The sequence below is a fragment of the Mauremys mutica genome, chromosome 18, assembly GCF_020497125.1.
Source record: "Mauremys mutica isolate MM-2020 ecotype Southern chromosome 18, ASM2049712v1, whole genome shotgun sequence".
NCBI classification, from domain to species: Eukaryota; Metazoa; Chordata; order Testudines; family Geoemydidae; genus Mauremys; species Mauremys mutica.
Genome location: NC_059089.1, coordinates 14635415 through 14779593, shown reverse-complemented (window position 1 = coordinate 14779593; position 144179 = coordinate 14635415). Strand labels below are relative to the sequence as shown.

Below are 144179 nucleotides of genomic sequence, written 5' to 3'. Positions count from 1 at the left end.
GTACCTACCCCAAAGATCATACAGTCAAAACAGGCAAGACAGCCAATGGGTGGGAGAAAGGAGTTATCACTACCCTATTGTGCACCAGGGGAAACTGAGGCACGGAGATCCCAATTCAGCAGTTGATCCCAATTCAGCAAAGCACTTAAGCCCAGGTTCAATTTTAATCGAGTGCTTATGTTCCATTGACCTGTGTTACACAGGAGGTCAGACTAGACGATCCTGGCCTTAAGATCTATGAAAAACTTTGCTGAATTGGGGCCAGAGAGATGAAGCGGCTTGCCTAAGCTCACATAAAAACCATGAAAGAGCTGGGAATTAAAACCAGATCCCGAATCCCAGGCCAGTGCCTTAACCACAACCCCATCCATCATCTCACGAGCACCTAAATGACGGACCGTGGTGGGTGATTGCCCTCGGCTGCTACTGCTGAGTCCTCCCTTTTGAATGCTGCCTCTGTGCTGGATGTGGATTTTTAAATGAACATGGCAAAACTGGCCACTCCTTTACTTTTCTTGAACTGGGGACGGTCTAATTTGGGAGAAAGAAAGAGAGACACAGAGAAAGAGAGCGACGGAAAGAAATTTCAAAATACACCTCTACCCCGATATAACGCTGTCCTCGGGAGCCAAAAAATCTTACTGCGTTATAGATGAAATCGCGTTATATCGAACTTGCTTTGATCCGCCGGAGTGCGCAGCCCTGTATCCCCGGAGCACTGCTTTACCGCATTATATCCGAATTTGTGTTATATCGGGTCGCGTTATATCAGGGTAGAGGTGTAATGACTAAGAATTTAAGGAGAAGGAATGAGACAGAAAAGCAGGAGGGACTGGGGCTCATTAATCAGCAGTCACCTTGGTGGGACAATGGGCTGCCCCTGCAGTCCCCACGGATGCTCTCAGCCTGGCAGCAGGGCATGCAGATTCTGGATAGCAAAATGAAAGGATAAAGAGACTATACGGCTATTTGCTTGAATGCCAGACATTCTAACTACTTACATTACTATTACCTACTATGTAATCTGGATGATGTGGCTAAATAATTGATGAAGTCTCAGTGGCTAGCTGTTCTGAATCCTATAGTTGAGTAGTTTTAGGATTGCATTAATGGCTAGCAGCTCTGGGTACTATATTAAGTAGTTTCTGAGTTATTTTGGTAGCTGGCAGTTCTGAAGACTACAGTTAAGCTTTAAGCTTTTCTTTGCACGGGAAACGTTGCCACGTTTCTGAAATAGACATTGTGGGCCAGTTTCTGACACCATTTGTTTCTCCCATTAAAGTTTGTCCATATGGGGATATTGACTGGTACAGCTATTCTGGAATAGCTCCCACTTCCGGACTTTCTTATTCCTAGTGGATTTAGCTGAACCAGAAAAAGGCCCTCTGATTCCAGAATAAGAGTGCCCACATGGAGGGCTCTTCTGGAATAGTTAATCCACTTTAAATTCACACTCTCCCTTATTCCAGAATAACTTCCCCATGTAGACATGTCTTGAAAATTGCCTTACTCCAGCGCCAATTCCACAGAAGTCAACAGGACTCTCTATGGGATAAGGTAGGGTAAGTAAGGTATCTGACTCTGACCCTGCCTGGATCACTTTACGTAGAACCGCTTCCTTTTGCCTCTAGGAGCACTCTTTCCCCTTCTCCTGTGTGTGCTTAGAGGATACCAGGAGATCTTGTGTAGACACAGCAGTAAACTGTGCCTGAACTCAGTCCAGTGTAGAATCAGGCCCCAGATTTCCATGGCTGCCCTTGGAGGGATACGTTGAACAGCACCCCCACCAGAAAACGAATTCCATTTAACAATCGTCAACAGCAAATTAACCAAAACCCAGCTGATTCTGACAGACACAGTTAACAGTCATGTATTAGTCACGTATCACTGACATAGATGTTAGACTTCCATAAATAGGTTTTTAATGATCAAATATTACTTAATGTACTCTGAATATCACATTAAATGGAAATTAAATGCACAGTTTAGTGTATCATCTCTTCGCAGGGCTCAAAAGCATCTTTCTCCAGTGTATAAACATTGACAATACAGCCATTGTTCAGCAGAATTCTACACCCACCAGATGTTGGAGCCTTGGGCCATTGGGTGTGTTGTCCTAATCAAAAAGGTTGTCGTTTGCTGTCAATCTCTCCCATTACACCAGGGTATTTTGGCAGAGAATTCCGGGGCATATTTTGGAGGCAGTGTACCCTAGTAGATAGAACAATGGACTAGGAGTCCATTGGACTTGGGAGCCTCTGACCTTCGGCAAATCATCTCAAATCTGTTTCCTTCACAGCCTTTGACTTGTCTAGTTTAATTTGCAAGCTATTCAGTACAGGGACTGTCTCACTGTGTGTTTGTACAGCACCTAGCACTATGGGCCTTGGTCTCAGCTGGGGCCTCTTGGTGTTATTAGAATATGAATAATAATGTGGTTTTTTCTAACTTTATAGGTAAGTAAATGCCATTCATATGACTTTGGACTTATAGACTGTGTTTCATCCATGATTCCAAAGCACTTTATAAATATTGAATTGTTATTAAGGTCAGAAGACAATGGTACTCATCTATTATTAATTACAGTAGCAGCTAGAGATCTCAACCGAGTTCAGGTCCCAAGACATATACATAGTAGGAGTCAACACCTGCTCTGAGCTTAGAGTCTAAACAGACACGACAGAGGACAGAATTAGTATTCTCCCCATCTTCTGGATGGGGATCTGAAGAACAGAGAGATTAAATGAGCTCACACAAAAAGTCTGTGGCAGAGTTGGCAATTGAACCCCCAAGTCTTGGTCTACATGCTTAGATTTTAAGGCCAGAAGGCACCATTATGAGTATCTACTTTGACCTCCTGCACAACCCAGGCCACAGAATTTAACCCAGTAATTTCTGTGCCATCCTTTAGACTTCTGGTCTAACGCCTTCATCACCAAAACATCAGGACCTGTCTATTCAGAGTCATAGCTGCTGCTTCCTTGTCTCACAGATATATGGTTTCACTACTTTTACTCATGTTAGCACTTCAGAACAACACAATAATGAGAATCATTAACAAAGCTTGACAAGGAAAAGAACCCAGTTTAGCTGTCTGTTACCACACTGTTTGCAGAGGCGGCAGCGAAGAAAAATAATCTTCTTTTGCCTTGTAAACTGAACAAATTTGATCTGGAGTCACTGAAAGATAATCTTTAAACCTCACAAGACCGTTACAAGAAACACTCACTCTTCTGTATAATACCGTGTTAGTTAATATTTAGCACTTGTAGAGTTCTTTACAGTTGGAAAACATGGTAATTTAATATTAGTAAGACCATTTAGTTTTGTAGTATTTCCATTCATGATGTTACATTCCCCTGGGTAACTGTACCCATTTTACATGTAGGTAAACTGAGGAACTACTATAGTTATCCCAAAGTGGTGTAATTCTGACAAGGCCCGGGAGCCAAAGTGCCAGTAAGAGTCTGTATTCCCACAAGGTTTCCAGCTCTATTTTTCAAGTCCAAGCGGCTTGGATGACCATTTGCATTGCTGGATGCTCTTGCAGACCCAAATTCTGAGCCATTGAAAGCTCACACAAATGCTTAGTGGTCAGTTTCCAGGGTCTTTTTAGTTTCTAGGAGCTTTCTGTTCTAAGGTCCCATGGTATTTTCCCAGCTGCATTTTCAGGGTCCAAGCTGGTGGAACAACTCAATAGAAATACCCCCCAGGTGCAATCAGCAAGGAATTCTCCTCTGGGGTAATGTTTATAACCAGAAACCAAGAAAAAGCGTACACCATGAAACTCCTCCAGCTTGTGTGTCACCTTTAACCCAAAGTACCCTAAGGTATGGCGCATGACAGTGCTCAAAGGCATTCTCCCTTCCCTGGCTCTCAGGGAGCCAATTTTCTGTCCTTCCTCTGTTCAAGGAAAGGGAGGGGAAGGTTAACCCCTTATTCAGTGGGGACAAAAGAATTCCACTTACATCCCGTCACTGATAGTCCCCACAACCCACTATCTAGTCCAGGGGTTCTCAGACTTTTGTACTGGTGACCCCTTTCACACAGCAAGCCTCTGAGTGCGACCCCCCCTTATACATTAAAAACACTTTTTATTACATTTAACACCATTATAAATGCTGGAGGCAAAACGGGTGGAGGCTGACAACTTGTGACCCCCCCCATGTAATAATCTCCCAACCCCCTGAGGGGTCCTGGTCCCCAGTTTGAGAACCCCTTTGTTAGGGACTATACACACATACAAGACAGAAGCTGGTCCTTGCCTTTAAAGAGCCTGCCGCTCTCTCACTGACTTTGTGGGATGTTGGGCATGTCATGTTAGGACCTGATTTTCCAGAGGTGTTGAGCAACTGCAGCCCCCATAGACTGCAGTTAGGATTTTGGGAGTCTGGTTTTCAGACTCAAGAGCTTTGCGCCTTGATTTCCCAAAATTTGAACATTGATGGTTGAGAAAAAAACACTCATGACTTTGGATGGGGACTGCAACGTCACAGCTGTAAGAACTCGGCAACCCCCCTCCAAAAGTGCAATGATTAGCTTTGAAAACGGGAGAGACTCTGCCTCTCACATCTTCATTATTCTGTAGTTTGTCCCTTCGTGCTGACTCGTACTCCTTCACCAACGGCCATAAATACAGCCTGTCGTTTTTATGATTATTGGTGGTTAGAGCTGATGAATATTGATACACTGCAACTGTGCAGTAGATATTAAATACATTAGCCAATCTTCCACCCTCTCCCAGCCCCACCCGTTAATGCTTCATCCAATATGAATCAATATTAGTTTAATAATTAACATGTTTAAACATTTTTATGTATATTTCATGATGAGACGATCTATGTTTATTTTATGAAGATAAAATATTTAATTCCCAGGGAATTTTACTGCTCTGCCATCACAGCATCAGATGGGCCCTTTGCTCTCTGCCTGACAGAGCAGCTCTCTGTCTCGTCTAGGCAAAGCAGAAGCTCCAAAGCTTTCGGCTGTACATAGAAAAGCCCAGTCTACGTGTGTCTGAGAGGCAGCTGGTTCAGGATGGAGGACTGACAGTAGTTTCATCACTTAGGAAGGGGTCCAAGCATTAGTGGTTCGGGCGCAAAAGGACTGGATCTGACCCAGAAAGAATGGTAAAAGGTTCATTTTCAAAAGAAATTCAAAAGTACAAGTTTGAGCGCTGCGCCTAATCTTCTCTTCGGATGCAGGTGTGTAACTCTCACTGAAAACAAAGGGCCTGATTCTCCATTACTCTGTCCCTGTGCTTGGGGCAGAGGTGGAGTGTGTGGGGGTGTAAATGAGAATATGGGTCCTCAGGCTGCATGTTATGAACAGATATGCGGCTGTGATCACCCTGCTCTCCCTGAGAAAGGGGATACTAGGTAGTTCCCAGCTTGATAAGAGAGGATTCCTGGAGAAGTCCTGGTATGGAAATGCGGGTCTCAATGTGAAACGGTGGAAAACCACTGAGTTAGAGCAACCTCAGGGTCGCTCTGATTTACGCTTTACATCCCCTAGTCCCCTGTGCCCCCTGAGAAGCAGAGAATAGCCATAATGCAGTGTGCTCTGTACACTCCATGACATGCCCCCAAACATTGGTGGCTGTTAGGGGGGCTGGCGGACAGCCTTTGCGGCAGATGCACACTGCAAAGGATCTTTTATCAGGGGACTGCTTCTATTCACTTTAAGGAACCTTTAGACTGCCTGAATGGCACAGAGGGGCCTTCGTGTAACCGAGAATCGGCCCTAAAATACATGCATCCAAGGAAACGACTGGGCCTTAAAGTCAGCTCCAGTGGTCTGGCCCAATTCCAATGTGAACAATTACATCCTGCTTCCCTAATTTCCCCTGCAGTTGGAGACAGCACTCTTCTTCGCTCTCTCTCCGACGCCGGTGTGCAGCGTGGCTGTGGACTGTTAAACACAAAGTGGGTTTTGCCCTGTGGTGGCGTTAAGGGATTCCATTCTGAGGTGCACTGGGGCGTGCTATAGGAATAGCAGTGAGCAACTTCAACGGTAGAAATTTTGGGCCTGATCCAACCCCGACTGAAGTAATTGAAAAGATGCTTATTGATTTCAATGGCCTTTGGGTCAGGCTGTTTATGTCTTGACAAGGCCCTAACCGAGGTGCACACAAACTATTATTCCTCAAGCTGGACTAAAGAAGTGAATTATGTCAATACCACAACGGTACCACTAAATGCCTGTGCAGATAACCGTGCTTCCTCGGAGATGTCTTGATGAGATCCTGGATGGATTTCTGTTTCATTTAGGGCCTGAGCCAAAAGCCATTACAGAAAATGGAAAGACTCCCCGTCACTTCAGCAGACTTTGAATCAGGCACTTAATGCACGAAGGGTTACATGCAGTCTTGTGCAGAGAGTCATGACTGCATATGGATCTAGTTAAGTGGCATTTAAGTGATGCATAGAATTTGCACTGATTCTTTGCACAGAGGTGAATTTCATTCGGGGCGGGGAGAATGGCTGCCTCTAGCCACTGGAGAATCATGGATAATGAGATAACAGGCTCAGAACTCATTTTAAACCAAGTGAATGTTGCCTGTGAAATTGTGATTAATGTGATAAAGATTATTATGTTTATTTCCATTTATTTGTGAAGAATTATTTTCCTGGTCACAGTCCAGTGATGTGATGTTCTACTTACAGGTGTCAGGACAAGTCTTGGTATCAGATCTGATGCTACTATAATCACATAGAGCACCTGACCACATGCTGAGAGGGGGCGTAGGTGAGGGATGGACGATATATTCCCCAGGGCCACAAAAAACCAGGAAATTGGTTAGTGGAAATTTTTCACAAGATTCTCTACTGTTTTGGTTTGCACTTGCAAAGTGACATTTTCTGACAAAGTATCCCAAGAATTATTTCCAAATTGAGATATGGGAAAATTCCCTTTTTTTTTTAATTTGCAAATTTCCATGTGAAAACTGATCTAGGAATGAAACAGCAATGTTTTTAATTAAGATTTTTTTTTGTGCTGGGGGTGGGGAATAATGTTGAGGTTTTTCAGCTGGCTCTGAATCACAGGGGGAAAACATTGCATGTACGTTGTGACATCTGAGCACTTCTTGTGGGATTTTGCAACCAAGTGTGAAAACCTCAGATTTCAAAGACTTTTTTTTATATTAACTTCATTGTGAATATTACCCACCATTCTAGCTGGGAATAACACTTATATTAATCCACCTCCTCCAGGCTGTTAATCCTGGTAAAGCAGCCTGTTGCTTGGAAGATTTCATGCAGTTCAGGAGCTCTCTACAAAATCCTTTATTAAGGTTTGCGGCGTGTATTCCTAATTGCATATACTTTTCATGTAGGTTGAAATTTGGCCCCGTGAAGAGGACCAAGCATAAGCTTTTGGCAACATCCCACAACCCCTGCCCGTCCCCAAAATCTGCGACTAAAGTAACACTCTGGGACAAAGAGTGGCAGGACGTTCCAGGCTAGCAGCCACCAAGAGGAGATTGCTGAGATTAAAGGACCAGTGACAGCAGCAGAGACGGGAGAAGGGAGAAAGATGCTCTCTCTGCGTGTACACACATACCCCTGATTTCTAGCAGAGCAGTAGGAGCCTGTATGTTTATATTCCAAACCCGGAGCCCTTGTGAGCTCTAAACCTCAACCCTAGGCCAGGAGGCGCAAACTCCGATCAGACATGTAAGTCGCACTCTCCGAGCGGAGCAAGAAGACAATGAAATTCAGATGGAAGCTCAGTTTGCACCACAGGTGGAGTCCCGGTGTGTACGTAGGGGTCTGTATTGCAATCTGCTCTCTTAATGGCATACTGGGTGGTATGCTTCAGTGAGACCAGCAAAATGACATTGCGAGGCTGCGTGCCACAGACCTACGCTGATTGTTGTCTGGCAACCGCAGCTAGTTCTGAAAGCGTGTTGTTCCACGTGCCTTTAGTAACGTACCAAGGCTTTGCATGGAGGCTGTGCTCCGTTCACTGTAATACACCGCTATATGCCAACGCAGCAGTACTGGTGTTCCCAAGATGCATCTCGGAGTCTGTGGCAATGAAGTGGCTAATGGGGCTATACTGAAGGTGCTTGCTGCGTGGTGCCGGGGACGCATTCGTTGTTGCTCTCTTAAAGCCATCAGTCCAAACTCTAGATTATACCCCACCTGCACACTTCACAAACCCTGCACTCTCTAGCAGACTGTGCCCCAGCCACACCCTCTCTTCTCAAAGCCACACCCATCTCCACCTGCTTCCAGAGCATTACACCCTTTCACAACTGCTCTACTCATTTTTGCTCCTTGTACTCCTGGTGCTGGGGCTGATGCTAAACTCCGGATGTAGCTTGTAGCCCTACAACCGTGTGCCATCCAGACCCTGAAGGAGCTGTGGCATGTGCTCCAATAAGCACAAGGGGTCCCAGCTGAGAAGTTCAACATGCCTAGTTTCTATCGATCATAGTGGCCTGCAATGACTGATATCCTGATCCATCCCTCTATAAATCTCTTCTGAAAATGGCCAGTGCACGTAGGAATGTGAAGGCGCCCCTGCTCTCATTGTGTTGACAGTAAACTGTGGTGCATTGGTGCAATGAAAAGGTATTGCACAAAAACGGGCATATTCTTTTACCCCTAAGGGAACCCAGTTCAGTGTAAACCACTCCACAATCCCCCTCTCCCAAAGCCAGGAGAAGACTGAGCAACATGTCACAACACAGTTCCACTTTTGTTGAATTCCGATCAATCGTCGACTCAGCCATGTTACTGACAGGTGTACAGTCACGTTCCCTGACCCTTTATATGTGAGATTTTTGTTCACACAAGCGTTTGGAGGGGAGATTTTATTCACATGCAAAGAAAAATCTTCACCCCAAAAATGCTGATCTGGATACCTAAGAGATTATCCTTATGGGGTTAGCAGTGAGGAGTGGGGAGGAGATAAAGAGAGTTATAGCAAGCTTTGAGATGTTTGATGTCGTCTGTAAAGTGCCAGCTCCTGGAGGCATGTGATTATATGAGAATCTCCTCTTTCAATTAAAAGCTTCTACCGCCTTCCAGATGCAGAGAAAAGATGGAAAACATGAATCCTAAAGGTCCAAATGCCAGAAGGTAAAAATAACTCCACATACATTTTGTAAACCTCATGATTTCTAAGCCAATCTCATGATTTTTGGAGTTGCTCTTTGAATACTTGGGAATTGGGAATAGTGCAATAGAAAGTCCCTTTGCTTTAGGGACACTTTGTCCCATCCTCTGGGAATGGAGAATGTCTGTCCCTAAAGTCCACTCCCTCAAACCCTCCATGGTTTCTTCAAGCACTCCTCTTTATAGAGGCTAGATCACCCAATTAGGGAACAGAAACAATACCATGTGACTTAGGTGACCAGTCAGTTCAAATGCTAACTACTTGCTATCTACAGTTGTGAGAGGCCCAGTGGCACACAGAGACCCTTACACATCCCCTCAAGGAAGGATCAGCCTGGGATCAGGGCTTTAGCCTAGAACGTAGTAGGGTTCAATTCTCTTCACTACAATAAAATGCCTGTGTGATGTTGGGCAAGTCGCTTAGCCTCTGTGTTGCTCATCTGTAAAATGGAAATAATACTTCCATTCCTCACAGGGTGTTCTGAGGCTAAATATGTTTGAGGACTGTGAAGCCTAGTTGCTATATGAGAAATGATTCTTATTGTGCCCTGTGCATGTACACACAAACACCAGCTTCATGCCTAGTCATATATTTATAGCTCCCATCATACACACATACAAATATATACAAAGCCATACACCTACACGTGTACATTCCTCCAAAAACACACTCCTACACACACAGGCCCATCTCTATATACATTCAAACATATAGTGAAACAGAGATGCACAAGCGCGTCTATACGCAACCACAGAGGCAGTCATGTATTCACTGACCTATACACACGCAAATATACCTGCAGTCATCGACACTGACACAAACACACAAGGGACCAAATACACAAACAGCTGTGAACATTGTTGCACAATAGAACCTGTACTTAAAACCGCATTCACACACGCACACCCACAATCTCACTCCTGGATTTTTGTGCGCTTTGGTCAGTACGTAGCTGGTGGTTCTCCCAGGTCGATCACATTCCATAGCTTTACCCACACCCCTTCAGTGAGGTTTTAGGTGCTTCTGTACAGGCTTCAATCAGTTCAGAAAAATAAATACTGTGGCGGTACCTGGCTGCCTCGGTGAGTCAGACAAGAGGGCAGACTCCAGCAGGGAGAGGAGGAATCAAGGCTTTAGGAAGGGAGCGAGATGTAAAACCATATTGGATGCAGAGGAAGAGAATAAAATATTCCCAGCTGATCACATGGGAAGAACATGTCTATTTCATATGAAGGCACAAAGAAGACCCACAGCCTCAAACATATTGCTCCGTAACATATCAGTTCCCATGCACCCAGCCTCAGAAGGGTCAAGACCACTGTGTGAGCTATTTGGGGCAGAGTTGGAACAATCTTCATCCTACAAAAGGACATCTCCAATTTCAACATCTCCCTTTGCACTATTCCAGGATGGAAACTGATCAGGATGCTGTGCTAATCAGCAGAGTAACTTACGCCCCATGATGAAACTGGGGTCTATAGGGTTAAGATGTGACTCTGTAAGAGGAATGTGGGTGGTTGTCTGGAACCAATAGAAACCACCTGGATCATTTTAAAACAGCATATACCCTGGGACTAGATGGTTCAATGAGGTAAGCCTAGGTAAATTTGTTACCACAGCTGTGCAGTGGCCTATGTGAAATAATCCCGGTGGCTTTAGTAAAAGTCCTGGTGGACAGGTGTCCACAACAAGAGCAGGTTATAAATTTTCTTTTTCTGCAGAAATATCAATGTTTTGTCAAAAAGCCAAAAAACACTTTCCCTCCCCCCCTTTTTTTGGTTGCTGAAAACTGAAAATGTTTGGCCAAAACCCAAAAGCATTTCATTTTCCAGGTTTTCAGTTGTCTGATGAAAAGAGAGCATTTGAAAGGAATGCAGACCCTTGTTTTCAAAACTGTTCATGCAGTCAAAAACCCATTTTTTTCACTGAAAAAGATCTAGATGGAAATTTTTCAGTCAGCTCTTTCCACAATCACACAACACCCCAGCACCACTAGTGGACCCACAATCACACAACTCCCCAACTCCACTAGTGGGCTCACAATCACACAACTCCCCAACAGCGCTAGTGGGCCTGCTTGTTGCCATCATCCATCCAGAGGTGAAAAACGGAATGGACCATCGATATCAAACGAACTCCCGACCCTAGATGTGATCCTGCCAAGCCAAGATTGAGAGGAATGTGCAGGGAATGATGTGATGTGCTTTATAGCGGCTCTATGCCTACTGGGATGCCAGGCTGGCACCTTCCAACAGCACAAAACACATAGTGGGGAAAACATTGAGCAGGAATAAAAGTGTTTATTTGTTGAAGGGGAAGCATGTTTTTGTTGACTCAACCTTCATTAAACGGTTCTCATTACTGCCGCAGTGTGAGCTGCTGGCACGAAACGCAGCTCTGTCACTAAAACCTAGTGCCATCTGGAAACGAAAGGGAGGTGGGGAACCAAGACTGAGGGCATGTGAAAGACACGACTGCCTGGGTTTACCTTTGCACACACACCTCGTCCCATCGGATCCTGACTCAATCTGAAAAGGAAAAGGAGAAGCTGTGCTGGGAGGTGCCGGGGGACCCTGTGGCTGAGCTATAAATCTCAGTCAGAGGGGAAGATTTATGCTCATGGCTTGGAAATGATGCCTGTAGCATTCACCGGCACAATACAGACATAGGCACAGATACATTCCCGTCCTGTGAAAACACAGGCTGAGCCGGAGCTGTGAGACCCAGGAAAGGTGCAGTTCTGGGGAAGAGCCGAATTACTTTCGTGACTTTCCAACGCCATTAGGAAGACAAACCGGGGGCTTATGTATTAAATTTATCCCCAATTTGCATTTTGATTGGCTAACGGGCCACACACGTTCCACAGTAACGTATTGATCTGTCAAAGACATCTGACAGTTCCCAACAATTGCTGAAATGGCTTTTAAAACAGACCTGTGAGAGCTGGGGAGAAAGCCTGCCTGATGAGTGACTTCTTTCATCTGCTAAAAGCTCTCCAAGCCCACAAGCCTGGGGGTGACTTTAAATAGAGTCAATGGAGAAATATCTTCGAGAGGGGAATGATGAAACCCTCCAACAGTCTTTCTCTCTCCCCCTCCACATGTTCACTCTCTCTCTCTCTTCCTCCTATAGAGGCCCGATCCTGTTCGGGGCTAAGTGTCTTCCATGCCTGTTAGAATCAATGATAGATGAAGGGCACCCAGCCTCTCACAGGACGGAGCTTCTGGCTGGTCTTGCACCCAGGATGGTCTCTGTTTTAAAGACACTGGCTCTCAGCATCGCTTTTCATCCTGAGCCCTATGGGCTAAAGGCAGATAATTCAGGGGTTTGCACAAGAAGCCAGGAGGGGGAGATGTTGATTCCTGGAGAGCCAATTTGCAGAGGCTCTTCTTGCAAGCTCAGCCAGAGCATGGCTGGCATCAAACTGCCCTGAAACACCTCCTGAGGATGTCCAATGAAACAAGTGCTCCTGTCCCTCCAGTGAAACCCATCAGTGTCGGCTCTATAGCCAGAGCAATGCTATCATGGGAGAGCCTGAGGCAGAGGGCCTGCGATGGGGCATTCTGGAATCAGGAACAACTCGCAGGGGACCAGAAAACAGCTCTAAAGGAGCTCAACGCAGATCTTCTGCCCTGTGAACATTTTTGAGAGTTCAATTTTTTTTTCTCATCTTGAGTCCGGATGGGAAAAAATCTCAAAAAATCAGATAAAATATTATAAAAGAAATGGTTTGGGTCAATTGAAACATTTTGTGTTAATGCTGACCATTTTTTTATTCGAATTCTCTGACTTTTCAAAACAAACTGTTGTTTCAAAGTAGAATTTTTTTTTTTATTGTTTGGAAAACACTGAAATGGAATGTTTCCAAATTTTTGAAGCTTTCTTTCCACAAATTTTTGAGCCGACAAATTTGTTGAAACTGACTCTTTCTCGTGAAGTTTTGGTTTTCAGTAACCAGCATTTTTCGATGACAAAATATTTTGGGGGTGAAAAAAATCCCAACCAGATCTATCGGCTCATCCCTGAGGAGAACTCAGCACAGTGCTGCAAAAAGGGAATTTTAAGCTACTGTTACACTCCTCTGTTCCTAGGGCAGAGATTTAAAGATCTCGCTCGCTCTCACACACAAACACTTTATTTGTAACATGAGTCAGCCAAGCTTGGGGTAGCGCCTTGCGGATCACCTCCATGACCTCCCCAGAATCCTGGGTCAGCCCTGTGCAGAGTGACATAATAATGATGGATGGGAATCATTTACACTTCGGGGGAGGAGGGAGAGCAAAACAGGCCTGCCCCAAACTGCACCGACCTGCTCCTTTTTCCAGAGCAGCCTGCACATTCGCAACCCGAGAGCGCATTTTTCTCCCTGCCCTCCAGCTTCGCTCTGACACCAGACTGACTCTCATAGTCTGACCTCATGGATCGTCCACAAGCTGCTTACCGACCCACTTCTCGTTCCAGAAAAACACACTGATGCCGTGTCCGCACAGGAGAAGCGAACGACGCCTAAAGCACCCAAGGAGACGGCACCAGATTGACACAAACAGTTCAGTGTGCGCCAAGGCTACACTCACTGTGTTGTGAACCCTGGCCCCTTTACCCGGTTCTATACCAGGGCTCTTCTAAGTCTCCTTGTGGGTGCCTTTCACTTGGTTCGTAGCACAGCTCCTAGAAACAGTGGATTCTGGGAGATTTCAAAATGTCACTGGGGCACGGGCTGGGACAGTAGTGGGAGGAGTAAAACACATCGGCCCTAAGCCACTTCAGGCTGGAGCAGTTTGGCCTGACTCAAGATTTAGCTCTGCTAGACACCATTGCATTAGATTTGCTCTCAGCAAACATACTCCATGTGGAGCACTTTTGTGTGTGTTACAAGCTTGCTAAGGGAAAAAAAAAACTGGTTGCAGCATGGTAAAAATTCTCTAGTGTAGACCAGGCCTTAGTGAGTTACCCTATCCACTAGCTTCTCCCCACTTCTCGATTAACTCTCACACGCCTGGCTTTACTGACTGCCCGTCCTTCTATCCACCAGTCAACCCCGCAAGCACCATGTTGCTCATGGTGGCACTTTTCGACTCACCCCTCCTTGTGTCCTTTACCTGCTTGCTATAAGCGCATTAGTGACTAGGTCATATATTTAATCCTGGCATAACTACATCACTCTTTTGTCTTATGGTGAGGAAAGGGTACAAGATCTTTTGAATGCCACTTTTCCGCCTTTCCCAGGCTTTTCCCAAGGAGGATCTCCCTTTGACCTCAGCTAATCAGGAGGACCAGTGCAATGATTAGGGAGAGATGCCTGGGAGCAAAGTTCAAGCTGGTTTTGCCTTGTCTTCTTGCCTCTGACAGTTCCTGGGCAGTATTTAACAGCAAACAGTTATTAATTTTCCATCTCTGCTGGTTGGTGGTGTGGGTGGCTCGTTGGCCTGAGGGCTGGGAGAAGTTTTCAGCTTTGGTTTAAATCTTTTTAATGGATTGCACAAGCCTAGTGCAAGCAGCATCTCTTGGCAGGTCAAAGTGTTGCAGAAGAGAAGAAGAAGGAGAGGAGGAGGAGGAGGATGGAAGGAGAGGGTGATGTGACTGCCGTGCACAGCTCTGCAATTATAACTGGATGGTGCTTTTTCTCCTCAGTAATGGTCATTGGTAGCAATTGGTGTCACGCTGCTCTGGGTTCTGGGAATCCGCAAATCTGTTTGTTGCGGCCCCCAGGATCAAATCCCGTCAAGTCTCCAGTTTATAAACGGCATGTCAGATTTGTAACATGAGCACTGATTGCAAATCTGCAGACATTTCCATGTAGCCCAAGGCCAAGATTTTTAATTTAAAAAACCTCCCCGTGCAAAGGCTCTTCAGATATTCTGGCCAACGCAATTTGTTTAAAAATTCAATAAGGCAACTTTCATGGAGCAGGAAGAAGGAGCAGGGCTGGTGTCTGAACATCCCATCAGGAGGAGGAAGCCAGGCTCACATCTTCTACACCCATTTGAATCTAGTCATGTTACTGCTTCATTCCAGCTCCTACTATCCCCTAGCCGAACCCAAACGCAGTGGGCCTGGTTCTCACTTACACCAAAGCTCCTTTATGCTGTTTTGGCAGTATAAAGGAAGCCTAAGGGGGCAGAAATGACCCCGGGTGAATATCCCCTGCCTAGAGAGCCACCACGGCTAGCGTACAGCTGGTGTACAGAGTCCATGACAGATTTACTCCTGGACCCCACCATGGTTGGGTATGTGTCAGGGTAGGCAGGGGGCAAGCCAAGGGAAAGTAGGGGGTCTTGCCAGAGTGCTGTGGCTATTTTCTGTTTCCTTGGGACCACAAGGAGGTTTATGGGAAGCAGAGGAAAAGTTAGAGCATCCCTAAGGCTGCTCTAACTTACACCAGGGGTCAGGATCAGGAAGACTCGTGGCTGCCCCAGAATTTGGTGAGTACAAAGGTGCTTTACATGGTATTGGAGATGATGACTCTAAGGGCTGAGCGCCCCAGACAGAGAGTCTGGGCAGGGCAGGCTGAAGCAGCTCTTGTTGTTATGCACAGCCAGCTGGAATGGGACACAGAATAAAGCATATTTTTTGCAAGTACCTCAGGTGCTGAGTGATCACTGAACACCACAGTTTAAAGCCACCTCTGCCCCACTCTCTGTTCCTGTTCCAGCTACAGAGTGGGAATCAAAGCCTCTGACTGTTGGCATTAGACACCATCCTGTTGTCAAGCAACACGGCACAACAGACAGGCCACGTCTGGGTAACCCCGGTGCATTAGAATGCCACAAACGGCATTAGGATGGAGCCAGTGAAAATTCCTAACTCCCGGAAGCCACAGGGAGCTGAGGACACATAGTACAAGCCGGGGTGAGGAGGAGAAAGGAAAGAGGAAGCTTCTCTTTCTGGGCTCTTTGCTTGGAGTTCCCACACCGCAACCTGCTCACAGAGACGTGGCTTGAGCACAGGAACCTCCCTGCACTGTGTATCTGGGGCTCTGGTCTGTTAGCAAGGGAGGCTGAAGGACTCCGATTCTGCTGCTGACCAGATTGATAAAACAAGCACCGTGAGGCGGCGAGTCTTTCTAGCTGGAGAGGCGAGGTGGGGTTTTAAGCAAGGTAATTATACCCAGCTAGACAGGCTGTTTGCAAAGGTGTTTAAAGGCTCCGGCAAGGCTCTGCGCAGACAAGGTGCTCCAGCTGCAGCCGGGATCAAACGAACCCCACAATCCATGGGACCCCCCCACTCTTAATCTCCCATTGCGGGCCCCGTTTCCCTACCTGCATGGCTCATGGCTGCTTCTGCAGGCTTCACCTTGTGTCCTTTCCCTTCTAAGGGTTTCACCACTATGCCCGTGGTTGACGGGCCCTGGGATATGCACCTTGCTGCCGATGGGGTCGAGCCACCTGAGCCCCCCCCTTCTTCTATTTATACCCATGCGGCTCCCTGTCCCCCTCACACCTTTCTGACAACTCGGCTGAATCTGGGGTGCCTGAATTTCAGAGGGGCTAATCCTCCTGCCCTCCCTCTGCTTGAGGCCGGGACTGCAGCCTGGCCAGTACCTCTGCCCTGTCTGTAATACCATCTTCATCCTGATGCTGTTCAAATGAGGACGGCTGTTTATGTACCGCTGTTCCTGTGCTAATCCTTTAATTGCCAGAGCAGTGCCTGAAGCACAGGAGCGGGCGGTGCCTTTGTAAACATTATTATTATTTATTTACTTGACCCCCCCCCACAAAACCTCAAGAAGGGAATATGCCCCCCCCCCACAGCTGTCTGCACCTGCCAGAGAAGGGCAGCCCCCTATGCCTGTTTCGCTTCCCTCTGCACGGGAGCCCTCACCTTTCAGTGCTAGAACAGGGAAATCTAATTAGCATTGCATTCAGGAGGTTTTCAATGTTTTCTACCAATTAGTGTTTCATTAAGGCCGGTGAATTGGATTTGCCAGAGAGAGAGAGGGCCCTTTAGAAGGGTATTATTTTAAGATGTGGGGGTGGGGCGGGGGGGGGTTGCATGTTGTAAACTGCAGATGACATCGGGTGGTGACTGAGCTTATTAATTAGTTACCAGTCATTAGGCTGGGCTGTAGCTTGGCAGGATCATGAGGGAGTGGGGGGGGGAAGGGCGCTAAGGAGCATTTGCCCATCTCTTTTGAGCATCTTTGCGGGAGCCCAGCTGCAGCTGAACTGGGGAGTGTCCGGAAGGGCGTGAAGTCTCCATGTTCGGCCGGCAGTGCTCTCTCTGAAGGCATTCCTTGCCCTCCTTGCCGCCATTCAGCCAGGAGAGGGCAGACAGGCAGCTGACAATCCAAACCGTGTTATGGGAAGAAAGGCTGAGCTTGTGCTTAAGGTGCTGGCCTGGCGCGTGCGGGAGACTGGGCTCAGTTCCCAGTTATACCACAGACTCCATACGTGACGTTGGGCTAGTCACTTAGTGGATCCCATGCCTCAGTTTCCCATTTATAGAATGTCAGGGTTGGAAGGGACCTCAGGAGGTCATCTAGTCCCACCCCCTGCTCAAAGCAGAACCAGTCCCCAGGCAGATTTTTCCCCTCCAGATCCCTAAATGCCCCCCTCAAGGATTAAACTCATAGCCTTGGGTTTAGCAGGCCAATGCTCAAACCACTGAGCTCTCCCTAGTAACAGCAGTGCTGGGCTACGTAGTTTGTAAATGCTCCAGGGCAGGGACTGGCTCTTATTGTGTGTGCCCAGGGTCTGGCACACTGGGGCCTCCAGGTTCTGCTGTAATAGACGTAATACTACGTGCACGCTCCCAGAGGGATTCTGGGTAAAGGGTTGAGCACTATCAGCGTGGGCTCCCGTGGAGCACCGTTTACTCCACAGTTCAGCCTGTCAGTATAACTATCACCATCATTATGCTGGATGGAGGAGGAGCTGCCTGGGGTTTGGGAGCTGGCTGGCAGAAATGACCCTGGTGCTCAGCTCTGGCTTAGGGAAGGGTTAACCTCTGCCTTTCAGCTCGCATTGTATTTTATTTTATTTTGCTACTGATTCTCCCCTCCGTCCCCCTGCTCCCAGCGCCGCTTCGTCTCTCCCTTCATTACTCTCAAGGTCACCATTGATCAGCTTCCGAGTGCTTTACAGCTGCAGCCTTGGACAGGCAGAAAGAGAAATTGATTGCAGTCAATTCAGCAGCAGATTGAACTGTATTGACTTGGCCTCTATTCATGCAGACAAGGAGCTTTGCTACCTTTTAATTACCATGGCTATCCTTCTCGGTATCAATGGGCCCGCTAGGCGAATGCAAGCAAGGATCCGCTGGCCCCGTCGCGATGGATGGAGCTCTTCCTGCCACATGGCATTGGAGGAGATGTTTTGTTTTGCTGGGGTGTGAATCTCACGGTGGGGATGTCTCCTCCCAACTGCAGATGATGCACTGGGGGGTCTGACTGTTGCTGTGTTTTCAACCTTCTCGACATGTTCAATGAGCGGTGTTATTTGGCAGAGTAGGCAGGGCCGCCCGGGAGCGGGAGGGGGGCAAGTGGGGCAATTTGCCCCAGGCCCCAGGTCCTGCAGGGGCCCCCACAAGAATATCGTATTCTATAGTATTGCAACTTTTTTTTATGGAAGGGGCCCCCGAAATTGCTTTGCCTTGGGTCCCCGAAATTGCTTTGCCCCAGGCCCCCAGAATCCTCTGGGCGGCCCTGAGAGTAGGTGTGGCCCATTTGCAAGGGAGTGGCTTTGTACTTTGCAGAAGAAATGGAGATCACAGGGGAATGAGGTCAGCAGCAGCAGCTTTCCTCTGCACCAGAGATGTTGGGAAGGAGAAGCAGAAGACCTATAAGCTGGAAGTCACCCTGTCAGCAACATTTCACCCCCCCCACCCCGCCTTTGTGTTTGTGCACATAGTCTGCAGCAGCGTGCCCTTCCTCTTTCTCAAACAGCTGCATGAGCCAATCTGCTGTCTAGCAAAGTGTCTGGGGCAAATCATGAAATCTCTGCTTAGGGAGGTAGATGTTCTGTGGTTAAGGCTTAGGAAGGGAAACCAGGGGAGAATGGGCCATATTCTGCTTTGTGAGCACGCTGTAAATTGGGATTAAGCCAATTGACTTTAGTGGAGCTGGTTTGGGCTTCACACGTTGGATTCTGCTCCTGGCCTCGCCCACAGACTCACTGGCCAAGCCAAAGTGCCGGTTGCTAGTGTAGAAAAGTTCATTTAGCACTTGTGCGAGCTCTGGGCTTGACACCCTGAAGAACGAAGTCCTCCCTTCATCTACAGACCTGCTATCCGCAGCACCAGAAACAGAGTCTCCAGGCCCATTCGGTCCTTGGCGTCTCTGCTGAGACGTCTCATCACGATGCTAATAAGGGACAAACATCATGCCGGGTTTGTGTTAGATGCTCAGCGACTGGGGAGTTGACTGAAACCAGCCACACAGGCCACCGCCGGACAGTAACAAACTGCAAATCACTCGTTCCCTTGGAGTTGGATTGGTGAGCTACAGGCTGTGTTCCAGGGTCCATTCATTTAATCTGGCATTTTCCTGGCTCACTGGCATGCAGCAAGGTGTGATCTGGGTGTCAGCTGTTTCAGATGGCAATGGGCAAGAGGATGCATATTTTTAGTTACCTACAATGGGCAGAAATTCCTTTGGTTGGGTCTAATTTTTGCAGCATGTCCAGACACTAAGGACATGGATGCAAAATACATGTAGATATATTTCTCCCCCTACTGTCATGGATTCAAACCGGTAGCCTAATAGCGAAATCATCCCATGTCTATCATCAAACCCCTCAGCTGTCCTGTCGGCTTAGCACTAGTCTCCTGGATCCCCTTTGGAGGAGGTGGGAGTGTTTCCTGTAGCCTGGATTTCTCACTGACCATTGCAAAGCTTGAGCTCAAGGCACAGAGGTATAAGGTGAAGGCCCCTCCTCTTGCCCTTGCAGAGAGTCACTTCCTCTTTTCGCAGCATCCCAGAGGGGTGAGGTGAATTCCAGCACTTACAATGAGCTGCCATAATCTCCCCCAGTCTCTAGCTGTTAAAATGAATTCTTCCCACATTAGTAAGGCTCCCCGAGGCCTTGCGAGAACAGGTGCTCACTTGACCCAAGTGTCACCTCCATCTAATATATCGCGTCAGCCCCAGGGGAAAAAATGCAGCCGCAGCTTCTTCCCAACCTCCACCCTCCAGCCCAGAAGAGGCCTGGCTCAGCGCAACGGCAGGAGGAGAGCTGTGTGCTGTCTTTGAAAACAACAAACCAACAACAACAACAACAAGCAGCACATCATCCTGGAGGGAGCGAGGATTTGCCTCTCACACCACTCAGCCATCTTGGCTGGTTTCCTGCCTCCAGTGATGGATACTTCTTCAGAGGGCAGCAAAAACTACCATGAGGCACTGAATTGTGCAAGGCAATTTATGGAGGCAAGGGGGTGCATGGAGAAATACTTTTCTGCCCCGGGGAGCAATCAGTTGAAATCCTGCCAGAGCTTGTTCTTCGATTCCTCTGATCTTATCATGCAGAGCTATCAGTGCTGGTATTGGTTCCAATGCTGGGAAATCCCCAGGTGATAAACACCTTTCTTGGCACTGGGAGAGGCATTGGAGGGAAGCAGGCACAGGAATCTGTTTCCTTTAGGAGACACCTCTGCTCTGAGAAAATCCCCAGTTCGCCAGGCCTCAACAGACCCTAGTGACTGGGAAGAGAGATCAAGCTATTACCCCTGCAATGGGTCTGTGTGAGGACAGGTCTGAAGCGAGACAACTCAGCTAAGGAAGACCAGGTCTAATCACCGCAGAACACCTCTAACTAATGTCACTAGAAAAGCCCTTTGACTGGGTTCTTGTGGGGCAGAACCTGCAGCCTCCTCTCAGGCAAATCATGTTTTGAGTAAAAACAAAGGGCCTGGCTGCTCCTCAGAGAGACACACACAGAGAAAGGACCCTCTGTGCATGGAGACGGGGCCCTGCTGCCTCCATGTCAGGATTACGCCTTCCCTGACAAAGCTCTGCAGGTTGGGGTATCCCCGTGTGCGGAGGGGGTGGGCAGACCGAGAGAGGAGTGGATGCATTCTCCCCTCAGCAGCCCCACAGCATTCAGAGCAGGAGTATAAACAGCCCAGAGCTGTGTCACATTTCCATAGCGCTCTCTCCTCAGCCACGACAACTGCCAGCAATGGAAGTACTGCAAATGCATCTGCGTCGGCCCTACGCTAGCACTGAGTGAGCACCAGAGGTCCATAGCTGGCTCGGAGGGCCAGAGCCTCTGTATAGATGGCCTTAGACTCCATCAGTTGAGGTCTGGGCGGGGGGCAAAGGCGGGTAGACCCAAAGCAAAGCACAGAGAGACATCAGGACAAACCTTGTCACCCATTAAGGAACAATTGAGGAAAACTTCACAAAGGGAAGTTGGTGGAGTTTCCCTTCCCTTTAGCCACAAGGGAGTAATAGGACTGGAGGATGAGGCACACCCTGCTTGAATAAGGTGACTAGATCCTTGCCACACACCATGTTATACTGATTGCACGGAGGCGAGCCCAAGCCATAGAGTTTGGATTCTGATCTGTCAGTTAGTTGGGGCAGGAACTATCTTTTTTTGTTCTGTGTTTGTGCAGCACCTAGCACAGTGAGGTCCTGGTCCATGACTGGGATTTGTGTGAGCTACGCTAATACAAATAATTGATTATTATTATTAACATCATCATCAATTAATTTGAATACACCATACTTAAGGGGCATATGAGTACAGGGTTCTGGTTCTGGGCCAAAACCCAGTTCTGTGTCCTAACTGCTTGATCTGATTAGCATGTTCAGGCGCCTGTATGAATTAAATGCCATATTATTATATAATAATATAGCATTTAATTCATACAGGCGCCTGAACACGGCTGGTGCAGCCAAATGACCCACAACATGGGTTGATTCCACATTTCATGGCATGTTTACAACAAAGCCAAAAGGTGTATTTATTTATTATGATGGACAAGAAAACAACATAGGGAGGTGACTGCATAATGCCCGGTGGATAATGCAAACAAATTCCTGTGAACTTTTGTTTGACTTTCTAATTTAATTAGCTCTTTTTGTGTTCACTTTATGACTGTCTGAATTTGAACAATCAATGGCTTAGGGAAAAAGTCTCACAGTTACGTGAGGTCTCACAGGAACCAATTTTTGAACCCACAGTTGCAAGTATTTGTCCTGGGAGCATTGGAACACGGATTCAATAGGGAAGCAGAATTGATATTGAGCCATGTGACTTAATTGACCAATCACAACTAAGCAATGCAGGATCAAATTGTGAATGTTTACAACCAGTGGTTAGAGGGATTAAAAATCTGAAAAGATATTTGTTTGGTTAACTTGAATAATGAAGAAATCTGAGGAAATTGGGATCTGGTCACAGAATTTTCCACCCTGAGAAAAAGAGGTTAAATTTGCTGGGAATTCTTCACTAAGCTCTAAGAATATCAAAGTTAAACAAACATGTAGTAAAAATATAAGATGACTGGAGAAAAAGTATAGGTATCTATACAAATAAACAAGAGTCATTCACTTATCTGGAGTAGTTTGGTGACAAATGCAGATAGAGAGCATGTACACTGATGCTTTAGGGAAAGCTGAGGCTCTGATCTCGCTGGGTGATTTTTGGCCATTTGCTGCACTGTGCCTCAGTTTCCCCATATGGAAACTGCAGATAATACTTAGACTCAGTAGTGTAGACACAGCCTATGTCAGCATAGCTAGGCTGGCGTAGATGCAGCGTACACATAGGGTATGTGTACATTAGAAATGCTACAAAGACACAGCTGGGAGCGCTGCTGCTGCACCACTGTAGCGCAGACACTACAGCGACAGAAGGGGCTCTTCCATCGCTGTAGTAAATCCACATCTCCGAGAGGCTGTAACTAAGTTTTGCTGACATGAGAGGTAATGTAGACGTGGTCTTAGTCGCACAGGGTGTGACATTTTTCACACGTCTGAGTGATGTAGGTAAGCCGAGCTAACTTTGTATTGTAGAGCAGTCAGGACTGAAGGAGCCTTTCTGCCAGCGTAAGAACATCACCTCCCTGAACATTAGCTATGCTGACAGAGGCCCTCTTCTGTCAGCATAGCTGTGTCTACACTGGGGGTTTTGTCGCCGTAGCTAAGTTGGTCAAGGATGTGGGTTTTTTTTCCATGCACCTGACCGATGTAGCTATGCTAGTATACATTTTAAGTGTAGAGCAGGCCTTATACCCACCATTGTAAAGCATATTGAGAGCCAGCAATGTTCTTATGACTCTCATCCCTCTGCTGTTACCAAGGCTGTGTCTACACTAGAGGTAATTCAGTGGCCCAGCTACGGCGCTGCAGCTGGGATGTTGTAGCACCATAGTGTAGACACTTCCTACATCACCGGAAGGGTTTTTTCCTTCGCTGTAGTTCAGGGGTCAGCAACCTTTCAGAAGTGGTATGCCGAGTCTTCATTTATTCACTCTAATTTAAGGTTTGCGTGCCAGTCATACATTTTAATTTTTTTAGAAGGTCTATTTCTATAAGTCTATAATATATAACTAAACTATTGTTGTATGTAAAGTAAATAAGGTTTTTAAAATGTTTAAGATGCTTCATTTAAAATTAAATTAAAATGCAGAGACCCTCGGACCGGTGGCCAGGACCCAGGCAGTGTGAGTGCCACTGAAAATCAGCTCGCGTGCCGCCTTCGGCACGCGTGCCATAGATTGCCTACCCCTGCTGTAGTTAATTGACTTCTCTGAAAAGGTGCTACTAGATCAACAGAAGAGTTCTTCCATCTATCTATTGGTGTCTACACTGAGGATTAGGTCGGCTTAACTACTTTGCTAAGGGATGTGAATTTTTCAGACCCCGGAGCAACATAGGTAGGTGGACCTACATTTTAATGTGTGGACCTGGCTGAAGGCATTAGCAGCAATTGAACGGGGTACCTCTCGCTAAAAACATGATCCTCTACTGTTCATGCTAAAAGGTGACGCCCCCCTTCTGGCAGCTGTAGCAGACTCACTAATCTCTCACTCAGCCAAGCCTTACAGGGTGGCAATCTGGGTTACGCTATGGAAGTGCTAAGCATTAGTTTTATTTATTTCCCTTCCTACCATAAGCAATTAAACACGGACTATCATTCTATCCATAAACAGCAACAGCCTGAGGAGAGTGGGAAGGACAAGCGTAGAGAAGAGGCACTTTATCTTTGACACATGCTCACGGGCAGAGGGGTGAAGGTCAATGGTATTGCACTGATTAAAATGTTGACAACCATACATTAGGTTTTATGAAATTACCAATTGATCTGTGATTGCAGGGTCCAATCAATGCTCTGAAAATATACGGTGCAGAAAACCAGACAGGGCTAGGTTATCCTTTGGCATCTAGCTCTGTGTACGGGGCTGAGGCAAGATTCATCCCGATCTTCCCCTTCGCTCCTGGGGGGAGAAGTAATCTGCCACTGGCCCTCTTGCCTAATGTCTGTTAGACTACCCTGTCTTTTTGTGGTCAGTTTAGACTGGAAGTTCTTTGAGGAAAGGAGCATGTATATAAAGCCATGTGCACATCTATGCTGCTAATCAAATAGTAGAGCCCCAGTTGAATTAGGGATCAGCTGGTAACTTCATCCACAAAAAGGAACATTTGGCAATATTTTAATCTATCCAAGGTCTCTGGAACCCGCTAATGAAATGCAGCCACCTCTGTTGCGGAACTTGGCAGCTGCTCAACGGACCAATAGAACTGAACACATCTGTATTTAAAAAGGGAAGGATAACATCTGTAAATAAGACTTCAGGGGGAACGCAGAGAGGCCGAATGCAAATAACTGGAGATAGAATTTGACTAAGGAACTCTGGCAATCATGCAAAGTGCCATCCGATCTTTAATGAGTACAAAAGGACAGAAGAGCTCAAGGCAGGTGGAGCGGGGAAGATATCTCACTGACACCACGAGGGGCATTGGTTTAATAGCAATTCAGAGTGTTGCCAACTCTATTTTATCACAGGTCTCATGATAGTTCATATTTTTCTCAATGCCTCAATTCCTGGAGTCCTGTTATTACCTGGAAATCTCATCTTCTTTTTTTTTTTTAAAGCATGAGTTTCTAGGTTTTGTAACTGTGGAGAAAAACTTGAAACTGTGATTTGAGCGTACACTAAAGGCTCCAAAATCAGAAAGCAACAACAAAGGAAGCAGCAAACATATTTCTGTGTTCCTTTTAAACGGCCTTACATTTTAACAAAACCAAAATCAAGCTGCAAAAAATGATTTTAATGAGCACCTTTGTGGACAGAGGGGTCTGTGGGACAATAATGTTTTTATCTCTGTTGGTGAGTCTTTGGGCTGCTCTAAATGTGTGTATTAATAATAAGCCGTTCGTGGCTTCACAATGTGCGCATTCTCACAGGATTACTGTATTCAATGACTGTGTTAAACGGCCAGGGAAGCCATGATATATCTTCTTTTATTAGCTCTGCCAACACAATGGGCCACAGCCTTAGCTGGTATGAACTGGCCAAGCTGCACGGACTCGAATGGAGCTTAGCCTGTTTCATGTCTGCTGAGAGGACTCATGGACTTTAAGGCCAGAAGAGATCATCAGGATCATCCAGTTTGACCTCCTCTACGTTGCAGGCCACAGAACCTCACCCACTCACTCCTACAGAAGGTTCATCAACTCTGTTTGAGTTACTGAAGTCCGCAAATCTTGATTTAAATACTTCAAGTTACATAGAATCCCCCGTTTACTGTAGTTCAAACTAGCAAGTGACCCATGCCCCATGCTGCAGAGGAAGGGTCTCTTCCAATCTGACCAGGGGGACAGTTACTTCCTGACCCAAAATATGGTGATCAGTTAGACCCTGAGCATGTGGGCCAGACCCACCAGCCAGACACCTGGGAAAGAATTCTCCATAGTAACTCAGAGCCCTCCTTGTCTAGTGTCCTATCTCCAGCTACTAGCAGTTGCGAACGGGCCATAGACCATTGTAGGAAAGCCCCTCATACCATCCCTGCCATAAACATATCAAGCTCAGTCTTAAAACAAGCTAGGCTTTGTGTCCCCGCTGCTCCCCTTGGAGCACTACCTCGTACTGATGACATTCCTCAGTCTCACACCGTTCAGGTCTGATTTCAGACTTGCAAACAGAAGGAAATTTAGGGTAAACAAAGAACCGTTGGGACCAGATTTTCAAAAGGAAGGGGCCTCCTTCTGCAGGGGAGATTTGCATTTGCAAGCTGGGGCACCCACATTCGTGCACCTGCGACGGGCCTATGGGCACAAGTGAAGTATTTACAGATCCAGCCAATCAGATTTCCACATATACCATTCGTTTTACATGGGACATGTTTTGCAGGCACCAAAAGGATACTTTAGAATCATTAGAACAGAAGAACGGCCACACTGGGTCAGACCAATGGTCCATCTAGCCCAGTATCCTGTCTTCCGACCATGTTCGGTACCAGAAGCTTCAGAGGGAATGAACAGAGCAGTGCAATTATTGAGTGATCCATCCCATCTTTCAGACATAGCTTCTGGCAGTCAGTATTTTAGGGACACCCAGAGCTTGGGGTTGCATCCCTGACCACCTTGGCTAATAGCTATTGATGGACCTATCCTCCATGAACTCATCTAACTCTTTTTTGAACCCATTTATACCTTTGGCCTTCACAACTTCCCCTGGCAATGAGTTCCACAGGTTGATTGTGCATTTGTGAAGAAGTATGTCCTTATGTTTCTCTTAAACCTGCTGGCAAATAATTTCGTTGGGTGACCCCTACTAGACCAATCTATTACTCCAATAACCCACAATCTAGGAGAAGGGAAGTGCCTGTGTTTGTCCAGAGGGATTTTGAAGCTACTCTAAAGGTCAAATTATGAGGTCCCTACTCAGGGCCAGATTCTGCCTGGGTCTCATGCTGGTACACAGTGTAAGGAAGTCTGCCACTGCACACCTTGCACAGCTGACAAAAGGATCAGGTAGAATTGCACTCTCTGGGCTGAGCAGAGCACAGAGGTAATGTTGTCCCTATTGCCTAGGGGACTGATACTGTCCCAAAGGGTGCATAGAAGGGAGGAGCACGTAGGATGGAACCAGCTCAGAGGGCGGAAGAAGTGGGCACTCCGTAAAGTGGCGTTATCAGTGGGCACGCTCCTTCTATGTGTCTAAAAGCTACTGGAGGAATTCTGCTTTCCAGGGGCAGAGTACCGCCTGGTGGTCTCCCTGAGGCGCTGCACCTCCACACCACCCCTTACCATGGGCTGTGCCTAAAAGATCTGATCTAATTATTAGTCAGGCAAATTCCCATTGGCCACCACAATGGAACTGTATGAGGCTTGAGTGAAAAACAGCTGGCTGGGAATTTTTGGTGAAATATTTTTTCACTGGAAAATGCTGATTGGTCAAAACCTGAACTTTTCATGGGAAAGGAGTGGTTTAGACAAATTTTTTGACTCAAAAATTTTCTTTGAAAGAAAAAACGTTTTGAAAGTGTTTTGACATTTTCCTATTTTCAGGTTCGAAACAACTTTTTCTTTTGAAATGTAAACTAATTCTAATTTTTTTAAAAAATAAAAGTAGTCAGAAAAAAATGAAATATTCTGAAATGATTAAAATTAAATATTTCAATTGACCTAAACTATTTTTTGTAAGTGAAAATTTGAGATTTTGATGGATTCAGGACAGAAGAATTTTCACAAGAATGGGAAAAATGTTTCCTGACAAGCTCTAGTAAAAAACAACAAAAGATCTCAAGAGTTTGACTTCTTGGAGAAACCTGCAACTCCCTTTCACCCAATAATGAGGTCCTGACTCTGTTTGCAATTGCCTTGACTTGACTCAAGCAAGATTCCCACTGAAGTCAACAAGTCTGAAAACTGAATAAGAACCTAAGAATGTTTCCAAAGTGTTGGGATCTCTATTAGGTTACAGTCTCGGGAGAGTCACCTAATCAAAGTGACTGTCTTGAGGGATTACACTATTGAACAGTCAAGAATCCAGTTTCATTTATTTTATGATCTGTGTTACAGTAGCATGTAGAAGTCCCAGTAAGGATAAAAGTCCCATTGTGCAAGGTGTTGTAAACACATTTAAAATAAAGAGCTGAAAATCTTAGTATATGAAGAGAGGAACGAGGTGGATATAACAAATGAATTGCGGGAGGACACAATACCAGTGAAGCAATCATGATTAGTTTAATAAGCAGCAGTCTCATGCCTGCTGTCTAGCCATTGTTGAGCATTCTGTAGGCTTAAGTGAGTTTTTATTTTTATGACAATTGTCTTGACGGAGCATATTGTATATAGTGAATATTATCTGATTGGGGAATCCATGCTTTTGATGGATCATTCTCAGACTCCTTTCTTATTAGAGATATTTCTCAGTTTAGACTATAAGTGGGGGGAAGTTTATTCTTAATAGTAGGAAACAGATAGATTAGCCTGTGTGGGGAATAAATCTCTTCCCAGTCTAAGGGCTCATTTGCAAAAATTTCAGACCAGGGTGTGTTTGGGGGATTTTTTCCCCTTTTCTTTTAACATATGAATCATCTGAAAACAGAACTTTACACAAAAATGCTGACAGACCCTTAACAGTAATAGCGGGACTGCCCAGTTTTCCTTAGGGCCTAGAGAAATCTTTGGTACACACGTTTTATTGCAGATTCTGTTGGAATTCTTGGCATGAAATTGTCAGTTCTGAGGCAAGATAGGGAGAAGCAGGAAAGGAAGGATGGTCTAGTGCAAGGGTAGGCAACCTATGGCACGGGTGCCAAAGGGAGCACGCGAGCTGATTTTCAGTGGCACTCACGCTGCCTGGGTCCTGGCCACCGGTCCAGGGGGCTCTGCATTTTAATTTAATTTTAAATGAAGCTTCTTAAACATTTTAAAAACCTTATTTATTTTACATACAACAATAGTTTAGTTATATATTATAGATATGGTAAGAGACCTTCTAAAAACATTAAAATTTATTACTGGCATGCAAAACCTTAAATTAGAGGGAATAAGTGAACACTCGGCACAGCACTTCTGAAAGGTTTTCGACCCCTGGTCTAGTGGTTAGAACCTGATTCTTCTACTGGGAGGCCTTGGGTCAGTTCCCTGCTCTGACATATAAGTGACTCTGTTTCCCCTAGTGCAAAACAGTGATAATAGTACTGCCCTACATTGCAGTGATGTTATGAGGATAAAAGTATTAAAAGACTGTGAGGTGCTCAGGTACAATGGTGGCCCTATATGTACCATAAATAGATCCAGTCCCTCCTACACAGGATCCAAATCTCCTACGGGGTGAATGTAATAGTAAGAGGTTGTTGCCATTGCATTATCTCTCAGGAGTGTGGTGAGGCTAAATTAATGTTTCTAAAGTGCCTTCGGCTGCTCAGATATAATGTGCAATAGCATGCAGCAGTACAGTACACACACACACACACATGTCTTAGGACATGAGATTATAACCTGCATACTAGCATCCTGGGAAGGATTGAGCATATCTGATCTTCAAATCCCTGCCTCATGCCCCAGCCAAGTAAGCTGTTATAAAAACACCCACTCCTTACCCTATGCTATTGCTTTATGCAACTGTGTCTAGTTGTCCTCGTGACAGCATTTTAACCCAGGATAAAGCAAGAATCTCAAGATGCTGATTTATATCACAAGAGCCTGATTCACTGTTATCCTTCTACACTCTCTACTATTTTCTTGCACGGCTGCAGTGATCCCTTGGCCTTGTATATGGACCTGATCAAAAGCCCACTGAAATCAATAGGACTCTCTCCTCTGAGTGAGTGGGGACTTAATACAGTCGTGCATATGGAACCTTGGGTCTCTTCAGCTTGAAAGATACTGTATAGAAATGTGAGATTTACTTTTAATTAGTATTATATTTCCTTCATTCACATATCCCATTCAGAGACGGATAGAGATGAATAGAAATCCTACAGCATATAGGTATATCCACCCACTGCAGTCCACTGAAATGAATGTCTAGTATGAGAATAAACCCTATCAAAAGACTAAGCACACTACAATCAGCCTTCTGTGCAGCAGCAAAACTTTCCTGTGCAGCTGAGAAGAGAATAAAACCCACTAGAGGAAGATAGAGACTCATTAAAAAGAGTTATAACAAATCAGTTATCAGTCGTTTAAAGAATAAACCTGTTAGAATAAACCTGTTAAATAAATCTGCAGCAAAGCTAATTAGGTCAGTGTAATACCAGCACAATGGCTTCCCTTTCTTCAGTGAATCCTTAATGATGGCATAAGCCTGTTAAAGGAATACACTGAGTATACAATAAGCCAGGTATTTAAAAGAGCACGTCGGTTAGTTCATTCTCCGAATTTGATCTATCTTAAAATTGCTGCAATTTAGTGAAGAATGGCCTCTTGATGCAAAATAGCTATGGAAAAATCAAACTAATCTGTCATGCCATTTATGAAAAATGAAACCAAGGATGCACCCCCCAGCTATTATTTATGTAGGACCTACAAAGTGTGATTTTTTCCCCCCCTGCTCCAGAACCAAACTCCAGATTAACCATCCAAATCTATTCTCAGAACTTTAATGACTGATAATTCTTTGCTTTGCTTCTGCACCAATGGTCCAGCAATACTGACACATAGATGAACACGATTTGCTGAGGAAGAGTCAACATGGATTTTGTAATGGGAAATCATGCCTCACTAGTCTATTAGAATTCTTTGAGGGGGTCAACAAACATGTGGACATGGGTGGTCCAGTGAATATAGTGTATCTGGACTTTCAGAAAGCCTGTGACAAGGTCCCTCAAAGGCTTTTTAGCAAAGTAAGTTGACATGGGATAAGAGGGAAGGTTCTCTCATGGATCAATAACTGGTTAGGAGGCAGAAAACAAAGGAGTCAATTTTCAGAATGGAGAGAGGTAAATAGCGATGTCTCCCAGGGGTCTGTACTGGGATCAGTGCTGTTCAACATATTCAGAAATGATCTGGAAAAAGGGGTAAAACAGTGAAGTGGCAAAATTTGCGGATGATAGAAAATTACTCAAGATAGTTAAGTCCAAAGCAAACTGTACAGAGTTACAAAGGGATCTCACAAAACTGGGGTAACTGGGTAACAAAATAGAAGATGAAATTCAATGTTGAGAAATGCAAAGTAATGCACATTGGAATACATAATCCCAACTATACATACAACATAATGGGGGTTTAAACTAGCTGTTACCACTCGAGAAAGAGGTCTTGGAGTCATTGCGAGTAGTTCTCTGAAAACTTCTCAATATACAGTGACAGTCAAAAAAGCTAACAATGTTAGGAACCATTAGGAAAGTGATAGATAATAAAACAGAAAATATCACGTCACTATATAAATCCATGGTATGCCCACATCTTGAACACCGTGTGCAGTTATGGTCTCCCCATCTCAAAAAGGATATATTATAATTGGAAAAGGTATGGAAAAGGGCAACAAAATGATTAAGGGTATGGAACAGCTTCCGTATGAAGAGAGATTAAAAAAAGACTGGGACTTTTCAGCTTGGAAAAGAGACGACTAAGGGGGGTATGACAGAGGTCTATAAAATCGTGACTGGTATGGAGAAAGTAAATAAGGAAGTATTATTTACTCCTTTACATAACACAAGAACAAGGGTCAGCCAATGAAACTAATAGACAGCAGGTTTAAAACAAACAAAAGGTAGTACTCCTTCATACAGTGCAAGTCGACCTGCGGAACTCATTGCCAGGGGATGTTGTGAAGGCCAAAACTATAATGGTGTTCAAGAAAGAATTTGATAAGTTCATGGAGGATAGGTCCATCGACGGCTATTAGCCAAGATGATCAGGAGTGCAACCCAATGCTCTGAGGGTCCCTGTCCTCTGATTGTGAGAAGCTGAGAATGTATGATAGGGGATGGATCACTCGATGATTGAAGCACCTGGCATTGGCCTGTCTCAGAATACAGGACATTAGGCTAGATGCACCATTGGTCTGACCCAGTATGGCTGTTCTTATGTTCTTAAGCAAGAAAATCAAGAAAATTATAATAATTGCTTTGCACCAATATAGTGTCTTTTGTTACAGCGTGTATAAGAAAGGGTGGTTTTGAGATTCCGACACTGCACTGAAACTGAGTTCTGTTCCTGGCTCTGACACAGACTTCCTATGTGACCTTGGGCAAGTTATTTAATCTCTGAAATTTAGTTCTTCACCTGTAACATGAAGATGATAATACTCCTTTCTGCCTTTGTCTATTTAGATTTCAAGCTAGGACAGGCACTGTTTCTTACCATAGTATACAGAGCACCTAGAACAGCAGGGTCTTGGTCTCAATTGGGTGTTTAGTTGCTACTGTTACGTAAATAACAATAATAGCAACAGTATCCCTGAGCAGCAGGACAGTATTACTACTTTTATTTTACATATGATGAAAAATGGAGCCAAGACTAGAATTCAGATCACCTGGCTCTCTGCCCCGTACTCTAGCTACTAGAGCACACTGCCGCCAGAGCGGTGCTGGCTTATTCTCTTCCAGAAATGCAGCAAACGTTAAACGCTGGGCACCTGGGGGAAAGGATCTGAAATGGCAGGGAAGAGGAAGAAATGTTTCTTTTCCCATTTCTGGAGAAGGTGTTGCCAGCCAAAGAAAATGGTGAAAACAAGAATTGAAAACTACATAAAGACGCATTTGACAGCAGCAACCTTTTTAAGTTGCCTCCAGTGTATGTGTGCATAGCTACTGCCAAGCTCTGTCAGTTCCAAAGATTGAACACAAGGTGTGAGTCTGGCACAGAAGCAACAGAATATTGAAAATGACAGTGCTCTGTGAGATAGCTATGGCTTGGCTTGGAAGCCTCTACGGAGAACAGGCCCAAGCTGCCCTGGCAGCAAAGCGATGCAAGGATAGGAGGAGGGGAGATAGGAAATGAAGTCTGACAGAGCCCTGGAAATGAAAGTGCTGTCCAGGGTCCCACCCACCTATCACAGAACTGAGCAGCTGAGCAAGGGAAAATGGCAGCCCTGGGTAGCAGGAGAGAAGGAAGCAGGTAGGCAATGTTAAATCATTATCGTCTGCATTACCACAACACGTAGAGGCGCCAGCTAAGCTCAAGGCCCATTGCCGTCGGAGCTGTGCAAGCACACTGTGAGAGACAGGTTGTGGCACTCTGGGGGTTTACCTGGACCAGTAAGGGGATCTGTCACTGCCTGCCCTGTAACCCTGGGTGTGTCTCTGCTGTGCAAATTTGGCTCAAAGCCCTGCCACCAGCAGCCTGCTCACAGCACAGTGGCCTCACCCTGGCTTCCACTTGCCTGGTTACTCCTTGCATGGGGACACCCACAACCCTTCCAGTCCAGAATCTCCCCAAAACCGTCTCCCCTGCAGCGTCCAGCCCTCCTTGCTAGATACTGAGAGAAGTGATTCTGTGTGCTGCTCCGCAGAAAGAGAGTGCACCCCAGCCTGCTAGCTGTACCTGAAGACTTCCCCTTTCAGTTTAACACACAGCACTGAGGTGGCCATGTAATTAATCAAGGATGAGATTATTAACAAAGCACAGAGGTGTAAGTGATAACAAGTGAGAAGGGAAGACGCAGGCCTGGTTACAAGTGAAAGAAAACAAGCTTCCCAGTGACTAAAACTTAACTTCAGCAAGTTACAATCTTTGTCTAAGCAGTTTTCTCACCTAGAGTCAGGCCAAGAGGATCCACTTTTCATAAACTCAAAGGGGCTCTGCTCCCCATTTGTCCCCAAGTGATGAATGCCGAAATGGCTTTCTGTTTCTACTTATATTTCCCAAAGTCTGTTGTCTCTGTTTCAAGACCCAAGAAGTCTTCCTGGGGATGAAGGCTCCCTTCCCTATTGTGATCATTAAACTGTCTTTCCCCCTAGTTCTTTAGCTTGATGGCTTTGTTTACCTTATATGCAGATGCACTTTTCATTGTCCTCTGAGGTATTACCTGTCTCATTTACATTGGAGACACAGAAAAAACAGCAGGACAACATTCCTTTATCGAGGACAGACTGGGCTTAGGCACTGCTTGCAAAACTCCTTTTCAGACCATATATCCAGCACACATCTGTAATTCTTTATGCCCCACCCGTACATATGTCATGCAATAATATTAATGACCAGTAAATTACTGGTTTCCATATGGTACCTTACATGACACTTTTAGATATAGATTATGACAACAGAGGGTTGGGGCACTGAGAATGTCAGGTGTTATGTGTTATGGCTAATGTGAATCTCTGGGTCACACAGATCCTTGACACAATAGGTTTGCAATCAAAACAGATGAGACAGAATTACGACCCCTTTTGGGGGAATCAAGGCATAGAGCGATTAAGTAACTTTCCCAAGGTCACACAGGAATTCTGTGGCGGAGCTAGTTACTGACCCTAGATCTCCCGAGTGCCAGTCCACACCAGGTCACCTCTCCTCTCTAAGCATGAAGACATTTACATCATAACAGAGATAGTTGTAAAAATATTTGCTGATTATTATTTTTTCTGATTGAAAAAAAAGGGACAGTTTTCAATGAAAGGTACCACCATTTTCCCCCTGTTTATCATCAGCTATAGAACTGGCCAGGAAAGTTTTCCAATGAAAAACAGAATAGTTTTATCTAACAAATATTCTTTTTTTTTAAATGGCCAACTCTAAATCATATCGAACTTGAAAATAACAATAATTAGCCCTCTTATAATACTTTCAATCCCAGGGTCTCAACGTGCTTTGAAAACTTAAATCAAGGCTCACAGCACCCTTGAAAGGTACATAAGTAGTATCACTTCCATTTTTAGAGAGGGGCAAACTGAGGCATTGGGTCACCTTCAGCATTTCGTCCCTATTGAGCAAAAAACTTAAACTTGTGAGAGGCAGCATGACCAGTGGCTGGTACAATGGCTGGGGACTCAGAGGTCCTGTGTACTATTCCCAACGTTGCCACTGACTTTGGGAAAGTCGTTTGATCTTCCCATGCCTCTGTTTCCCCTCCTACCCTTTACATTGTAAGATCTTTGGGACATATGCGGTCTACGTAGCTGTACAGCACCTAGCACAAGGGGACCAGGGTCTCTAGAAACTACTGAAATAGAAATAATAATACTGTGCTTCGGTCCTACTGACTTCAAGCGCTTTGCAGAATAGGGGCCAGGGAAACTAACTGAATGGTCCAAGGTGACATAGTGAATCAGTGGCAGAACCAGAACACAGGAATTCTGACTCATCTTCTCCTGCTTCAGCCACTACTATCTAAAACAATATGTTTGTATACAGCTATTTGTAAATCTCTAGGCAAAGACCTTTCAACACAGTTCCTAAAAATTGATGGCATTTATTTTTTTTTAAATACGAGATGAAAATCGCCTTCGTATGAGTGGAGTCGAGGAGCCCAGGGCATGTGGCTACTGTTCACTAACAATAATCTGACTTCTCAGGGTGCTGATATACGTTAGCTATCGACCTTGTGACTCACAAGCTACCTGAGGCAAAGTGAGGCTATCTCAGAGGAACAGGAAGCTCTGAAATGTGTCATTCCTTAGTTGTATTCATTTCTCCCCCAGATAAATAGGGAAAGTGTTATTTTTTTCCCTCATCTTTTTCTCTTTTTGAACCTTGTCCAGTGTATTGGTTTGTGGGAGGGTAACGGTGTTGGTTGGTTCTTGCCTGAGCTGTTGTCATTCAAAAATTGCACAGACCACAACTCTGGTTTTGTAAAATCTTCAGAGTTAATTGAGTCCCGGTGTGAGACACTGAACTGACTTCCCCGGACACTTGGATCCTCCATCCCCATGAGATGAAATTCACCCCTGTGAAGTGGACCAGCAGAAGATCTAAGGACCACTTCAATGCTTGTGCTGCCCCTATGCACAGAGGTGAATTACACCATTGAGTACAGCGCAGGCATCAGGACCTCCCCAACACACACAAACACAGACACACACCCATCCACCAATGTACCTTGACCTTGTGATTCCATCTTACTGGGACGGGGAATGAAAAACCCAGCAAGGATGTTTGGTTTGGGGACTTTGACACCCAGCCACTAGAATTCCACCGACTGACATAGATCAAAAAGACAGCCACCAAAAGGCTCACCGCCAACCACAAGTCACCTGTGACCTGGCTCGGAATGAACCTAGAAATGAGACACCATGGGTCAATGATAATCCAATCTCCCTGCAAATGACTTAAGGGCAGATCTAACTCCCATTGATTTCAGTGAGATATGGATCAGGCTCTTAATTTCTCTGTGCCTCAGTTCCCTTTGTGTAAGGTGGGGGAAATAATACTTCCTTTCTTCTACTCTTTGGCTGTCTTGTCTAGCTAACCTGCAAACGCTTCGGGTTAGGCATCGTCTCTTATTCTGTGTATGTACAGTGCCTTGCAAAACGAGGGCCCAGTCATGGTTATATTCTCTAGGTCCAACTGTAATAACAAATAATAAGATTAATCACAATTTAAAGGGGCCTTTTAACATCTCCTCAGCTCACAAAACAAAGGAGACACTGTGGGCCAGATCCTGAACTGATGTAAACCAACATAACTCCTGTGAAGTCAATTCAGCTACACCAATTTACACCCGTCGAGGATCCAGCCCAGCATAATTAGATTAGATGACTCCCACTTTAAATTGTGTGAAGCTGCACTTTAAGTGGAATGAAAGTTCACTGAAATGCATCAAAACAACCAGGGTTTTCACTCCACTCTATTGTAGCCGTGGTGTCACTACAACTGAGTTCATAACTGGGTTTCCCAATATACATACATGGTACAAGATGCACCAGTAACCAGCAAAGCCTTTCTGAGGGCCGTCCGATCAGTTTAAGTTTGAGACAGAAAAAGCAGTTCCGAAAAAAATGTTATGATCCTTCCTTCGATCCACCACCCAAACTCCACCCCTTCCTAGAACTGAACTGGCTCCAGTCCCCATTTTTATTTTTTTTTAAGGCTCTGTGATTTTCAGATGGCTTTATTTCTTTTTCACACACCTTTGAACTTCTGGTTTCCAGCCAGGATCAGCAGTAGAAATGCTAGAAATCCGATAAGAAAGCCTTTTCTCAAAAGGTTTATATCCCAGTTCTGCAAATCCAAGAGGGTCAAGTAGCTCAGCTGCAGCAGATAAAATGTGAGCGCTTACTCAAACTGAAGTTGAGTTTTGAATCTCTGGAGCTTCACCCATCACTAGGGTGACTATTGTGACAAAGTTCCTCCTCTACCTTGGTGGGGCCTGCACTTATTGGCAGATTTGCTCACCTCATAGATTCACCCTGTGGGTCAGGAAACAGCCCAGAGACCTTCCCCTCTGGTAGAAGCCACAGACCAGGTCAATTCCTCCTGTGTTTGATCAGGAGTTGGGAGGTTTGGGGGGAACCCAGGCCCGTCCTTTACTCCGGGTTCCAGCCCAGGGCCCTGCGGACTGCAGCTGTCTAGAGTGCCTCCTGGTACAGTTGCTCAACACCAACAACTCCCTGGGCTACTTCCCCATGGCCTCCTCCCAACACTTTCTTTGTCCTCACCACTAGACCTTCCTCCTGATGTCTGTTAACACTTGTACTTCTCAGTCCTCCAGCAGTGCCTACTCACTCTCAGCTTCTTGCACACCTCTTGCTCCCAGTTCCTCACACGCACTTCCTCTCCTCTGGCTCCCCCTTGGCCTGACTGGAGTGAGCCCTTTTATAACGACAGAGGGGCCTTAATTAGAGTCAGGTGCTTAACAACCTCACCTGACTCTTAGCAGGTTAATTGGAGTCAGGTGTTCTCATTAGCCTGGAGCAGCCCCTGCTCTGGTCATTCAGGAAACAGAAAACTGCTTATCCAGTGGCCAGTATATCTCCCTTCGACTACTCCACTGTTCCCAACTGGCCTGGGTCTATCACGCTATCTAGAAAGGGATCCATTCCCAATATCAGAAGGATATTAAATTTAGGAATAGTGGAAGGCTGAATGAAGCCCAGTGCAAGAGTTCAGCACCACCCGTCCGGATTTGCAAATGGCAATGAACCCAAATGCATTTATAAGCAATGGTTTATGATCAACAAATAAATACGGCTAGTCCTAAAGAGATGGACATCCCTGCAATGAACACATCATGCCATCTAATTAAGATCAACATTTAGTGCAGTATTGTTTGCAGAGGAGAAACAGGAAAAAAATATTTCACAAGAGACCGAGAGAGCACCAGAATATCAACACAGCACTCACAAAGCACATTTCATCCATTTTTAGCCTGTAATAAACAATGAGAGCTGCAAAACTTTGACAATAATACATTCTGCATCCTCAAGGAGGGAGACACAAGAGGATATATAGAAAAAAAATGATTTCATGATAGCAACTAGTAGAACTCAGGGATAGGTCTGATTTTATTCAATAACCCATGGGACTCTGAAGTGAGCTTTTGCTGTAGAATCTCAAATACAAATAAAATATCTATAGTTTATTGTGGGCATATGTGGCTCTTTTCAAGTTTTAAAAGGGAACTTATAGCACACAATGGAATCCCATCTGCCAATCTTCCTTCGTCAGCTGTTTTGTGAACAATCTGGAGGCTTTTTCTGCTGCATGGATCATCTCTGTTTCATACCGTGTCCTTATAAACTTCTAATGCAAAGAACATGGTATATTTTGTTCCACTATTTTTCTTTTGCACACTGCCTGTGAACAAAAAACCTGTTACATTGTGTGTATTGTGCATTCATATCCCCATTGTGCTCCTGTTGATTAACTGGTTTCCATTTTCTCCATGGGGAGAGAGAGATGTGCCTTCAATGGGTTTTCTCTACCACAGAAGCAATAGATCTACTAACTATTCACTTGCCCTCTGCTATGCCCTGTTGTGCATATTTTAATATTATTCCTAAAAGCAGGCTAGGAGCACATCCAAATACAACTCTTCAGACACTGACACCAAAAGGGAAGATTGGACAGACCAAACATTTTGAGACCTCAGAAATAAGGTCTGAGGTGGAAAATTCTGGGTCTAATGGAGCTAGGCTGCTTTACACCGTGTGGGAATCTGGCCCTTGTTCATTGCACAGAGAAGGCAAGAAGCTGAAATATCCAAGACTAAAGAGAAGAGACCATTGAAAAGAAGAAGCTACTGGAGTAAAATAATTTTGCTTTTAAAAACCACATTCAGAAACCTTCTCTTCGACACATAAGAACAGACACATAGCTAAATATGCTGTAACCTGCTTAGGTTTCCAAAGCAGCAGATTAAAGCAGTGGACTATGCACGGAGTGTCCATTCAGATGGGCAAAGCTCATTGCTCACAACACAGCTGCGAGAGAACATGTTGAATACCCAATGCACCAAGTAATCCTCTTGTGATACAGACACAGTGGAGGCTTTTCTGTGGGGATGGGGTGGAGTTTGGTCAACATTTTGAGGAAGGCTATTTGTGGTGGGGAAAGGCTGGGCAAATCCTACTGCTTCTCTGTGTTTGCCTGTGCGTGGCTCTTACGTTATCCTTAGAGTATCACAGGTAACTAGCATTTCATGCAGCATTGGCATTCTGAGTTTATTTATTCTGCCCCTTTGGAAGAGGGATGGTAACTTGTAGAGAATGCTGGTGTGATGGGTAGAGGTGTAGTCTCATCTGGGTCCTGTGAGTCCTTTGAAAGTTTGGGATTCGGATCCTGGTGGGTCATCCCAGCTCACTTCACTGTTTTCCATCAGCTTTTTCAGCGTTTCAGGCCAACAGGGCCAGAGAATACTGAGTAGGAGTTTCCCAGCAGGTGCCTACTAGGCCAAGGGCCATTGCAATCCACAGATGGGTAATACCCCCTCTCATACTTGCATTGTCTGAAACAGCAACTCCCAAATGATTAGTGGTGGGGGGGAGATGCCCTTGGTGCCCTCTCTTCATTTAAAACAACCGAGTATAAAACAGAAGGAGCCACCTTAGATTGCAAGTAGATGCCAACAGGAACAATCAAAGAACATAGTAGTAACATCATCAGGCGCTTTAGTTTATTTTTTAAACAATTGCTTTGCAGACATGCAGCTTGTTTAGGGTCCTGGCCCTGAGGGTCTTAGTCCCTGTGAGTAGTCACTCACCTCTGCCAGTTGTCCCATTGAAACAAGTGGGGCTAATTTCATGAGTGGTGCCACTCCCTGTGGCAGAAGCAGGGGATGGTTGGAGAACATTTGTCTTGCAGTGAAACACTCATCGCGAAAAGTAAAACTCTGGTGCATGGGCACAGTGTAAATGGGATAAGCTAAGCCTCAAACCTACCAGGGCAGCCTGGAGTTTAACCAAACAGCTTTTAATTCTGCTGGGGAAGATTTGCAGAAGATTTAGCTTAAGACAATGCGCTGTAGCCTTGGGAGGTAGAGGGTGGGGGAGCGAAGGCTTACAGGACAGCCTGTCCTTGCAGGCTGCGGGAGGGGGTGGGGTGGATAACAGCACCACTGCTTTAGGGGAGGGATAGCTCCAGGGGCGGCTCTAGGAATCTGGCTGCCCCAAGCAGGGCGGCATGCCGCAGGGGGCGCGCTGCCGGTCCCGCGGCTCCGGGGGACCTCTTGCAGACGTGTCTGCGGAGGGTCCGCTGGTCCTATGGCTCCGGTGGACCTCCTGCAGGCATGACTGCGGAAGGTCCGCCGGAGCCGCCTGCCGCCCTGCCGGCAAAATGCTGCCCCAAGCGCGAGCTTGGCTCACTGAGGTCTGGAGCTGGCCCTGGATAGCTCAATGGTTTGAGCATTGCCTCCCCCCCAAATAAACCCAGCATTGTGAGCTCAATCCTTGAGGGGGCCATTTAGGGAACTGGGGTAAAAAGGTGTCTGGGGATTGGTCCTGCTTTGAGCAGGGGGTTGGACTAGATACCTCCTGAGGTCCCTTCCAACCCTGATATTCTATGATTCCCCATGTCCCTAGCAGAGGCATCTGATTGTTGCTCTCTCTGCCAGGGCAAGATGAGCTATTCATAGAATCATAGAATCTCAGGGTTGGAAGGGACCTCAGGAGGTCATCTAGTCCAACCCCCTGCTCAAAGCAGGACCAATCCCCAACTAAATCATCCAAGCCAGGGCTTTGTCAAGCCTGACCTTAAAAACCTCTAAGGAAGGAGATTCCACCACCTCCCTAGGTAACCCATTCCAGTTCTTCACCACCCTACTAGTGAAAAGGTTTTTCCTAATGTCCAACCTAAACCTCCCTCTCTGCAACTTGAGACCATTACTCCTTGTTCTGTCATCTTCTACCACTGAGAACAGTCTAGATCCATCCTCTTTGGAACCCCCTTTCAGGTAGTTGAAAGCTGCTATCAAATCCCCCCTCATTCTTCTCTTCTGCAGACTAAACAATCCCAGTTCCCTCAGCCTCTCCTCATAAGTCATGTGCTCCAGCCCCCTCATCATTTTTGTTGCCCTCCGCTGGACTCTCTCCAATTTATCCACATCCTTCTTGTAGTGTGGGTCCCAAAACTGGACACAATACTCCAAATGAGGCCTCACCAGTGCTGAGTAGAGGGGAATGATCACATCCCTCGATCTGCTGGAAATGTCTGAACCTCCCCAGGGACCGGGATTATTAATGGCTATTTACAGCTTGGGCAGCCTTCGCTGCTCAGTCCATGTGTATGCGGTGCCTCCCTTGGAACCAGAGAGCCCTGACCTCACGGCTGACCCCCTCTTGCCTTTTTTTTTTGCGGGGTGGGGTGGGGAAGAGGGGGATAAATCGCACCACTGCAGCTGCCTTTTGCTGTCCAGAGACCCAGGAAGGGAGAGGGAGGAAGGGAGAGTCCCCCCCCCCCCCGCCCAGCTCCAGCCGTTGGACCTTAGCCCATCTTGGGAGCTTGGCCGTGGAAGCAGAGGGGCCTGAAGGCACCAGGATCGCAGCTCGGGCTGCCGGCTGCCTCCTGATGCTGCTGGGCGCTTCAGACCTTTTCCTAGCACAGCGCAGCTCCATCCTCCGCCGGCGGCTAGTGCCTCCCGCTGCCCGGGCAGCTCTGGAGAAGCCCCGGCCGCCGAGGCTGGCTGGGTCGCCGAACGCCAGCCGGAGCTTTCCGGCCGGGGGAGCCGGGTTCAGGCGGATGCCGGCGGAGGAGGAGGAGGAGGACCAGCGGGGCCGAGCGGCGGCCTCTCTCCAGCCGGGCTCTGGCCGCCGGAGGGCTGAGCAAGGGGGGACGTGCCCCCTGCGGAACTCTCCTGGGTGCTGAACGGGGACCCCGGGTCTCCGCAGAGCTGCCAAGCGCCCCGAGGAGCCGGGGGACTGGCCGGGGCGCCTCGCCTCCAGCGGGGGCTACGGGGAGTGCTGGCCACCCGGCCGAGTCACTGCCCCCAGCCCTGCCGATGTGAGATACAGCCCTGCCGCCCACCCTGCCCTCTGCTGCCTTCCCGTCACCCAAAGGAGGAGGATGCAGCGAGCAGCCAGCGGCCTGCAATCGCTGCAGGGACTCCAGATACACACACACACAGTGGGGGCATTGCCTTGCACCCCCCCGCCATACACCCCCCCACACACCCCGCAGTGCTCTGAGGGCATTGCCCTGCAACCCCTGCACCCCCCCATACACACACACAGACACACACACACACCGCAGTGCTCTGAGGGCATTGCCCTGCAACTCCTGCACCCCCCCCATACACACACACACACACAGCCCCACACCCCGCAGTGCTCTGGGGGCATTGCCCTGCACACACCCCCATACACACACATACACACACACACCCCGCAGTGATTTCCCTGCAAACCCCCCCCCCCGGCCCATTCAGTCTGTGCCCGGGACCGGGCTGCACTCTCCCTGCTCCAAAGGAGTTTGCAAGAAGGACTTTAAATGTGAATCGAATCGAATCCCCAGCGCAGTGAGCGCCCGCAATCCCCAGCTCCTCTGCTCTGCGCTCCAGCTCCTTCCCGAAGCATAAGCTCGCAATAAAATAAAATAAAATGCAATGACCAGGGAGGGGAACTTCCGTTAGAAATCCCCCCCCGCTCCCTTCTCTCCCCCGTGCCCCCCACCCCAAATTCAACGCAAGCGAACCCGCCAGTCCCACCCACGGCTGGCCCTGGCCCGCAGAGCGGCCCCCTGCCCACCCCACAACCGCTGTCCCAGCTCGAGTCTGATCCGCCTTTTACACGTCCCGGGCTCTGTCTGCCCTGCTCCTCCGAGCCGGCCCCTCCCCGGGCCCCCCCCCCTTAGCCCTCCGCCCCCGTTATGTACAAAACACTTTTTTAGAATAAAATCTCCGGGTTTAGGCTCCTCCCTGTCCCCCCCCCATTCATTTTATCCAGGCTGCTGCAAGCCCCGCCCCTCCCGCGAAGCCCCGCCTCCCGCTTCTCTCCCGAAGCCCTTTCCATGTTCATTTCCAGCCCCCGCTCCATTCTCCCCGCTGCCTCGGCTGCTCCTTCCCCGATGGCTACAGACTGATCGGCAGAGGAGAGGGGAGGGGAGAAAAAAGGAGGAAGGAACAGACAAAAAAAACAAAGCAAAGAAAGAGAGAAGGAGAGAGAAGGATTTGCCTCTGCCCTTAATGCCTGCGATCTGGATCCAGGGAAGGGATTTTCTGTCTGAGCATGAAAAGTGCTGCTCGAGCCCCAGGATTCCCACGCCTGCATGATCAGCCCAGCGCCCAGTATGCCAGCTGGCCACAGCAGCGAGCCCACCACTTCCCGTCGAGCCCAATAAACCCCGCCGGCCAGCAGCTCTCGGCCAAAGAGGAACAGTAACCTCAGGTAAGGGGAGGGTTTCGTTTCATCTGCCTCGAATCTCCTTGCCCCGGTGCCCAGCTTTTGGACTGCGTTTCATGCCTTCGTCGTGATCCCTTCTTTACTGTAATGTCATTTTCTAGGGTGTCCTATTGAATCCCATCCCCCCCCCTCCGGAGTCAGTGCCGTTGAAATCACACACACACACACACACTTTGCCTGGCAGTCTCTTTCCCCTTCTCTCCCCCCCCTTGGGTTTGCATGAAGTTAATGTGCTGTTTCAATGCAGAAGTCCTGTAACCTAATTAGCTTCTGGTGTGTGTGTGTGTGTGTGTGTAAGTAACACGTTTGTGGCTGTCCGGACATTTGCACGCATGGGAGTTGCTTCATGCAATGGGATCACGTAGCTAGGACAAGGTACATTTCTAAAATGTACGGGAGGAAGGGTGCAGCCTTCGGCTGGAGCAGGAGGTGGGGGTGAAAATCTACCGCTCTGTCTGGATTGCAGAATATTGATACATCCCGGGAAAACGTCCCCAAAGAGATGGTGTCATCTCCACTTAATCCACTGCTCCATTTGTGCAAGTGACAAGCAAATCCCGTAGAAGGGAGACGTCTGTAGCTTTAAATCCCACCCCGGGTTGATTGCTACTACCCCGAATGGGAATTGGACGAAACTGAAATACAGCAAGGAAGGAAGGGGAGTTGGGTGGGGGTGGGACATCTGTATGTGCGGGGGGGGGGAGAGGACCATAGATCTGGGTGGGGGGGTTGTACCCCCCTCCTCTCCCCAGGGATGGGGATTTTTGTATGTATTGACGAGCCGCTCAGTGGTGAAGGCTGCTTGCAATGCTGCCTGGTAAAGGAGCATAAGTTTGCTTTTCCCAGTCCATAGGGGATTTGGGGAGGTCAACTGAGAGAGCACTTCCACACCATTGCATCATCATCGCCGACAGGTCCAGCACAGATTCCATTTTTTGGAGGAGCCAGGAGGCGTGTGGGGGTGTGGGAGGTGTCCCTCGATAAAATACTGGGGGGGGGGAGGGGTGTAGGAGCCCTGGAGAGGGGAAAACAAACTGCAGACAAAATGCTGACGAGCTTCATGGATGAATGTAGACTTGAGACTGGCATCTGGAGTCGATGCTTTCGATACCACAGTAAGATTGCTCGTGTTAGCCCGGCTTTCCATCTGGGTTTATAATAATAATTCGTTAATGGGAGTTAAGCTGCTTTCGGGAGAGTTGCAGAGAAGTGTGTGGTGTGTGTGTGTGTGTGTGTATGTATGTGTGGGGGGCTGTCAAGTGGAGAGAAGATAATCAAGGTTGTGGCACAAGAAAGGTGCAGGGTTTTTTTTTTTAAATATGTATCCTAGTTTCTAGTGATTCTCTCTCTCTCGCCCCCCACCACACCTCACAAAACTTGGTCTCTTTCCCTCCCCCCTTCTTGTACACAAGCCACACACCATCTTGGACGCACACAACTCCCCACCCCATGCGCACGCACACAATCTTGGTTTCTCTCTCTCTCACACACACACACACACAATTTTGGACTAACAATCTCCCACCCCCATTCTTGGTCTCCCGCACCCATCTACACACACACCACTGTCACTGCATTGCCATTCTCACTGTTAGTGCAAATCAAATCTCCAGGCAGGTTTGGTGCCCCCCCCCACACACTCCTCTTTGCACATCTCTAGGTAAGCAACTCGCTTGGAAAGCACAGTGTTCTGCTTTGGATTATCTCCCAGGCACTGATTTGGGGGTTGTCTGCTTCCACAGCCCATTGCCACTCAGCAGAAAATGCTTTGCACGATTTGTTGCGTTTTACTGCTCTTTGCATGGCCCCAGGACTCGGTGATTACTTCACCCCAGCAAAGGCAGACAGGCTTCCCAGGAGGGGGAACCATCCTGCACCCTACAGACTTTGGGCTAGAGACTGGCGGGATGGCTTGCAGAAATCACACCGGCCCTGTTATAGTTGTGTATATCGCTCTGTGTGTGTGTGTGTGTGTGTGTGTGTGTGTGTGTGTGTGTGCACGTGAGAGAGAGAGAGAGAGAATATCTCTGTGTTTGTCCACAGGACACCCATAGTTTTCCAAGGTCCCACTTTACTCTAGTTCTACCTATTGGGGTCAGAGCAAAACCCTCCCGTCCTTGCAGCACAATCCCTCACCAACAGTCCTTTGCTTTGCTACCCGCCTGGTTCAGGGATGAATACACTGGTATGGTGCTTGAGGGGAAGATGATGTCACTGGTTTAAGATGCACTAACCACCACCACCCCTCCTCCCTCCTCTCTCTTCCAAGGGCCTAGTTAGGAGATTGTGTAATCTCCCTAAGGGCAGGAATCTAATGAGGCCAGCTGACTGTCCTGGTAAAACTTCTGATTTCAGGGACACATTGAGAGAGTACTGCTACTTCTAAAAGCTGGTTCCAAGAGGGATTGTGAAAGGTTTATCCATGGTCTCCCCTCCTGCCTGCCTCCCCTACCATGTTTAATACCTTGGAAATATGTATAGAGCTAAATGGAACAGAGATGGTATTCTGCTTCTGGCGACTGTTAGGTGGAACTGAGCATGACCATTGAGGGTTATTACTAAGATGGTCTTTATAACACAAATCTTGTTGTCCTCACTCAGTCGAAACTCCCATTGCCTTGCCCGAGAACATGGCTTGAGGAAGCTCTGAAGAATTTGGCTCAGAGAAAAAACTGTGTGTGTTGTTGTGTCTCTCTGCCGTACTGAGACATCAGTTTGAATTTCCAGATGTGACCCAGACATGTACACTCGTATAGTCACATATGATGCAAAGGCAGTGAAAAAATCAGATCTGGGGTTGCGAAAATCGACACTTCTAGATTTATGTCAAATATCAGCAAATAAATGTAAAAAGAAACCCTGAAGGGACAGGAGGGTGAATAAATAAATAACCCAACAAGTAAACAAATGCAAGTCCCTAGATGAGAAATTAGAGCAGCTGAACTATGTTTGGGGGGGGGGGGGGAAGCATGCAGCAACGTACGTGTGTGATCTCTAATGTCCTTTGTGTGTGTTTGTGTGTATGTGAGAAACAAATGCATATACAATTTAAAACCTTTCTGGTAACACTGATATTTGCTAGCTCAGAGTCCCTGCGCCTAGTATCTTCATTTACACAGGGAATCAGTGTCACAGGATGGAATTGTGACTCCCAGAAGGGGGCGCTCTGACTCCATTTCTGTTGTGGGAATGCTTTGCAAAGCAGGAGATCAGCTGGCTCCACAGCAGCTAGGTTTCCAGTCAGGTTAGACATACCTGCCTAGAATAGGTTTGGTTGGAGGCATGCAGACCTGCATGCGCTGCCCTTCTCGGTGGCGTCTTCACTCCTCACACAGTTGCAGCCAGTAGCTAATAATAATAGCAGATAATAATAATAATAAATAATGACATATACACTGTCTTTAGTCTGCAAGGATCCCAGGTGCACTAACAGGCTCTGGGCCAAACCCTTTGTTGGTGTAAATCAGCAGCCCTCAGCTGAAATCAATGGGGTTATGATGAGGATCCGGCCCTGTGCATAAAGGAATCCCTTACCCAGTGCTGAAATGCAGCCACTTCTGGGATGGAGGCCAACAGCTAATCTGGGCCAGAAACACTACAGCTTTTAAGAGGGGGAGTGAAAAAAAATAGCTTCTCACATTGAAAGGGCAGAGATGAAGTTAGGGATATGGAGTATAATCACCCATAGTTGGGAATGGCCAGGCTTGATTAACAGCTCTACTCTTGCAAAATAGGGGTGGGATCTTAATTAGATTAAGCAGTAAGGACCTTGTGTCAGATCATCCCAGACCATGCAGAGGCTCCTGGGCATTCAGAAGTTGAGCTGGCTTTCTCTTTGGAGTGGAGAAGATCATGGTCTGAAGGTCCTGTCTGGGAGTGGTTCATGGGGCACAATCTGGTCCATTGGTTTTATTTATCATCTGAAAGATGGCTTCTCCCATGAGCACCATATCTATGCTCTGATTGGTGCAGAGTTGACTCAGAGAAAAGGGCCCTTCCTACTGAGTTACACTTGCCACTTCCTGCAGTGTCCTGAGTTTTCTGTGGAGGTTTCCGATATGGCTACTTATGGGCCCAGCAGTGCTTTGTTTATGAGATCTGAGAAGAACGCAGCTCCGTCTGGCACGGCTGCAGGTTGTAACTTTGGTGGTGGGGACCCTCGGGTTCCCCTGCTGAGACTGAATCTAGGTTATGTTTTGCCTTTGTGTGCGGGGTTAGAGTGAGTTAATCTGATGACTTCAGTTTGGCATATGAGAGAGAGAAATAATCGTTGACATCATCTTTAGACATGACAATCTGGGCTCTTCCTTTTAATCGGGGAAGAGAGTCAATGTAATTAGAAAAGAGAAAGAACGAAGGGCCTGATTCACTGCCCACTGAAGTCAGGGGAAGGACTCCCATTGACTTCAGTGGGCAGTGGATCAGAGCCTAAGCGAGGACGGCATCATCTGTGACATGTTTCTGTGAACAGTGGCTGGGGCTACAGACTAGGGGTCTCCTTGCTACTTGTGTGGAGGGGTTTTAATACAACATATCTACCCCTTTGCACCTTCCCTTTGCAACAAACAGCTTTTTGTGCGCTGATGACGCAAGCGATGGAGCAGAAATCTCCTGAAGCACAACCAAAGGAGGGAAGGGTCCTTCTTTATTTGTTCAAATGGAGCACGTGCCGTAGGCAGAACTTAGTGTTGTCTATCAGGTGTAGTGGGCAGGCGATGGGGCTTAGACGTGGAAGTGTTATTGAGGGGTCTGAACAATGTTGAGTGATGATGCCAGGTCAGTGTCCACAGCACAACTGTGTTGACTGGGCGATGTTGACTAGAGCATTGCTCCAGTCTGACAGCACACAAAATGGAGCCCTGGCAGGTGTTGATTCTAAGACCCTTGTTGACAGGGTTGGTTCCATTGACTTCAAAGAAACAACTCATTTAAGAGCTGCTGGATGTGACCCTGTGACAGTCATGGGAGCAGCAGCTGGTGCGGCCTTCAGGGCCCCATCCAGAGCAGCTCTGACTGCTGGTCTCCAGACAGTGACTGGTTAGATGGGGTTCAGGCTGCGTTCTCTTGTTCAGACGTGTGTCATTGTTGCACGCTGTTTATACGGGTGAGATAAATACTTTACAGAGTACGGAAGCCCGGACATTAAGAGGACGTCCGACTGCTAGGCAAACGCTGGGTGCTGTTGTCAGGACAGGCTCCAGTGTTGGGCACTGGCTACTGAGGCACTAACGCAAATAGTGACCCTCGTGTATCGATGCAGGACCTTTCGTCTCAGAGGGTGGCAGGATGCTCTACAAATCACGTCACCCATCCCTGGATTATTGTGAAGCCAACCTGGGGTGAAACGTAGCGGCTGTTTAGCAGCTACCCAACAGCCCGAGGGCAGAAATAAAAGAGGGTTCTGTGCCTAAATGAAACTCTAGAAATACAGGCCAGCAGTTTCATCTAGCTCTTTTTGTTTAAAAGGGAAACATAATATCGGAACGGAGAAAGAAGTCATGACATTGTTCATACTCGCATGCTGACCTGCACTCTCCAGCTGGGATGCTTAGTCTCTAGCGATCATGCTTTGCAGAGAGCCTGGCATGTCATGCAGCTCGCATAAAAACAGCAGATCTTATCAACACTCTGCCAACTCTGCTTTGAAATCAGGCGGAGTGAGAGCAGCACTGGCCATCCGGTAACAACATCTGATGCTGTCCCTGAGAGCTTGTGACGTGTTTGGCGTGGCTCAGAGGACAGAGTGTCGCCTTTTGCAGGCTGTTTCACCTGAACTAGTACAAGCGGAAGCCTCGTAGGTCTGACAAGTATTAGTATTGGTTGCACTTTTTTAATTCGGCCCAGTACCGCCAAGAGTTGTAGCACAGAGAATATACAGGAAGGGGCTAGGATCTCAGCTGGTGCCAATGGAGCCACTGGCCAGGGCCAGCCTTAGGAGCAGGCCGTTAGGATGGCCACCCAGGAAATCCCTGGTTTTGGTTGGAGTGAGGGTTATGCCTGACAGGTCAGTTCTATTTATTTATTGCATCTTTTGGTTGGGTGGGGGTGGGGCACTGAAAACTCTTTTTGCTCCCTGGATGACAAACCCTCTCGTGCTGGCCCAGCCAGGGGAGCGATGCCAACTTACACCAGCTGACGATCTGTCCCTTAGGGTTGTCTTTGGACCCGGTATCACACCGCCCCCTCATTCTGGAGTCTGCAATTCTGTAGGACCTTAATGATTCTGGGTGCAGTTATGTGGAAGCCCAAGTGATGTCATTGAGATGTCTATGGACCCCCACTGGGACCACGGGTGAGGTTGATAGACATACCACTGACAGCAGGTACTGACATCCGCAGCCGTTTGTCCCTGCACAAGGTGGGTGCTAACCATGGTGGGGAGGCTGGGTTTTAAAAACCTTGCCCTTAAATGTGCTGTCATTACAAGTGCAGCCCGTGTGCGTCAGTCACGGTTGCGGAGGGACAGAAGAACAAACCAAGGTAGCTCATAGAGTAGTTCAGAGTCAGGGCTAGAAAGGGGTAAGGAACGGAAACTAGTCAAAGAAGTAGGCAAAGAGATGAATTGTGATGCAGGTTGAGTCTTGAGACTGCAGGGCAGGTATGGACACTGGGAGAAGCAGGTGTGAAGGATGCCACCATCGGACAGTTGCGATTTGCAGTGGGAAGGCTGTGAATGCAGGAATTGCAACATCATTATCAACACATGACTTCTCTTTAGAGCATGTAACCACGGTGAGAAAGTAAGGGAAACATCAGAAGCAAGCGAGATCCTTATGTGGAATGTAGAAAGAGGTGCTGAAGTTGTGTAGAAATTCCATTGATTCTTTGCATTAGTCTGTACTGTGAGAGACTTGTAAATATCGAGGGGGGGGCACTTTTTTGCTGGCAATTGTGGGGTAACACCAGCAGAAGCTGAAGTTTACATGAAGCACCCTGAGGCAATGAAGAGCAGTAGCTTGCAACAATTGCATAGTGGTCATGGTAAAATTGCAAAAAGAAATAAAATATGAAATCACGGCAATGCTGCCGAGTGTGTATAATGTATCCTTCAGAGCACAGCTGTTCCTGGAGCTGCTGGCATGGATTCATATCCTGCCTCAGATTTGCTTAAACAAATATATATATATATATATATCCTGTTGGCTTCACTGTTTCTAAGCACAGAAACCGTGATAACATGTGGCCCTGGGTGTGCATCTTGCTAAAGACAGCCTAGGAAATTACAGAGTGATGAGTTACACCCAAGTTCCAGGCAAACTGACTGAGGATATTTTTAAAGGAGAAAATAACCCAGCACTTGGATAAGTCATAAGGGTTTGGGTCTAACTAGCACCTCTTGTTAAAGGGTAAATGAGGTCTTTCAACCCATTTAGAAAATTGTGACAATGTTCATAAAATAGTGGATAAAAAGGGACCTGGTGATTATAATTTATCTGATTTCCTCTCAGTCTCACATGTCTTTTGAAAAGGTCCCTCTTTAGAGACGTTAATCCCTCCTGTGAATTAAAAGGTAGCCAAGTACTATGAATTAAGGAGTCATCATGAAGAGCTGCTGCTCAGAGGGGTGGAAGTTAATCATGGGGAAACCCATTGGTCGATATCGGATCAGCATTGCTCACTACTTTTGTTTGTGATTTGGAAGAGGATGTGATTAGCAAATGGGTGATGATGGAAAAGGCTAGTTAAAAGCAAGGACATTATGGGGCAATTTAAGAAGAATCTGATCAAACCAAAGGATTAATATGACATTTTACTTGGAGGAATATAAAGTTTAATGGACTTTGGGGAAAATAACCTTAACTTGCAGGATCCTCTGAGGAAAAAATATTTATGTCCTAGCTTAAAGAGAGCCCCTTAAATTAAGGCACTGAAACTGCATAGACCCTGATTTGGCAAAGTACTTATGCATCTGCTTGAATCTGTCCCCACGCATCAAAGCTCACCTTTAGGGATGTACTTAAGTCCCACTGACTTGAACAGGTGCTTCAGTGCTTTCCTGAACTGGGACTCCAGGACTCACTAATGGTGCAGCCCTGCAGACAGATTCATGCAGGCAGACCCCTCACACCTATGCAGAGCCCAATAGACTTCACAAGGAGCTGACTGCAGGGTCAAGGCCCAAAGAAAGTCCCCATGCCCTAGCATGTACTAGGTTCAGTGTGAACCCTGTGTAATAATAATAAATAATATAGGGAGATATACCGATCTCCTAGAACTGGAAGGGACCCCAAAAGGTCACAGAGTCCAGCCCCCTGCCTTCACTAGCAGGACCAAGTACTGATTTTGCCCCAGATCCCTAAGTGGCCCCCTCAAGGCTTGAACTCCCAAGCCCTGGGTTTAGCAGGCTAATGCTCAAACCACTGAAGTTTAGTATCTTTGGTTGTTCCAAAATCCAGGTCAGGAAGGGTGACAGGAAATTCCCCATGGCATTATAAAGACCTACATATCCTCACTGATAGAATCAATGGAGATGGATGGCAGCTTATAGAAGGATACTTGAGGCATTAAAAGGAAGGGTAGAAAATAACAGAAAATACATTATAACTGAATGATACTAATGCATTTTCAATCTGCTTTACAAATATTAACCAATTAAAAAGGAGAGAGGCTGAAAAGAATGGGTTATTTAGTCTGGAAAAAGAATGGCATTGAGGTACATGATATACAGTTATTTGAAGGAGACAGTAGAAAGCAATCAGAAATATTTGTACTCTGTGATGCGACAAGAATTAGGGAATATATATCAAAGAGCACAACATTTAAAACAAATGAAAAGGAAATATATTTTTTCGGTGAATAGTCAAGCTAAATAATGCTCTGCTGCAGGGGGTCATTGTGCGTGGCTGGATTTGAAATGTAAAGGTTGGGTTGTGGCAACTGGCAACTCTGCTATCGAAGAGAATGAGAATCATATCTCATGGTTCAGAGCATGAACTGATCATTTTCTGGGGTTAGGAAGGAATTTCTCTCTCTGCACAGAGCCTTCCGCAGCTGGTAAGGGACTTGATGCTGCTCCCACTGAAGTCAAAGGGAGATTAGGAATTGACATCTCTGAGTAAAGGGTCATCCTCTGGGCATTATAGGAAGGTTTCAGTCACTGAAACAGGCAGGATACCAGGCCACATGGACCAGCAGTCTGATCTGATGTGACCACTCCCATGTTACTATGTGAGACTCGCTCATTGACTTCAATAGGGATTGGAGCAGGTCCTAAAATGGGAGCTCCTAAGTAGCTGTAATGAGCCTGAGCTGCAAATCTCAATCCACGGTATCATTATTATTATTTTTATCATGGTAAGGGCCTCAAGTGTGGGCACAGTACATACACATGCTGCTGGACACGGTACATACACATAGAAACATACAGCCCCTGCCATGACGAGGTTACAACCTAAGCAGACAAGACAGGCAAGGAATGGGGGAAAGGGTCTGCCACCACCCTTCTTTTACAAACGAGGGACGGAAGTGAGAGCTCAAGGGCTCAATCAAACTCCCTTTACAGTTCACTAAAAATTTGTCCACGGACTTGAATGGGCGTTGGATCTGGCTGCATGGGACAGGTTTTCTAAAGAGTGTTCAGCACGTTGGGGTGTCAGTGTGGGAATGACACGGTTCTTGAAAGTCTGTCCCTGAGATCTCTAAAAGAGTGAGGTCTATGTGACTTGCCCAGGGTCACAGAGGGAGTCAGTGGCAGAGCCAGATCTCCAGACTCTCAGGGTAGAGTCTTAAAAAGACTCTCCTTCCTCTCGTCAGAGCCGAAATTCAGGGGATTCTTTGGATCTGGGATTTCGGATTGGGCCCACGACTACTTACAGATGCCTCTATATATAGCGATTCTGCCTTTGTCATTGCAACTCTTTTAAGGCAAGTGCGGATGATTACACTGCAAAGGTGGCACCACACATGAGGTGTATAAAAAAGATACATAGACATGCAATCAGCTGTAGAGACAGCGACAGCAGTGAGGGAGCCAGGGAAGAAGGCAGGGTAACTTTTCAGAGCAGGTGGAAAGGATGAAAAGGAAGCAGCTGCAAAGAACGCGTGAGCTCTAGATGGAATAATCAGCCGACAGGAGACATGCGATCTGGGGGATCTGACAGGTAGAACATGGAGTTCATTGGCAAGGCAGGTGTAAATGCTGAGATAAGCTGCCGTTTAGGGGTGAATGACTACTCAGCTTATAGGATAGGAAATAAGGGGGAGATGCGATGGGCAGGTGCAAAACCCACGATAAGGTATTATGTAGGTTTGAATGATTACTGTGTTTATAGAGGCTTGCATGGAAAGGGGAGGGTGGAGGGGAGGTGCGAACAGGGAAAGCTTTCCTCATGCAAAATTAATAGGAGAGATTCAGGCAAGAAAGTAATCATTGGGTAGATTGGCCTCTACCTGCATTCCAGGAAGCTTGTTTGCCGATGATGGAGGCTGGGGGTGGAAGGGAGTGAGGATTTACAGACAGGGACGGCAAGAATGGGAATCTGTGCAATTCTCCATTGTTGTTTTTCTTGAACAAATGTAGTAACAGCAGACTGGGGGGGCCAGGTCCAGATGGTAAAGCGGGAATAACTCCATAGGCTTCAGTGACATTACTGGGGACTCACCCCCATACAAATGAAATCAGAAGTTTGCCCCTTGTCTCGGTGACTGGGACGGCGCCTTAGAGGAAAGCATAACTTCCTCGTCGGATACCACTCTAGTGAGCCTAACTGAAGTATAGGAAAGGGGCAAGGGAGGGATTCATTCCTCACCCTGGCTGCTGATCAGCCAATGCCCTGAAGCATGAGGCTTGATGGCCCTTAAACATGTAGGTGAGGGATCCTTACTGTGAAATGACTCTCAGCTTGGTCATGACTTGAGACCAAACCCTGGCACTCCAGAGCTAAGAGCTCCTGCTGCTGCTAAAGGATTAAGGCCCAGGTCCTTAAATATATTTAGATGCCTAACTCTCCTCGCTGGGAACTATAGCAGGCTCATATGCTGTGTGGATCAGGCACAGTGGGGGAGGCTGAGCCCACTGAATGGTGGGTAACATCTGTAAATGCTATTCTTGCCCATATGCTAGTCTTATCCATAGCTGTCCAGCCCTTCGTTTGGAATACTGTTTAACCCAGCGATGTCTGATTGCTGAAAGCAGGGAGGCACTGACCCTCTTTGCTTCATATCAAACCCACTCAGCCATCCCAGGTTCCGGTTTTTCACTTGAATCCCAATATTCTTGGCCTCTTGTGCCACTGAGGAGAGGGCAGGACAAAAGAGGGGAAGAAAGAGACAGACCCCAGTGGAAACATCGGGTGGAAAAGAAAACAGAGACTGGAGCAGAACAGGAAAGGAATTTGGAGGGGAAAGGAAGGAGCAGAGATAGGAAACGGGGTAAATTCTAATGAAAAACGCTTTCAAATTTGAATTCCAACTCACTTTTATCATGGTTTTCCTATCCCTCAGAGAAGGCACTGGCACAGGTAGATTTTTTTTTTCAAATTGACTCACTCTTGGATAATAAACGAAGGTTTAAATTACAGGGGAGAATAGGTTCAGGAACTCAACAGCTCAACAGATTCACAGAGCTTCAGTCTCCCTGCAATTCCCCATGCCTGGCAATGAGTTTGTACAGGCTGTTATTATTAATTATTAATTATTATTATCTGTTTTATCATAGTGCCTAGCAACCCCACCTAAGATGGGGGCACCAGAATGCTAGGCCCTGTACAAACACACAGTGAGAGACTGTCCCTGCCCAGAATTGCTTAGACTCTAAATAGACAAGACAGATAACAGGTGGGAGAGGGAACAGAAACGTGGCAGAGAGGAAGTGACCAAGGTCACACAGCAGGTCAGTGGCAGAGTCAGGTAAAGAGTACTTGTTTTTTCTGACTCCCAGGCTAGTTCCCTCTCCACTGAACCACAGGCTAATTATCATGCACTTTCTATCATCCTTCATTCCTCCTTTTCCTGCACTCTCTCTCCATTCACCCTTATCACTGTCTGTCCCCCTCCTCGCTCCTTTTCATCCTGCTTTCTTCTCGTCACTCTCTCCTCCTTTAGATGCTCATTAATGCTCTAGCATGTGTTAATAATGAGCCTTAGCCAGCATCATCTAAGATGCGTCAAGGAACGGGCCGTGGTGGGTACAGTGGGAGAGAGGGAGGAGATGGAGGAGGAGAAGGAAACTGATGTGTGGGTGGCTCTGAACTTATTTCAGTGTCTGGCCCTGGATTCCAGCTGAGGCTCTGTGGTAAGATACAGGACCCAGTCATATACGCAGAAGCTGCTACAGCACAGCACCCTGCATCACTACGGAAGCAGCTGAATCCAAATGGAATAAGAAAGGAGCAGAGTTTTGGACTTTGGCTGTGGCTGGAAAGCTGGGTGGATTTATCTCCTGGGGGCAGCCAGCCGGCAAAGGGGAAGCAAAGGTTCAAATGAAGCATGAAGGAATGCAAGACATTTTTTTTATGAGGTGGGAGAGGGGAAAGCAGAGCCTATATTATCTATGCAGTGAAAAGACCTAGAACTTGGCTACAATGTGTGTCTGGGATTTTAGTCATCCGTGTGGGTTTCTGCATGGGGACTTCTTCCAATCCTAGAATAAAATCAGACGTGAGTGTGAATATTCAATCAGACACAGGGGTTACGGTGCTCTCTGCTCACTGGGTTTTGCATGCTGGCGGGGATTAGACTACCATCTGGTTTGCACAATGTACATCAAAGGATTAGTACCTGAATCCAAGACACTGCTCTAATTCCTGCTGACTTTCTGAAGTTCTGCAAAATTACTTTTTTGTTATTATTTGGCTAATAGATTGATGTGGACAAAAGGACATGAATGTTGGGATGAGGCACATCTATGGGACAGACAGGCAAAAGAGCTGGCGGATTAAGATATTTTCGTTGCTGTTAGCGACCTGTAGAAGTGAGCTGTAAAAATATCCGATGTGATGTAGGAAGGCTGGAGGCAAGCACTTGCTTTAGTGCTTAGAGTGCTGGGAAAAAGGTGTTGCCTAGACTGTCATTTCAGTTGCCCAAACAAGGAAGGATGAAGCTGGTAGGTGTATGTCAGGAGGAGGCTGCACACCTACATGACGAGCTGCCTGTGACAGAGCAGATACAACTTTTAGACAATGTTTTCACCTCTTAGCTCATAGAGCCACCTTTGGAATACTCTGTAAATGGCCTTGTAATGTGATAGACAACTTTTGGCCTTGTCTGTGGATATAACTGCTCCAAAGCACCCCTCTTTTCTTGGGGTAGCCTCACAAGACACCTTTATGTACACATGAGAGAAGGTGATGGCAGAATACGGGTTCTGCGTTTGATTCACCCCATTGTGAGAGAATTTTCTTTTAATGTTATGCCAGGGCTGTGACTGGAGAGGAAGAAAGTTTTCTCCTTTTCTGCTGCAGTCCCCATCATGTCTCCGCCAGCACAGCTGTCCTGGCTGGTAGACAGTCTAGCCAATGTGGAAATCTCTCCCTCTGGAGGAATTTTCTAGCTACTTTGACCACACTTGGACTTTGCCCACTGACTTCAGAGGAGCAGATTTTGGCTGGGGTCAGGCAGCTGAAGAATCAAATGTGATGTCTTCTCTGGGTCGGTTTCAAGCTGACTCACTCAGTGAGACACCAGAAGTATCAGGGACACGCCAAGGTGTGATTTCCACCTCTACCCAGTGGTGCTGGTAACATCTCGCAGAGGTCTATTTCGTGCATTATTGGTGGAGGATGCCAGCAGGCCAAGGTGCCCATTTAACCTACTGGTCAGTGTATTTTGTGTTCACTTCGATGCGCAACCCACAGAGGATACGAGTCTGTCAGAACCCCCACTACAGCACCTTGTTAGTTGTAGGGCTTATATGCTATTGAGATCCCTGGTTCAATGCCTGGTGTGTCAACCAAAAGGTTGTCCCTCACGCCAGCATTTCGCAAGCCAACGACTGCCAGGCTCCTGCTCCAGGACCCACTTTTAGATTCTGATAGTCTAGCAAATTGCTCTCTAACATTCTGCGGAGGCAGTAGCCTTTGCATTTTCAAGGGTCCTAGGCCTTCCCTGACCTCCTTTTCCATCGGGGCATGGTACAGAGAATCCACCAGCCTTCTTGGTCAATGATAAAAGAATCAGCATGGATACTTGGCCTTTCCCCCTCGCCAGGAGGAAATCATTGGTAGTCTGTTTATATTCTCTGTGGATGGGGCAAAGAAGGGAATACATGAAACACTGGGCTGGAAGGCAGCTTTTCATTCCTCTGTCAATGCTTGACATCAGCACCTCAGTAAATAATAAATGGTATCAGCTGAGGCCTATTTTCCCCAACAACTTCTTTTCATCCTTGAATAACTAAAATAAATAAATAAAAAAAATAGTTCAATGGATTTTACTCGAACTTGCCAGAATTATCCCCCCTGAGGCCTGAGACGAAGCTTGCAAAACTGCAGCCGAAAAGAATTTTTCAGAAAGTTACAAACATAGGAAAATGCTGGCCTTACAATGGAAGTCTCAATGTAACCTTAACAGTGGTAGGGTTCATTATCAGCAAAAAGCTGTAATCCATAACGCCAGGCCATCTGGAGCAGCGGTAGACCAAATGGGGAGGGACGAGGGAGAGAATCTGCATGCCAAGGTGGAGTTTAAGCATATGTGTGGGGTAATTGATTTTGGAAATAGACATGATTGGCCAGATTTGGCTCTAAGAGCCAAACATACACAGAGACTGCAACCCAAAAGTAACCAGAATATTAAAGGGTGTATGTCATCCACTGTAAAGGGTAAGCAAGTGCCTTGGGTTTTCCCTGGCTTGTCGAGAGCACCAGCCAATCCATCTTTCCTGGGTAGCAAAGCAGAGGTGCAGATGTCTGTTCTGGGTGCCATGGAAACCTAGGGTTGCCAGGTGTCCGAGTGAGTGACGGTGAGGAGAGCGAGAGACGGGGGGGGGGGAGGTTAGGAGGGAGGAGTGAGCAGGGGTGGGGCCTCGGAGGAGAGGCGGGGCAAGGGTGTTTGGTTTTGAGCGAGTAGAAAGTTGGCACCCCTATGTAAACACCTCCTTGCCAAAGACTAGGATGCTAAGAGGTAAGAGGCAGCACTTACAACTTCTTTGGCCCTCCTGGTACTGTACGATGTGCCATGAGGAGGAGGAGTGTGGCCATGGAAACCTCCTTTGCTCTGCATAGCCAAGCCCCTCCACGTCTCAATACCAATGCCTCGCTTGCCTTTCCCACCCCAGAGATCTCTGTGCCCGAGCACGGCTGTCTCCTGTGTGCTGTGGGAAGAAGGGATGCTCTGTGTCCTCTCTCCCCTCTGGTGCATCCACGCAGTGCCATGCACAATTTAGCCCTTCATGTCGCATTCGTGCCCTTTCTTTGTATACATTGTGCTATACACTTTCATTTAAAATGGAGTCCCTGTTCACACACAATTCAAGCCCTGCACACAGATGCTGGCAGCCCGATAGCGCATAAATATCAGTCCCGAGACCCCGGTGCCCTCAATCTCTTATCGAATCACAGTGAACACACAGAAACTCTTGGAGATATTTTCCTCCGTGAAGACAAAGAATCAATACAATTTCCTTGTTACCACCTCTGCTCTGAGCTGTTGCTCTCTTTCACTTATGCCTCTCTGCTGCACTTGTTTTCATCGCCATACTTCCCTCCACCCTACACAGACAGGGTGGTCTAAATTCACATGTATCCACACTGCAGGCAAACAATCATGACACAGAGATTAAACGAAGCCATCATTTGTAATAAAGACACCGGGTAAAAGTTTTAAAAGAAACTAAGTCCTATTGAAAGTCAATGGGATTTAGGATCCTAAATCACGTAGGCTTCTGACAATGTTACCCACACATTTTCACATGGCATGTGAAAATGAATATGAATACTGAATGGTCAAGCATACTTTGCCCTAGACAAAGGATAGTGAGGATATGGTACATGCCCAAGGAGCTTACGATTAGGATGGATTCGAAAATGGAATTTCCTTTCTGCAGGAAATGCTGCCATTTAACAAAAAATTCATTCCAAGTTAGGACAATAGTTCTACATTTCCCACAGAACAAAAATTCTGAAAATGAAAATTCTTGATTCGGGACTACAGAAATGTTTCCTTTAGATAATGTCAAAACACTATAATAGTATAAAATCATGTATAAATATAATGTAATATTAATATTTTAATATGACATGAAAGTCCAAATGAAATGTTTTGACATTATCAAAACAAAAAGAAAGACTAAATAATTTGTTTTGATATTTTTTCCTCAGAGAAAACTTCGCTGAAATTGACACATTTCAATGTTGAGGACAATGCATTTTCAAACAGAAAAACTCTCATATTTTTTTTTTTTACCAGCTTTACTTACAGTCTATCGAAACAGACAAGCAACACAGCACAGACAATAAAATCCCAGAGCAGAGCAGTTTCAAGGCCTGGTCTTTGTGCGGTGTCAGGGTTGGGTGCAGCCTCAGCGCTGAGTCCATATTCCAGGAGTCAGCTGCACAGTGATCTCCCACCTCTGGGTAGCCAGTGCCCGGTGCTCCTCACTGCCAGGCTGGAGCCTCCACATTTATTTGACAAATAAAATTTGCAGAATTTTAAACTATTGTGCATAGATTTGGGGGGGCGGGTTGCAGAATTTTTACTTTTTTTTGGCATAGAATGGCCTCAGGAGTAGAAAAGTAACAGATACATATTTTTCTAGTAATTAAATAATCCTCTGCTGGTCCTGGGTTAATTCAAACTTTTGATTTAATTTAGAATGAAGTTTAATACAATATTCCACTGTATTCTTGCAGTTAGATCTAAACCAAGCCCACTGACTTTAATAACCTTAATGCCAGACTCTACAGCACTAGAAGCAGTAATTTAGGCAGTGCAGACTTGTGGCTAGAGCAGGGATCTGGCAATCAAGATTCCTGAGTTTCTATTCCATAATCTGCCACTGGATTTGTGTTACTTTGGGCAAGTGATTAAGGACAATTTTTTCAAACCTGGGTGCCTAAGGCAAGGCCCCTCTGTCAGTATGTAGCCACCTAAATAAGTGGCCTGAATTTCAGAGGTTCTGAAAATTTGGAGCTCCCAGGGAAGCCAATGTTGTGGACCCTGATTCACCCTCATCAGCCTTTACTCCCTCCGGTGGGATTATTCCCATGAGTAAGGGTTCACCAATGAAAAAGGGCTCCACATTGCATCCCACTGTGTTTCTGTTTCTTCATCTGTAAAATGGGAATAACTGATATATATACACACACATATTATACTTGTTTGGCTTCTATCTCTGTGCTATCTAGCACCTCAGAATCTTTAATGCATTGATCCTCCCAGCACCCTGGGAAGTAGAGCAGACTATTATCCCCATTTGACACAAAGGGAATTGGGGCACAGAGAGGCTAAGTGACTTAGGCAGGGCCACACTGGAAATCTGTGGCAGAGCACGGAACTGAATCCAACTCTCCGGAGGCCTAGTATGGTTCCCTATTTACTAGATCACCCATCCTACACACCTACTTACCCACCTGTTGTGATGCTTGATGTACAAGACATCATGACTCTTGCAAGCATCATATTCAACACTGATCAGTTACCAAGGGGAACATTAAACACATGCCAATGACCCTCACTAGCCTGGTCTCCATGATCTGAAATACTTCTGTGTTCTTTCTGCAAAGGGCTCAATCGAAGACCGGCTAAAGCTTTCTCAGCTTGTTTCCAATACCCTGACAGGAATGTTGCACGCAGGAAAAGGCAGTGGCTGGCAGAGCCCATGAGTCTAAATTCATATGAAGACTTTATAGCCAGTGCAAATTATTCAGTCATTCCATGTAATAGCACAGGCGGATCAGCCCTGGGCCAGAATTCACATCAGCCAACAGTCCAGACTCCTTTTCCCCACCCCTCCACATCTATCTCTGGGTTCATTTGCATTTTCCAGTGTGTATAGTGACAGAACCTGATGTCCTTAGGAAGGGCTGAGTTAAACGGGGCTTTTCATCCCAGCAGCCCGGCCTGTCATTATCCAAGCAGCATGAGCTCTACCTGGAGAAGTGATGGGCTGTGGATTTTAACCCTTTGTGCTCCTCAACCCACAGCTGAGAAGAGAGGAAAGGTCCTGGTGATTGCTTAGCTAGGTAGCCCACCTGGAAGGTGGAGCTGTGTGCTGGGAGATCAGGAAGCTCTTGTATTTAAAGGGATCATCGATTTATTCCAAACCCTTGGGACGCTAATATTAGTGGTGTCATGGTAGAGTCCCCAACCGCTCTGGAGCAGGGACCAGGTCTTTGTGTCTGTGCAGTAATGAACACTAGGACAATAGAAATGTCACTATGAATATCAGGCTCAAGACAATGTTTGCAGTTTTCATATTGTTCATTTTGGAGCAGAGAGTCAATTCTCACTGTTGGGTGCAATGCCAGGTCTGTTTTCCCTCTTCCCACACCACTCCCCATCGGCCCGAGTGGTTGCAATGGAATGGTGTGCAAAAAGACAGAGTAGTTTTCTTTTGAGAATATCTGGATCAAGCATGATAGTGGGAGCCAAAACCTCTTGAGCTCTAATCTGGGCTGTAACATAGTTTCTGTGTGACCTTGGGCAAATCACTTAAACACACTCTGTGCCTCAGTTTCCCCAGCTGATAGTGAAATAGTGATATAGTTTTACCTAGCTCATGGTATATGGCTAATAGAGTTGGACGGGAACCAGATTTTCCATGTGGTGGAAAATTCCAGAATTTTTTTTTCCATTTGAAAATGGAACTAAAGAAAAAAAAACCCTAAAAAACAAACCAACCAAACAAACAAACAAACAAAAAAACCCGCTGAAATTTCCACCAAAAGAAAATTCTGAAAAAACAAACAAACACATTTTATATTGCTCATAACATTTTGTTTCAGTAAAATGAAATGTTTCATTCTGATTTTGACTTTTTAAGATGTTTATATTACATCATATAAAATTTAAAACTTTGAAACCAAAAGTCATTTTGAAACAGCAAATTGAAACTGTTGGGTCTGGAATACAATACCCTAGGAGCGGAGATACTTGGGTTTATTAATGCAGATCTTGATTTGAACCAAAAGCATGGCCTTGCATTCACAATTGCTATAAAAGCAATGAATGCCAGATGTACAGAAAAAGATACTGTCCAATTACCTTCTCTTGGGGCGTAGGCATGTCACAATGGATTTCTCCTACGAGGCTCCAGCTATGCTTTACACTCTAGCATATTTATACCTTTTTCACATTAGAGCAACCATCCAATCAATTATTAAACATTGTGTCTTGCATAACTTCAGTTTACATAACTTTTGCTGTCCAAGCTATTTCCATGTTACCTCACTCCACACAGAGACCGTCTTTGCTTTCAATATGGTGACTTTTTGTCAGCCCCTTTTGTATATTTATTGTCCTGATTAACTTTCTCTTATCTATGCCATTTAACACAGTACAAAACATCACCTTTTCATCCCACATAGCAGATTAATTTAGCAAGCAATGCTCATGCTAAGCAAAGAATAGCCTGAAAGCAGTTAGGTTAGCATAAATATTACCCTGGTCTGTCCAGACTCATTCACTATACATGACCAACACTTCTGATATTTCCAACAAAACATTCCATTTCTTTCTTTCTTTCTTTCTTTCTTTCTTTCTTTCTTTCTTTCTTTCTTTCTTTCTTTCTTTCTTCCTTCCTTTCTACTGGAATTTTGTCAAAATTCACACGTTTCTGTGAAACATTTTTGCTTTTGACAAATTGGCATTTTGTCATGAAAAAAAAAAGTTTAATCAGAAAATGTCCAATCAGCTGCAGTAATGTGGCTAAGTTAATTTTGGAACAGCAGCATGAAAGAAAGATAATCTAATGGGTATAACACTGGACTGGAACTCAGGTGACCCAGTTCAATTCCTGGCTCAGTCACTGGATCCCTGTGTGACCTTGGACAAGTCACTATGGGTATGTCTACACTAGAAATGGTGCTGTAGCTGCACCACTGTAGAGTTATAGTGTAGAAACTACAGTGATGGAAGGGGTTCTTCTGTCACTGCAGTAAATTCATCCCCTCGAGAGGCAGCAGCTAAATTGACTGAAAAATTCTTCCATCAACCTAGCGGTGTCTATACCGGGGCTTAGATGGCTTAACTGTGTCTCTTTGGGGTGTGAAGTTGTCACACTCCTGAGTGACATAGGTTGATCTAAGGGTATGTCTACACTACCTGCCGGATCGGCGGGCAGCAATCGATCCAGTGGGGAGCGATTTATCACATCTAGTCTAGACGCGATAAATCGACCCCCTAAGCGCTTTTCTGTCAACTCCTGTACTCCACTGCCGTGAGAGTCATGGGCAGAGTCGACGGGGGAGTGGCAGCAGTTGACTCACCGCGGTGAAGACACCACGGTAAGTCGATCTAAGTAAGTCGACTTCAGCTACATTATTCACGTAGCTGAAGTTGTGTAACTTAGATTGATCCCCCACGCACCCAGTGTAGACCAGGGCTAAGTTTTATGTATAGACCAGGCGTTACTCTCTCTGTGTCTCAGTTCGTCATCTGTAAAATGGGTAGAGAACTATTTCTCTACTTCATAGGGATGTTGTGAGGATAAAATCCATTAACGTTTGTGAGACCGATATTCTGGTGATGTGCGGGCACATAAGTGCCTAGATGGATGCTAAAAAATCCTATGTAAATACTAGCTCTTATTATTTCGGTGTAACCTAACTTATCACGAAACTATGGAGGAGAGGACTAGATAATATTTGGATAATATTTTAGATAATAATTTCACATTATTAATAATAATTTCAGGATCAGGACAATGTTTGACTGAAAACCACCTAGGCCATACTTTTGTGAGGCTCAGAAAAGTTTGGTTAACTTAGTGTTATTATTATCTATTTTCATTTTGTCCCTGCCACTTCACTCCCTGGCTCTCTCTGGCACCAGAAACAGAAGAGCCAAACTACTGGATGCAAGGTTATTGGCAGAGTGTTTCCAACTCAGATGGAAGCAGGAAGTACCGCCGGTCTTGCAGAAAGGCTAGTCCCATGTGGTTGCCAGCATTGCAGAGCTAACTGGCTAAGTAGTGCAACTGGTGGGACTTATCTGACTGGAACTTCTGAGACCTTTGAGGTTCATCTCTTGCTACCTGTAACAGATGAGTGTGCTTGGTGTCAATTCCAGAATATAAGTAATTGGTGTCTCCTGGGATATCACATTTGTAACTATGGAGCACACTCAGAAATTCATGGCAACAGCTGGGCTGCACCTTCCATCCTTTTACAGTAGAACCTAAGAGTTATGAACAGCTGGGGAATGGAGGTTGTTCGCAACTCTGAACAAAACGCTATGGTTGTTCTTTCAAAAGTTTACAACTGAACATTGACTTCATGGAGCTTCGAAACTTACTATGCAGAAGAAAAATGCTGCTTTCCCTGTTTTTACTAGTTTACGTTTAACACAGTGCTGTACTGTATTTGCTTTTTTTGGGGGGTGTCTCTGTTGCTGCCTGTTGTGTACTTCTGGTTCCAAATGAGGTGTGTGGTTAACTCGTCAGTTCATAACTCTGGAGTTCATAACTCGGAGGTTCTATTGTATTCCAAACACACTGATCCCCTATCATTTGAGATATAGGGACATCTGATACTTACCTAGGCTGTAGGATAAAGACTTGAGCAGCTCCAGTTGCATCCAGTTGAGGGCAGTGGCATGCATGTATACCAGCCATTATACTGAGAGTGTGATCCTGCAAGGTGTGGCCCCTATCTAGCAAAGCACTTAAGCGCGTGCTTAAATTTAAACACAGGGGTAGTTCATTAGGACTTCAATGGTGTGAGTGCCATGCTTAAAGTTAAGCATGGGCTTAACCTGTTTGCTGAATTGGGGCCAGAGTGTTTAACCTTTTTCAGGATGTAGCCCTAATGTCTCCCATGACTGTCTCCTTTGCTAATTTATCAGCATCCTGTGGCAAGTTGTGAAGTTGCCGCAGCACAGAAGCATTTCAGATACAAATAGCATTTGTTATTCCCTTCCCTCTGGTAAAGTGCAGAGGCAAAACACCTCGCTCAACCTGTCAAGAACCAAATGTGGGACACAAGGAAAAATTATTGGTGCATGAAGCTAAAAGAGATACGGAGACTCATTTCTTTACTGCAAACAATGTGTGCTGTAATTTCTCTTTCTTGAGGCTGCATTTCTGATGGCAATAGTCTACAACAAGGAGCATGAGGGAACATTGGGTATGTGTGAAGGATCTCTCTAATTTATCAAATATAAGGGATAAATTGGAGGCGAAGAGGTTAGAACAAGGGCCTTGGTGGTATTCCAAAGAGGGTGTTTAGAGCTGATAATTGTGAGTCAGGATCTCTGGATTCTTGTTTCCCCTCTTCAACTGGCATCTTTGGCAAGTCAATGTCCCTCTGCAAAATAGGGATAATAGTTTTGTTCTCTGTAAAATCTGTCACCCGTATCTATCTCACATGGTATCTGAATACCTTACAACCATTATCTTCAGAGCAGTCAAGCACACACCTGTTTTTTCACTATTTTTATTTCAGAAACAAACGGGGATCGCGGTGGTTAGGTACGTCACTGAGACATTGAGAGCTTCCATTTATGTTTGCAATGCAATTCCAACTCCTTGGATCAAAGCTGCTGTCTTATGGCAGCAGAAGTACAGAATATCATGAGCAAACGTGCAGCTATCGGTCATGATGAAATTAAATGCAAATTCAAACATAGGTAACTTCCATTTAACACAGTGGATTGGCCTCTTTTTGCTACAAAACCTCAGAGTTCTAAAAAAAAGAGAATTACAAGGCAGGGGACAAATTTTAAACATTCAGGCCTGACTTCCCATCTACACGAAGACCACTTTACATCACTCTGGCAGTGCAAAGGGACCATAATTTGGGTGTAAATTTACACCAACTTAAAGGCAAGTTTACATTAGCAAAATGGTGTGATGGAACTTTACTGTAACTGAGAAGTGGGCCCTCAACATGCTGTCCATACCGTGTGGACTGTTCATCTTAACTCTGATCAGTATCCCACTCACCTTTCATTCAGATTCTTTAAGGAACATTATTCTGGCACACTGCATGTTCACATTGGCTATATGAATTTATAAGGGTCTGGTACCAGGCCGCTGTGCCAGGATGTTCTTGACTGAATACATCTGCCATATGATAAACAGGGATCACCGGTTCTTTGTGTTAAGTATTATTGTGCCAGTTATTATTAAGTATTTCTCTTACAGCAGTGCCTAGAGAGCCCAGCTGACTGCAGGGCTGTATTTTGCTAAGTGAGGTAGAAACATACAGCAAGAGACAGTCCCTGCCCCAAAGAGATTACAGTCTAAAAAGGCCAGGCAGATAAACTACAAGGCCATCGCCATCCTTCATTCTAAGGCATTATTATTGCGCCAGGTGTTATTTTTGGATAGATTTGGACCCAAAGGCTATAAATCTGGGGACGTCCCTCCCCTCTTCTGACCCCCACCCAATCTCTGCAAAGTCTCTGGGATGGTTCCAGGATTGGGGCAGCTCCAGAATGCCGTATTACACATTAATTTGAGACTTGAGGTTGTTAGCAGTTAGATTTAATAGACCTCGCAATATTGCCTTAAACACAAAATAATCCCACTTAGTAGGTTTTTATGGCTTCCGCGGGGACCAGCCCTGTAGTGCGTATTAATGTTTAATGCCAAGCAACATCTTTTCAGCAGCTATGGGGAGAAAAGACACTAATAAAAAATTTAACTTGATTGTGATATAATTGTCTAGACTGGTGGTGAAAGTCATGTTATTTCTTCTTCCTTTGCCCCGACTTCTGCTCCCTGCTCTGAACGCTTTTTCTTCCAGCCTACATCCAGAACCCAGCTTTGCCCACATCTTCCTACTGTCTGGGGGGGATCTGGTCCCCATGTTGATTAAGGTCTGGCAAGTGATGACTGTTTGGATGAAGATCTGTATGCAGGGTTAGGAATCACCCGAGCTCGTTTCATCATTACCCCAAGCCCGACCTCAACAAACATGGTGGAGGGCAGATAATCATTCTCTGTGTGTTCCTGTCTTTGGTCTTGGGTGAACAGAGACAACCGAAATACTGTGCAACTCCACATCGGAGAGAGTAGATGGCTGATGTGACTGAGGAGTGTTACAGTCATTCCACCTAGCATTCCACAATGGACATGAACTGGACAGCGGATTGGAGGTCAAGTATCACTCCACACTTTAATACAAAAAGCCCATCCTCCCAGCACAGTAGGAATTCAGTAGAAAGAAGAGGGCTTAAAGAACTGACCCAAGGAGGCTGACAAATGAGGTAGTTACTGGAGGATTCAATAACCAAACAACAGGCATAGTTAGGTCTGTGCGTGCAGTACAGCTGATCATTAGTGGAGACGGATGCTGATGCTTATCTAATGGAGAAGGAGGGTGAACTTATAACTTTTCATTGTGTGGTGGAAGCGTACCATTTGTGCTCAGAACCTGAGAAACAGAGGTGTGGCCTGAACAGATGACTAGAAGCTAAGCACTCCATCCTGAGTTCTAATCCTGACTCTGAACCCAGGATCAGAAGATACCTAAGAACATATGAGTTCTCCTCAGACATTAACTCCTGGGCAAATCATTCATCTGTCTTTAGTCTTACTATTAATTACTATTGTGTGCAGAGCTCAAAGCAGCCCATCAGGATCAGGGCCCATTGTGCCTGGTGCTGTAGAAACATCTCAGAAGCCATAATCCCTGCCTCAGAGCACTTACAAATAGTTAAGCAAAAGAAGGAGGCGATTATGTTTGAAAACAAAACAAAACAACATTTTGCCATTTTTATTGAAATTTTGAAAAAAAAAATTTGAAATGGAAAAATTTGAATTTGAAATTTTCAGCCAGCTCTGTTTACATTCTGGGAAGAGACAGGACAGGAAGAAGGAAGACAGGAGAGAGGAAGAAAGGGGAACCCAGGTTACAAGGATAACCTCCTGAGCTATGGTACAAAGTGGTACAGAGTACGTCCTGTTGGGGCTGTATTATTATTTCCATCTTTATTTTAATCACTTCCTACATGCTGTTTATTAATTTGTCTCATTTTTGCCTATTTATTTTAACCTCTGCCTATTTCTGTTGGTTTTTTTCCTGTTAAACATCTGCCTGTAGTGTTTCCGTGATATTTTATTGAAACCCCTTTTTTCATTTTTATATACATCGGTGTAGCTGCCTACCCAAAGACTCTACCCAACTGCTCTCGGTAGCTCTGTTTCTTCTCCCTACCTCCACCTCTGTTTCTCTATCTGCCTTGATTTCCCCATGCTCCCCTACCTAGCAGGAGCGTCCTGAGCTGTCTGGAAAGTATTTGGAAGATTGCACATGTTGAGGACAGCCATGATATTCATAGAATCATAGACTATCAGGGCTGGAAGGGACTTCAGGAGGTATCTAGTCCAACCCCTGCTCAAAGCAGGACCAATCCCAACTAAATCATCCCATGATATTGAGCAGCAGCATGGTCTAGTGGCCATGAGACTTGGGTTCTGGCCCTAGTGGCACCATTGACCGTCTGTGTGACCACTAGTCACTTCACCTCTCGCTCTATGCCTGTGTCTTCTCTTCCACCTTTTGATTGGCTCGTCGATGTAGTTTTCCAGCTTTGGCACATGGACTGTCTGTGGCCATTGGTTTGTGCAAAGCCTCACACTATCTATCTCGGGACGGCTATGGAGCACATCTCTGTAGTTTTGGAGCAAAGCACGCTCAACATCTTTGTGAGGCAGGGAAGATTTATCCCCATTCTACAGGGGGCACAAAGGAATTGGGGGCAAAAAGTGGTTAAAGTGACTTGTCTAAAGTCACACAATGAGACAGGAGAGGCAGAGGCAGGAATTGATTGCAGTTCTCCAGCCTAGAGACTTAACCTTCCTCCTCACTAGGCCTGCTCGGCACTACCACAAGACAATTAATAGTAATAATCCACCACAGTAACTGGAGGGAGGTTCAAACCCGTCCAGTGGAGAAAGCTAACAGAGACTGTTCTAGGGTGACACTCATTGACTCTCTTATGTTTAATGCTTTCATTTTTCATGTGGTGTAACTTTAGCTGGTGGGGGATTGTTCAACAGAACATTTTAAACAGGCTACATGGAGTGTTTAGCTTTCTACAGTGCCGCAGAGCTCGCTTGCAGCAGCACAAACATATGCTGTGCACACGTGCAGACTCCCACATGCTCCCGTCACACACTCACCGCCACCAACGCCCAGTCACACGCTGGATTTTGCTGCACCCGCGCAAACACATACACATTCACAATCACATGCTGTAGCCTCATGCCGCTCTCACACATGCCTTCCCGATGACATAAATCCATATTCACACAAACACCAGCACTTTAGATCTCTCTCTCTCTCTCTTTCACATGCACACACACACAGACACACACACACACACAGAGGCACTTTGGATCTCTCTCTCCCTCTCTCTCACACACACACACACACAAACACCAGCAGTTTGGATCTCTCTCTCTCTCTCACACACACAGACACACACACACTCTGGGAGTTGTACCTGTGCACAGCACACATGTCACACTCATATACAGCCCCGCTCACACATATCCCTCTTCCAACAAAACCTTATACAGCTGGAATTTAGAAAAGAAGACTTTGTCAGTGATGAATAGATAATTGATACAATCTGAGACCCTGTTGTGCCCTTCTGCCTTGTATCTTTGTCACGAAACGGAAGGGTAAGGACCATCCTTGCTGTGTTCCTAATAACCCCATTCACCGCCCACTAACGTAAAGCCAAGCATCACCCAGTAGGGGGCATAGTGCCAACGGTGCGAGCGGGGAGGCAGCAAGAGCTAATGGTGAGAGCACTGGGATGGGAGTTGCAAGTTCCGCCGCTGACCTGCTGTGTCTTCAAGCTCTTCAGGGCAGAGCTGTTCCTTACGACATGCACGTGCACTGCCTAGCGCAATGGGGCCTTCACCTTAGTTGAAGCCTCTGTGCGCTACTTCACTAGAAATAACAAAATAATGGTTCATTTGCCCCCACTCCTCAAAGGCCTAGTCTGGCAAGCCAGCTGCCTGGTGTGATCTTTATCTTTCAAAGTTCTGCAGGATTGTTTTTTGTTGTTGTCTCTGAAAACAGGCTACTTATTCTATTTCATTTCTCTTTTTTTGGCATGACTTTAAAGTAAGAGCTCAGGTTGCATGGAGTATGGATTACAGATCGTCGGAGATAGATGAAAGCAGAAGACACATTTATCTGGCACCGCATTAAAGGGATGATAAACATATAATTGAAGCCCGGGGTGCAGCCACCTTGTGCATCCGGCCTCCTCTCCCCACTGCAGCATTGCAGAGAACTTCCCTGAGAGAAGTAACTGGGGGAACAGGGTGAGGTGCATTTGGGTCCTGACCTAGCTGTTTCACAGGGCAATGCATGCTCTGAGAGAAGGGATAAACGCCCCACAGAAGTACATATCAAACAGTTAGATACCCAGAACCACAATACAAGTAGACCGAGGGCATTTAAAACCCGGTTTAAAGTTTGTTTTCATGTTGTGCCACGTATTTGAAATAATTAACAGCAACAAAAACCATTTCTATGATTACATGTGTAACCATTTTTCTTTCTTCTCTCTCTTTTCTCTTCCATTTCTTTCCTCTGTTCTTGCTCTCCTCTCTCTCTTTCTTTCCTCTTCCCCTCCCTTCCTCTCTTCCTCCACAGGACTCCATAGAATGGAGCAAGAATGAGAGGAAAAAGGCAGACAGAAAAGCATGAACTGGAGGCTTGTTGAGTTCCTCTACTTCCTGTTTATATGGGACCATATAATAGTACAGCCCTCCCACCAGGAACCAGCTGTTACCAACCAACATGTCTCCAAGGAATTTGATTGGCTTATTTCAGACAGGGGGCCTTTCCACCACTCGCGGAGCTACTTATCCTTTGTGGAAAGACATCGTCAAGGATTTACAACCAGATATAAAATATACAGGTATGTCGGTTTCTTACAGAGCTCATAGCTTTGCAGGCAGTGGGAACTCTGAGGGGTCACTCTTTCAGTCACAGTAGATGCTGGTCATTGGTTGAAAGACCCGCCAATGCCCTCATTCAGTCTGGGAGTGCTTCTGGACTATCTGCTGCCTTTCATTAACAATGACATCTGCTTCAAAGACTCAGATACAGTAGATGTTAAGCTCTGATGTAAGCAATGAAGGTGTGTGAGTACCCAGGTGATTACCACAACATAAAAACAATATAGAGAGACGGACAGGAGCTCAGGGGAGAACCTGTTCGATGTGCATGTGAATGTGTCATATATGGGCAAAGATTAAATACATGGACGCACAAACGAGCACATCAAAATGCATCTAGCACTGTGCACACAAACTTGAATGCAACTCTATATGCACACCCAGCCATCTGCCTACTATGCATGCATTCACAAGCTGACATATTAATCTATACAATCACAGAAATGTCGGGGCAGGAGGGACCACGCAAGGTCATCTAGTCCACCTCCCCATGTTATGTTTAAGTATACCTCGTACAGACACATACCAACATTCCAGTTTTCACACAACTAATATTTACCTCTAGAAGTACTACCCACCCCGAGAACTCCAAAAACAAGTGAGCCTTGCCCCCAAAATCATGAGATTGGCTTAAAAATCAGGAGACTTTTTTTTTAACAAAAATAATAAGTGTTGGGTTCTTTGCATTTGCCTTCTGCTTTCTAAGCCTTTAGGCTTCATTCACTTCGTGTTTTCAGCCTTATCTCTGCAAAAAACTTATTTTTATTAATGGAAGCTGAGATTCTTATGCAATCTCTTGTTTATAGAAGCTGAGGAAACAACCCCCCCTAAATATTATGATAATTGTGTGGGAGGTGGTAGGGCTCCTATACACACGTGCATATCTACACATGTGGATGGGCCCTGGAATACAATTGCATAAGGCGCCAATGAACATGCCAATACGAACAAATAGGTAGGAATGTAACAGGGACGTAAATATAGCTCATTGCACTCACACTCAGTAAAAACAAAAAAGATGGAGTGCGCACACACACAATGTTCCCTGGGAGGCACTATTCCAGAAGCATCTGCCGATGTAGAATAACCCCACAATATACTGGCTGAGACGCTGCACTGCACCTCCAGCAGGTACGGCCCAGACAAGCATAGCCCACAGACACTGTTCTACCTTCCCCATTCAGAACTTCTTGGGGGAAAGAAGCATCCTCCTGCTGCTCCAGTTTTTGCTGTCCCATTTCCCCCACGGGCTCCACATCTCCTTGCGGCAGAGAACACATGTATTTTGTAGGGACTCCATTTCTGCTCTCGGGACACCTTCAGCACCCCCAAGTGTATCAGGGGCTTCAAGGAGAATGGTGCAGGGCTGCTTATGACTTTTCTATGCAGTGTCTGCTCCACGAGAACTCTCCCTGGCCAGCTAAGGGGCTTTTATGGCCCCGGAGGCCACCCCACTGGTATAAAGGGGCCATGGTGGGAAGGAGGATGCCTCCCACTGTATGCCTGATACGTGCTCAAACACACCCAAGTCTGTCTATACATATGCATGAGCATAAATCAGTGAATGCTCACAGTAAAATACACAGACAGGTACGGGTGAAATGCGCCAGGCATTCCGACATTATTTTGTGGAGCTAAATAATGGTGTTAAATGGAGGTGTGGGGTTAACAGCGGAATGAGGGAGGTATTAAGAGGCACCCAAGGAAGTTTGTGTTTTCAAATTAGATAGGAAATGAGATGGAAATTCATTGTGGGGTCACGAGAGACAAGCCCTTTGCAGATGGCAGAGATTGCAGAGGAGAAGGCTCTCGTACCTAGCGCAGTGGGATAGCGTGACTGGGTTGATGAGAAGTGACAGGGTGGAGAGTAGCCAGAGAATCTCTGTGATAGACCCCAACAAATCCATAAAGGATTAAGGAAGCTGAGAGCAGTTTCAAACCAGACCCTAAAAGGCATAGGGGAAACAGTAATGGATCTCTTTGTCTGTGATGTTTCTAAGGCATCTGCCACGTAGTATCCCAACGGATGGGAGGTGAGCAGTACATTCTGCAGCTGCTGGAATCGAGAGAGCTGGGATGATGTCATGATTCACAAGACATAGAAAACGTGAGGTGGGTCAGAGAGCTCACAGCTAGGGGATAATGCCACGGTTATGGGCAATGGAGGTAGTTGGACGGTGTGAGGCAAGAAAGGACATGACAGAGTTGGAGTCGTGGCTACGTCTTCTCCCCTTGCCCAACTATCAGACACAAATCACCCCAAGGCCAAGTTCTTCCAAACAAGCAATAATAGTAAATCACTATAGAGCATGCAGGACGCTGAGCTCCGGAATGCTACCCTCTGCTTTAGGTTAGGAGCCTATAAAGAAGCTGAGCTCTTTTGAAAATCCAGGCATCTGTGTCAAAACGGGAGTTGCTGGGCTGGGAGTGGCTCCCTTTTGAAAATCTGCTCCCCTCGGCCTTATCCTGCTCCCGCTCAAGTCACTGGGGAAAAAAACCCCAAACCAAAACCAATCTGCCATTGATTTGAACAGAGCAGAATCCAGCCTTTATTTAAATGTTCAACTGGGTACTGAAGACTTTTTAAAAATCTGGTTCCAATTGTGGGTGCTGAGCACTAGAAAATCGGGCCCATATTTCCAAATCCTCAGCAGGTGTAAATCAGTGTGGTCCTTTTAAATTCAATGGAGCTCTGCCAGTTTATAGCCGCTGAAGATCTGGCTCAGAGCCCTCAAACCATCCAGAACATGGTGTGTTGTTAGCATTGGGGTGGGCAAATCTCATTTTGCGGGCTCCACAATCTACTGCCCGGGTCTGCCAAGCAAGCTGGAGTTCACCAAGTATCGGATTCCGGTTTAAAGACAAGTTTCCTCCTCAAGGGTGATTCTCAATCACTCTTTTTATTCACCTAGCTAAAGGGAAGCCAGTGCTCTGCATTAAGGACAGCGAAGCCGCCCTGGGACTCTGGGGTGGAACATGGGAGTGTCCTGTCTGTGGAGTGTTGAGTTTTCATTGGAATCTTCCCCCTCTGTGCTTTGTTTCACAGAGTGTTTGTGTTCGTTGCTCAGGCTCTCTGCACCTTTTATACACTGGGTCTTGCCATGTGCCCCTTTTCCCATGGCATCTCCAAAGCCCGGCGTCGCTAGAATTCGAATCAGCCATTCCGACCCGTGAATTTCGAGTGGGTTCGAAATTAGGCAAAAAAAGAGCTCACCCGTCCCTAATTGGAACACTGTCGCCTGTTTAGTGGTGATTTCCCCAGAGTGTCTTGCTGTGAGGAAACATGGACACAGCACATTAGAACCGTGTCATTTACATTGAAAACCCTCCGAGATAAAGCCACTGCCAATGTTACGCAGCGACGTCAAGCAAAACACAGGATTTTCTAGTGTCTGCAGCCAGCCTCACAAAAACCAGCCCCTCGTTCGCCCCTGTCGTGCCACAGACGTTTACTAGTAGGCCAGTTGGCAAAGGCATCCAGTGCAAAAGGACCCTTTCCCTTTTGCAGAGTTCCTATGGAACTGAATAGCCACTGATATTCTTTCCATTGAATGTTTAAACCAGCCTCTAGAATTCTACCTTGGCGACATAATTCTCTGTTACATTCTGTAGGTGGATAGAGTGGATGTCTCTCTTTATTATACTCTACAGGATTTTAGGGTAATTTCCTTAGAACCCTGAAATGATCGTACCCCTTAGTTTAGGTCTGTATCTCACATTTGGTCTTGAGAGGTAGAGAGAAGATATGGAGAGCTGTTTTGTATTGAGTGTTGGGTCATGGGCGGTATCGATAGAGCCAAGAGATGAAGAATGAGCATTATTCAGAATCAACCCCACGATAATGAGGCGGGTTCACGGTGCGGTTGAGGATGGAAAATGTTGCACTGATGACTGTCCTATGAGCTGTGATAATGTGTATGGGATGGTGGTGCTGGTTTGTGGGCTGTCTGCATAGTCATGTAGGTGGAAGGGCACACAGTACTGGAAGCACAGTTTAATAGCTAAAGCTCAAGAGTAAGAAAAAATTTGAGTTCTGTTTGTGGTTCTGCCACAGATTCACTTTGTGGCCTTGGGCAAGTCAGTTCACCACTCTATGCCTCAGTTTCCACACCTGTAGAATGGAAATAACAATACTTGCCTACTTCCCAGAGACATTCCAAGGCTTAATTCATTAATGTCTGTAAAATGTTCTGAGATCTTTGGATGTCCAGTGCTATAGAAAAACAAAGAATAATTCTTCTACTGAGTGGCTAATAAAGGATTGGCTTGATAGGGAGCGGGGAGCGGGGCATAATTGGGAGCGGAAAAGTGAAAATTCCAAATGCATTTATTTATTTCAGTTCCTAAAGAAAAAAGAAAAAAAAAGTGTCCAGTCCAACCTCTGGACACTTTATTGTCTCTTAAAATCACATACATCACCGTACAATAAACACTGGCAAATTAAATGGATGACAATACAAAGCTATTTTGTTACATAAGCTAGTTACAAAGAGGGCGTCAAGTATATAGAAGAAGAAATGCAGGATTAGTTGTGGGTTACAGTGAACAGATTAATTAGAGATGGTCAGGAGGATGAAAGCCAAAAACAAAACAAAATCAAAAATAAATTTGAAAAAAAAATCCTATTTTTTGTTGAAATTTCAAAATTCATTTAAAAAAAATGTAAATATTTCAGCCGCCCTTTATAGTCAAGATGTGATTTGGAAATAGTTTATAAAGAGTTGAGAAATGATTCATAGATGCCACATGCATGTTGCAGACACTAATGTGTGTGATAGCGATGGTTATAAGCACATCAACAGACGGTGTTATAGATGGCTATAAAGCAGGGTTATAACAATCTGTAGACTCTATAACTAACCATTAAAATATCTATGAATAATGCATTAACCCTTTATAGACTATTTATAAATGCCCTCAATATGAAATATGATCAACATTTCAACCAGCTCTATATTGTAATATTAATAAGACATATCAGTGACATGTAGATAGTCAGCTTATCTGACATTTTCCATAGCTCATCAGATAGATTTGTTGTTAACCTGAGATGGGCCAGAAAATCATTCCAGTTCTCATAGGATGAGATCTGCATGTCCATTCTGGCCCCTTTGCTTTGGGTAAAAGGCCTGGAGTGGCATAAATGTGCCCTAAAAATCCCTGGGAGCATTGTGGGGTGCTCAACAACTCTGAAATCTGATAGGAATTGATATATCTAATGTTAGGCACTCAACATGGTTCCATTTTGGCCAATGCATGCCCGTGGCTAGAGGAAAAGGAGTCAGCAAACCAGAGTTTTTTTCAGTTTTGCCATTGTCATGTTCCTGGCCCATTCATTTGTTCATGTCACTCCTCTTTTTGAATCCCTTCGCTGTCTATTGCATCACATTTGAACTATTGGTCACCTCTTTCAAGACTCTGTATAAATGTTAAGTATCAGAGGGGTCGCCGTGTTAATCTGGATCTGTAAAAGCAGCAAAGAATCCTGTGGCACCTTATAGACTAACAGACGTTTTGAAGCATGAGCTTTCGTGGGTGAATACCCACTTCGTCGGATGCAAGACATCCGACTTGCATCCGACGAAGTGGGTATTCACCCACGAAAGCTCATGCTCCAAAACGTCTGTTAGTCTATAAGGTGCCACAGGATTCTTTGCTGCTTGTATAAATGTTATCCTCCTTTGGGTTGAATTACATGTTGGCCTCCCTGCCACCTACTCTGCTCATATTCCTATTCTAGAGTCTGCCACTCTCTCCATCAATCCCCTTTATCCACACAGTCCTGCGTGCATGGTCTGACATCCCTGGAGTCATCCCCAAAGCCATATTCCCTTTACTCCATGTCCTTCTTAAAACCCACTTCTGCTGTGCTGTCTATAGAGCATCTCACACATTTGTATAGAAAATCCCGTTTATTGTTCCACATTCCTGACCTCTGTCTACTTGTCTGTGCAGCCATCTTCAGATAGTCAGTTCCTTGGGCTGTCTGCCTCTTCTTCTATGTCAGAAAAGTCTTTAGCTCATGATGAGCGCTGCCACAAACAAACAGAGCACTCATCAACTCCCTGGGTCTCTTTGGGTGAGTTGCCTCACCGCCCTCTGACTCCGTTTCCCCATCTGTATGTAATCCCAGTGTAACTCTGGCCCTCTCTAGTTGTGGCTGTCCACAGAGAGGGAGCTTGGTGAGCCTGCTATAGCCTTGCCTAGCAGAACAGGGTCTTTTAAAATGAGAGGTCCCACATTCAGTCCCCATAGCTGTTGACCCTCTACATGGTAAAGGGTTAACAAAACCCAACTCTGTAATGCAATGTGAGCTCCGTGGGTGACAGGTGCCATATGCGTGAGGTAGCATTAATTCTAGCCTTCATTTTCAGCCTGCAGTGTGGGTTTATGTGCCTGGGCAGCAGTGACAGGGGGGTGATAACTGGTCTACGTCCATTCATAGGGAGAAGCACCATTTTCTAGCCAAACACTGAGAACCTGATGCACATTTACACTGAAGTCCCTTTAGGCCACTCTTGATATGTAAAGGGACTTTCAAGTGAGCATAAATATAACCTAGTCCCACTTTTAGTCCCTTTATGATGCCAGAGAGGTATAAAGAGGCCAGAGTGTAAATGAGAATCAAGTGCTAATTGTTGAAATGGTGTGTGTGTGTGTGTGTGTGTGTGTGTGTGACAGAGAGAGACACAGAGAGAGGACGAAAGCCAAAGCTAAAATCTTCTCCATCCATTCAGAGTGTGCCCATTCCCAGTGCCACTTCACCAGGCTATTGTTAGGTTTCATTTTCACTCTCATTCACAACCCATCTGGATTTGCAGAAATCATTAAATAAAAGAACAGAGCGTCTGCATGCCATGGAGGAGATTCACACCCCAGGTCAGTCTGCAAAATAACACTTGTCAAGTCAGACACCTTCCCCTCCTACCCCCCGGCTTTTTTTTCCAGCAAGTTCCCTATCATGTGAGCAACGGTGGCATTTCTTCCCACTAAGAAAGCTGCAGAGAAGAAAGAGCTGTCGTTCTACATTGGGAGCATTTATCAGCATTAGCAGAGAGGTGCCTGCAATGGGCTGCTCGCCCCAGCCCAGGTCTAATTATCCACTTCACACTGTGTCCTGTATCACTTACCCAACCTCAGAGACTCCTTGCCCAGTACAGTGCCGCACAATGTGCAAGACTCTGGTGGGCATTCTCAGACGTTGAAAGGAAATTGACTTGACCCTGGCCTTTTAGACCCCAAAACAAAATATGGACACTCCCCAACTGGATAGTTTAGAAAATAACCCACGACCTACCAATGAGCTGCCTTCTCAAATGACAGGTTAGGAGTTTGGTGTAGTCTCTTCATTGCCTCTGTGATGCAACCTGGAACTCATGTCCCTAACTATGCCTTATCTTAAAGGCTCTCTGTCTCTCACTTATACCCCATAGCAAGCTTTCTGGCCAACTATAGCACCTTGGATGCCAATAACATCTGAAGGAATATCACCAAGACTCCTCTTCACCGCATTCAGGAAACCCATTCCTCTTGTATACGTAGACAGCCTCCATGATATTTCTCATTCTCTGCTTTGGTTTGATTTTTTTAGTCACACTGCAATTCTGGCGACAGCAAGTACGTTTTCACATGAGAGTTTTAATCTCTCAGCGTAAAGGAGACATCATCTTTTATGTTTCTAAGCTGGAGGTGAGGTTTTTTTCAGCAGTAATGTAGCAGGTGAAGGACGGAAGGAGAAGAGATGAAAGGAAGTTCTTGTTGACTGTGTGGAATAAGCAATGGGATGCTACAGAGCACTGCATGTAAAAAATAATGAAATTTACATAGTTTACATTATGCATGTAAACTAGTGATGTACATTGGTTTTTAATCAGTAAACACCTTGTAAATAAATGTGTGTAAACCAGGAATTTATATCAATTTACATAATGTGTGTAAACAATGAAACCTTCCAGTGTTCTCCTCAATGTAAACGTTCAGCTGAAAATGACACTAACACAAGTTTACGCAACTTTATGAGAGAGATGCAATTTACATTCCCATCTCACTGCTCTCACACTGCAGCTTGGCAAAGATGACACATTCATGAGACTGGCGTAAACCAGCCAATTACATCACGTAGTTACTCGTTTACCCACAACCTTCATTTTTCATGCAGTTCAGGGACCAGTGTTGTTACATTCCCTGCATAATGAATCTCCATGCATATGGATAACCGTTCATATATTTGCATAAAGGAGAACAAAGGCAGGGATGGAGGACGATGGGGCTTGCTGGGGCCTGTATAATACTCTGCAAAATCCTGGTGGTTGCTGGGTCATACAGCCAAGGAGTTTGGCCTTCATCTGGGTTTGATGAACAGCTGTTCTGGCTGCATTTGGATTCAGATGGTCAGGGTTTCAGAATATCAGTGGCAGCTGTGATATCAGACATCCCTCCTCATCTTTAATAATCTTGAGGGGCTCTGACTGATGAAAGCATAAATTGTGCCAAAAATTAATAAGCTTAGAAATCATTCCAGGCTAACGGCTTAGAGCCAACCATCTCTCCAAACTTTGGGGAAGGTCAGGTCCTCCTTTGAATTTAGCAGTTCAAACCCGTGTCTTCGGGAGGGTGGCACAAGGAGCATAGGACTGGAGACAGCACGTGCTCTTGGGCCTAGAAGGGAATTCTGTCCCCTCTCATTTCTCACCTGCATGAGTCCCTTTCTTATGGAGTGATGAGGGATCCACTCTCCTCTACGTACACCAAGTTTTGGGATTATTCACAGTTCTCCACCCACTGGTCCCCTCCGCATTGCTCCATAGTGGATCTCTCTGGCACTTAGCTGGGCTTTCCATGTTCATTGCAGATGTCTGAAGGCAGGCAGACTGAGGCCTCGTGGCTTAAGAGCCGTTTCAAGGTTAACAAGCCAAGGAGAAGCCGTCACTCAACCTTGTGGGTAGGCTTTTAATTCCACTTGTAAAACAGGCAGATGCTTATTTCTGCAGAAGCAGTTATGTAAAAAAGGAGTCATCAGATGTTTGATGCAAGGAATAAATTTGTTCTGGCACCAGTAGCGCATAGGGGGATGCCATGACTGTACCTTTTATAGCTTTTTCTATTTCTGGATCCCCCTATAATTTTTTCCCCTGTGTTCCAAGTCTTACTTCTTCTTCTTTTATTCTGCCTGACTACCGCCCCCTGACCTCTGTAAGTGCAGCAAGATAAGCCTCACTGCAACAGCGATTGGAGACATCCACGCTGATTTCCCATGCTCATCTTACAGACCCACGGTTGGACAATGCAAGTTCAGTCAGAAACCAAGGGCCGGTCTCCTGAAAAAGCATGATTGCAAGAAGGTATAAGGGAATCGGCAGCCCCTGGAGACAGAGCAGGAGGGAGAGGGATTTTGGTGAGCCTCAGGTGACAGGGATTCTTCTGCAGGCAATGAGAGATCCATTACACCTGCCTTCAGGGCAGGTCGGGCAATGTGCCGTGGCTTATGTGTGCACACAGGAGATGGCATGCAGCCGCCTGCACCTCTCTTAAGGAGTTGATTATACAGGTATATCAGGGCTTCTGCAGCAGGCAGTAGCAGAGGTGTCATCTCTGGATGGCGGCGCAGGTGATGCCAAGTATCTGATGCCAGGATCACGCTTCAGGGCCATTGTTAGTTGGTGACCATGCTCTGTAACTGATCGCGCACTGGCGTCTCTCTCTCTCTCTCCAGCCCTCGGAGACTATTTCCCATACACCTCGCTTCACAGAGCTCCACCCGGACACAAGTCATTTACAATAAAATATTTACAGGAAGCTGCAATGAGGCCGACTTCACAGGGGAGTCATTTGTACTGGTTTAATAACTTCTCCCATCAGGTGAGACCTGTGGATGGGGGAGGAGAAGTCAGAGCTGACAGATCTCAGCGCATTTGCATTCCATGAGCCTGCCTGGTGTGGAATCAGACTGCAGTGCAGTGCAGACTGCAGCGGGGATGCTGGGTCCTTGCAGCTGAGGCTTCAACCACACTGTTAAATGGAGAAGGGATGACCCCATCTTCATCCAGCCTGGGAAATCCTCCTCTTCCTTGACCTGCTCCTGCTTGCTCTTGGTAGGCATTCCTCGTGGTCTGGAATAAATGAAGGCAGCTGTGAATAGGGCCAGATTAAGGGGATGGGATTGTCAAAAGTGTCCGATGGATTTAGAAGCACACGTCCCACTGAAAATATGCCACAGTGCGTGCAGGCCGATGGTCCCTGCTCCTGGAGTTCCAGGATGACATCAGAATCTGAGCTCCCATTAAACGAACAAACCCAAGCCCTAGTGCTTGTAGTACCAAAGGAAAACTTGAAAACATGACCCAGGCAGTGAAGTCTGCCTGAGTCTGCAGACAGGCCCCAGCAGAGGGAGGAGCAGCAACCTCTAGAACCAGCAGGGAAGCTTCTGGCCCCAAACCCGCCACCAGAGCAGACCAAGCCTCTAATTGTCCTGGATGCTCCCCCTTCTGCTGCTTGTGGTTGGAAATGAGGGCCCTGTGACCACTCCCGCTGTTGCTGGCGTGGGCAGAGCCCCCACCACTGGTCCACATTCTGCTGGACCTCCCGGGCCTGACTGTGCCTCCTCCAACTGGTGTGTAAGGAAAAAACAACCCAGCCTCCCTTTCTAATCGAGCCACCGGGTTAGACGGGACGCCTAGTCTAACCCCCGGCCAAGATGCAGGATTTGTTGTGCCTAAACCATCCAAGATAGGTGGCTATCCAGCCTCTTTTTGAAACCGTTGCCTCTTGTCTTGCCCTCTGTGGCAAGAGAAAACAATTTTTCTCCATCTTTTTTATGGCAGCCTTTCAGGTATTTGAAGACCGCTATCATGTCCCCCCTTAATCGCCTCTTTTCCAAACTAAACACACCTGTAATAGGGAGCCTCTTGGGTCCCACTCCTCATTTAAAAGCAGTCTGGACAAAGCACTTGGGAATATACTTTACAGAACAATCCTGCCTTGGCCAGGAGTCGGGAGGGGAACGTACTCCATGTCCAATAGGCCTTTTCCATCTTTCACGTGGATTCACACACACACCTGATTCCTTATCTTCAAACTGATCAGCCCTGTCTGGAGGAGTGTGGTGTGACAGCTGCCAATCAGCTCTCCTTGAGCAACTCACCCAGTGAGGGCACAGTCAGCGCCCCACACCCTGTCATAGCATTCAGCCTCGAAGCACAACCCTACCCCACCTGTCACTGGTTCTCAGCCTGCTGGGCCGGGCCAAAGGGCCTTTGCTAATACAGCTTCTGCTAATGTTTTGCCCTTCTTTAGAGATTCCAGTCTCTGCCTGGACCCTAATCGATTCTTAAGGGCTAAACGGTGCCTGTTAGGCACAGCCCATTGTAAGGGCAAAGTGGAGGTCCCTGCTCTATTCTGCCTCCTGAAACCCCCTAGCTACATAGCAAGGGGACTGTTATGCCCCTGGAAAGACTACAGCATACTCTCCTCACTGCCTGCTGGTCAGGGGTCAGAGAAGTGATGGAGAGGTGGCCCCTCAACTCTCAGCCATCCTGTTCAGGAAGGGTCAGGGAGGATCCTAGCTAGTCTTCCCAAGGCAGAGCATCTAGGAACCAGCCCCTGGATTCTCTCAAACTCAAGGGACGCTATTCTGGGCAGGACTTCTGGGGAAGGGAAAAGGTTCCTTTATGTCGCGGCCACCATCTTGGCCATCAAAGCAGGGATCTTCTGAGCTGAAAGCAGGAGCTGCTACAGCTTGAGCTAAGGAGCCAGACTCTGTAGCTGGCGACTGTGACTGACTCACAGAGGAAGACACACAACACACATGGACCAATAGGTTACACTGACTCCTCCCCTGTCCCCCACCACTGCTTGGAGGTGTAAGTGAAGACCAACCACAATTCAACCCTACGTGGGGGAGAGAAGGTAAATTTGGACAGTTGTTTTTCAGTCATTCATCCAGCACAGCCTGTTCCCATTTTTTTTCTATCTTACTGTTTCCTTCCCGCTCAGCAAATGAGAGCCCCTCTGCTGAGTATTCAGCATTAAATATTTCAGTATTGGCTTCCAGCTCTTGAGCAACACCAAAAAGAAAATTACTTTTTACTTCCCTCCAAATGTCTGGGTTCTCCTTGGGGAGTCCGCACTCCGAGTCTGATCAGCACTAATAAGAGAGCAGTGGGGAAAGAGGGAAATATAAGTTGCAGGGTTGATGGGGAGAGGAAGGGAAAGAGAAGGAGGTTTGTTTGGTTCCTCCCTCGTTCAAGCTGAAAGAATAATCCCTAAACAAATATAATGTACTCCTTGCATTTTGCATCTTGTTTTTCATTAGCAGAATGTGAAATTCTGAGATGTATTCACGAGGCAAAATGACACGCCAATTTCTTTGCGGTTATGTTTCCCTCTGGATGAAAGGCGAGCATTTGAGATTTGGTATAATGAACCAGCACAGCACAGATTTCAGTGTTGCCAATTCTTGGAATTTTAATGAGAGTCTCATTGGGCCTGGTGTTTTTTTCTGGAAGCCCCAGCACCTGGAGTCCTGTGATTATGTGAGAATCTCAGATCATTTCTTTTTGAAGTAGGTTTCTAGCCCTCATGGTTGCAGAGAAAAACTTGAAAATGTGACCCCAAAATATTCAGAAAGCAGGAGACAAGTAACCCCCCCCTAATATATTATCTTTTACAAATGTCATGAATTTTACGTGAATCCCATGATTTTTTAACTCTTGATGTTGGTGATAGTGCTATAACGCTTATGATGCCATTTTTGTTATCTAATAGGATGTCTTACATAAACTAACAAAGCCAGCAAAGATTCCAAATTTTGAATATCACACGCAGACATACAATTCAATCACAAGTGTAAACATCTCAGAGCAGCACTGACTCACTTTGTGTTTGCACAGCACCTCGCCCAGTTGGGCCTTCCTGTTTATCAAGGATGCAACTGCAACATAAATATGACATATATTATTTGTATGAATATAATTGTAAGTAACAACATCAATAATATTGATCATAATAATATTGGTAATAGTTTGAGTTTAAAAACAGCCTCTTTGTAAGCATTTGTACTAGTAAAGCTAAGTTGCTTGAATGTGCATGAAAAAGCAAACCACAGAACAACATCTACATACAATTAAACATTCATTTATTCTAGCAACGTCCAACCTACCACCATATTTTGCACCAAACAGTCACATTATCATGGAAACACATAAAAATACTCTAGCGCCATCTAGCTAACTCCCAGAGCAAGTCACAACCATTCCATTTCAGATGAACCTTAGGCTGGTACATGATCTTGGGTGAACACCAGATTAGGCTAAGCTTTGTAAAGAGACGACGTAAACAGCTGCACAAAGGAAGCCATGTGCAGTCACAACTAGTTTTATGGGTCCTGCAAAATCCAGGAAGTATGCTACATGTTTCTGAGCACCATCTACTGGCACCGTATCTCTTGACTAATTATTTACATATATACAGACACCAGAGCACTCCTGTAACAAGCTTCATTTTGAGTTTTTGGATTTGTTCCTATGCCAAACTCAAAGCGACCATTAGAGTTGCGAATACAAGGAAAAGAAGGCTGTGTCATCATTGTGAAGTTCTAGTTCTGGTGAGGGAACATGATGTTCTAGGTGGCTGCAGAGTTCTTACAGTATTGTCACAGTTTCAGCTGGATGGAACGTTTTCCGCTAAATCCCATTTTGTCAAACCATGCTGTTTCGTGAGAACCAAACTGTTTTGCAGAGATGTACCGGTTCCAATGAAGCTGTCATTGGAAATGGTTTTGAAGACTTTCTGGTCACTTCTGACCGGAGGCAGAGAGGGAGAGAGCGCTGAAAACAGCTTGTTTCAATGTTTCCAAAAAATGGTTTTGTTCCAATGCGGAATGAAAACAAATGACAAAACCTTGAAAGTTGCTGCGAACCCAAACTCTCATCCTTTGGACAGCACCAGTCACAATCAATGCTTGCCAGACTCTCAAGCTTTGTCTAGCTATGGTAATAAGCAATGAACCATCCAGTGTGCCTGTGTGTGCTGCCCTCTACTGGGTGGAATTGGGACTGCTTAGCCCCATTAGGCCCTAAGCTGTTAACAGTATAAACGCCAGGGCTAGAAGACCTAAACAGATGGTGCTCTCTGCTCCCTCTGTTGGGGAGAAGGGGAAAAAGCCAGCTCTGGCCAGCTTCATTCACCTGAATTATACTATTGTTTACCCATAATTCCACCTTTTGTTGCTTTGATTGCAATGTGTTTCTGTTTTGATGTGTAGGCGTGATAATAGATTATTATCATTACTATACTTGGGAAATGAACTCAAGTAGTAGGGGCCCAAGCTATGACCACCAGAGGATCTGCATCTGTCCTTGATGTCACTCTGGATTACAGCACCGCCAACACATCCCTCCTCCGACACAGGTGCTAGCACATGGACAAGGAGGAATAGTCTATGCAGGGACCACTAAGGCCTGTTCAGCACCCAGTATAGGCTAGGGCTACCCTAATTTGCACCTAGTTGCAATGGCCCCCACGGACCATTAGGGGGATGGAGAATCATACAACCCCCTAGTGGCCTCAAGCCACCTCACTTGGCCCATCTCTCTGCATCCAGAACTGTTCTGGAGACAGCTCTCTGCTGTGGTATTCTCCAGGCTGAGACTCACACGTGCACTATGGTCCACTTCCGACAGCCAGCCTAGCTGGTGCAAAGAGGCCATGGTGCAGTGGTGGAGATGCTCCGTGGTATGCAGCGTCAGTATGAAGTCATAGGTAAGCCACAGATTTGTTATCCTAAAGTGTAGCGGGGTATGTGCACGAGGGGGCAGGAGTGTAAAGGATCAGCCAGCAGGTATAGAAATTTTTAATGGCTCTATGATGCCTCCTCTTCTGTCTGTGCTAGTGGAACTCCTTCTCTTAGCATGATAGATTTTATTCAATTGTTAAGAGCTCTTCATTTTTCATTTGGGAAGGAAAGTTGGAGCTGCTTCCAATCTGCAATCAATCAGCCGCCATAGCAGAAAAGATACAAGGAAGCACTCTTGCTTTGTGGGTCCTTTATCTTCCTTGTGAGCTCACAGAAGTTAATATATTTCTGAATGGGGGAGAGAGAGAGAGAGACAGAATATGCAGCCAGCACACCACCTGCCTAAACCCTGCCAACTGCCTTGTTGTTAGTGTAACCCTTCAAAAAGTCTTCAGAACAACAACACACGCTATGGGCTTATAGAGAAAGGAAGCAAATCACATGTAAATGTACATACGGCCAGATTTTTAACGGTATTTAAGAGCCTAAAGACGCAGAGGGATTTTTCTTCATTGTCTCATTGTTTCCATGTATTCCTCCGTCTGTTTGAATCCATCTGTTGTCTCTTGTTTTATATTTAGTCTGTCAGCTCTTTGGGGTAGGGATCGTGTGTGTGTTCCATGCTTGGTCAGGACCAAGCACATCGGGGTCCTGGTCTGGGATTAGGACTCCTAGATGCGATGGTAATACAAATAATTAATAATAACAGTAATTTTCAGAAGTGCCCATGTGCCCACATCGTATATCTTTCAGTGGGAGTTCGGTGCCTAGCAGCACTTGACTATCTCACTACGCACCTATCTGCATCTTTAGGTGCCTAAATATCTTTAAAATCTGGCCCTTAGGAAATTGATCTTCCACTTATGTTTTAAAAAATGACAGCCATCGCTTCATCAACATATGCAGGATGTGTTGCTGTCCTAGAAAAACACCCAAATAAGAGAAATATTAAGGGCCGGACTCCACTTCGGCAGAACTGTAAACCCCTCAGGCCATGAAGATGTCTCCTTTCTATGTCTGTACAACACTCATCACAATGAGACTCCACTCCCAAATAGAACCTTTGGGCACTACCATAATATACATATTTATTCCTAATAATATCAATAAATCACCAGTGACATCCTCATCCAGAAAGGAATAATAACAATCACTTCTATAACTAGGCTTGGAAGGATTAGATTTTTGTCGGCAAATGTCGGTAAATGTCAATTTCACCGTGCAGGCAGGAACTGACAAAAATAGCTATATTTCCATCGATAATCATCAAAATTTGCAGAGCGAGACCAAGTAAGAAAACACGCTCCTTGAGAATTTGTTGCATTCTGATTTAAGGATCTTTACTTTGTATATTTTGACATGTGATGTTGACAATTGGCGTTTTAACCGTTATAACGCTGTAACTTTTTGAATCTCAATGTCTATTGACATTGGATAATTATTGCCTGACCCCCTTCTCCCACATAAATGCCCACAACTGTGAAAATTTAAATAAATACAAATTGGAAAAAAATGCTTAAAATCCACAACTGAAAACTTAAATAAAAAACCCAAAGCTTTAAAATAAACATTGATATTATCCACTGAAATTATTTAAAAAAAATAGAATTCAGACAAGCCTATCTATAGGATCTTTCATCTGAGGATCTCAAAGCCCGTAACAAGTGTTAATTAAGCCTCCTAATGATAGCTGAGGGAAGGATTTTTTAAATGAATAATTTACTAGTAAAATATAATGAAATTCATCATATTTATTATTCATGGATATATTCATCAAAACACAGCAGCTTGGTTGTATTGCTAGGTAAATCATTTATAATGTGCATATATTCCTCAAACAATTTATACAGAACTATTTTGAAATGTGTAGAATAAGCTATTCACTGATGATTATTAACCGGCTTAACTCACAACTCCCCTGTGAAGCAGGGAAGTATTAGGTTATAATCTCTTTGAGGCTGGCACTGTCTTTTTATTCTGTGTTTGAATAGTGCCTGGCACAATGAGGTTCTATTCCATGAGCGGGTCCCTCTTTAGGTGCTACAACAATACAAATTAACAACAACAACAACAATTTATTTTACACAAGATTTAACTTAGGTGGAGAGAGGTCAGATGACTTGCCCATAGTCACACAGAAATTAAGTGGCAGAGCCAAAAGAGGACACAGGAATTGTTATTTCCATTTTCCTGCTCTATCTATTAGACCACACTCTCCATGCGGAGCCAAGAAAAGAACCCAGGTGTCCTGGTTCCTCATCACCTATTCAATCACACTCATCTCCCAGGGCCAGAAAGAGAACCTGGGAATCCTGACTCCCAGTCCCCTGGTCTAATTGCTAGATTACAGTCTCTTTTCAGTGTTAGGAAGAGAACCCAGGAGTCCTGAAACCCAGTCCCTTTCAAGATCCCTTTCCTTCCGTCTCCTGTGACAGCAAACTCCGGTAAGCTGGTGTCATTTGAAAGCTACATCAGCAGAGAGAAAGCACAAGGCTCACACTCCTTCTGACTTCCACTGACATTCGTGCCCAGCAATCCCAGAAGGCCTTTCATGCCTTTACTGGTGTCAAATATCACAACCTCTCCCTCGGGTTTTATTAGGAAAGCTGATGCCGAATTACCCAGCCTCCTCCCACACAATAAAAAGTGTTTATAACCCTGTAAATTCCAACATATCAGCAGCTTGTTACAAAGAGAAAAGGTCATTTGGAGAAAAAAAATGTGTCATTCCCTCGGAAATTCTGGCTTAATATATACGAGGGAGTCAGCACTGGAAAAATATTGCTTGATATGATAAAGTCTCATAATAGAAAATGTTGCTGCAATACAGGGCTCGTTGCTTCAGATAAATATTTAATATAGATCACTAAAGATTAATTGAGAACAGAAAAGAGTCTGTCCTATGGTTGGTGTAAAGAAAACATCTTCTCGTTAATTTATTATGGAGCCTGAAATGAGAAAAAACTCATGGAGAGAAGCGCAGGGTGCAGTTTCCATAGAGAAACAGAGCATCACATTAGAATTTATTTAGTGTGTAGGCAGAAGCCTTCCCATGACCAGCTGCACCATGGAGTTTGCCGCATGGAAAATCCCAGTAGGAAGAAGTATGCCTGTAGAAAAACGAGTCCACAGACTCAGAGAATCTTACTGGGAATAATTTGACCGTTTCCTGATAATTCCTGGTTTTCCAGAACTGGGAAAGGACCAGGTGGAAATCTCTTCAAGATGGCCTGGATCAATTCTCATTTAATGGACTTTCTAGTACATCTAAGTCCTCCCAGAACTTTATACTATAAGGATGACTCTCAGCCCAGGTCCAGAAGGTTGGTGTATGGGAGATATCGTCAGCATGTCTCTCTATTGGTACTTTGACATTAATAAAAGCAATAGCTTCTAGGCTAGGAATGGCCAAAGTGGTGGACCATAGACAAAAGGCAACCATGGAACTCTACAATATGTCTTGCCCACTGGGTCCCAGCATTCATGCTCCATTTTGATCCAAGTGGCTCCACCACACCACATGCTGAGATATGTAGTTTATATGGGCCATGGCTCTGTATTAAAGATGAGAATATCTGCAATGTCTTCCAATTTGATGGAAATTAGGGGCCACCGTTTGTTTCCTGGCAAGCTGCTAGCAAAATTCTCAATTGAGCACAGTTCGAGCACCTTGGTCTGTCTCCAAGGAAAGGGGGATTCATTCATGTTAGAGTAACGTAGCAGCAAAAGCCAGGTGCCAGGAAAGGGAGTCTTGGCTGGTTCTTAAAGGCTTGTTCTGCTTTTTGACTGAAGTGTATAAAGGTTTTTCACTGGCCATTTCCTCAGGGTGTTGCATACAATGTGTGGGGATCATTTCATTGGTGGCTGCACTCTCTGGAGTTCTCTTGGACTACCGAGGCAGTGAAGGAAGAATCTAGGGGCCTCGGAATGAGGCACAAGCCTTCTGTGTAACATGGAGTGCGGCTGAGTTTGGTTGGATTGACAGATACCATGCAATACTACTTTATTTCCAATAGCATCTTTCATACAAACCGCATCCCTGACCACTCTGCAGCACTAACTGGGACCCTTTCAGAGATAAATCATAAATAATAGCAGAGGGAACACCAGGAAGGGGGAAAAAAAGATATGATGTCAGCTGAGATTGAAATGAGATGGGGCATCAATGAGACGCAGAGACATGTGAAGGGTGATTCCAAGTGGGCTGAATCTGCTGAGGTGAAGCATCTCGCTCTATCAACGTGTGAAGGGGGAGGAAGGTGGTTCTCAGATGAGGAGCAGGCATGGGGGAAAGGAGCAGAGATCTGAGCATGATTAGTGAGAGAGAAAGAAGAGGGGCATGACACTGGAGAACCCTTTTGGAAAGCACATGGTCTGGACATGAGAAGTAGCTTTGCTGTGGAGAGACTTTGACCTAGTGCCATCAAGCCTGTTCGTCGGGCCGTGTCTGGTAGCTTACTAGGTGTTGCTTTCTCTGCCCTCTTGATTTGGCTTTTCCACTAGACAGAATGTTCTGGAAATGTGTGTGTCAAACGTTCCACAGAAAATTACGCTGCACACACAGTTCTCCTCCAGGAGGGAGGAGGAGGAGGAGAGATCGAACCAGATGGGAAGGATTTAGTCATGTTGCACAACGCGCTGCTGGAAGGGGATCAGATACTAGGGTGATGGGGGTGGCATGAAAAGAGAAGAGAAGAGAAGAGCTTGTGTTGACATATATCCCTCCACCCCAAAATCCCTAGTATTCCTAGCTGTTCTCACAAGGCAACTGAAGCCCTTGCCTGTTCTCTGGAGTTCCCCTCCCTTCCGGTTTCAGAAAGACCAGACTATGCACAGTATTAGCTGACTCCACCTCTCACAGCTCATCACGTGAGCCTGAACTACCCACATTGGCTTTTCCTATAATCACCTCAGTGCCTTTTACCCCACTGTCCATCATGAATGGCACACTCTCCTTTTTCAGCCTCGCCAGGTCACTGCCAGGGCTGGTTGGAATCTTTTCACATTTTGTGGGGGGGGGGGGAAGGAATGAAAAAGAAATCTGTGAATTCTCTCCCAGTTCTCCCCCCCCACTTTTAAAGACCAACTCTAATCACTACCCTTTCCTCCAAATCTCTCCTCAGGACCTAGTTCTGCCATGATGCCCAGAGGAAACGGGTCAGGGTGCGGTGAAGGGATGGCAGGCACATGGAGGCATATTGATTGTAATAGATACGGCACATTTGGGCTATATCCCTCTCCTCTCCCATGTGGGCTGCTAGGCTGATTGTTTTCTTAAGTCCTTAAACTGCAGATGACAAGAATTCAGGGGGACTGTATGGAGGCCCGTTGGCTTCAGCCCGGCCCCGTGTGAGAGTTGCAGTCCACCCATGTGACCTCACTTGCCAGATCGGGGACTTAGATTATAAGCTCTTGGAGGCAGGGAACGTGTCTTTCTTTGTGCAGACAGGACCCAGCCCATTATGGCTGCTACCAGAATACAAATAATGAACAAACAGATGATAACGATACACTCTAGCTCAACCCCAAGGAGTTATGCTCAATGCAGGCATCACTGGGTGAAATTCTGTGGCTGAGGTTATGCAGCTCAGAGTAGGTCATCACAATGGTCCCCTCTGTCATTAAAATCTGTTAATCTAATAGTAAGAGGGGTGAGGAGGAGAAATTGATTACTGACATGAGGAAAGCCACCCCTGGGATGATATGGAGCTGATAAAGTGGTACCTGTTCACCCCACACAGTATCTGCTCAGCTAGTCCCTGTTAGAGATGGTACCATACCACCTCGAAAAGTCCCTTAGCACCTTGCATGCCCTATGCTGTGGTCTTGCCCTCCCTTTGGCGCTCCCACTGGAGCGAGTCATAATCCATGGACATGAAAATGATTTTATAAGAAGATTTAAATGCAGCCCAAATACAATGCCAAACAAAATCGGAAACCAATCAGTCAGAGAAACTCAGCTCCACCGATGAGTGTGCGACTCAGAATGGTTCCGTGCTCAGGAAGATTGAGGCTCTAAATACAGCCACCACCTGCCCTTTAAAGTACCGGCATCCCCAGGAAAGCAGACAGACAGACGGAAAGATGAGAAAGACAGAGCACCTGATACTGCTCCTATTGAAAGTCAATAGGTGTTTTGGCATTTTGGATTGGAGCCAGAAACACACTTTCAATACTGGATACTGGGGTGGGGTGACCAGACAGCAAGTGTGAAAAATCAGGTTGGAGGTGGGGGGGTAATAGGAGTTTATAGAAGAAAAAGACCCCAAAATCAGGACTGACCCTATAAAATCAGGACATCTGGTCACCCTAGTCTGGGGTGATTGCACCACAGAAGCAACTAGAGATGGGTAAATACCCCAGCAGCTGGATTTGGTTATGAGGATGGAGGCAGAGAGCTCTATTTCTTGTTGTGAATCCTGTGAGAGTTGGTGTTGGTTTGTTTTTGTTTTTAAGCCCCAGCTCCTAGAGTCACATGTTTGTTTCTCAGCTTTCATTATAATAATAAATAAATAATAATAATAATCTGTCTCTCATAGCTGCAGAGAAAAGCCTTAAAAGAGGATCCCTAAAAGGCTCAAAACCCAGAAGGGAAATAAAAAGAACCCAAAATGTATTATATTTTTTTTGTAAGATCTCATGATTTTTTGGGGGCCTGACTCATGGTTTTTGAGCACATGGGGTTGGGAATACTGCTGGGCATACAGACAGCTCAGCAGCATATTTCTCTCTGGGTAGCCTGCCCAGCTATGTGGGTGGGCATATGGGTAGAAGGAGGCAGAACCATAACTCTCTCTGTTCTGCCCTCTCTGGGTCACCAGTCACCCCTCATGAGTAGTTAGTTATCAGAGGCTGTACTCTCCTTAGCAGAAATGAGCAATGCTCTGGCCTTAGCCCTTATGCAGTGTCTAGCCCAAAGCCCCATGCAAGCAAAGAAGGATCCTGTACAAGCATTGGGGGGGGGGGGACGACATTATCCTGCCTCTTTAAACCCCAAACAAAGCACAGCAGGGCTTTCTTCAGCTAAGCAACAGCATGAGCCAAGCCCAACCCAACCCAAAGGTCTGAAATAGGGGTCATTTAACAGAGGTAAAAGTGTGTCCCACCCCCCTTTCTCACAATCATTTCCTGCTAACAACAAACACAACCCCCAGCACCACCTTACTGCACATCCCTTTTATAGTGTGCTGGGCGAGGCTGGGTAATTAATTAATTGCTCCCAATTGCCACAACCCTGCTCACACATGCAAAGCCCAGCAATCAGGGTAGGTAACTGTGCTCATTCCTCTAGCAGAAGCAGATAGTTCACTCTGTCATCTGCACAGGGCCTGTACTTCCTATCACTGTGAGATAACTTCACGCACTGCCTGTGATCCTGCTGCCATTTTCAGAGTCTCTGTATTTGCACGCCAGTAGTGAAATCCTGGCTCCATTGAGGCCAATGGGAATTTTGCCATTGAGTTCAATGGGGACTGGATTTCACTCCTGGATGTCAGTGTGGGTGTGATTTTTTTTTCTTTACAGCTGAAATGACCAAAATGATTCATGTGAAGAGGTGCTTGTGGGGCTTTGTGTGCACAGTCTGTGAGCTTGCATTTTGCATGCACTGCAATCCCAGTGCAAGGAGTACTGAAAACCTTTCCTTTAGCCTCCTCGTGCCTCAGTTTCTCCACCTGCAAAATGAGTACTATAATATCTCTCTGCCATTACAAGTATACCATAAGACTCAGCTGGTTAATAAAGTAATTTGTGATCCTCAGATGAAGGGCACTTGTGATGGCTAAAATATCATGAGGATAATAATCTATTCATAAAAATACACATATAAAGATTAAGAGAAACAAATACAGGGGACTATAAATTCATATAGATTCAGCTGTAAGCAACTCTGCCCCACACCCTAACCTTACAAAATCCCCCCTCCACTCCCTGAACACAAGAACAGGATGGGGTCAATATAGCTTTCCCAAAGGAAGTGTTTTGCATTTCATTAGACTGATTTCTCAGCTTCTGGGGTGGTTTTTTGTTTTTTGTTTTGGGATTTTTTTGTGGCAACTAAATGCTGGTGTGCATTTGCATCACCTCTTCCTGGCGTGGATAGAAAAACAAATCCAGCACCTTTCCATTGGCAGAACTCCAGCAGATACTGCTTCACGCTCTTCTGGAGCTTGTGCACTGCTACCTAATCGTCCCATGAGAACTGGGATTCTTGAGTTACAGCTGAATGCTGGTCTTAAAGGGACCTCATTACAGCTGTCATCTGCCTCTATCCACCCTTACCTGCACTGAGCTCTATCATCATTTCACTCGGATCAGTAGACAAAATATAGGAAGCAGTGTGGCCTGATGAATAGCGCAATGAGCTGTCTATGAAGAGATGTAGGTAGGTTCTATTCCTGTCCCCACCATGTCTGTGTTACCTAGGGCAAATGGTTTCATCTCTCTGTGCCTCAGTTTCCCCCATCAAATAGACATCATGAGCCTTTTTCCATTGATTTGAAGTGGCTTGATTTTTCAGAAAGTTCTGAGCACCTACGCTTGGAAATCAAACTCCTTTCAGGTGTGTCACGCTACTAACCCAAAAATGGAGACAGCCACAATCATGCAACCTTTTGAAATGTCAGGGATCTGCAAGAAAAACTGATCTTTGCTGAGGTGTAGTTTTGGACTGATAAATTGGGGGAATGTCAAGTTTTATTGCTAAAGAGAGGAGGACTGTGTTGGGAGTGAAATTGGGCCAGCGCCGAATGGAGGAGGAGAATTCCATTTCGTGGTAATTTTTGCAAGGTTTCAAAATTTGGGTTTTGTTTCATAACAATCCCGGAAACCTTTCAAACATTTCCCCCCAAATGGAATTGTATCAAAACGCCCACTTTTGGATCAAAATCTGAGCTTTTCGATTCCCATAGGTGTGTGCCGCCTGGTGGTTAGGGGGCTGGCTTGGGATGTGGGAACCTCTGGCTCAAGTCAAACTTTTTTCATTCCAGATCACTCCAGAATGATGCGGCAAAGAGCTGAATGGCTGTTGGCAGTAATGGGAACTATTTGCAAAAATTACCCAGTATGGACAAGGTTATGGTGAAGGTCGGAGTTAGAAAGGGTAAATCCAGTGCTGCTGGGGATGAAAGGTGCACAAAGAATATCACATGAAAACACGAGGGGACAAGTTGACAAGTTTAAATAGCCCACAAGATGATCTCGCTAAGACCAGATCCCTGTGGTCAGAGGAAATGGATTCCAGCAAAATTTGCCAGATCCAGATAGTGTAATTCAGTGTACCTTTGCTGACGTCAGAGGAGCTTTGACAGGTTTGCACCACCTGAGGATCTGGCATCCCTAAAAGCTAAACGAAATGTGTTCCAGCAGATTGATCCATTTTCTGCCATGCAACCTAGCACCTTCTGCTCTTCCTGTTTCCTTGCTCAAACAAAAATGAGGACTCAGCCAAGTGACAACACATTTTAACTAACTTTTAAAGCTGTGCAGCCAAATTTCCAAAAGCGGCTTCTAATTCTCACTGTCTCACAATGTTTGGGTGCCCAGTTTAGGACACTGCATGGCCCCTGGTTTTCAGAGGTGCTGAGCACCCCCCCTTGACATCAGTTGGAGCTATGGTACTCAGCACTTTTTGTGGTCAGGCCTATTGAAGGTGTCTCAAATTGGGAACCCCCCAAAATGGAGACACACAAAATCAGTGGCTGCTTTGAAAACATGTGGTCCTCTGTCCTGGGAGTTTTGAGATTCAGCATCCTTGAAGAAGACTTGAGCATCCGGAACCCACATATCTTATTACTTAGACAGCCCTCGTTTTTGAGAGCCTCGTGGTCATCAGTGGATTTTACCCCTGTGAAGTAGGGGAAAATGATCCCCATTTTACTGACAAGAAACTGAACCACAAAATAGATTACATGACTTAGTCAAGGACACACTAGAAATCTGAGTTGGGAACCAAACCCTTGTCTTCTGCCTCTCATCCTAATGCCCTATCCACTAAATATTGTCCTACCCTCCCTAGGCCTTGGCTCAGTAATACAAAATGTATTCCACTTTCTTCTCTCTTTTTTTTAATTGATCTTCCCAGCACCCAATAATTAGGTCTCACTGATAAACAGAGCGAGGCTCACTCGCTGTCCAAACACACAGAACTAGACTCGGAATCATGCTTGTTTGATTGCGTTGTAATTTAGTGCTGGAACAATCCACTTACCGAGGTGCTCTCAAGGTCACACAAAATCCACCCAACTTTGAAGTCATTTATTTCGCGTCGCTGTTTGCAAAATCCATGTTGTTCTTGGCATCCCCTCCCCCTCCCATCAAAACAAATGCTGTTTTTCGGCAAAATATCAGGGAGCGAGAAACAAAACAACAACAAAAATGCTTCCTACCAGTGACATCCAAGAGACGGTGGAAGAATTGCCCAGGGAAATAGGAGGACTTGCTGCTTGAAATGCTTAAGACTAGACTAGACACAGGGCTAGAGAACACACCGCTGACGAGGGGCAAGCCTCGCTTGGCCAGGGTTAATGGGAGGTAGACTAGATAATTTAGTGTGTGAGGAGGAGGAAGGAAGAGGGGTTACTTCAAAGGCTTATAATTCTGTGGCAGCAGCCAGCCCTCACATGCAGCCTTGCCCTGCAGAACACCCCAGCAGTAACGGCCTGCTGTTTACTGCCCTGATCAGTAGCTCTAACATCGGTCTAGCCAGTTAGCTGTCATGTATCTGTCTGTCTCTCTAGCTGGCAAGTGAACTCCATCTATCATGTCGGATCACTTTTGACTTGCACTATTTTTCTTTTTAAATGTTGCTCTGGAATTGGATTTTTTTTCTTGGTGTGCTAATCTGAGCTGCATTGTGTATCTAATACAGAGGCTCCGGGCTGACCATTCAAAGAAGACAAGGGGTATCTCTGCACTGCAGTGATAGACCCATGGCCAGCCCATGCCAGCTGACTCGGGATCGCAGCGCTTGGGCTGCGGGGCTGTTTCACAGCTGTGTAGACGTCTGGGCTCGGGCTGGAGGCTGGGCTGTCGGACCTGGCGAGATTCTACAGTAACTCCTCTGGGAACTTAATTCCCTCATGCCCCTTTGAAAATCTCAGCCTTTAATGGCCTAATGCTGCCATGGACGGAGGAGAGGCCGTGCTGCAGAGAAAATCCCTAGACACACTGCTCAGCCTGGATTTGTCCTGGGCATTTCAGGAAGGAGCAAGCTGGAAAAGAACTTCTACCACCCTTTGAAAGGGGGCAGGGAGACCTCTCACTCTCTGTTAGGCCAGCTCAGTGGGCGGGTGCCACAGTCCTGCTGTGATCCTGCCCCTCACCAGGACCTTTGGGGGTATCTGGTGCCTACAGGAATCTCAAGGAGTCTTGCACTCAGGAGCCAGGAGAACTATGCGTGTATCCAGCCCCAGATCAGGGGCGGGAGGCAGGGGGGGGGGGAAGCGTGGTCTTGTGTAAAGACACTGGACTGGGACACAGGAGACCTCGGAGTGTATTTCTGGCTGTGCCACAGACTCTGTGAGTCACCTCAGGCAACTCACTGAGACTCTCTGTGCCTCAGTTCCCCATCTGTCCTAGGGGGCTGATAATACTCCCTATAGCTCAGGGCTGCCAGGAGGATGCCTGCAGGAATGCTTGTGAGGTGCTTGGACACTGTGGAGACGGGGGGCAGATAAGCACCTCCATAGCGGTCTCTCGCCTCCGCACACAGAGCTATACAATCTGGCTCTTAGAAAGTAAGACCTTTGGAGCAGGGTGTTTGGCTCATTCCCTTGATCGCACTAATGTCACCCCGTCAATAAGAACAGCAACACGGAGGTGCTGGGGGGCACAGGAGGCTGGCTGGCAATTGGAAGTCCTGGGGTTTGGGGTTGTGTGGGAGGGGCCCGGGCTGACAGCTCGTCGGCTGTGGGCAGCATGCAGCAGCTGGTGGCTTTTAAGCCGTGTTTTAAAAGGAGAGGGGGAGTGAGCCAGCTGGAAGGGAGGTGGGAAGTTCAACCTGGCTAAGGCGACAGCTCCAAAAGGAGTGACTCTGCCCTTAGCCCACGCGGCTGGGCCTCGTTGCTGGAGCGTATGTTGTGCATGGGATCCCCTTGCTGTCCTGCAGGGCCCATAGGCAGCAATACCCCCTGGGAGGAGGAGAGTGAGGTGGGGAAGTGGCCTAGTTAGCATGGTACTTCTGGGCTTCGTTCAGAACCTTTCTGCTCTGTTTCTTTAACATATTCAGTCCTGCTCCTTGGTTGCTGCATTTCTCTTTGGTTTCAAACCACGGCCCCCAAGGTCTGCGCTGAACTTGTTTCTCCACTTATGTCCTTTGGTCGCCTTGGCGGTTTGAAGATGGAGAATTTAATTTGCTCTGACGGCCTCTCCTTTTCAGACGCCTCCCCCCAGATAGAGATGTACGTGCCCTTGGATTCTCCTATCTGTAGAGATTCAGTGGGAGCTCTGGGTGATGTCCCCGGTCTGTGCTTTCAACTCTGCCTTCCTCCTCAGCATTTTTCCCTTTTGTTTTTCCCCTGGAGGGAATATACCACTAACGAGTGTCGAGACTGTCCCCAGCGACTCCCTCCATCTCTCAGACACACAGTGTGGACTGCTCACTCATTAGTGCTAGCTCAGAAGGGGTGAATCAATCTAATCTATCTATCTATCTCCAGACACCGCCCCCCCCCATCTCCAGACACCCTCTCTATCTATCTATCTATCTATCTATCTAGCTGTCGTTACTGGGACAAGGATGGATAGACAGAGTGAGAGTCCTTTCACTGAAAATATTCTGCCACTGGTGTTGGTCCCTCCTTACTGGCTCGCCACTCCCTTTCCCCCATCGGGTATTAGCGTCTCTTTAACATGGACTCACAACACTGTTCCATGGCCTTGCTAGTTCTGTCTGCCCCACTGAGTTCTACTTAGGCTACCCTTGAAAAGAACTCAGTTGCATCAGCTAGTGCAGTCTCATGTCGTGAGTGGCATTAGCTGCACGAGACATCTTGCATTTCCATCGCAGGCTCCAGGGGCCTGATCCACAGCTCACTGATGTCAGTGGGGTCAGATCAGGCGCCACATTCACAGCACATCACACCAACATGCCACTGTGAGAGCCATGAACACCTGAGGCCTGTACTCTATGCAGCATGAGCATGTGACAGCCAGACTTTGTGCTCCATGCAATGAACAGCGGTGCATTTCTGGGGGCCATTCAAGGTACTCGTTATTTGGAAATAGTTTTGGAACCAAGAATCTGACTCCCAATGTGTCCCATCGTAGGCATAACTGATCCATTGGGTTGTTCTTGTTACTGGTTGCTGGGAGGAAACACTCCGAGACTGGTGGCAGAATATTTTCAGTGAAAGGACCGTGTTTCTGGGATCTGCTGTCTCCACAGCCTGAGTGTAGTGATTTTAGGGCACACTGTCAATGGAATTTTTGGTTAGGTTTTTGAAAGTCTGAGGATTAAGAAGTGGGAATTAGCTCTGGAGTTTGCATTTTAAGTTAAAAGGCTGGTATGTTGCTGATATTATTGCTGTAAGTCACCCTGGTGAGTGATGATGGGACCCAGTCAAAATAAACACATGTGTAATTACATTCATTAAAATAATCTAAAAGGCAGCAAGGCCCTGTGGCTAGAGAACCAGACTGGGAGCCAAGAGCCCCAGGTTCTGATCATGGCTTTGCCGCTGAGTGCACGAAATCATCTCCCGGCACGGCAGTTTCTCCATCTGTACAGGGGGATGCCAATACTTAGTGAGATAGAAAGTCCCACCTATTGTTATTCCTATTATTTAAACTAATGTTTTATCTGATTTACTGGAATAAATGAACGAGAAGGAACAGCAGCCTGTGACTCAATTGGACATGGCAACATATTGCTTAAGATATATTGCAGGAGCGTTGTAAATACTGGTTTTCTTCTTAGGCCTTCTCCAAGATTTTGCAAAAGAGGCTAGTAATGTCAGGTGCCTCGGTTTTTGGCTGCCCAACCTGACATACCTTAAAGGGGCCTGATTTTCAGAGGGCAGGTGCTGGGCAGGTTCTGTCCATGTTGTTGTTCAAGGATCACATTCCCCTGCACTCCAGGGGCTGGAAAATCAGGACATCATGAGTGAGCTTGTGCTCTCCAACTTTTTAGCTGGGTTTTGCACAGTCAGAGAGGATGGAAACACATGGACATGGGAATTGCCAGATTGGATCAGAACCAAGAGCTGTCTGCTCCAGTATCCTGTCTCTAAGAGTGGCCCAAGCCAGCTGCTTTAGAGGAAGGTGTAGGAGCCCTGTGGTAGGCAGATGTGGGATACTCTGCCCCCTACATAGGGGCAGCCATACTTCTGGAAGCTCATCTGAAATTTACCTCTGAACTTGTTGAGGGTCTCCCAGCACCAGCTCAGACCCTGCTCCTTAAGGCGTGTTGGCATTGTGCAGTAACTTCTTGCTTCTCCTCTTCTTCCTCTCCCTCCTAGGTCTAGCCTCAGAGCCTCACCTCTGTATCGATGTGGGAATGCCCTCCAGTATTTTCCCCTTTGCCCTCATCTGCCCCCTTCCTTGGTGGTTCTCCCCTCCTGTCCAGACTCAGAGCCTCACCTGTGTTGTGTTCCTCTGTTGTCGCATAGGGAGTTTGCCCGTTGGAAGGTGAGGAACACAGCCATCGAACGGAGGGACCTGGTCCGCAATCCAGTGCCCCTGATGCCTGAATTCCAGAGGAGCATCCGTTTGCTGGGCAGGAGACCCACCACACAACAGTTCATTGATACCATCATCAAAAAGTACGGCACCCACATCCTCATCTCTGCCACCCTGGGAGGTAGGTGGCAACCGGGGTATTTTCTTACCCAGTCACTGTGACGGTGGGGAGAGGGGATGAAGCATGCTCGTCCAGCTCTGTGTCACTTTGAATGTAGGAGAGACAAGTGGGGTGAGGTAAATCGCTTTTATTGGACCAACGTCTGCCTGGTGGAAGGTGCAAGCGTTTGAGCTACACAGAGCGCTTCTTCAGGCCCGAGGAAGGATGTAGGTCGGTTGGTATGGTGATGAGTCAGGGTTGCCACATTTCCGCTCCCTGAAGCCCCATACTCTCCTCCAGATCTGCTCAAAAGCCCAGGCTAACTCTGAATGGCCTCCTTGGCTTATGAAGCAGAGTGTGTGGGGGTGGGTGTCGGTAGCTGTGATACCTGTGCCTGGTGCGATAATGGAATGTGTATTGGTGTGTGTGACATGAGCGCAGGTGTGCTTTGTTTGACAATAGCATGCATGGAGTGTTTCTGTGATCTGCGTTTACACACACTCGGTATGAGAACGGTGAGTGTTGACATGATGGGTGCGCACACGTCTGTGCCAGGTTTTGAGTGCACACAGTATGTGCGTAGGGTGGGCAGTCGTGCCTAGTGGTCAGAGCAGAGGTGGTCAGGCCAGGAGCAGCGCCCAAGCTCAGAGCTGGAGTCAGGGACCAAGAGTCAGAGCCCAGGGTCAGGAACCAAGCAGTGGACTGGGCAGGAGAGGAGCAATGCTGGGAACAAGTAGGATCAGGGCTGGAGCAGCGCTAGGAGCAGGGCAGTGATTACATTAGCGGGCGTGTGAGTTGAGCAGCCAGAGATCCGTTGTGGCTGTTGGACCTAGGGGCTTGTTGACTTCCTCGGCCAAAGGGTGGGGTGTCAATCATGCAGCTCTGTTCTGCTCATAGGCTGCCCAGAGACTAGGCAGGCACAACTGCAAGTCCTCATCCCTGACAAGATACGTGTGCCCACACTCCTGCTGAGGGCTCAGATGGAAGGCCTTGGTAATATTTTGCAGCCTTAGCGATGCCTGAAGTTAAACTGAGTAGCGCAAGTGCTCTCGGCTGAGGCAAAGCCACTGTCATAGCTTCCCCTCGTGCCAGGACAAGGCATTGCAAGGGGTTCTTCCACTCCAGCATCCCCTTATCCATCATTCTGGTTCTGCAACCCTCTGCAGCTTCTGTGGCCCGGCCCTCCAGCCTGGTCACCTTTCAGCTCAGCCCCCTTCCGGGGGTAACAGAAAAGTCCAAACAGAAAACTCAGAGTCTAATGGCCTTTATGCCAGGCCTTTGGCCCCCATCTGGATGAATGGACTATAAAGTGGATAGAAAGCTCGCTAGATTATCAGGCTCAATGGGTAGTGATCAACCGCTCCATGTCTAGTTGGCAACCAGTATCAAACGGAGTGCCCCAGGGGTCTGTCCTGGTAACGGTTTTGTTCAAGATCTTAATTAATGATCTGGATGATGGGATGGATTGCACCCTCAGAAAGTTCGTGGATGACACTAAGCTGGGGGGAGGGGGGGGAGACAGATGCACTGGAGGGTAGGGAGAGGGTCCAGAGTGACCTAGACAAATTAGAGGATTTGGCCAAAAGAAATCTGATGAGGTTCGACAAGGACAAGTGCAGAGTCCTGCACTTAGGAAGGAAGAATCCCATGCACTGCTACAGACTGGGGACCGACTGGCTAAGCAGCAGTTCTGCAGAAAAGGACCTAAGGGTTACAGTGGACAAGAAGCTGGATATGAGTCAGCAGTGTGCCCTTGTTGCCAAGAAGGCTAATGGCATATTGGGCTGCATTAGTAGGAGCATTGGTAGCAGATCGAGGGAAGTGATTATTCCCCTCTATTTGGCATTGGTGAGGCCACATCTGGAGTATTATGTCCAGTTTTGCTTCCCCCCCCAAAAAAAGGATATGGACAAATTGGAGATAGTCCAGCGGAGGGCAACGGAAATGACTAGGGGGCTGGGGCACATGACTTACAAGGAGAGGCTGAGGGAACTGGGCTTATTTAGTCTGCAGAAGAGAAGAGTTGGGGGTGGGGGATTTGATAGCAGCCTTCAATTACCTGAAGGGGGGTTCCAAAGAGGATGGAGCTTGGCTGTTCTCTGTGGTGGCAGATGACAGAACAAGGAGCAATGGGGGAGGTCTAGGTTGGATATTAGGAAACACTTTTTCACTAAGAGGGTGGTGAAGCACTGGAATGGGTTACCTAGGGAGGTGGTGGAATCTCCTTCCTTAGAGGTTTTTAAGGTCAGGCGTGACAAAGCCCTGGCTGGGATGATTTAGTTGGGGTTGGTCCTGCTTTGAGCAAGGGGTTGGACTAGATGACCTCCTGAGGTCTCTTCCAACCCCGGTCTTCTATGATTCTATGATCTGGGACTTACCTGTCTTTGTTCTTTCAGTCCTGAAACCTGTAGGAGGACTGACCTCTCCTCTTGGTTTTCCAGCCCAGGGACACCATGTTAGGCAGCTAAGGATTGATCCTTCTAATCCCTCACTGCTTCCTTGGGATGCTCCTATTTTGTCCTTAGCTCTTTCAGGGCTAAGGTCTCCACTACTCTCACTCCATCTCCTCCTGCAGCTTCCTCCCAGCCTGCCGCTGAGGAGTGACTTCCAGGCCACTGCCAGTCTCTCTGGCAGATGGATTGTAATTCAAAAAGTCCCCTCTCTCTCTCTTTAAGGCCGGACTCCCCCAGCTCTCCTCCCTGGAGCTAGGGTGGTAACTTAAGTTGGTTGTTGAGCTTTAGCAAGCTTCTCCTTCAGCTGGCCCCTTCCTCCAATTAGTCCTCAGGCTCAGCAGCCCAGCCTTCTCCTGCTGCTGTCTGCCATGCTATGAAGGAGAAGGCAGCATATATGCTGATCCCCTTCCTAAAGCTCATCCCAATTGGCTGGGAGCAAGGGGAGCCTGGCTCCACCCACCCTGCAAAGCTTCTCATCACAAGCCCTTAAAGAAACAATAACAGGATTTCCTCCCAAAATACGACTTACTTCTAGGACCACTTCCTTTCTACCAGTATCTCCTATTTCCTAGGCCCTCTCATATATCAGATCTTAAAAGGCAATGCCACATGATGGGGGCGAACTGAGCCCCATGTCTTACTACTTTTAACAGGACCGAGTACTCCGTGTGGCCTTAGGTACTGCTACATGCGAGAGAATGACAGTATGGTCCTGAGTATGCAAATACGAATATCTGAGTATGTGAGTTTTAAAACCAGGTGGATATGCTGCAGTTTTGAGAGGGTGCATATGGGCATGTGTGCGTGATGCCTGTGTGATGATAATCGTTCCAGATTAAATATGTTAATGCCAAACCCCAAATAAGTGCACAGGCAGCATTTGAAAGAACCATGTGAACTGGATATTCTGCCTGGGTGATTTTCTCTCTTGGAATAGACAGAATAACAGCCTGACTGGTATAGTGCCTATAATAGCATTCCCGCCTAACCTTCACGCCCTGCCTTGTTTCTTGAAACCAGATGCTCTCTCTGTCTGAAACAAACTGAATACAGAAGGAAAACAATCTTCTCCCACAGGGGAAACTCACTGGACTTGGAAAAATCTTAGAGTGCTCTATGAAGTAGCACACCAAGGCATTAGGCAGGAATGGAGACACTGATGGGAGACAGAGAGAGGCCTGAACTGGATACAATAGTTAAAGGAAAAAATATGGGCCACATTTTAAAAAAAAAGAATAATCATTAAATTCAATGCAAAATATATACCCAGGGACTGCAGACCGGTCCCAGTATGGGCAGCATATGCCAGTAGATCAATAAGATGGAGAACTGCGGGTGCAGTCACCAATTCGCATGCCCGGTTACTGGAGCTGGGTAGAAAATTTCAAATATTTTGAAAATGAAAAATGGAAGTAAATTTCTCATGGACATTTTTTTGCTTCTGTTTGTCTTTTTACCGCCTGTTGCTATTATGCGTTTTGTACATAGGGTTAAATAGCATGTGTGGCATGTAGCAGTAGCTGCACTGAGAATACTGCAGTGACAAAGAAGGCATCTTATCTTAAAGTTTTGTGCTGCTGCGCATCATATTATCTGAGCACTGTTCACATAAAATAGATTGGCAATAGCGAAATCCTTAGTGAAATTCCTCGGATTTCTGGCTCTTGTTCCTCTGGGGGCTACGGAAAGCTCTTTAAACATACTGTAAATGATCAGCTATGTAGACAAGATTAGCTTGATTTGCATCCCTGCCTGCATGACTTAGGTGCCAGATCCTCAGATGGGGTAAACTGGTTTAGGTCCATTGAAGTCATGTGGTCCTAGCCATTATTGAATGCAGCCCTAGAAGAATCCTTTGTCCAAAACTGCCGGTTCAATGCCTCCAATCAAATTCCACCACCCCAACCACATGAAATGTTCCAATACAGCAAAGCACATGCTTAAGTGATTTGCTGGATAGAGATGATGTGTTGAATCAGGCCCTAAAAGAACTCTGTACAGAGAGAACTCATTTCTGTTGAGGAAATGTCTCCTTGGATTCATATTTTACACAGTGCAAGGCAGTGAAGGAAGAAACCACGGAGGCGAATGGAGTTTTATTTGTGGTTTTATTTTTCTTCCCATTGGCAGCCTTTTTCTCTTCCGCGTCCCTGGAAATTCCAAATAACAGGGACCTTCAACGGTGAAATATATTTTTAATTTCACCCGGGTGAGGTTGTGAATTATTCACAGTGGCTTGTTCCATCTCCTGTTTTTACAACACAACATTTTTAAATATGCAGAGGCGTGTAACGAGAGCTGGTGTTGGACAGAAGTGCGAAGTGTTCAATCAGCCCAGAGCAGCGGGGTTGGGGCAGGCAGGGCACGAGGAATGAAGGATTCATCTTGGCAATGACCGTGATGAAGATGAAGCAGCTTTACACTGACCATACGGTGTGCATTGCGCACGGAGGGGGACATGTTCCGCTCAGAGTTTGCAGGCTAAGCCAGATCCCTCTGACATCAAGTCGATCGCCGCTTAGGAGCCGCTTTAAGACCTTGGACCACATGAAAACAACAGCTACCCAGAGATTTGTGCTTTTTATCCATTCAAATCTCAGCCTGACGTTTAACCAGCTAAAGAACGAGAGACAAATGTGCAAGACTCCTTGTTTGCATAGCAGCTGTTGGGAGGGGCTCAAGGAGGTCTGAGAGCTGGAGCAGGCCATCCTGCATCCAGCAGGGTTGCTGCCTAGACACCTCCCACAAGAGAAGGATTTCTGATGCCTCTCTGTTGCCGAGCAGCTTGTTTCCCCCAGAGCCTGATAGAGAGCCAGCTCTGCTCCAGTTTAGTTCTGACAAAGGGATTGGTGCAGGGTCATTTCTAGGGCATCCACACTCAGGGATGAAGTACACAGAGCTGAGAGCTAATTTGCAGGGAAAGCCCTGAAGGGAAGACAACTTTGAACATAGCATCCGCTTAATAAACGAGAAATTAAGACTTAATAATGCAGCAAAAGTCTATTAACCCCTCTTGATCTATGGGCTGCTTTCGCTGGCTCTCTTTCCATGGGGATGTTGGGCTTTTCCCAGTCTTAGGCACATGCCCACAGCGTGGGTTTCAAGCAGCGGGCTCTCCCTGCCCTCGTATCTCACGTCTCAGGAACGGGGCAGGTCTCCCAGGATGTGCACTGAATGAAGCACAGAGAGGTTTCTCGTTTTTCCCCCTCATCCTCTCTGTGGTGAGACTGAAACACTTTGGAGGGGCAAAGGACGGCTTCTTTGGGAATAGAACACAGCTCTCCAGGTGCCATAAAAGCTTTGGGTTCTCCAACTGCTGTCTAGGTGGTAGCTTCATATAGCCTAGTTACATGCTGGTCTGGGACCCTTGCTGCTACCCCTCAGCTCTGTCAATGTAGAGTCCATTTTTAACATCCTAGCATGCTAGCAGCTTCGGTTACTGCCCAGCAGCTTTACCAGGTGGGGATTTAACCAGGACGTTTTGCTTTCTGGCAGGTCTCCATGGCTGCATCTACACGACGAGCTAGGGGTGTGAGTCCCCAACTTGTGTACACATATTTGGGTTATCTCCTGAGAGTTAGCATGAATAAAAATAGCAGGGTAGCCGTGGTAGTATGGGGAGCGGCGGCAGAGGCACAGCTGAGCTGTGTCGAGTACAAAACTGCCTGAAATCAGTGACTATATACTCAGCGTGGCTTGGCCGTTCCTCCACTGCCACTCCCCACGCTTCTGGAGCTACGCTGGATGTCAGAGTATCAGAAGGGTCACCGAGTTAGTCTGGATCTGTAAAAAGCGACAAAGAGTCCTGTGGCACCTTATAGACTATCAGACATATTGGAGCATAAGCTTTCGTGATTGAATACCCACTTCGTCAGATGCATGTGATGGGAGAGCTTCTCCCGGTCGCATAGTTAATCCACCTCCATGAGAGGCGGTAGCTGTGTCGCAGGGAGAAGCCCTCCCATCAACATAGCCCTGTCTGCACCGGGGTTAGCCGATAGAACTACATCGCTCGAGGGGGGGGATTTTTCACACTCCTGATCATTATATTTATACCAGTGCAAGTTCATAGTGTACACGAGCACCCCCAGTTCAAAGCGCTGTCCCGGCGAAGCGTTCCACCAGAGATTGTTGAGTAACAAAGGCCTTGATCTTTCTGCATGGCAAGCAAAACCAAGGTGTGGGCTTTGCTAAAGAACACAAGGGAGTTCCCACATCCCACTAGAACCCCACAGGAGCTGCGTGTCTAACTGCCATCCGGGAGATACCCGTCCAGGGCCCCCAGGGGCCACGTTCTGCTATGTATAGTACTCTAGTCTGAAATGGACACAGACAACCACATTGATCTCTGGATACATTTGGCCCAAGCTACAGCCTTTATTGCCTATTAATCACATTTTCCCACAAGCACCTTTGCATTTTCTCCCAAGCTTTCCCCCTCATACAGAGGAACTCCCTGTACAAATCCACAAAGTCACTACCTTCCTTCAAAGCTCTCCTGGAAACTCACATGCGTTGTGACGCCGGCAAAACACTTGACAGCAGCTAAGCAGCTGGTGTGCTGTGACCGCTGCTTATCATGTTAATCACATTCGTCTTATTACCTGATGCTTCCACCGTCTGTTTGTTGTATCCACCTGTTGTCTCCCATCATATGCTTAGATTGTAAACCCTTTGGGGCAGGAAACATCTTCTCTGTTATGTGTGTGCACAAGGCCTAACATGGTAAAGCCTTGATCCCCACCTTGGGCCTCTAGGCATTCCTGTCAACAGATTAATTGCTGATTGTTATTAATTATTATTGTTGTTACTATTTAGAGCTGAGAGGGGGATTCCCATGGAAAATGTTGAGGAAAACAATGTTTTTGGTCGGAATTTTCCATAGAAAATTTTTACCTCCTGGCAAAAAATCAAAATATTTTGATTTGAAAATGCCACAGGTTGGCTCAAGGGAGTTGTAGTTGGGTGCTGGAAGCTCCCATTCTTTGTGGCTTAGATTGGGTTCCCTGGTCAGATGTTTGCCATGATGCACCACAGTCTTCCTTCTTGGTGATGGGACAGGGGTGCATCATGGAAGACCTTGGCCATGGTGCATCATGGGATATGTGGGTCAGCTAGGGAGTCTGGCCCATATTGGAGAGTAAGGTCGTGAGGAAACTGAACTACAATTCCCATTAGCCACAGTAGTATTGCCAAATCAAAATATTCTGGGGTTTGGTTTTTAAATAAAAAATTTGGAGACACATTTCATATACATTTTTTATTTTTTTCAAATCAAAGTTTGTCACAGAAAGTGTCTGTTTTCCACAGAAAAAAATCAGTTTTCTCCTCTAAAAAATCAAATGTCCCTAAAGTAAAATATTTATCCATCAAAACAGTAGTGATGCAACTTTTTTCATACCACCCTAGTATTATAATGATCATCATCAGCATAAATATCAGTCCATCTGTTGGATACACAGGTTGGATTACAGCAGGTGCTACTTACTTCCACCCCAATTAAACTTTGATTCTTCTCTTAAAGCTAACTAGATAGAAATGGCACCTTCTGCTCTGTGTGTACATTCAAAATCAGATTTCCTGTCCTTAGTGAGAAAAATATGTTGGTTTTGCCTGTCACTCCTTTCAGTCTTGCAGAGCTAACAGAGCTCAGAGAAAGTCAGCTGGATTGTATTCTGGCTCAGACATCAGGAATAGATGTTTTTAACAATAAACTGTGGTTATAAAGTTTGTTCTGTCTTCTTTTCATCTTTCTTTTCTTTTCATTCAGAATATTGCTATTGTTCATTAACGTTTGTTGCCTCTTGGGACTCTAACGTCTGTACTTCCTGATTCTCTGTCATTTTCAGGGCAGCAGGGCTCTTGTTAATACCGGGCCTGATTTCCCCACACTCCTTTGTCCTGTTCAACACCTTTTCCCTTGCGCTTGTACCCACACAACACGCATCACCTGTGCTCTCCAGGCCTGTAGGAAGAGCAAGTGGTTGTTTATGCTACTTCTCTTTGTTTTTTTTCTGCTTGTCATCTCATCCCTCCTACTCCCCATTCTTCTCAACCACTCATCTTGCATAGCCACTGGATGCCAGATGACACTCATTTACCCTTTAAACACAGATCCATTCACTCGTGAGCTAAATGTAACTTAAACCGTCATTTATGCCATTGAATTAAGATAAGCGACTTCCATGAGAGTTGCATCTTCTTCCACCAAGTCTAAATATTGGCCCCATCACTCCAAATGTACCCTCAAAATGACAGGCCTTGTTGCTATTGTTCCATTTAATGGGCTAGTTTCCCAGTTGGTGTAAATCAGCATTGTCTTTAGTGATGTTATTCCAGTTTACAGCAGCTGGGGATCTGCACCACTGGCCTCAATGGAGCTATGCTCAGATTTTGAATCTGGCCCATTGTCCAGAAGAATAGGACTGGATTTGTTGCACAAGGCATCTCCAGGGGGTGCAGAGTTTAGATTGCACAGGTTCAGCATGTGATACCATCGGTACCTGTGCACACAGCCCTGTGGGGTTAGCAGCAAACCTTCCAATGTAGCAATCTGTTTCCTTTCACTGCAGGGGAGGAGGCCTTGACCATGTACATGGACAAAAGCCGGCTTGACAGGAAGTCCGGAAACGCTACCCAAAGCGTTGAGGCACTGCACCAGCTTGCTTCCTCCTACTTCGTAGACCGCGATGGCACCATGAGGAGACTCCATGAGATCCAGATCTCTACAGGAGCAATCAAGGTATTGCATCTGCTGCTGTGGAGATTCCAGGGAGAGAAATGGACTGGGGAATGACAGCCATTCCAATGCAATAGTGATGCCAGTCAGGGCTTGGCCTTTAATATGTTATTGCTGCTGGGTAGGCAGCAGCCATTCCAACGTGGCATTCTCTCCAGGAAAAGGCAAATTATTGCCCTGTGCCACTGATGTTAGATGGGAAAAGTCATTCTCTTGTGTGCCTCATTTTGGGTAGGCACAGATCATTCCGGCGTGAAAGTGATTTTGGGAAGGGGACACCCTGTGTGGCATTGATGTTAAAGAGATCATGGTCCTTGCCGTGTAACAGTGATATGGCCGTGGCAGGTCAGCAGCGACAATGGAAATGGACAAGCAGTTCTGCAGTGGCAGCCACCCTTGTGTGTCTTCCTGCAGCAGGTATTAGTAGAGTTTCTACTGAACAGCTCTCAGGTGAACTGATTACAAGAGAATGAGAAAAGCCCACAATGAGGCTTTACAAAGGCTTCCAGAATGAAACGGATGGAGACAGAGCGCTGGAGGGGGAGCGGGGGAAGCTACTGGGAGGAGGATACAAAGGAAAGGAAAATGGATCCACAAACAACGGCCTCCTCCTTTGAAAGCACTCAGTCTCCATTGGGGAGGGATTCCATTGTCAGGGAACATGCTGCAGGGAAGGCAGTCGGGATGGAGACATCACTCTTAGTCATCACACTGAAAGGCTCCGGCTTGTGTTATTGTTCTGTGGTGTCTCCTGGCCCAGCCTATTCCCTCAAGGATGGGAAACTGGATTGAGATACTGAAGCCCTGACAGCAGATAACCACTCTTTGTGAATTCAGAAAGGGCAGGTCTCCTCCGCCGCTAGATACCAACAATAACATCAGCTACGCTACAAACAGTGGGAGGATTTTCTGTGTCTCCATCTATCCGTAGTATGGGCTTGTGTGGTGGCGGGCAGGACATCACTCACCATATCTGGTTCTCAATCCATGTGCTCTAGATTGCTACGGAGAGAAAACGGGATAATTCCTCTCCTGGCTTCTGGTCTAAGCCAACAGAGATCCCCCGTGGATCAGCCTGCAGGCCTCCCCTCACTAGGCCCAGATGCAGATGCAATAACATAAAACAAGGGACACTTTGCAGCTGGACAGAGTCTGGGAGGTGGCTCTTCTTTCACGTTTGCATTTCTAACCTGGCCATTGGGGATATTTGGCTCTTACCCACGTCATGTAGGTTGTATTTTCATGAAGGTGGGGTGGGGGTGGGTGTCCGTCAGCCAGTGGAGATGTCAGGGGCTGGAGTGTCCTGGAAATGCTGCAGACAAATGGCATGTTTCCTTTTTTTTGCACTGTGCTCTAGGTAACAGAAACTCGGACTGGCCCCCTGGGCTGTAACAGCTACGACAATCTGGACTCTGTGAGTTCTGTCCTTCTACAAAGCACTGAGAGCAAACTCCACCTGCAAGGTAGGAATCAGAAGAAAGGAATGAGTGACTGTCGGGGGGAGAGAGGAATGACACGAGGAAATTAAAGCTCATACCCTCCTCTTCCTCCTTCCTCTTCTAGTGTTTGTTACACTCACTTGCCTTGTCTTCAGTTACATTGTAAGCTCCTTCGAGCAGGGACAGTGTCTTCTTATGTATATGTACAGCACCTAGCACAATGGGACCAGAACTGCAAAGGCATTCCGGTGCCTAAAGATGTAATTAGGAACACAGTGGAATTTCCAAAAGTGCCTACATAATGTAGGTGCCTGAATCCTGTTGGCTTTCAATGGGAGTTAGGCACTTAACCTGCTCAGGTGTTTTGGTACATCCTACGAGGGTACCTAGATGCAGCTTTACGTGCCTAAAGGCCTTTGCCATTTTGGCCCTAAGTCCTCTGCATGCTACTGCAATTCAAATAGTAGTAAACAGTAACAATGGTTGAAACAGGGAGAAGGAGAAAGAGAGAAGGACTGAGAGAAAGAGAGAGAGAGATTTATGGCAGGGCAGTGGTGAGCTGGAGCCGGTTCCCGCAGGTTCCCAAGAACCGGTTGCTAAAATTAGACCTCCATAGAGAACCGGTTGTTAAAGGGCCAGGGAGTGGGCAAAGAACTCCGGTCCGCGGGCTGGACCATCCTGTTGCTCCCAGGATTCCCAACTGGGGAGGCTGAGGCTCCCCCGCTTCCCCCCAGCTGCAGCGTGGCCAGCCGCCGGCACCAGCTGGGCAGCTCAGCTGAGCTCCGGAGTTGCTTTGAGCTGCCAGCAAGGGGGGAGGGGGCTGCAAGCTCTAGGGCTGCTGGGGGGGCAAGTGGCCTCCGGCCCTACAAGTATGTCTCCGCCTGCCCCGGCCCCTCCCCCGCTCCACCCCCTTAAATCAGAACTTTTTATAGGGAACCGGTTGTTAAAATTTTGGCAGCTCATCACTGTCCAGGCAGGGCTATGGACCTGACCCAAAGCCCACTGAGGTCAATGGGAGTTTTTCCGCTGATTTCACTGGCCTTCGGATTGGGCCCTGTATCATTACGCCAGTGCTCTATGATTTGTATTGGCTGCCTATTGGTTTCAGGCAGAGTTTAAGGTTTTAACCTATATAAACTTGACCTTGTCACTCTCGCCGCTTGTCTGAAGTAGTCTGAGTCTGTTGGCATTCAGGACAAGCCGTGAGGTTCAACTAGTTTTTTTTTGGGGGGGGGGGGGGAAGAGGGACTTGGGAAATGAGAGAGAGCTGAATGAGGGTGGAATATTCTGCCTTCATTCATTTTGTTTGGTTAGTATCTTGACTACAAGGGTGAATCTATGCTGCTGCGTTTGTTATTCATAGATAGATAGATAGATAGATAGATAGATAGATAGATAGATAGATAGATCTAAGGACCTGATCCAAAGACTGGATGAATGGAAAGGATCCCAGAGGACTTGGGATCAGGCCTCAGTGAACAATAATGCTTAAAGTCATCCACGGTTATTAATAATTAAGAATGGGATTTTCAAAGACATTGGCTGAAAACCAATGGGTGCATATTGTCCTCTGGCCCTTTTGAAAATACCAGCGAAGGGGTTATCCTAGATTTTTGTAAGTAATTTCCTCTAGATTTACAGTAAGGTCATAGCCTAATTTTGGCAATTAATTTGGCAATTGATCTTTGATTATCAGCAGGTAAGTATGCCCAGTGGTCTGGGATGGGATGTTAGATGGGGTGGGATCTGAATTACTACAGAGAATTCTTTCCTGGGTGCTGGCTGGTGAGTCTTGTCCACATGCTCAGGGTTTAACTGATCGCCATATTTGGGGTTGGGAAGGAATTTTCCTCCAGGGCAGATTGGCAGAGGCCCTGGAGGTTTTTCACCTTCCTCTGCAGCATGGGGCACGGGTCACTTGCCGGAGGATTCTCTGCAGCTTGAGGTCTTCAAACCACAATTTGAGGACTTCAATAACTCGGACATAGGTTAGGGGTTTGTTATAGAAGTGTATGGGTGAGATTCTGTGGCCTGCATTGTGCAGGAGGTCAGACTAGATGATCATAATGGTCCCTTCTGACCTTAAAGTCTATGAGTCTATGAGGTTTGACCTATTACTCTGATTTCACGATAATGTGGCCAATCTTCAGATATGTATACCTGCAGCAGATACCTCTGCTGTATAATAAATTATGGTTGATTAGGATATGTTTGACCAACCAAGGGAAGGGAAAGAGGGAAGCCTTGCATTGCTATTAGAGCTGGCCAAGAATTTATCATCAAAGTGTTCTGTTGTTGTTGTTTTGTTTTGTTTTTTATGGAAACTGAGGTTTCCACAAAATCTTGTTGTTGACATTTTTTGATTTTCCCAAAGGAAAATAAAAAGGAAATATCTCATTTTGACATTTCCAATTCATAGTTATTGGGAACTTTATATTCGATAAAAAAAATAGTATTTCAAATGTTTGTCCTTATGTGGGCCAAAAGAAAAGGAATATCATAATTTCCAGTATGGCAGAAATTCCGATTTTTGCCTTTCACTTGTTCAGAGTTAGGGTTAGCTATGATGGGAGGAGAGCTTCCAAGTGGGCTTTGAAGGGACAATGCAGCCAGAGGAAATAAAGGCAGAAACAGAATGAGCATTTGGAAATGGGAACTTCATTATGACTTTCATGGAGCTGACTCAATGGAAGAGGGGAGAGAGTGAACGAAGAAAGAGTAAGAGAGAGAGAGAAAATAAAGAGCAAAGGGAAAGAGAGAAGGAGGACACAGTGTGCGAGAGGGAAGGGGGAAGGAATAGGTAGAAAGTTTCCCCTTGCCACTCCTTCAGCCAGTCCCCATGATTATCAGGATCTGAATCAGTCTCTGGAAGAAAAGAATGGGGATGGTGGGAGTTTGTCCGGCTGAGAAATTCAGAAAACTGCACCATTTCTGACCATCCCGGTAGTCACTGCTATTCAGAAAGCCAAGGTTGAGCAGCACTATGGAGCTGAAAAGAGGAAGCCAAAGAGCAAGAGAAACAATGGAAGTGGGGGGCATCTGGAAAGATGCGAGTTATGTCGTATCTTGTTGCCCTGAACAGTCTCTGTGCAATTTTAGTACAAAGGCATTTAAAAATATATATATATTAGGAGCAAAATGAATCCTAACAATGCTGTTGGTCCATTACTAGATGTAGATGGTGGAATTATCAGTAATAATGCAGAAAAATCAGAAGTGTTCAATAAATATTTCTATTCTGTATTTGGGGGAAAACAGCTGATGTAGTTTCATTGTATGGTGATGACAACATGCTTTCCGTTCCATTAGTAGCTCTGGAGGATGTTAAGCAGAAGCTACTAAAGTTAGACATTTTTAAATCAGCAGGTCCAGAGAACTTGGATCCAAGAGTTTTAAAAGAGCTGGCTGAGGAACTCACTGGACTGATAATGTTGATTTTTAATACATCTTGGAGCACTGGGGAAGTTCCAGAAGACTGGAAGAAAGCTATGTTGTGCCAATTTTTAAAAAGGGTAAACAGGATGACCCAGGTAATTATAGGCCTGTCAGCCTGACATTGATCTCTGGCAAGATAATGGAGTGGCTGATATGGGACTCAATTAGTAAAGAACTAAAAGGAGGGCAATGTAATTAATGCAAATCAACATGGGCTAATGGAAAATAGAACCTGACAAATTAACTTGATATATTTGTTTGATGAGTTTACATGTTTGGTTGATAAAGGTAATAGTGTTGATGTAATATACTTAGGCTTTGGTAAGGCGTTTAACTTGGTACTGCATGACATGTTGGTTAAAGAATTAGATAAATATAAAATTAACATGGCACACATTAAACGGATCAAAAACTGGCTAACTGATAGGTCTCAAAATGTAACTGTAAATAGGCATAATTGAGTGGGTCTGTTTCCAGTGAGATCCCACAGGGATTGGTTCTTAGCCCTATGCTATTTAACATGTTTTACCAATGACCTGGAAGAGAACATAAAATCATCACTCATAAAGCTTTCAGAGGACACAAAAATCAGGGGAATGGTAAATAATGAAGATGACAAGTCTGACACAGAGAGATCTGGATCACTTGGTAAACTGGATGCAAGCAATGTGCATTTTTATATGGCTAAATGTAAATGTATACATCTAGGAATGAAGAATATAGGCCATGCTTACAGAAGGGGGGACTCTATCTTGGGAAGCAGTGACTCTGAAAAAAAGATTTGGGGGTTGAGGTGGATAATCAGCTGAACATGAGCTCTCAGTGTGATGCTGTGGCCAACAGAGCTAATGCAATCCTGGGATGCATAAACAGGGGAATCTTGCATAGGAGTAGAGAAGTTATTTTACCTCTGCATTCTGCATTCGTGTGACCACTGCTGGAATACTGTGTCCAGATCTGGTGCCACAATTCGAGAAGGGTGTTGATAAATTGGAGAGGGTTGGAAAGCCACAAGAATTATTAAAGGATTAGAAAATGGGCCGTATAATGATAGACTCAAGGAGCTCAACCTATTTAGCTTAACAAAGAGAATGGTAAGGCATGACTTGATTACAATCTATAAGTACCTACATGGGAAAAATATTTAGTAATGGGCTCTTCAATCTAGCAGAGAAAGGTACAGCGTGATTCAATGGCTGGAAGTGGAAGCTAGACAAATTCAGACTGGGAATAAAACGTACATTTTTAATAGTGAAAGTAATTAACCTTTGAAACAATTTACCAAGGGCCATGGTGGATTCTCCATCACTTAGAATTTTTAAATCCAGATTGGATGTTTTTTCTAACAGATCTTTCTAGGAATTATTTGGGGGAAGTTCTCTGGCCTGTGTTATGCAGGAAGTCACACTAGACCAGCGGTTCTCAAACTAGGGCCTCCACTTGTTCAGGGAAAGCTCCTGGCGGGCCGGGCCAGTCTGTTTACCTGCCATGTCTGCAGGTTTGGCCGATCGTGGCTCCCACTGGCTGTGGTTCGCTGTTCCAGGCCAATGGGAGCTGCGGGAAGCGGCGCAGGCCGAGGGACATGCTGGCTGCTCTTCCTGCAGTCCCCATTGGCCTGGAGCAGCAAACCGCGGCCGGTGGGAGCTGCGATTGGCCAAACCTATGGACGTGGCAGGTAAGCAAACCAGCCTGGACCGCCAGGGGCTTTCCCTGAACAAGCGGCAGCCCTAGTTTGAGAACCACTGCACTAGACGATCATGGTGATGCCTTCTGGCCTTAGAATCTATGAATACTGAACACAGTCTCACTCAGAAACTCCCATAATCCCTAGAGAGAGAGAGATGGTGGAGGGGAGGAAAAGGGGGAGATGGTCGGGGAAGATTGTGATGGTCCGAATGGAAAGGGAGGAACAGAGGGAGCGGGAACAAAAGATAGAAGAGGGTAGTGGTTGGGACGGAGAGGACAGGAGAAGGCTGACAGAAAGAGAAGAGAAAAGGGAAAGAGGAAGGTGCTGGTTGCAATGGGACTTCAGACAAGTGCTTGCTGCTGGGATGCATCTCAGCTGTGTGAACTGGTTCAGTGAACACTCATGGTGAGGGCCTGTGGAATAACAAGATAACCAGCACACACAGTTTACATGCTACAACACAGGGCAGACCCAACAGTGGCCAACCCAGAGCTAAGGGAAAGGCACAGGGTCAGGGAGGAATAGTCTCCTTTTAATAAACCAAAGTGACCTTTAAAGCTACACCTTAATGTTATCCACCCAATCTGGAGGGTGGTTCGCTGAATAATTATTTAGGCTCCTTTCTCTCCTCTCCAGCTGCTTTGTGAGAGCTCATTAAGAATTAGTCACAGGGCTGCAGGTAATGAATCGTGACTTAGTCTACTTTGATCTGATTAGCAGCCAAGCATGAGCTGCTGACAGAAATCCGTGTTCCTGCCTTCATGTCGCTCTGCTCGGAGGCCAGTTCAATAAAAGAACAGCGTCTTCATGACAGGGAAGATTTCTGATTCCCAAACAGCCAGCCGGAGCCAGACCATGACTGAAGCCTACGTGTGAGAGCAGCTCATTCTCAAGGACGTGCCTAAGCCCCTGGCAGTCATAGACCCAAGTTATAATGTTCAGATCCAGAGCCAAAATGCCTCAAAGGTCATATGAAGGCTTTGGTTAGGCCCTTTACAAGATGTAAGGGTCTGCTGCAAGATTTAGAACTGGGTCTAAATGTCCTCAAACATCATAGTACCTGGACTGAGTAGAAACATTCACTGATGAAAGAGCATGTGTGTTTGCGTGGCCGGGCATCAGCATGTGTGCGTTCATGTGTGTCCGCGTTCTTCTTATCTCGTTGGCCTGCTCAAGGCATGCTTGCCCACCCTCGTTGCAGGCTGTAAGGAGTTGAGCACTGGCTGATTCTGTTGCTGATTGGAAAGGAACTGGCTGTTGGAGGTGTTTGGCTCTGTGCTGGAGATTGCAAGCAGCAAGCAGAGCTGGCCAGAAAATGGAATTTCCATTCCTTGGGAAATTCTGACATTTCAAAATTTGTTTTCATTTCGAAACGGAACCAGAATTTCTAAATCTCCAGCAAAACAAAAAGTTCCCCAAACCATTCCATTCGGAAATGTCAAAATGCTTTTCTTTGACAGCATCAAATCTTTTCACTCCAATATGGTAATCATGTTTCCTTTTGATAACGTCAGCACAGTAACCTGAAACACTATTATATTGTATTTCTATATTATATCTATTAAAATAGTTAATATGAGGGGAAAAATCAAAACGAAAGGAATTGAAATGAGAAAGTTGAAATGAAACATTTCAGCATCACCTTAATGAAATGAGAAAGTCAAAACAATTCATTTACATTTTCTCCCCATCCACACATTTCCCACAACACATTTGGATCGAAACAAAACTATATTTTTCCAGGGAAAACTGTTCCGTCAACATTTTTGTCACTCGGCTCTAATTGTGGGGCTGGGGGAAGGTGTCAATATGCTTTTTAGATATCTCCAGGCCAAGGCCAAAACACCTCTCCAGGAACCCTTCCTAAGTGAATTCATATCCCTTCCCATACCAGCTCCCATATCCTCTCTCTGCTCCTACCTCAGTTTGACCAAACCTCTGCTCCCTCCAGACTTTAAAGAGGGCCTTTGCACTTCCTTGTGTCAGACATTCATCCTATGATGGATCCTGACCCATGGGTTACCATTTAAGGTGTGCAATCTTCCAGAAGCATGGTGGGTGAGAAAGCACAGGTGTGTATGCCTGTCTCTAGTCTGAGTGTGTATGTGTACCTCTGCGTGTTTACATGTGAATGGGAATAGGAGTGTAGGTGTGTGTGATTATATTCCTACAACCTTAACATTCAACCTCCCCTCTCGGGGATCTTCTAGCCTGGAGAGTAATCTTTGTGCATAGCAGGGAGTCCCTGTAGAAAGACATACATCTTCTGCAGGCTGGGTGGAATTTTTAAGCTGCAGAGCTGTATTTCTTGCATCCAAGTCCGTGTCTTGGAAATGCGCAAGTATGAGTGCATGAGTCCCTGAGCCAGTCAAGCATTTAAGCATGTGCTCATCTTTAAGCCATATTAGTAGCTGCATTGAAATCAATAGGACTGCTCATGTGTTTAAACGCAAATACATACTTAAGTGCCTTGATAGATTGAATCTTAGTCTAACTGATAATCAGGCCTGCACTTACTCAATAAGCTCCCTTTACACCACACTGACATTGTGAAGGGACCTGTAGAAGGGTAAATTGACTGCAGGTGAACCCCTCATGGCTGGGTGTGCGGCTTTCCTCATCCAGCACACACTCACGGCTGAGTGTGGGGGCCCCCTCATCTAGAACCCCCTGCCGATGGTTGTTCTGGCCCAGCAGTGGTTTCTCTTCTTGTCACTCAGCCCTCTAGCCAGGGTCTGCCACAGGAGTTTGCTTCATTCCTGTGTCCTCCAGAGACCTTCCCTCCCTCCCTCAGATTTCCTTCTCGCCATGCATGGCCTCCCTGTTCCCTCAGGTCTCTCCACTACCACAAAAGTGACTGCAGAATTCTTCACACGCTGCCTTCTGCTCCACACTGCTTCTCTTTGGACCGCTACCCAGCTCCTCTCCAGCTAGTCTTCATCTTTAATTAAGTCGGGCCTACCCTCTAGGAACCCACATGAACCTTTTCACCACCTGCGTGGGTAGGCACCCCAGCACCTGGCCTTAAACTGAGTGTAAATGAGTTTACGCAGTGTAAAGCAGTCTTAGTGTAAATGAATGTTAGGACCTGCTTGTGCGCATCGGTGAGGATGCACATATTTCTATGGGTGTGTGTCACTATAGGAGTGTGCATGTATTGTATATGAGGGAGTGTTTGTTTGGAAAGGTTTCTGCAGCTTTGGCCATGCAGTATATGTTGTGTACATGCATAGGAGTGTGTAGGAGTGCGCATTTGTGGTCTGTGTGTGAGGGGGAGATGAGTGTCAATCAAAAGTGCACACCATGTGTCTAGCTATGTATGCAAATGTACAGGGTGGTACCCCACAAGTTAGCTGGGCTGTTATGCATCAGAGAGCAATCCCGATTAGCTGGGATGGGGAAGCATGTTGGTGCTGCTGTCCAACTAAGGTTAAAAAAGAAAGTTTGGTGAACTGAAAAGCGTAACAATAGTTTAGGCTTTGCATACAATCTCGGAGGCCAGGACAGGCCATTCATGTAGAGTGTAGACAAAGGACTGGGTCAAGTCCATGGAACCTAGACTGTTCCTTTAGGGTCCATGGAAGATGGTGAGTCCAACTCATGGCTGGCTATTGCCCCAGACCCTCTGAATCTGGGAGCACTCAGGGTCTCAAAGATCTTTCTCCAGGTGCTTTGAAAGTCTTAAAATCCTTAGCCGCTATGTGCCTTAGTTTCCCATCTGCAAAATGGGCATAATAACACAGCTCCGTACTCACTTTCCATTGCCAAGGCAAGTGGAGTAAAGTCTTGGAGCCTGGCAACTGGAGATCTTCACCTACCTCCAGTATTGAGGTTTGAAAAGGAAACTCCCTTTTATAGATGGATAAGATGATAGTGCATGGCAAAATCCAGGAAGGTGCTGAGCACCTGCAATCCCTTTTGGAGTCAAAAGGAGGAGTCCTGAGGTTCTTCTTGAGACCCATCCCAGGAGAGATCAGTAGGACATGCAGGGGCTCACCCTCTTTTTGTTTTTGCCCCATTGTCTGATGGAGCTCCGCCTGCCACCACACCCCCCCCCAACCCTGATTCCCACAGAGTATGCATGACCGACGTGGTTTTCATCGGTGTGGAGAACCCATAACTTCCAGGGTAGTCGATGGTGGCTACAAATGCTCAGTGCCTCTGAAAACCAGGCCCCAAACCTTTTCCTCATGCATGTGTCTCAAATATTACCTCTGGCTGAAGACGGCACTATATTTATTCTGCCTGGCAGCTGCCACTGCTCTGCGCTTGGTTGAGAATTAGGTCAGACAATTGAACAGCTCACTGCCAGTGGACATGGCATTCTGCATAAACGACGTCTTGTGCACAAGGGGGTAAGAAAAGGAGGTCTGGGATGTCCCCTTGGCCTTGGTTATTCTCCAGTACCTGAGCTATTGTGTCCTGCACCAGAGAAGGGAAGGGTGTCCATTAAAACCAGCACTGAGGTGGGTTCTCAGGAGCTGCCAACCACCTGTCTATCGCCTAGAGTGCAAATGACTCATCACGAAGATGGGGGCTGAACTCCTGAATGAGATCACAGCCCTCCTGCCCTTTCTCCACAGTTTCACCCTGTGAATTATTGTCTTATTTTCATTCCACGCCAATGAGCTGTCAGCGACGGATACTGTAATTCAGAGCAATAGAAACACAAACAGATGGGTAATTGACCCGCGTGCCTTCATTACACTGGAGTTCAGCACTGCTGTTCAAGCCATAAACTCCTTTATCTGCCAGTCTGAAATCCCTGGGCCTTTTATGAGGAAAGGCGATCAGGCCAGGCTTCTTCGCTCAGTTATTGTTCTCCCCTGCCTCATGCACTTCGGAAAATGACAGAGTCTGACAAGCAGAACTTATCAGGTACAAGGAAACAGCTGTGAATCCTATAGGGCCCCGGGCCGTCTGTAGGGAGCTCACAGACTTGGGCTTTAACAGGAGAGCACAGAAAAATAGCTATAGTGTGTATGCGTGTGTGTGTCGGGGGGAGAGGGTATGTATGTAGGGCTACATTCTCAGCATGTGTAAAGTATCAAAGCTACATTGAGGTCAGTGGAACCATGCCAGTCTCCATTAGTAAGAATGTGGCACATACTCTTTTTGTTGGGATTTTCAAATGAGATGAAGGGAGTTAGACACCCAGCTCTCACTGAAATTCTGTGGGACGTGGGCTCCAAAATCCCTAATCACCAGTACAAATTTCCCCCTATATTCTTTTTCTTTCTTGCCTATGGCAATTCTGTCTACCAGTCTCTAGCCTTTCCTTCTTTCTGTCTTTCTTTCTGTCTTTCTTGCATAGGTCCGACGTTGCCACACCATGAGAGATATTTAGTCTCTAACAAAATAGGTCAGCATGGCATAATGCTCATTATAGCTGAACTAGCGCTCGGTGGATGAGGCTGAAAAAGTCCATCCGAGGAAAAGGTATAAAGGCCAGCACTGTGCACCAGGGTGGAACACACTGTAGTGGAGTGTGGGGCTGAGTTGAATAGAGACAATCTCCTCCCAGTATGAGATAGAGGGGACCCTGGGGTTGGGGTAAAGAGGCAGCCCCTCGCACACAGCTCTGTGGGGCTACAGGTTTTTAGCAGGCTTTTTCTAGTACCTAATAGTGTAACAATGTCAATGTTCACCTAATGGACCCCCTCCTTATATCTCTTCTTGCAGAACATACTGTGGTGTATTTTCCAAGGCTTGTGAGCTGGTACCCCACGCCATGACCTCCTTAAGTCCAGCAGATGCAACCTGATCTCAGCTGAGCAGTTGCAATGCGCTTGAGACATAAATCTTGTACCCCAAATTCCTTTCTCACAACAACTAGGGAAGAAATCGTATAGCAACTTTTAATTCCTCTGTGTCACCTTCCCAAGCTGTTAATGAAACAAGTTTAAAAAAAGGAACAGCAACCCGCAACATTTATTTTCACATTCCCTGCTCTTGTCTCCGCACCAGGTCTCCAGATCATCTTCCCTCAGTATTTACAAGAGAAATTTGTCCAGTCTGCGTTGAGTTACATCATGTGCAATGGAGAGGGGGAGTATGTGTGTCGGAACAGCCAGTGCAGCTGCCAGTGTGCTGAAGAATTCCCACAATGCAACTGTCCCATCACCGACATTCAGATCATGGAGTACACGCTGGCAAACATGGGCAAGTCCTGGACGGAAGCTTATAAAGATCTGGAGAATTCAGGTAACCCGGCAAAAGGGCTGTTTTCCAGCTCCTGTGGTTCTGATGTTGTTGTTTTAATAATGATAAGAGCAAGGGTTGTTAGGAAAATGGGTTTCTCTTCCAGAAAACATTTTGACTTTTCATTAAACACCCCCCTCCCACACTGAAGAAAACTAAATATTTTTGGTCTAATATCTAGACGCTTTTGTGTTTCAGATGTTCATTTTTTGGGACAAAAATTTGAAACTCAGGCCTAAAGAGAGACTGGGAATGGTTGGGTCATTACACTAATTGAATCTATTTCCCTATGTTAAGTTCTCCTCACACTTTCTATGGGTCATCTTAATTATCACTTCAAAAGTTTTTTTTCTCCTCCTGATGGTAGCTCATCTCAATTGATTAGACTCTTCCTGTTGGTATGCATACTTCCACCTTTTCGTGTTCTCTGTATGTATAAATATCTCATGTCTGTGTGTTCCATTCTATGCATCCGAAGAAGTGAGCTGTAGCTCACGAAAGCTCATGCTGAAATAAATTTGTTAGTCTCTAAGGTGCCACAAGTCCTCCTGTTCTTTTCATGTGAATTAGACACTGTTTCGTAGAAAACCCAAATGTTATATCCAAAACCAGCTTTGATGGAAAATTCTCTATCGGCCCTACTAGCATTCTAAACGATCTATTTCATCATTAAAGAGGAGCGATATTTAGCTTTGTTATAGATTAGCAGAATGTAAATGGTGCAGAATGTACCTTTAGCTCTCCCAGAATTACACACTCCTTAGCGGTGTACTGGCAGCTCATGTGCAAATATCACAGGGCAGATTAAGCCCCTTTGTGACAGAGATGTGCTGTGGGGAGATGGGGGCTGGTGTCTGGTGGCCTGAAGTTCCTGATTTTCATGTGGTTTCGTCTGCTGGCTTTATTGGCGTTTTGTCTGCGTGATGCTGGCGTAACAGAGCTCTGAATCGGGCCCATTATTCAGCTTTCATAAAGCATGATGCTTTCAGGGGCTCTAGGTGGGATGCAGGAGCACTGGCCCTTGTTACACCTGTGGGGAAGGGACAATAAGTGCTCCACCCAGCAGTCACCTGAGCCCTAGAGGGGTGGAGTTATGGCTCCTGCCTGGACGCACCCTAATCCATGGAGTGCTAGCTGGTCCCCTCCTCCCCACACTACATGCACTTGTTAGTGCTTGCAGCCAAATTATACCTGCCTCCGGCGTGGGAATGCAAGTTGTCAGGAAGGGGCTGCCCTCCCAGGGGCTTTCCTTTTGGAGTCGTGTGACACGACATGCACCCAAAGCAAATTCAGAGCCCATTTGGCTTTTGGCCAGCTCTGCGGTGGGTTTGAAATGAATGGCGTTTCGTGCAATTTGGTGTTTAAATCGGAACTGCTCTATTCGGGCTTTGAATGGACAAATGTTCCTTTGTCCAATGAGGAAATGGCGCGAGGCCTTGGATAAAATGCTTTTAATGAAAACCTCCCTGGGGGAGCCTTCACAGCATCACAGCCACGCTTCTCAGCCGGTCCTTTGCTACTCCTTGTTTTGTAGGCTTCTGACCCCTTGATGGTCTAACTTGGGTGCCCTACAGAGGACCTCAAATGATCTGCCAAGGTCTCGTCTATATTTCAGTGCCTGGAAACTGCATTCACTGTTGCTCCAAGTGGTTCTGTTCCCACACCGATCTTATACCCGAGGAACCATTGAGCCAGATCCTCAGCTGGTGCAAATCAGCATGGTCAATGGAGCGATGCCAATTTACATTTCCTGAGGCGCTGACCCAGTGACTTAAATGGAGCTGTCCTGATTTAAATTGTTAAGAGGAGAATCAGAATCTCACATCCTAACCATTGTTGCCATTAAAGACCCCAGGAATATTTTGCAAGTATAGAGGTGTTAAAACTGGCCAGCATCATCAGAGTTAACTATATTCTGTCTCCCTAAATTCCTCTTGCAGTCTCATTTGAATAGGGGGTTTCTCACTTCATGTTGTGTTGCAGTGCACACTTAAATGTCTGCCATGTTCCTTCCCAGAGGTGGATGCCTTTCAATGATGGCTGAAGTGACACCTATTTGTACTTTGTATATCAAATTGGTACATTTCAGTCCTCAATTTGTTACATTCCACATAAAGTATTCCTTGAAGTGAAAAGTGCCATTAAATCTAAGGTTTAATTAGCATTTTGCTTCACTGCGTTAATAAAACTTCCTTATTTAGTTAGTCTTCATCCATGGAAAAACATTTTGATGAAAATCTCCAATATTATCCCTTAGGCCTTCTTAACCAAAGTGGGAACGGGGTGTAACTGTGAATTTAAGATGCACATCAGCTAATGGCAACTCAAAAAATCTAACATCAGTTCTTGCTTCTTCCACAGACTCTCTGTGTGATCTCAGAAAGTCATATGAGGGCAGATCCTCAGCTGCTGAAAACTGGTGTGGTTTTTTTAAAGCCAATGAAACCATACTGACGTATACCAATTGAGCGTATGCCCCATAATTGCTGTGTGCCTTAGTTTCCCATCTGCAAAATGGGCATAACAACACAGCCTATATCTGTCTTATCTAATTAGCAGAGCTGGACAATTTCCCTTCAAATCTGTTTTGGAAGAAAAATTGGGTTTTGAGTAAATGTGGGGAGGGAGCGGTGGCATGTAACGGTGTCTGCTTTCCCTGGAAAATTCCAACTTTTCATTGAAAGACTCAGCACCTGAAAACCTCAAAACTTTTGGCTGAAAGCGAAATAAAATTATTTGGAAATATTACCATGGTGCCTCATGGGAGTTGTAGTTCAGGTACCTTATGTCTCCATTCTCCTCTGTAGGCTGGGCTTCCCAGCCAGACAACATCTCCCAGGATGAACCAGAGTTGCAGAACTCCCATGATACGCTGGGTGACTCGAAAGGGAAGACTGTGGTATATTGTGGAAAATTTTCTGCGGGGGAAGGGAGGAATACAATTTCAACCAGCTCTACTACTTTGAATGCAAACTGTTTGGAGCAGGGTCTTTCTATCATGTGTGTTCAGTGCCTGGCACAATGGGGTACTGGCCCCAGCTGGAGTTTCCTAGGTGCCATTTTAAGATATACAAATATTAACTAAGAAACTGGTTTTCTTCAAGTCAACCTTAGCTTTTTGAACCAACACCCTGCAGCTTTTATTTTGCTGGCTTTGTTTTTCTCCAGACGTGTTCTGCTGGTATCAAAATACACACAATGAACTCAAATTTCAATCCCTAGTCTGTACAAAATCACGGCACGTCCATCATCAGGGAGAAAAGAGCTCGGCCTTTCACACAAACAGGCTTTGGAGGAAATTGATTTGTAAGGGGCGGGAAGCAAATGCAGAGCTTTTATTGCTAAAAGGTACTAGGTATAATCAGTGTGGTCCGCAGAAGCAATTATACATGATGGTAGTTTCAGAGGACAGGGGAATGGGAGGGAGTCATTTTGGGGGGAGGAGGAAAAAGGGACTGAAAGCCACATTATAAATCGAGTAGATTGCAGATGACTAAAAAAAGAAAATCTCCCAGCTGCCTTTGGGGAAGGAATGTAGGAAACCAGATGTCCTATGGTCTTTATAGTGTGGTGATAGTGATTATTTTTTTTATTAGGTGCTCAGATTGTATGCTGATGAATATCTGTCTACCTCCCTAACTACCTATTTGGCTAATACATAGACTTTCTCTATTAGGCTGCTAGATTTGAGTTAGAGGGTTGAACAATAGGAAATGTGTAGTAAAAAAAAATATTGATCATTTATAAGGAATTTTCATACCACCGGTCCAAAAGGGAACAATTTTTCAGTTATTTGAAAAATTTCAGGAAAATCTCTATAGAAACGTTTTGGTTTAGAAAATGTTTGTTTCTCGGATTGTTCGCTTTCTGCTTTTTTTCTCCCTCTCTCTCCCCCCCTTTTTTAAAATGTATTTTGCCACCAAAAGAGAGAAAGGGAAGGGAGAGGACATGAAAACAATAAACTGAAAGCCAGAAAAAAAGTGACGATGTTTTAATTTTCTGGTGTGGTGGGGCAAAAAATGGAAAATTTCAAACAAACCAAATTTGTTCATGAAAATTTCCAAATATGAAAGAAAGGCCATTTTTAAATGGAAACATTTTTCACTGGAATAAATTTTTGAACAGCTCTAAGCTCTACATTTTCCCTAGTGGAATCCCCGATCCCATATAACTAGGGCCTTGCTGGGACACCCTTCCCATTTTCCAACCCCCCGATGCCTTTGGTGACTTGCCCAGGTTAAGATCCCGTGCCCTGGAGTATTAATTCTCCATCTATGTCCCGCAGCTGCAAGTATAAATGGAAAATATCTCACCCATAACATGCATTGGCTATAAATCCACCCTTACAATAGCAATGACAGCCACAGAATTAGGGTGCTTCCTGGAGAATAACGACCAACCTGGGGATTAATGCTCATCAGCTTCTTTCAGCTGGTCATTACTGCACCTTGACTGTTATTGCTTCAATAACTAGTATTAGGCCTTGTGCCTTCAGTGATGCACGAGTCACTCAAAGCCTGTCACTTTGGTTGTGTGTTCCTAGATGAGTTTAAATCCTTCATGAAAAGGCTACCTAACAACCACTTCCTGACCATCGGGAGCATCCACCAGCACTGGGGCAATGACTGGGATCTTCAGACCCGATACAAACTCCTGCAGAGCTCCATGGAAGCCCAGCGGCAGAAGATCCAGCGCACTGCCCGCAAACTCTTTGGCCTCAGCGTCCGGTGCCGGCACAACCCTAACCACCAGCTGCCTAGAGAAAGGTACTTACACCCCCACCTCCTGCATCCATGGCAGGTCCGTGCTGATGGTCTCAGTGAGAAGCATGGGGCGGGGGGGTTGTTTTGCTTTTTTTTTTTTAAATACTTGGTGCCTCTTTCTTCTTTTACAAAGCTCAGAGCAATGCAGAGAAAACGGTGGACCTGGAGTGATTCAGGCCCCGGTGACATAGCTACAACTGAGAGCGTGAAAGAAGGAGAGAGGCATGCTCAGAATTATTGAGGAAACGGGTGTTCTGTCACAGCTATAGCAGCTGTAGATATTATATAGTAATGGCTGATTCCTCCCAGCCTTTCTGGGTGGCAGGATTCAGAGCTGTCTCCCACCCTTTTTTGGAGTTCTGTCTCCATGGTTTTAATGAACATTTCTCACCCTATCGTAGCTCTTGTCTGGAACTGAGGAGTGTCGCTTGAAATCCTGGAAATAATGAGCTCTGGTATCTCCTCTTCCGAGCCTCGCTGGGAGCGGATGGGCCAAGTTAGCATTTGTAGATGAACTGCTTTTTTTCACCAGCTTGATCAGCTGTCTGTTCTATTTTGAGAGATAATTAATTGGCTAACTAGAGGCTCTTGTATCCATTTTATCCATAGGGCAATGAGTATTCTGAGCTTTCACTTAGCCATATACAGTCAATGTCATGCTTCCAGGTCCTTAAGGCCTCTTTAATAACAGAGGACTTTTGTGCAGGTGGACAATATCCCAATGAGGAGACCAGGGATAGTTCAAGGTTAAAGGATTTTTATTTTCTTCTGGAGACCATTTTCAAACTGACCCATCTAGACGGTTGGCTAAGTCGTTACAAACGAACCTGGCTTATGCAGAAGTAACATAGACATTCGTATATTATCTTTGAATCGTGCATCATCACCACCACCAAAAGCAGAAAACAGCACCTAGCCAATATGCAGCCAACCGCGCGGGTACAAAGCTTTATATAAATATGTCGTTAGCATTTTGCTTCTATTTGAAAAAGCCAGCCAGGCAGAAAGGGAGCCTCCAACAAGCACTATAAAAGCTGGGTAAGGGAGGATGAAATGGATGCTGGCAGCTGAGTTTTTAACTGACTGATGTGTTTGATTTGTTTAAGTCAACACCACCAGGCATATTATCATTTCCACTCTTATGTGTCATCCCGCATTTGTAGTAAGTTGGGGGACTGGCTCGGCAGACAGATCTGGAGAGAGGGGTATGTATTTCAGTGTTCTTTTTAGTGGGGCTAGGACACATTCTCATTTTCTAATTGTATATATTATATAGAGACAGATGCTTATCATTCATGCCACTGGCTGTGAAAGGATGGAGGGGTTATATTAACAGCACGTCTCTCTCTCTCTCTCTCTCTCTCGTGCACAAAAGCATAATAGAAAAGTACATTATATATTCAATAGCAACCTAAAGGAGAGGGAAATAGAATTGCCATTCACTGCCCTCCAGGAAAAAGAAGAGGAAGTGTTTCCATGAAAAAGAGAGGGTATAGATTTTTGTAATTGGAATGATACTACTATGACCTTTGTCAGTAGTGGAGAAAGAAAGAAAGAAAGAAAGAAAGAAAGAAAGAAAGAAAGAAAGAAAGAAAGAAAGAAAGAAAGAAAGAAAGAAAGAAAGAAAGAAAGAAAGAAAGAAAAGATTTGCATTGATTTGCTTTTTCTTAAAAGCACATTGTCCATATCAAGTTCATAGGTTTTAAAAAAGAAATGACTCCTTAATTCTTGTAGCCTATATTAAAGCACGTAGTGATTTATTTAAATTTGAAAACTGAATGGGCACACGTAAGTTTATTTTAAAACTTTAGAGTTAATAAAGAATACGCACAGAGGGCCATCTCGCCTGGCCTCTCGCCTTATTGTCATTAGCTAAGAATACATTTCACAGTCTTTAAGAATGAAAATAGTCGCACACACTTTCACTTCACTAAGGCATCAAGCCATCATGGCAACTATCGCTTGATGAGAAATAGGGGGCTGATTCACAAAAATATTAAAATCCCCCATCCCCTTTATTTTTAAATGAACTGTTGACACAAATGTGTAATTAAATGTTTCATTTCACATTTTAACTAGCGCACATAGCTACCATCCAGATGAACATCTCGTTTCCCTTCACATTTCCCCCAAACCTGCCCTTCGGCCTTGCCCAACGAAATGAACTTTGGAGTGAGTCCAGAAGGTCAACAAATCTGAACTCTTTTAAACCAGAGGGAGGGGAGCGAATCATTCCAAAGTCAAAGGTCCCTCAAAGAGACCACTCTGCCTGCAGCTCCCTTTATCTCTGGTGATGGGTCATCCACTGGTTTCAACTGCAGCCTGGTGACACAAATAGAGAGAACTGACAGAAATGTAAAGAGCTAATGGAGTCTCCACCATGCATGTTGTGTGTGGTTGGCATTTTACAGGGCTTGAAGAGCAAACACTAGACTGGTCAGTTTATCGTCCATCTCACTTTCGGGTTCTAATGTGCCAGCACAATGTGCTTAGTGTTCACAGTATTACAGAGCGATTGTTTGAAGCTGACAACAAAAAAACATGGAAATTTAACCCCCATTTATAACCTTTTCTGGGGAGGAGGGAGCAAGTGACACCCATCCAAAACATACTGGTTTACTCTGGCATTTGCTTTCAGATGATGTCGGTCTTTCTTGATTGTTTCTACACCTATCCAATCTCTCTCTCATTGCACCTCTTTCTTTCATGCCTATAGCTTGTCCCTAGGGCATGCTCTGGGTTTTGCTTCTTATTTTATTTATTTATCTATTTAGTGCAGCCATCAGCAGATGGTATTTTTTCCCCTGTCCTGCTTGCATCTCCGTAGCGCTGAGACACAGAAAACACTGTACCATCCCTTGCTCCCTTCCCATCACCGCTTCACAATGCTGATTTGAGGAAGAGGAAAATTGCTAGTTTCCAGATCTTGGCTGAGCCACCTTTCCTGTTCTTCACGGCCTCCTCTTGGACGGGATGCTCAGCGAACGAGTGGGTGGGAAGAAGGGCAGTCTGCAGTTGTACAATCCAACCAGCATCGAGGCTGGACTAGGACATAATGATCTGATTCTGTAATTGCCATTGTGTGGAGAACAGGCCTGTCATGTTTCTCTAATTCCCATCAGGTCAACTCTTACTATTCTGGCGTGCGTGCGTGCGTGAGAGAGAGAAAGAGAGAGAGAGAGAGAGAGAGAGGGATAAATTTGTCTTTTCATTGCACTGAGCCATTTGTAGCCCAGATGAATATCTGTGTAGATCATCTTCTGAAATGTGCCTGGTCACACACAACCAACCTCCTGCCCCTCTTAGTCTCTTGCACTCACTAGAGTGGTTTGACAGTAATCTAATTCCACTGACTTCAGTGGCGGGGAAGGATAGCTCAGTGGTTTGATCATAGGCCTCCTAAACCCAGGATTGTGAATTCAATCCTTGGTCCTGCTAGTGACGGCAGGGGGCTGGACTCAATGACCTTTCAGATAGGTCTATCTCCATATATTATATTAACATCTGGAGTTACACCAGTGTAAGTGAGCACAGAATTAGACAGAAAGGGCCTGATCCCACACTCTGTTCCACCAGCTTCACATCAGTGTAACGCTCATTAAGTCAGTGGAGTTACCTCCACATACACCCAGTGTAAAGGAGCAGAGAATCAGGCCATATATTTATGTGCACAGGAAATCTCTGAGTGCATGATGCACATGGAAGGCCAAAGTCAGCCCTGGCATAAGGAAATCAATAGAGTTGTGCTTACACCAGAGCTAAAACTGGCCCCTGATGTTAAGGTATAGGCATATATAGCTGTTAAATCATGTGTAGTATATGTATTTTTCTCTATTATTCATATGAGAGTGTGCATGGTGGTTATTTAAGTCTGTGTACAGTGTGTGTGTTTATGTATACAGAAAACCCGGAGATATAGTATGAAAATGTATGTTGGCACATACACATGTGCACACACACTCACTCTACAAACACCCATAACTACCCAATCAACTTGCAATGAACCCCACCTATACACATACACCCACTACATAAACAATATTCTCACCCGTCGCCCTGGCATTGTTCCTATGTCAATGCAGCCCTTTGGCCTCTCATGTGTTCATAGCTTGTGCTGCATGGTGGGTATGACAGGAGCTGGGGAGTCATTGATACTTAGCTTCAGCAGAAGCCCCTTGCCTCTGTCTCCATGTTAATGCTCTTCTCTTCATTGCCAGCTCAGATTCACTCAGCCAGTTACTCTTTACCAACATGCCAAGAGGCTGGTTTCAGCTTCTTCTCCAGGGGACAAATTTCTTCCTGCTCTAGGGGGCTGAGTGGCTGGCACTGGCAGTGCCATTTCACTGCAGGATGCATCCCCAACTCCTACCACACCAATGAGTCTCCATAGCAAGATATATGCTGAGGCCAGTGCAAGGTCAGAGGGGAGGTGGCTTACAGAATTGCTGGGCAGAAGAACACTCTAGCTATACCCCTATCCTGCAACGCTCCCTACACCAGGCAGCACAGAGCTGGTGAAGCCAGCTGTGCACTGGGGTCAGTGTAAAACCTGGACAGGATTTGCTTTCCATTGCCTGTTCCCAAAGGAACAGCTCTAGCACCAAGCAGGGACACAATTCAGTGCCAGGACCAAACCACATCTGCTTTCCAGCTATATGGCCCCGATCCCTTGCGAAGAGTAATAAATGTGTTCTCTCAGCAAGCCTAGGGGGAGGAATATCCCCATTGTACAGACAGGGAACTGAGATGCAAAGAGGTGATATGACAGAGCCAAGACTTGAACCCCTGTCTTTCAAGCCCCAGCCCTAGGCCTCATTCCTGAGTTCATCTTGCTGCCAGGGGGCTCTTCTGCTGTAACTGTTGTGGTGGAAATTGCAGTGTAGGTGGGAGCTTGGAATGTATCTTTAAGACACAATAGCTGCTGTGAGCCTGGCAACCTGTGATTTCCCATTGTTGCCATTGAGCAGGGCGCTCCATCACAGGAGCCTCGTGCTTCATCAATGAGCCTTTCACCCATGCAGACAAAAAAAAAACCAATTTGGCAGATGGGCGGGTTGTTTTATTTCCCATGCACCTGCTCTAATGCTGCAGTTTTATATTTAGATTGCCATGTACAGCAGAAGCAATGAATTGTGCTTCCCTTGAGGGGAAGGTGATCCATCCATATTGTAGTCAGGGGGTCTAGTGGTTAGAGCACTTCAGGACAAGGGGGACATGGATGCTGACTCCTTCCCTGACTCAAGCATAGTGTCTTACTTTCCAGTCCGGACAAGAAAGTGACATTTCTAGACGTCAGTGTCTTGTTTCCAAGTTCCCTAGCCTCTCTCTGCCTTTTCCCACTCGCAGGACCGTTCTGGTGAGCTGTTATGGGGGAGAGAGACCCTGGCAGCTTCATGCCAAGTGAGGGATGTGCTAAGGGTCCCTTCACACTTCTCAGCCTTCAGCATTTTCCTGTTAATTCATTTCGCTCCCCTGTCCCTCTCAGTCTGAGCCTTTCACTCCGTTTCTTTCTATTTTCCCTCCCTTTGCGCAGTTCTCTTTTCTTACCCCCACCGCTTCTTTTTCTCCTTTTGTCAGTTTCTTTCTTTCCATTTGCTTTTTTCTCTCTTCTGTTTTATTTCACACTCCCCCTTAACCTCTCCCTCTTTCCATCTCTGCTTCCAATTCTTTTCCACATCTCTTCCTTATTTATTTCTTCCCTTCCATGCCTCTGTCTCCTCCACCCTTCTCTCTCACCCCTCCCTTCTCTTCTCTTCCTTGAGTCCTCCTGCTGTTCTTTGCTGCTGTATCATTTAAAGCCTTCTTTGATACAGCTCACAGCTTAATGATTCTTCGGCGGTCAGGCGATGCAGGTGCCATGCATTTCACTAATCCAGCTCTGAGAGCCTCTGTCCATAATCACTCCTCCTGTTCTGCAGGGACTGAATCCTAATTTGTCATTAGCCAGGCCTCTCACTACAGCGCTACCCAGAACTTTTTTGCCCGGAGGAGACAATGAAGTATTCATTAGTGAGGGGGGAGGGGCAGCTGCGCAGGGAGTTCTGGGGAGGGCTGGTTAGAAAGGAAATACTGCACGGAGGGACTAAGTGGTGGCCAGTCAGAAAGGCAACATTCCAGGGGTGTTGGAGAAGCCATATATGGGGTTACTGCACTATAGAGTAATAGGGGCAGGCACTGAGATAGTGGGGTGCTTTAAGGATGAGGGGATTACAGCAGAACTATCACCACACACCCAAGCCTCTGGCTTCTTTTCTGTCTTCACTGACCTGTGCACCATCAGCTGATCAAGGTTCCAAAGGGGCTTGGCTCCTGACAAGGGCTGGCTAGGAGGATGCCCTGAGTCACTGCCTAGAGAAGCTGGTATAACCTGCAGCAGTTGGTAATGCTCCCCAAGGAACCAGCTGCCAGCTGAGGACCCTCAAAGGGGCCTTCCCCTGCAACCCCTTGCTAGGGTTGCCAGTTCCACTCCTACTAGCGACTCATCAGCACTGATGAATCCCCAACAAGAAATTGAGGCCAGCTGGGTTTTTTTTTTGCATGGTCCGTGCAGCGCCAAGGGAGTGATGCAGGGTAGGGAATCTGCCCTAGAGCTATTTCTTACAGGGCATTTATCCTCCAGTGGAGGAGGAGGACCTGGAAGGAGATTGGGACAGGGTGTATCAAATGCCAGACATCAGAACATGCAGCTTCTGAAACCCTGCCTCACATACCCACCGTACCCTTAATAGGGGGCCAGCTTCAATTGTAAGAGCCCATCTGTACACTTGCGGCTAAAGTTCTTGTTTTCCTGTTTGCAGGACAATACAGCAGTGGCTTACCCGGGTTCAGTCCCTGCTTTACTGCAACGAGAATGGGTTCTGGGGGACCTTCCTGGAGAGCCAACGGAGCTGCGTGTGCCACGGCAGCACCAGCCTGTGCCAGCGCCCCATCCCGTGCATTATCGGGGGCAACAACAGCTGCGCCATGTGTAGTCTGGCCAACATCTCCCTCTGCGGCTCGTGCAACAAGGGCTACAAGCTGTACCGGGGCCGCTGCGAGCCGCAGAACGTGGACTCGGAGCGCAGCGAGCAGTTCATCAGCTTTGAGACGGACTTGGATTTCCAGGATCTGGAGCTGAAGTATTTGCTGCAGAAAATGGACTCGCGCCTCTACGTGCACACCACCTTCATCAGCAACGAGATCCGCCTGGACACCTTCTTCGACCCCAGGTGGCGCAAGCGCATGTCCCTCACCCTGAAGAGCAACAAGAACCGGATGGACTTTATCCACATGGTGATCGGCATCTCCATGCGCATATGCCAGATGCGCAACAGCAGCCTGGACCCTATGTTCTTTGTCTACGTCAACCCCTTCAGCGGGAGCCACTCTGAGGGCTGGAACATGCCCTTTGGGGAGTTCGGCTACCCGCGCTGGGAGAAAATCCGCCTCCAGAACAGCCAGTGCTACAACTGGACCTTGCTGCTGGGCAACCGCTGGAAAACCTTTTTTGAGACTGTCCACATCTACCTACGCAGCCGGACTCGGCTGCCCTCCCTGCTGCGCAATGAGACTGGCCAGGGGCCCGTGGACCTTTCTGACCCCAGCAAGCGTCAGTTCTACATCAAGATCTCTGACGTGCAGGTGTACGGCTACAGCCTGCGTTTTAACGCCGACCTGCTGCGCAGTGCTGTGCAGCAGGTCAACCAGTCATACACCCAAGGTGGGCAGTTCTATTCCTCGTCCTCCGTCATGCTCTTGCTGCTGGACATTCGGGACCGAATCAACAGACTGGCCCCCCCTGTGGCACCGGGTAAGCCGCAGCTGGATCTGTTCTCCTGTATGCTCAAGCACCGCCTGAAACTGACCAACAGCGAGATCATCCGTGTGAACCATGCACTAGACCTGTACAACACTGAGATCCTCAAACAGTCGGACCAGATGACAGCCAAACTCTGCTAACCCAGACTCTTCTGTGGACACATCAGTAACTGATCCTTTCGCTGTATAAAAAAAAATGAAAAGAAAAAGGAAACAAGGAAAGGGGAAAGAAAAGAAAAGAAAATTTGTAAAATGTAATTAATAGACAAAAAAAAAGGTGTGGGGGGAGAGGAAATTCTTCATTTGTTGGAAACTAAACCCGTTCTAGCAGCTGTATAAAACTGTCAGGCATGTTTGTTATTTCTATAATCCATCATAAATGGGTCACATCTTACTCTCTCTCGACCTTGAGGGTGTTGCTTGTTAGGACTCAGGTGCTGCAAAAATAAATCAGAGGGAGGATCAGAGCTGGGGGGAGGGACATTTCGGTAATGAATTGTAAAGATTTCTGCTATGCAGGTGCCAAGACAAACAAACAAACCAACAAAGAATTATATATCAATGTAAAAGAACTGCCATTATTCCTAGTGGGAGTAAATGGTCAAAAGATAAAAGATATTTCTTCTGTTGAGATTTATACCAGCCTGATGTTTAATTATTCACCCCTCCTGTGATGAACTTTGTCTCTGGAAGGGAGGTGATGGCAGTCCTTTGAGAGTAATATCCATGCTTGCACACACAAGGAGGAGTGAAGGACTACATTTTCCAAAGAGACTAGGAACTTGGGGTGTCTCCATCTTTCAGCGCCCAACTGGAAACATCTTCCCAGTGGGCCAATGCTCAGCACTTTCTGAAAATCAGCCCCTTTGAAGGATCAGGACCTCTACTGGGGCAGATCCCCAGCTGCTCCAAATGGTCAGAGCTCCATTGACACCATTGGTCATAGCTCCATTGGAGTCAATGGAGCTATGAAAATTTACCCCAGCTTCACAAATGCAGCTAAGGTGTCTCAAGTCAAGCACCAAAGAACAGAGGCACTCCAAATCATTAGTCACTTTGGAAAATATACAAGTTGAGGTTTTTTTCACATATACTATACACACACACGTACACACGCACAAACATACACACACAATCCTGTTTTTGTTCCCCCTTCTTTCTACAGACAAAATCCAGGTTTCATCTGCTGACACTAAACTCTTTGCCCCATAAGAAAGAAACAGATTGTTGCAAAAAAGAACAGAACACACCAATCTCCCAAAATCACAACAGCAAAACAGAAGTAAAATAGGTTGAATTATCAAAATGTAACTAAGCTGAGTAAAGTTTTGCACTGGGAATATATATTTCTATTATTTTTCTAAAATCCCATAGAGCATATAATTGAAGATTTAGGGTGCAATCCACAACCTTCTGAAGACAGGGTGAGGGGGACTCTTTTGATTGATTTCAACAGGTTTTGGTGAGGAATCACTAAAAAATAAGGAGATGTAACAGGAGAAATACAGCTACTTGACCTGTCAATTTAGGCAATAAAGCAGTATCTTCGTACAAGCTGGAACTGAGACCTTGAGAAAGACCTGAACCTAAACCATGGGTCTTGATCTGGTCTGTGGTTTAAAATTTCAGCTCAAAAAAAGTTCAGATTTGGACCCCAAACCCTGAAATTCAGACGTGTTTTGATCTACGGTTTTGGACAGGCCCATGGCAAAGATGTGGGGTTACATTTTGTAACGTAGGTGTTTTTGAAAATGTTGTCCATGGACCAGGCATCAAGTTGGACAATTAAATCTGGATTCAGACTCAGAGTTCAGTTTGCAAGGTTTTGGTTGAGGCTCATCTCTACTGTGCACCAAAATGGAGGGAAGAGGATTAGCTAACCTTGAAAGAACCATACACTCATTTAGAGAAACCCACAAACAAACTAGCTAGCGGGAGGCTATACCCAAACTACTCTGAGCTGCTACCAAGAGAAGAAAGAGTAAAATCCTGCAGTCAGCCCAAGCTGTGTGTATGATAGGGAGTCAGTTACATTTGTGACACCTCTTGTGTTTGCTTTCTAATGTGAGCATGTTCCCTAGCAGGAATATGCGTGGAAACAGTCACTTTTAAGCAAATACTGGAGAGTATTAATGAGAAGCAAATTTCACATTTGTAATTATGAGTATTTGCAGTAGAAACTGTTTGTAAAAATTACATCCATCCAGTCAAGGACCAGGGACATACCATGTAATCTACCCGACTGACCAAAGTAGCTGAAAGTTAAGGAATAATAGTAATACATTTAAAATATCAAATATTATTCTTGAACAACCTACAGACCAAGAAGGATTCACTGGTACGATCTGGTGAATAATCTGGAAGAGTGAAATTTGCTAGCAGAAAACGAAATGAAATTCATCAGAAAGTTATTCCTTACTAATTATTCACCCAGGTCTAGTCACCAATAGCAAGAGGAGTTGCCACTCAACCAGAAATCCATAGGGTCATCAGCAGACTCATTTTCCAAAGCCTGTCCTGTGTTTGCAGAACAGTTAGGGCATGCATACATCTCCTATTGACTTCATGCGGTGTTAGATCCCATTAGGCTGAAATTGGTGGTATCAAAGTCGGAACTTTAGCTTTGACATGGCACTGGAAGCCACCAGAGTTTTCAATCACTGTTGTCTAGATCTGCTCTAAGCAAATTTAGAGAACACAGGGGTTAAAATGTCAGTCACTGATGACCTCTAGCACGTCAGGAATTGCTACCACTGTTGAAGCTGGACCCTGGGTAGCAAAAGAGGGAAGTTTTATTTGGAAAAAGTCTAACATAGACGCCCCCTTGGTGTCCAAAACTTTTTTAATGAGTCATGATGTTATTACATGGCATCATTCTGCAATGCCAGATCAATACCGTGTAGAATCTTTGTCTGGCATCAACAAGGAATGATGTCGCAACATGGCAGGGTGTCATTGCATCGTGAAATGAAGACAAAATGTTGTGGATCAATTATTTTGTCTTCGGGATACAAAAAATTACAACTCTCCGGCAGCTCAGCCAGCATATTGGGTTTAAAACGAGTCTCAGACTCACAAGAAAAAGAAATAAACAAGGTTGGGTTCATTAGACAAGCCTTGATAGAGGTGGCACTTGCACCATGTTTTGCTCTCCTAGGGCAGCTGGGAAGGAAACAACCAGATCCAGTTTATGCCGCGAGGAAGATTTCATGCTCTGGTTTACTAACGGTAAATGCGCCTGGTTTTGTACAGTGTTTTGTGCTCTCTGTTTCCTCTACTCAGCTCCCTATGCTCCGTGAAGAAGCACATAGGACAATCTCATCCAACATACAGGGAAAGCCGGTTGTACTGGCTCATGTTTCGGTCCTTTGCAAGCTGTGAAAGGTGTAGAGACATGTCACATCTTTTAGGTCGTGGCAGAGGGAGAAAGTGCCCTGTATCACTCTAGAGGGGCCCGCACCAGTACTTGCCTTTGGAGAGAACCATGTCCAACCCCCAGTCCTTGGCCAGATGTAGGCTCACCATGACACAAGGTCTACGAGGGAAGGGTCACTAATGGGGAAGAAATAGGGGTACTCCAGAAGGTCCCTGCACCCAGACAACTAGATGCACCCAACGTGTCTGACTGCGCAAGTGTGACATTGTTATAGCCGTATCCTCAGCTACCTCTCCCTTCACTGTAGGGAATTAGGGGACAGATTTTAAGTCTACATCTAGTCTAACCTCGCCAGTGACTGCAGTGCAAGATTGCCCCTTACAACATAGTCCCTAGTGCTTAATTTTCCCTTGTATTTACATTAGGGATCCAAAGTAAAAACAAAAGCAAAACCTCCTCTTCTCAGAGGCAAAGAACGGACGGGACCGAGCTTGATGGGTCTTCGTTACGCTCCTTCCAGCAAGGGGTGGGAGTGGGGAGAGCACTGCTGAGACCCATTGCTCACGGACAGAGGGGAGGAGCAGCTATGAGCTTGCTGGGAAATTTTGTAAATTCAATTACAGCCTTGCCAGCCTGATGTGGCGGCAAGTGGATAACGTCAGCAGGACTTATTAATATGCTGATGCTAAGGCACTGGGAGCGTACAGAGTGCCCGTTTGGATCAGGGCTCGGAGCAAAGCATGGGGTTGCCATGGAAACGAGGGGAGGCCATTAATTAGCTATCAAACGAAATCACTGGGAAGAGTCTGGACCTTCACATCTCTGCCCTCATGAGCGGCAAAGGACATGACCCTACTCACCCCGCCAGCCGGTCTCCCTTCAGCAAGTTCAATGGCAACCGGAGCAAGGCATAAGACCTGGCGCAAAACAGCTTTTTGCAGAGATGGGGTAAGAACGGGTGGATGAGGGAGAATGAGAGCAGGGAACACAGGGTGGAAACCTTCCATGCCAGGGTCCAATTTTATTCCTGTAAAATAGGTACAAAGGGCCTGCTGCTGTTTAAGTCAACAGGAGTTTTGCCATTGACTTCAGTGGGGTCAGGATCAGACAAAGCATGAGAGTGGGGCTCTTAGTAGCTGGGTGCATAATGCCAGTTCTTGTGCGGCTGAGCTGATACCAGTGCTCTGATGCCAATGTCCCTTGGTGCTCTCGCTCCCAGGCCCAGTGGCCGGTTTTCCCCCTGGAAGCCAATGATGGAACCTTCTCTCCCTCAAAGGGTCCAGGAAATATGAGAAAGGAATAAGAGTTTATTGTTCAATTACCGCCCTTCATTCCTACCTACTGAGCCATCAGCCACCTTCAGGCCAATTTGTGTGTGCATGTCCTTGTGACAGCTGCGCTGGTCTTAAGTGCTGTGTTTCTCTGCCGTCACAAACAAGCCGTTCCTTTCACCCACTTGCCGAAAAGCACTTATGAGAGCATTCTGCAGATGGTGTCTGGTGCACAGGGGACCATCAGCTCTGATTCTCCACTCCCGCTACTAGGAAAGAGACGCGGCAGCGGTGACGCGAGCTGTTTACTCCTGTCTCACACTAATGCATTTTTCTTGATGAATCCACCCCTTGGTGGTTGGTGAAAAGGAAAAAAAAATGGCACAGGCATTAGACACTGCTGCTTGGTGCCTGAAAGCTGAGAAGCTCAAGGGTTGATCTGGAATGTGTCCAGCTGGAGGGTGGAGGATTAGGAAATAAATTGAAATTTAATGAAATTATTTTCCAGTGTTGTTTCCATTGTGCAACCCTGTTATTGTTTTTCCTAACATTTTCTGCCATAATTTTTGCCAATAATCTTTTTCATTTCTTTTTCTTTATCAAAAACTGTCGTTTTGTACCAAAAACCAGATTAAAAAAAAAAGGGGGGGGAAATGATTTAAATGGAAAAATGAGTGAAAAAATATATAATGGGAAATTTCACAACCCCCATCCCAGAGCGTTTTGATAATGCTGAGACGTTTTCATGACAAGGTTTGTGTTTCAGAAAGGACCATTTTTTAAAATGTAAGCTCCCTTCCCTTCCTGTTTTTGCGTGAAAAACATCAACCAGCTCTCTCAGGCAACCAAACCAGCGTGTGCCCCTTGAATATCTGGGACAGCATTCAGACATAGAGGAGCTAGGTCAGGAGCAGAAAATGTAATCAGCAGGGCCACTGTCTCCTGATTTATTTTCTGAGCGAGCTTTGTGCTAGTATAGTGTTATATTGAATGCCCCAAACCTCTTGTTTATGCACAGAAGATAAGATTCTGTCTGGGCAGCAACAATACAAACTTCCCTGCACTCCAGCCTGCCAACGTGCCTGAATCCTGACCTGTCAGGGTGAGACGGATGGTCAGTCTTCATGTTCAATTCCATCATTGGCCTCTCAGCTGAGTGTCAGCAAGGATTCTAGTTAATGCCCAGTGGGTTTTATGATGTGGACTCCTGTCTGCTGTGGGCTGGATTTAGACCGCCAGTGGATTACAGCAGGGTGCTGAACCCTCAGTCTTTTTCAGCCTGGGCTGGACTGGTACTTGGGAAGAAACGGAGATGCATGGGGATACACACACAACCGGAGACACTCATGAACACTCCAGGAGTAGGTTTCAGAGTAGCCGCTGTGTTAGTCTGTATCTGCAAAAAGAACAGGAGGACTTGTGGCACCTTAGAGACTAACAAATTTATCTGAGCATAAGCTTTCGTGGGCTAGAACCCACGTCATCGGATGCATGCAGTGGAAAATACAGTAGGAAGATATATATATACACAGAGAACATGAAACAATGGGACCTCCAGGAGTAGTGACTTCCTCAATAGGAAGTCACTTCCAGCCAATAGCTCCCCACAGACAGAAGAGCCATGCAATAACTGGAGTCCAGATCCTACTCCCATTGACTTCAACCAGACCGGGATTTGACCCAGGCCATTTGATGTCAGGGACCAAAACCCAGCACCTTTCATTGACAAAGTAGTCATGGAAACATTGTGTGTTTGAGGCATGGTATCTAATTCCACCCATCCAAGGAGTTGTTCAGGGACCAGGAGCTTCTTCTCATCACCTGCTCATCTGGAAGTCCACCCATTGTTCTGGGTTATAAAGTTCTTGCCATGCTAAATTGTCTCAGTGCATAGATCAGAGGTCAGTCCACATGGTCCCTTGGCACTAGGCTCATCCCATTTCCTCCTTTTCTCCCTGTAGTCTCCTCTTTACCCATCTCTCCCTCTCTTCCTGTCTCTCTTACTTCTTTCATCTCTGTCTCACTCCCTCCTCCCTTTCTCACGCATAACCACAAACAGAAGTTTGAGAGACGGGGAATTCAAGGTGAAGGTGGCTCAAAGAGCAAGAACACCAAGGATGAGGGAGGTCTGGCCACTTGTGTATAATCCTCAGGTATGGACTGGTCAGAAGCAGAACCTCTTGCTGTAAGAGGCTTTCGTATGTAGGGGACTGGTACCAGGCTTGCCCAGGGCAATGGAAGGAGTGGGAAGAAAGAGAAGAAGTAACAGTGAGATTGTAAATTCAGGTCAGAGGTGAGTCTACCCATCTCTCATATGCCAAGGGTCAGGTTCTCAGTTACACTAAGGAAAAACAGGAGGTATTTTTCATTCATGTTACCTCAGTTGAGATAGTTTAATGCAACTGAGAAACCTTGGCAAGACGCAAGCCAACTCATCTGAAGACATGATAGCAGGATGGGCTTTAGACTCGGGGGGAAATACAACCTTTGTGCCCAGTGTAAAGGAGAGGGCTCAAAGTCAGTGTCAAAGATCTGGTCAAAAATGAGATAGGGATTTCACAGAAGGGTTTGAAATTTCAAAATTGTTTCCACTTTGCAGTGTCCAAATTGGCCCCCTTTCTCCTTTTTTTGAAATTTTGTAAGATTTTTTTTTACTGAAATTTTTATTGTAGTCCTGTTCAAAAATTTCCATTTGCCAGAATGAAGATTTTCAGCAAGAAAATGGAGTTTCCAGTAACAATAAATAAATAAAATAAATAAAGAAAGAAAATGGAAATCTATTATAATCAAAATCTTGGTTAAAAAGAAACACAGAACATTTCACAAGAGATGGGAAAAATTCAATTTCAACAATTTTTTGGCCAAAAAATGTTCTGTTTTTATTAAAAGACCATTTTTTGGCAGAAAATCTTTTCATGCAAATATTTTAGCCAGCCTACAATTTACACTAGAGCATAAAAGGGTCTTAGTGCAAATGAGAAACAGGTCCAGAAACGTAACCGAGAGTAGAAATCTGTCTGGTCCCACCTGGTACCTGAATGTTCCATATGGGAAAGACGGCTGCTGGGTGTGTTATGGAATAACAGAAATAAAATAATTATTCATTAATAATTGGTCATTCACTGTAACATTCACTAAGTAGAGAAAAGAAGCTGTGGGGTCTTTTAACAGTGTGTGAGAACAAATCAGAGGTACAGTTGGCTGGAAAATAGATTTCTGTTCCATGGGAAATTCTGATGTTTCAAAGTTTCTTTTAGTTTCATCCAAAGATTTTCAACCAGTTCTAATGAAGTGGTTTCATGATCAGAGTTTCAGAGCAAATGTGTGATATGCACACGCCTCTTTGGTACTTCCACTACATATGTTCTGAATACGCTCCACCAACACCGTTTACAGGGTTGGTTTTTGGAAGTGGAAAAACAGCCCAGTCAGGGCTCAAGAGCACAAACATGTCTCAGTGGCTAAGTTCTGCTAATGGAAGAGCAGTTTGTACGGAGGGGAACTGAAGGTCAAGAAACTGAGGGGCACTGGCGTGAGAGAAATGCTGCCAAAGGACCCTGGGGCTGGTAAATTCAAGAGGCAGAGATGCAGTGTGGCCAGAAAGACAGAAATGATTCTTACTTATTATATTACAGTAGCACCTAGAGGCCACAATGGAGTTCAGGGCTATACATTTGCATAAT

The 144179-nt window shown here is 45.9% G+C and overlaps 1 protein-coding gene across 2 annotated transcripts; it reads left to right on the top strand.

The window, feature by feature from the left end:
* Positions 1-43375: 43375 nt before the first annotated feature.
* BRINP1 (BMP/retinoic acid inducible neural specific 1) lies at positions 43376-137132 on the top strand. 2 transcript variants are annotated; one of them, XM_044993161.1, is made up of 8 exons: positions 43376-43729; positions 71461-71728; positions 101166-101356; positions 110361-110530; positions 111885-111990; positions 123056-123292; positions 127833-128055; positions 134850-137132. In XM_044993161.1, the coding sequence occupies exons 2-8, from the start codon at positions 71511-71513 to the stop codon at positions 135988-135990; spliced, it is 2286 nt and encodes a 761-aa protein (XP_044849096.1). In that variant the 5' UTR covers positions 43376-43729; positions 71461-71510; the 3' UTR covers positions 135991-137132. The 2 variants fall into 2 exon arrangements, with proteins under 2 accessions (XP_044849096.1, XP_044849097.1); XM_044993162.1 differs by lacking the exons at positions 43376-43729; positions 71461-71728 and adding an exon at positions 95558-95659 and having other exon boundaries at positions 134850-137131.
* The last annotated feature ends 7047 nt before the right edge of the window (positions 137133-144179 follow it).

Coding starts and splice junctions, on each gene's coding strand:
- BRINP1 (XM_044993161.1), top strand. CDS start 71,511: ATGAACTGGAGGCTTGTTGAGTTCCTCTACTTCCTGTTTATATGGGAC. Junction 101,357..110,360: donor CATCTCTGCCACCCTGGGAG/GTAGGTGGCAAC, acceptor CTTTCACTGCAG/GGGAGGAGGCCTTGACCATG. Junction 110,531..111,884: donor TCTCTACAGGAGCAATCAAG/GTATTGCATCTG, acceptor ACTGTGCTCTAG/GTAACAGAAACTCGGACTGG.